Below are 144,179 nucleotides of genomic sequence, written 5' to 3' on the forward strand. Positions count from 1 at the left end.
TACTCTCGATGCCGTGCTTCTGGACCAAACAGGAAAATGAGGCCAGATTATTGTCTTGAAGAATGTGTTGAAGGTGAGTGATGCCCTTTCCCATCCATGTGTGAAAGTTAAGTGTTTTTTTATTGACGGTGAAATCTGGGTTATTCCAAATCGGGGTGCGAATTGATGGTGCTATAGGTGAATCAGTGATGTGGTAGAATCTCCACCAGGCTGTCAGAGTAGCTGAAATTGTTGGGGCTTTGAAGGATGGATGTTTTTTGACTGACTGACTGCAGAAAGGGAGATCTGAGATTTTAATTTCTTTACAGATTGTTTGTTCTAGGTCTAACCAGGTGTTGTCTGAGGGGGTGGGGTGTAGCCATTTGTGGATGAAGTGGAGCTGGTTGGCCAGGGCATAGTGCTGGAAGTGTGGTGCCTCTAGTCCTCCCATTGCTTTTGGTTTTTGGAGAGTGGCGAGTTTGATCCTTGGGGTCTTATCTTTCCAGTAGAATTTAGTGATTAATGAATCGAGAGACTTAAACCAGAGGGTGGTGGGCTGGGTTGGAATCATAGAGAATAGATAGTTTATTTTGGGCAGTATTGTCATTTTGATTACTGAGATTCTGCCTGTGATGGATAATGGGAGGTTCTTCCAGCGTTGAAGGTCATCATCTATTGAAGTGAGTAGAGGGGAATAATTTAGGCTAAATAAGTCTGACAGCCTGGGGGAGACTTTTATCCCTAAGTAAGTGATATAGTTAGTGCAGAGTGGGATAGGTGAAGAGTTGGCTGTCACATCCCAGCTGTTGGGATGTAATGGGAGAACTGCAGATTTATTCCAATTGATTGAGTATTCAGACATTTTAGAGAATGTGTCAATGTGTTTGATGGTTTCTTCTACTGATGTTGTGGGGTCTTGAAGAAAGAGAAGAATGTCGTCAGCATAAAGGCTGATTTTGTGATGCATATATGGAGTCTGGACACCTTTGATGAGGGGGTTCTGACGGATGGCAGCTGCTAGGGGTTCAATGAAGATTGTAAATAGTGAGGGGGAGAGTGGGCACCCCTGTCTAGTTCCCCGGTGAAGAGTGAAACTTTGTGATGTTAGTCCATTGGTGATTACTGTGGCTGAAGGAGAGGTGTATAGAAGTTTAATCCAGTTAATGAACGACTCCCCGAAGCCAAACCTCCCTAATGTGGAAAACAGGAAATTCCAGTTCACCCTATCAAAAGCTTTTTCTGCGTCCAGAGTTGCTATGATGGTATTATCTTGAAAATTTGTAGAGTGATACATTATATTTAACAGTCTGCGGGTGTTGGTGGATGAAATTCTACCTTTAATGAAGCCTGTTTGGTCTGGGTGGATAATGGATGGGGTGACCTCTGCTAATCTGTGTGCTAGCATTTTTGCGATTATCTTATTGTCCACATTGAGGAGAGAGATTGGTCGGTAGCTGGATGGCAATGTTGGGTCCTTATTGGGCTTGAGGAGCAGTGAAATTGAGGCTGTGGTGGAACTAGTTGGAAGACGTCCTTTCTGTTTTGATTCATTAATCATTCTGATGAAAAGTGGAGCTAAGATGGTCCAAAATTGTTTGTAGAACTCAGCAGGAAAGCCATCCGGACCTGGTGCTTTATTATCGGGCATCTGTTTCAGGGCATCAAACAGTTCTTGTTGAGTTATAGGTGATTCCAGGTTTTTTATTTCGGTCTCATTGAGTTGTGGTAATTTGATGCTGTTTAGGAAAGAGTCTATGAATTCCTGGTTGGGGTTTATTTCTGAAGAATATAGTTTATTGTAAAACTGGTAAAAAACATGATTTATTTCTTCAGGTGAGCTGGTTAGCTTCCCTGCTAAGTTCTTTATGACCGGGATTGTTGATTTTTCTTTGTTTCGTTGGATTTGATTTGCTAAGTATTTACCTGATTTATTGCTATGGTGGAAGTTTTCCTGCCTTAGACGGTGAATCATAAATTGAGTGTGTTTATTGAGTATTTCATTGAGTTTGAATTTATGTTTCCTAAGTTTTGCCTGTGTTTCTTCAGTTGGGTTGCTTGCATTGGTTTCTTCTAACTGTTTAATTTTATTGTTGAGTTCTACTTCCTGTTCTTTTTCCTTCTTTTTTTTGTATACTGAATATGAGATGATTCTTCCTCTGAGTACTGCTTTTCCTGTTTCCCACAGAAGGGAAGGAGATGATTCAGGGGAGCCGTTCATTTCTAGAAAGAATGCCCACTCTCTCCCAACAAAACTGATGAAATTTGGGTCTTGTAAGAGGGATGTATTAAAACGCCATTTGCTAATTGGTCGCTGTTGGTTCGTTATGTTCCATTTAATTGTAACTGGGGCATGATCGCTAATGACTATGGGATGAATTGTTGAATCATTGATATTTTTCATAAAACAGAGAGATCGTGGAAAACGGCCGTAACGGCGGCCGGTGCATCAGGCTGGATTCAAACCGACGATGCAATTCTTAAAGTGCTATAGCACAGCGCTGCCTTTTCTACGTGTGCCACGGGGAGGCGATTGAGTGCAGTGCTCATTATATACATGATTAGAGTCTCATGACGCCGGCTACTGCGTGTAGGTCAAAGTCCGCCGCTCGGCGGCATCCCCCTATTTTGTAAAATTTATTTTTATTCCTCTGGGTGTTGCAATTGATATCAATGATTAATATGATTGCCCTCAGTAAAAAAGCACAACAAACAGGACGCAAACAGTTAAAAACAGTCAGGTACTTGGCTTCATAAGATGTCGCGTGCGATCGGGAACGCAATGACCAGCGGGCGGCGTGGCGTAAAAAACATCGTGAGACCACGGAAAACGACCGTAACGGCGGCCGATGCATCAGGACGGATTCGTACCGGCAATGCAATTCTTAAAGTGCTATAGCAGTAAAAAAGCACAACAAACAGGACGCAAACAGTTACAAACAGTCAGGTACTTGGCTTCATAAGATGTCGCGTGTGATCGGGAACGCGATGACCAGTGGGCGGTGTGGCGTAAAACAACGTGAGATCGCGGAAAACGGCCATAACAGCAGCCGGTGCATCAGGCCGGAGTCGTACCGGCGATGCAATTCTTAAAGTGCTATAACACTGCGCTGCCTTTTCTACGTGTGCCACGGACACTATTCGGTATGGCAAGCCGTTCAGGACATAACGTCTGTCAAAATAACGCCTCCACGTGTAGATTTTTTACTTCTTCAGGAGTAAAAAATAGAAGTCTGAGCGTCAGACGTCATATTTTTACGTGTGCCACGCGTAAAAACTTTGCATCTGATGTCAGAAGTAAAAAAATGACGACTGGGTGATTTGCTGCAATGCCAGAGCCTATGTGCCAGAGTAGACATAGGATTGGCTGCTGGAAACAGGAAATGCAGCCGCTATAGTTGCAGCAGAAGAAACAAGATGCCAGAGCAATGTGCAGCATATTCCTGCTCAAATCGGCGGACCATCGCAGGGCTCGGGGGATTACTTTTCACAAGTAAGATTTAACATTATCGTACTATTGGTTGTATTTTGTGAATGCAATATTACCAGAGAGTTGAAAAGGAGCAAGGATCTTTGTTATTACTGTATGTAAATCGTAGCCAGCTAGCTAGGCTACTTACTAGGTGTTCAGGGGCCTCATTTATAAAGCGTTCTTACGCACAGCGTTCTTAAAACAAACGTGTTTGTCAGAGAGAAAAAAAAAAACTGATCATAAAATGTATCGTAAAAAGGAACGATGGTGTTGTAGAAATGTAGCGGAGTAAAAGTACAGATAATTGCTGTAAAATGTAACGAAGTAAAAGTCAAAAGTATGCACTATAAATTTTACTTAAGTAAAGTACAAGTACGTGGAAAATTTACTTAAGTACAGTAACGAAGTATTTGTACTTCGTTACATTCCACCACTGCCGAGGACAATGGACATGGATGCATATGATGTTTTTCCAGAAAGCTTTGCTGGAAAAAAACATAATTAGTTAAGCTATTCGAACTGACGCATATAGGCTAGTTAACATCAGATGGCATAGGCTAGGCCTATACTAATGTTTTTAATATATAATTTTACATAGGCTACAGCTTTTAGGCCATTGATTTCATTAAAACATATGCTAATGATATTGATGAGGGGGTGTTTACAAGGCGGAGACCTAAAACCACCCTGCTGCGCACAAGTTGACGTTCATTTGTGATTTATAATGGGCACATCTGGAAGGGTGGCGTACGCACGTTTTTTTGTGCGTACGTTCGTTTTCTCTGAATCACACGTACAATCATTTCAGAAATGATCTAAGATCAAATGAAGGATGGTTTCTACGCAACACTTTTATAAATGAGGCCCCAGGTGTTCACCCGGCTATGAACTGAGACTTGATAAGTCATATTCCATAACACTGACTTACATTACGACTGACACAAGAATGTTATTATAGAAATGAATCAAATATTACTAGTATAACATTGGCCGGCAAATTTTACACAAGTGGCACAGACTGACTCACTACAATTCCCAAGTAGCTTGCCCAACACTGTATTATTCACATGTAATTCACTCTAACAAAAATAAGATGCAAATCCCTTTTCATTCATTTATTTATTTTATATCTCCCCAGAACAACAGCCTTGCTCAAGGACTACCACGAATGAGCTGAACGGTCTCCTCACACCTGGAACTGAGCAAGGTGCAGCTCTACATAGTAGTACTGCAGGGCATCTGCTAGACTGTGACTGAATATTTGATTTATGAGCTCCACCTTCATCACCTTTTTGGTATGGCAACTGCTCTGCCCATGACCGGAAAGCACTGCAGAGGGTGTGAACTGCCCAACGCATCACCGGTTCCTCACTCCCATCCATTGAGGCCATCCAGGGCAAGCGATGCTTGCATAAGGCATGCAGCATCATCAAAGACTGTTCTCACCCCAACCACAGACTGTTCACCCCACTCCCCTCAGGGAGGCGTTACAGGTCTCTCTGCACCCGTAACCACGTAGCCTACTTGGAGTAGTCTACCCCTCAGGTGTCTGAATGGCTGATCTCATTTAAATGTTTATGGAACCTTTCTGTATAAGTATATATACACTCTTTTGATCCCGTGAGGGAAATTTTGTCTCTGCATTTATCCAAATCTGTGAATTAGTGAAACACACACAGCGAACACACAGTGAGGTGAAGCACACACTAACCCGGAGCAGTGAGCTACCTGCTACAGCAGCGCTCGGGGAGCAGTGAGGGGGTTAGGTGCCTTGCTCAAGGGCACTTCAGCCGTGGATGTGGGCATGGAAGAGCAGTGCACAACCACTTCCCCTGCCCACATTTTTCCTACTGATCGGGGATTGAACCGGCAACCCTTCAGTCTGTGTGCTGTGTGTGAGATCAGCCATTCAGACACCTGAGGGGTAGGCTATTCCAAGTAGGCTACGTGGTTGAGTGACAAACCTGGGTAAATGGACTCAGAGTAGAAGAGCTGATACAGGAAACATGGTTGTGTGTATTTTAATATTCATAGTGGTTTAACAGTAATAGAATATTCTGATACTGTATATCATATAAAGTGATGACATCCAAGATCAAAACTGGGAACGTAATCCATAAAGTTGTAATGAGTCAAATGTAGTTCACAGTTGACAGAAAAATTCCATAAACATTTTCAAGTGTTTTCATATTTAAGTTCAATGCCATCAAAAATAAAGTTTACAAAATGTTATTAAAGTTAAATAGACATTGGTTTGGCATATATAAAGGAAATGGTGTAACTGGGTTCAATATCTGTTAGAAAAGTTCCATAAACATTGAAAAGTGCAAGTTTGTAGGTTTGTTTCTGATTGTTAAAAAACAGACATTGGTTTTTGGCATAAGTAAGTGTAACAGTTCATTAATACAAGACAAAAAGGCCAGCATGTGTTATTCACAGTTCACAGAAAGGTTCCAGCCCCAATGAAGAGATCAAATAAAGAGGAATTAAGAAACATTTTAAAAACGGCTGAGATCAGCCCCGTTCAATGCAATCAGTAAAGAATCTGGGAGTGTCTTCACAGGCTCAGTGAGACAGAGGTTACTGTCATGCTGGTGACAGTACATGCACAACTGGTGCATGTCATTTTGTATTTTCCCAGTCCACCTTGCTAAAATTGCTTAGATACACTTAGACTGATAACAAAAGTGCTACAGACAGCAGATGGCAGTACATAATGAAAACTCCGGGTAAAACACTGGGTAAACTCCATAAAAGAGGACTGAGTCATCCAGACAATGGGAAAATGGGATACAGAGTGGCGAATGCAGGTGATTAGATTAGATTAGATTCAACTTTATTGTCATTGTGCAGAGTCCAAGTACAGAGACAACGAAATGCAGTTTGTGTCTAACCAGAAGTGCAAAAAAGCAGAAAAGTGCAATGTGATATACAAAGTAGTTGGTGCATAGACAGACAAAAGATATAGTGCAGTGTAGACAGTAGTGTACAGTTGTTTTCAGAAGGTGGTTTAGAGTAGTATAAATTAAATATAAGTATGTGCAGTGTATTAGCAGTAACCTTAGAAGAGCAGAATAAATATGGCCATGTAATATGAACAACATGTACAGATATGTGCAATGTAGTGGCAGTACCATTATAGTAGTAGTAAGAAAAATATAGATATAAGCAGTGTATTATGCAGTGAATATATTACAGACAAACTGAATAAATATGGATATTTAGTATAAACCATATAAACAGATATGTACAGCTATGTGCAGTGTGGTAACAGTACCATTGTAGTGCAGAAACAGTAACATTATAATAGTATTAAGAATAAGTGTATGTGCAGGATGAAGAGCAGTACAATATGGCTATGGATAAGTTTGTAAATAAATAGACACTATGGATGGGATAGGGTAGTGCAGTTGTGAGGGGGTGGGGTGGGAGATGTCCATCTCCTTGTTGTCCCTGCCAAGGCTGCCATGGTCGTATAGTATATAGTATAAGTATATATTATACGACCACGGCAGCCTTGAGTCACCATGGTCGTGGACACCTCAACAAGCACAGACAAGGAGGCATCAGGCGGGGGCGGGGGGTGATGGGGGCTTAAGTTCGTTGGATGTCACCAGTAGAGCCCGACCGATAAAGGATTTTGAAGGCCGATACCGATACAAATATTTGTTGATTTACAAATCCAATATTCCGATATATCGGCCGATATATATTTTTTTTTTCAGAAGCGCGCAACAAAACATTAACAGATTTCCCTAACATTAGTTATTTGTAGTTATTTATGAGTATTGACTAAAATAATATGATAATGCATTTCAAAAACAAACTTGTTTATTTTTAAATAATATTGTCACAGAGGAACATCAAAATATATTAAAGTTCTGATAAATAAAATGTATAAAAATAGAAACTTAAGATATGAAACTTAGTCTTTTGAACAAAAACACAATAACAACAACAACCAAATCAAAGTTACCAGTATTAAAAGACTTAGTAAGCTTCATAAATATAACTTTGAACTAAGACTTAATAATTACAAAAAATAATGATGACATTATTATTATCATCATTATTTGTATTATCATTAAACAAGATAAAGGTCACTCTTAAATGTTTGAGTGTGCGTGTGTAATAATTAGTCCCTATTGCCTTATAAGCTACCTTATAATTACAATGTCAGTTTGCTTATCCCTTTACCTGCACTTTTAAAGGTGCCATGTGTAATGTCCGCCAAAAATCAATTCATACTCCACATTCCATAAAAAATGGGGGCAGTATACCTCCAGAAAGTGAGCTGGTTTACCCTAGAGTAACAACCGAGACTCGTGTATTGCAGTTTGGTTAGCGGTTATGTTGTCCGCATACTGCCTCCCATGGCCGAAACTGGTATTATGACACCTGTCGGGCTGTGGCTAGTAATTTAGCATGCTAATTCAGGTTGATATCTATGCAGCACTATACCTTGTTATTTTTTTAATGACATCATCGCCCTTATTTCTTCTCATTCTTTTGATGCGTGTAGCTCATCTTTTGGATATTTTTACCTCAATTCTTACACATGGCACCTTTAAAATTATTTCCATCAAGCCACATCAAACCATTTTCAATCATCAGTTGCTGCCTGCCTTCTAAAACCTACTATTTAGTGATCTAAATCCATTGTGTAACTCGTTAATGCTGCGGCTGAACGACGCACACTTGGCGTCATTGGATTTCACACACGTGTAAAAGAAAAGCTAACTTTTATGCACAAGCTACGTTTTGCACAAGCTACGTTTTATAGTTTTCTCTGTCTAAATGTTCACTCCTCGCACGTCTAACTTACATTTTACAATGCAGGGACTGTAACTACAGATATACTAGTTATAAATCATTATAAACACACACACAAACATATAGAAAGACAAAAAGAGAGACACACATACATACGCACACGCACACACACACACACACAGAGTGAGAGAGAGACAGAGACAGAGACACACACACACACACACACACACAAGCACATACATACACATACACATACACACACACACACACACACACACACGCACACACACACACACAGAGAGAGAGAGAGAGAGAGAGAGAGAGAGAGAGAGAGAGAGAGAGAGAGAGAGAGAGAGAGAGAGAGAGAGAGAGAGAGAGACACACATGCAGACATTAGTAGAAAGATAATACCAATGATATTCATGTATTAGGCTACTGTGTATTTTACAAAATCTAAGTAGGATAAGGCCAAACAAATAAGATTAATATTTCAGCACAGCAGTCAAGGCAACAGCGTAGTCATTGCGTGGAGTCGACACAGAAGCATGAAACAGCCTTTAGGCAAATGCCCCCCCTTCCCCACCACCCCACATCCGGTAACATGAAAACAACTTTTTAGGATCACTTCTCAACCGTTGCATGAAGGATCACAAAATTGTCATGGTAAATTGGTCACTTTCTGATACATCTTCGTAGCCTATGTAATTGTAGTGTAGCGCCACCTACTGAATGCCGTCACAGTCAAATGTAACGTACTGTAGCAGAAAGTAATCTGAATGAACACCCTGAAACTTCCTAGGTTAATAGATATTATGATTATGATAATATCTAGACACCCAATCGGCCTGCTTTGCTGGCGCCACCACCTGGCCAAGCAGGAAATGTGCCAGAAATGGGCAATACCTTAACTTATTGATCTGAAACATCACAAAATATTGGATATCATTATTGTGATGATATTCACATATGTAATTTCCATGCCTAACATAGCGCCACCATCTGGCCAACCAGGAAGTGTATCAGAAATGTTCTTTGCTTAAAATGAATGGTCTGAAATTTCTCAGGGTAATATATATTACGATTATGATTATGATTACGCCCAATGGGCCTGCCTTGCATTGCGCCCCAACCTGGCCAGGCAAGTAATGTGCTAGAAAATAACATGCTAAAACGAATAGCACACGCATCAAATATGCACAGTTCACAAACGCACCACGTCTGTGCTTTCTTCGGGTTCCGAAATGTCACGGGTTGCGGACCGGAAGTGCTCGGGCCCGCCATTGCCGCTATATTTAAGGTCATTTTTGCTAAAATTGTTGCATAGTGTTTCTTTAATAACAATTATTGTAAGATTGAAGTACACATGAGGTAGATGACCAGCACATTGTCGGTTGACTTTGTCACTCCGTGGGCCCTGCACAGTTTCCACGTTTCATCCCTGGCACAATGCCCCAGCTTTGTGCTCAAGTTGCTCAAATGCTCTCTATGTTTGGTAGCACATACCTATGTGAACAACTTTTCTCTGTAATGAAGTTGAACAAAACATCACACAGTAGTTGTCTCACTGATGAACACCTTCATTCAATTCTGAGGATTTCCTCAGCTCAGAGCCTGACCCCAAACATTGATGAACTTGTGTCGAAGATGAGGTCAAGTATCTGGTTCAGGTACCAGGGCACATCACAGTTCAGTAAACTGACCTTTAATGTAACATAGGTTTCGTTTTTGCACTTTTCTCTTGCTAATGCTTGAACTGTTAATAATTGTATGTTTGGATTTTTATTGAAGGCAATTAGTGTTTTTTTGTTGGCCTGTGGAAAAAAATGTAATTGGAATTTACTCTGGAGAAGCTGCAGAAAGAGAGGCATAAGAAATGAAGGGCACTGATGTTTCTTTTATTTTGAAATGTGACCTGAGCCACTTTCAGATTCAATGTGTAAAACTTAAGTTCATAATAAATATTGAATATGTCCGGCCCTCGACTTGGACCCAGTTTTTTATTTCGGCCCACTGTGTATTTAAGTTTGACACCCCTGGTTTATGTAGATAATACAGAAGCTACAATGTCGGCACAGGATATATGTTATATGAAGTTGTGGGATTTCAAAAAAATCCTATCGGAACACCCCCTATTACCACCAGTCCTGTGTTTCCGTCCTCTTGCGTGTATGTGTCACTTAATATTAATTTCTATACAAACCAAGACGGTGGATTCCTAAAGAAACGCAAGCACCCACACCATTGGTGTATCTAAATGAGCTGTACCAAAAATGATATTTTACCGTGACTCGAAGAGCCGTAAACCGTGTTGTAAGGCTGCATGTACAAATCCGCTTGGAGCTCCAGTGGAATTTTTAATTGCAACGAGAATTCTCAGGCTAACCGTTGATGTGCCGTGTGAAAGGGTGGAAGTAGACGACCCACCAGGCCAGCACTAAACTCAGAGCTTGGTACACAAAATCGGATATTTCAGGCAGTAAAAGCCTCGGTAAGAACCAAACCAGATTTTGTTCAAATCTACACACCTATGGGTACTGAAAAATTTAAGGTTAATTTATCAAATTAATGAATATTTTGAAGTATTAAAAAACTCATTTTAGAATTTTGGAACGAAATGGGTGATAATTGGAGGTGTTACGATAAATTATGGCAGCCGTGGCCTACTGGTTAGCGCTTCGGACTTGTAACCAGAGGGTTACTGGTTCAAACCCCGACCAGTAGGCTAGGCACGGCTGAAGTGCCCTTGAGCAAGGCACCTAACCCCTCACTGCTCCCCGAGTGCCGCTGTTGTTGCAGGCAGCTCACTGCGCCAGGATTAGTGTGTGCTTCACCTCACTGTGTGTTCACTGTGTGCTGAGTGTGTGAATTCACGGATTGGGTTAAATGCAGAGACCAAATTTCCCTCACGGGATCAAAAGAGTATATATACTATACTATATACTATACTATATACTATACTAAATGAATGGGCGTTCTATGGGGTTAGCAGAGAGTTGATAACCACAGCTCCATGGGTGGTTCAACTTCCGGAAATTCGCCTGCCCCCTTGTAAACGAGTCTACCTGCGATGAGTCCACCAAGCGACAGGGGCTATGGACAGGGGCGGACCTGGACACTTTGAGGCCCAAGGCAAAGGATTCCGAGCCCCCCCAACCCAACCCAACACAGACACACACACACACACACACCACAACCCTAAAACTAAAACACACTTTATTCTGTAATAATGGGACGCTGAGGCATACTCAAATACAACATCTATTATTTGCCATAGATGACAATCAAGAAACAGTAGTAAAAACCTTTGAAAGTATTACTATGAATGGTGTGTGTGTGTCTGTCTGTATGTGTGTGTGAGAGAGAGAGAGAGGGGGAGAGAGAGAGAGAGAGAGGGTGAAGGCTAGGAGTTTGGGGTCTCTGTGTGTGAATATACTCTATGTACTGTAGCTATGTACTGTATGAGAGTCTGTCCATGTAGGCTATGTGTAGAAGAGAGGGAGAGAGTGAGAGTGAGTGTGTGCGTGCAAACTAAATGAGGTGTTCGATCTTCAAAAAACCCGACATCCAAAACAATAAGCGTATGCACTGACCGAACTAGCCATTTTCTGTTTATTTTTTCTCCATTTTTCATGGTCATGTAATAATGTTCAACCGTGAATCTTCTGGGTGGTTTATCTGCATTTTTTGGAGAATTCAAAGTTATTCAATTGCACGGGCCCTTTTTTTAACGATTTCAACTCGCTCTGCATCTTTTACGGTGTCTTGCCATAATGCAGGGTCGTCACTGATTCGTTGCACCCAAAGCTTCTGCTACTGTGTCCGTAGCAGCACCAACAGCACCAGTGCGGACTTCGGCAGTGACAGTGATCTTGTCCCTCACGACTGTTTCACTTAGATCAACATCATAATCATCATCATCAGTGGAAGAATATGTAGTGCAAGTTGCTGGTGGTGGTGCATCAGTGCCACAGCTGCTGCAGCTAGCATTAGCTACAACACCACCCAGCTCAGCAGATGTTGTTGCATCACTGTCCAAATTACTTTCTTCCGTGGAAGAATTCTTCGACTGGAAGAAGTTGGTTAATTTAGGCAATTTCTTTCTAAATTCTTCCTCCCCCCTTTTTCTTTTTCGTTTATCACTTCCACTCTGGAAACGTTTCATGGCTGCTGTCAATCGCTCAACTCCACACCTCACCAAGACCTCGTTCAGACCATAGACATAATATACATAGACGCCGCATTGGCTGCTGGAAACAAGAAATGCGGCCGCCATCTGGGACCGGTCATACTCCTCGTTCCGTTGCAGCAGAAGACAGAAGATGACAGCACTGTGCAGCATGTTCCTTCTCAAATCGGCGGACCATACTCGGGGGATTTACTTTTCACAAGTAAGATTTAACATAACCGTACTATTGGTTGTATTTTGTGAATAGAATATTACCAGAGAGCTGAGAAGGAGCAATCTTTGATAATACTGTATGAAAATCGTAGCCATCTAGCTAGGCTATGTTTACTCGGTGTTCACCCGGCTATGAACTGAGACTTGATAAGTCATATTCCATAACACTGACTTAGATTACAACTGACACAAGAAGGCTATTGTAGAAATAAATCATACTAGATTTGGCCGGCGAATTTTACACAAGTGGCACAGACTAGCCTATTGGGCAATCGCTAGCTGCTACTTGTAGCCTAAGTGTGTTGGTGGTAGCCTCACTATTTCCTGAATAAAGTAACTTTTCAATAGCTCAACTTATTTATTTATCAAGTAGCTTAGCCAGACAAGCTACACTGTTCTTGTCGTGTGAAATTAGCACAATTTAAAGTAGCTTCCTATGTAGTGAACTAGCCTACTGCTGTGTTTGTGTTAGGCTACTAATACATTTGACTGGGTGGTAGTTTTGTGTAGTGTTTTATTCATGGCAGAGTAACTGATAGTTTAGCTCACTAAAATGTCGAAGTAGCTTGCCCAACACTGTATTATTCACATGTCATTTACCCTAACAAGAATAAGATGCCTCTCAAATTCCTTTTCATTAATTTATTTATTATTTTGTATCTCTCCAGAACAACTGCCTTGTTCAAGAAGACTGTGAATGAACTGAACGGTCTCCTCACACCCCTGGAACTGAGGAAGGTGCAGCTCTTCATTGCAGTACTGCAGGGCATCTGCTACACTGTGATTGAATGTTTGATTTATGAGCTCCACCTTCATCAGCTGCATTCACTCTGTGTCCCATTTTCCCATCGTCTGGTTGACTCAGTCCTCTTTTATGGAGTTTACCCAGTTTACTATGCCATCTTATTTGCCCACCTGCTGTCTGAAGCACTTTTGTTCTCAGCCAAAGTGTACCCAAGCAATTTTAGCAAGGTGGGAACATACAAAATGACATGCACCAGTTGTCGAAATCATAGAACCAACTGCATGACGGTAACTCTGTCTCACTGAGCCTGTGAAGACACTCCCCGGTTCTTTACTGATTGCAATGAACGGGTTGATCTTAGCAGTTTCTAAAATGTTTCTTAATTCCTTTTTATTTAATCTCTTCATTGGGGCTGGAACCTTTCTGTGAACTGTAAATAACAGATGCTGTTGATGAACCCATTGACACTGTACAAGTGACAAGTCACCTTTTTGTCTTGAATTGATGAACTGTTACACTTACTATGCCAAACCAATGTCTGTTTTTTAAGGATCAGAAACAAACCTACAAACTTGCACTTTACAATATTTATGGAACTTGTCTAACAAATGCTGTTGATATTGAACCCAGTTACTCCATTTCCTTTATGCCACACCAATGTCTGTTCATCACTTTATTTTTGATGGCACTGAACTGAAAATGTTAATTTTTTTCTGTAAATTTAACTCATTAAAACTTGTATCAAACCAGTTTTTGCTGTCAAAAGTGGATTAGTTATGTTCCCAGTTTTTATATTGGATGTCATCACTTTATAATATATCATATATCAGAATATTCTATTACTGTTAAGCCCACTATGAATATTAAAATACACACAACCATGTTTCCTGTATCATACAGCTTTTCTACTGGGAGGTTTACAACTTATTCTGAGTCAATTTACCCAAGTTTGTCACTAAACCACATAGGCCTACTTGGAATACCCCTCAGATGTCTGAATGGCACTGATCTCACTTAAATGTTTATGGAACCTTTCTGTGGACTGTGAATAATGCTGTTGATGGAACTTTTCTGTCAACTGTGAACTATATTTAACTCATTAAACTTGTATCAAACTAGTTTTGTCTATGCTGTCAAACATGGATTATGTTCCCAGTTTTAATATCGGACGTCAGGTCACTTTATATCATATATCGGAATATTCTATTACTGTTAAACCCACTATGAATATTAAAATACGCTAAATCATGTGTCCTGTATCATAGCTACATGTATGACCTTTGCAGCAAAAAAACCGCGTGAGAATCTGTTCGGTATTCAGTGAGATATGATTAATTAAGTGCGCTGACAGCTCATCTCACCGGCCAAACAGATTACACTGAGTGGAGTGGATGACCGGTCCAAGATGGCGGCTCCAAATCTCGTCAGCGCTAGTAAGGAGCAAGGGGGCAGGCGAATTCCCGGAAGTAGAAGAATCGACGTAGGCTGGAGGGACCACCTCTCTGCTAACTCCCATAGAAGTCCATTCATTCTAGGATTTTTTTTAAATACCATAACTTCATATAACATATATCCTGTGCCGATATTGTAGCTTCTGTGTAATCTACATAAACACTACAAAGGCAAAACAGACTCCATTACCTCGTCTGTAACATTGGTTACCCGTAAGAAGAATAGTTAGCTTGTTCGGTTGGAGGGAAGCTAGCTTTGACGTAATCTCTCTTTCGCGCCGTAGGGAGATAACCGTATTGTTTGGATAAGAAGCTCAGTCCACCTTACTGTCTATGATGGTAACTCATAAGCAAAACCCATAGATATATCTATGAGCAAAACCTAGCATACACGACCGTATGTTAAGGTAAAGCATTACACAGAGGCAACCTAATAATAATAAAAAAATTGTAAAAATCGTAAAAAGGAACGATGGTGTTGTAGAAATGTAGCGGAGTAAAAGTAGGCCTACAGATAATTGCTGTAAAATGTAAAACGAAGTAAAAGTCAAAAGTATGCACTATAAATTTTACTTAAGTAAAGTACAAATACGTGGAAAATTTACTTAAGTACAGTAACGAAGTATTTGTACTTCGTTACATTCCACCACTGCACTACAGGGCCATTTTACACACCATTTTAGTTTCTCTTCTCTCTTTTTGGTCAACTTTAGCATGTTTACAGGGTATGTAAACTTATGAGTGCAACTGTGCTTAAGTTTCTACACCTATAATTCCCGTGTAGGAATCTGAATACTCAGTGGACAATTCAACATCCCACTGCTTTAGGCTTCTTGGCAGACATGTGGACTCGAGTCACATGACTTGGACTCGAGTCAGACTCGAGTCATGATTTTAATGACTTCAGACTTGACTTGATAAAATTCGGCATGACTTGCGACTCGACTTGGACTTGAATACTATTCACTTGAGACTTGACTCGGACTTTGCCTCTTTGACTTGTGATGACTTGACATGTCTCGAATCAAAAACTAAATTTCCTGATCGTGGACCAGTCACCCCACAGACGCTTTCCCGCGACTAAAAAAAAAAAAAAGAAAAAAAAAACGGAGACAAGCGGCCAGAGCACAGTACAGTACTGCCGCTACCCCCACACGCGTTACGCACTGTGTGTAGGGCACCAAGAGACAGAGGAAGGACCAACATTTAGCCAATCACTAGTAGCTTTACTGCAAACTGATTTGCACTCTTGTTAGAGAACGTTTAATGTCAAAAAGCACCAACAGCATGTTACATAAAGTTGATACTTTTCGAGTCCTCTCCATTAAGATCCAACTTGAACTTATGCTAGCCTACTGCATTTAATTGAGAACGCATCCAAGCACGCACGAGAGGGAGAGAAAATGAGTAGGTTCCAGCTGGCTTGTCATTGTTGATGATGATTGATATCTTCTTTTAAATATAAGAAACATATAAAAGGAAATCGTGAAGGCAACAAATACGAGATTAGAGGAGATTGTGAATTATCCGGTTCTCACTAGCCTACTGTACTGTTATAAACTATGAGATCCAGGTCACTATGACATAGCTGCACTCACTGTGATTTGGAAAGTCGACAAGAATATTATGAAGAGTTGTCTTTGCCTTGTGTAATGGAACTGGTCTTAATAGTCTTGAAGTATTCAATAATTTATTTACATGAAGCACATGATATGCCGATTGAAATACATTTCACTCAGCTACTGTAGCTAGGTGGCTACTGGCTACCAGGCTCATAATTCACTTTTAATTGCAAACAGAAAATGTCAAGCAAGCATCATGTCATACATGCTTCTCTTTCCAAGGGAATGAAAGCTGTTTGTGCCAACTTAATATCATGCTTATCGTTGTTAATATTGTGCTATACATGTGGCACAAACAATGTTTGAGTTTGTGGACTAGCCATAGGCTATATTTGAACGGAGCTGGTAAAAAAAGGATCATTATGAGAACGTGTGACACAATGGGCTTAAAGTGACAGTGCACCATTTACAAATGAGATAAACAGCATCAAATGTGTAGTATTTCTTAAGAAATGAATACTTTAAAACAAAATTACTGTCATTATTATCTTTTAAATAATATAAAAGTGTTGACCTTGGCTTCCCTTATGAGTCGCCACTGCCAGACAGCCTAATAAATTGTTTGCAGGCAAATCTGTGGCCTAGCGCAGTGAACTGCCATCAGTCAAATTATTACTCATCCTTACAGTGGGCTCCGCAATTTGGAAAAACAATATATATATTTGCAGCTGTGCTGAGTGTTATGTAGCTATCCGTTTACAGATTACACAGGTATGCGCATGCATATGTCGTAAAAGATTACAAGACAGAAACATTGAACATATTTTAATCTGTATTTATAAACAAAAAATACTGTGGATTAGATGGAAGTGCTAAAATTATGATCGATAGTCTAATAATGGCATTATTAAGTGAAGAGTACCTGATGACTTGTTCAGGACTTGAAAAAGATTGGGACTTGGACTTGGACTCGACTTGGCTTTGATGTGACTTGGACTTGGACTCGACTTGCCCTTCTCTGTATTTACTTGGGACTTGACTTGGACTTGACTGCTAAGACTTGGGACTTACTTGTGACTTGCCAAACAGTGACTTGGTCCCACCTCTGCTTCTTGGTAATTCACACACTGCAATATAGCCATGTTTATCTGCAATTTTCAAAAACAACTTCTTAGCCTAACAATGGAATGATGCTTAACATCTAAATAACAAATAACATGGAATACAAATGCACTAACAACTTTGCCAATAAAACAGCTTGTAATATTCTCCTATAAATATCCCCATAAAGTTGGATAATACAAAGCAAGGGATTTAAGACTGTTCAGCTTTACAAAATCTCCCCAGATCGTCCAGATTCCTAGGGCCACACTTGTGCATTCTCCTCTTTGACTCACCCCACTGTTTTCCTATGGAGTTTAGATCAGGGGACAGACATGGCAATGTCCGAAGCTTGATTTTGTGTTCAGTAAACCATATTTGTTTTGATCTGGACGTTTGTTTTGGTTCATTGACCTGATGAATGATCCAATCATGACCAACTTTTAGTGGTTTGACAGAGATTGACAGATTTCCTTTGAAAATGTTTAGGCTTTTCTTGTAGTTCATGATACCATGCACCTTAATTAGGTTCCCGAGGCCTTTGGGAATAAAATCAGTCCCACAATAGCACAGCCCCTCCACCATAATTCTCATTAGGCATTAGGTTCTTTTCAGTATAATCATTATTCTATGTACGCCAAACACACCTAAAGTGTTGCTAGCCCAAAGAGCGCAATTTTCATTTCATCTGACAATAGACCACACTTCCAGACAAAGTCACTGTACCATTCAGTAACTCTTGCCATTTACATTGGTAATTAAATGACTGGACAGGCTTTTACCTGGCATGCCCACTTTTGAAGATTTTTTGGAGACTTGATGACCCCAAGATGATACCTTTGTTTGTAACTCTCCAACAGTGGTTCGTTCTTATGGAATTTTTTGCATATCTTACCATCCTCCATACTATACGCGGGGGCAAAATAACCATGGGTCCTTGTCCAAGCATGTTTGTCACATTTCCAGATAATTAGAACCTTAATCATTGTTTTAACTGTAAATATAGGCATTTTCAACAATGTACCTAGTTGTCATAGACATTCTTTGACTTACAAATGTCAACACACTTTCTTTTTATTTAAATTTAGTGTATTCTCTTGTCTTTCCGATGTTGAAAAAATGACTAGAGAATTTAGCCTCTATGTGACTATTTTCATACCATAGTGAAAAAGAATGTCATGAACTACTTCTGAAAGTTCACAGACACTCTGATTAACTTAAATAAATTAAAATTAGATAGAAAAAAAGCTTCTGTTAGGTTTTGTATACAAGATTGTTCAGGGGTGCCAATAATTGTGAGCAATGTGCTTTAGATACAAATATTTCTTTATGAGATTTTCCTTTTTCTCAAAATAAGTTTGCTTCCCTTCAAGGTTGGATTTTTCCTATTTTTTTCATTGTGAGATTACAATAAATCACCAACAGATTGTTTTTTATACCGGTTTCTAGTCAACTTTAGCAGAGGTGCCAATAATTCTGGAGGGTACTGTATGTATTATTAAGGCATTGTTGTTCTAATGCATGTCTGTGGATCAATACTTGTAAGTAAATATTCACTTTTTGATTGTTCAATTAAGACTTACAACAGACTACTTCTGGAATAGAGAATAAAGACATATTGATATTTTATTTAAACTTAAATGTGAAATGAGGAATTGATCAAAACCAAAATTAATAAGCAGAACCAGAATCAACTCCATTTGTACGATACCAAACTCTACAAGCAGCTTTTAAAATGTACTGGAAAAAGAGTTGAGTACCAAAACTGTGGCCCATGTCAGTGTCCCTATAACACTTATCTGTCAGAAGAAAGGTCATCAGAGTTAATCTGGGCCCATATTCACAAAGGCTAAAAGTGACACTATTGTTTCACTTATTTTATTTTTTTGTTTCCAACATGAAGTGCCTTATGTCAGATCATCCTGAATACAGATTCAGATACAGACACAGCAGCACAGAAATATCAGTAAAAAGTATATTTACATGTAAATATTATCAGCATTGATGTTTTCGGTATTACAAGAACGATTACATGTCAGTGATTATCTAGTTGTGGTTGTTGGACGAAGTTGGTGGCTGGGCTGATTTGGCCCTATGTATTTTAGGGGCAAGTATTCTGGCTTATGAATGACTTCCATATCAATATAGGGCTGCAAGGCTTGCGGTATGCGTACACTTCCATCCTGGAGAAGGACAAAGAAGGGTCAATGCTCCATTAAAAATGCATTTATCAAGCCTGATCATTTAAATGTAAAAATGAAATGGTTACATACAGTACCAACACATCAATTGCTTGCAAAGCAAACTTTGAAAAGAGTAAACATGATATGGTATCAGGGCCGTAAGTTCTCTGGGTAACCCTTCCTTTTACAGTCCACTAATTAATAGATATTTATGTAGTAAGTATGTGATAAGTTTTATACTATTAGGTAATTACCACAGGTACCATGCGGGTAAGTACAGAAAAACTACATGTGAAATACTAAGAAACACCTAAACTATGTCTAATAAATAACACAGCAATACTGGATAATTACTACAGGTAAGTACAGAGAAACTACAGAAACAAATACCAAGAAAAACTACCACTATTACCTATTAACTCCTACTAAGAACCATGTAGTTGTGAGCGGTTTAAGCTGGTAATAACTCAAGATAGAACTGTGTTTTGAGAAATGAAAAAATCCTACCTACCATATTCTGATGAGTCTCCAAAATAGCAATCATGATGCGGGGGATGGCACAGGCTGTGGCATTTACCTAGAATTAACACATAATACATACACAGCAGAATGAATGTTCACAAAATTAAGAACAAGAGTCTTGCAGTCAAGTCTGCAACATCTTTGGCTGTGATCTGATAAAGGTTTAACTGCTGTTGGCTGCCGATGTTAAATAATGTTCCTGCTTTCAAACAAAGGTATACTGTAAAAGCTATCCACTCACTGTGTGGGCATAGTGCAGACTGCCCCCCTCCCTCTCATAAAGAATGTTCAGTCTGCGACTTTGGTAGTCTGTGCAGTTGGAAGCACTGGAGATCTACACAAAACAGGATAGGATAAGAAAGTCACATTTCAAGTCATAATTGCAGTATTCCGGTATTTCCTCTTTTAAATCTAGATAATACTGTAAATCTCAGCCGTTCCCAAACTTCTTTGTCCTCAGGCCCAGTCATGTCAGACTTTAGGGTTATAAGGCACATCCACACCGGCCCTCCTCTCCCATAAGGATAGCTACAATCAATAGAAATGCATTATAATTACAGTGCATGAAAATGCACTGTTCTGTTATCTGAAGTCGTCTTCTTCTTCTTCTTCTTCTTCTTCCCATCAAATTTCTGCGTCTAATTCAGCTTTAACCGTTTAACGTAGAAACTTCGTTCAATGAGGGATGTATTTTTCGTTTTTTGTAAACTTTATACTTTTTGAGATATTAACATAAAACTAGAACATGTAATTCCAGGGAATTACCATTGCATGTAAATGCAAAAAAGCTGCTGTTTATAACATATTACTTACAGTATGATTATTCAGATTACATACGTACAGTATTCTTGAAAACCACTTACTTGATTAGTTGTTAGCTTAGAGTATATGACGGACAGTAAAAATAAATTGTTAATTCAATATTGATCAACATTCTTTGTTTTAATACAGCAGAATGACACTCAGAATACACTAATGAACACTTAACAACCAATGTAAGCTTGAAGTAAAAAAAAAAAAATTTAAAAAAAAAATCACAGTTGTGTATATACAGAACTTGATAATGCCAATCATATTATCCTAAGACAGATCTATTTATCAGTGGTAATTCTGAAATGGCAGCAAGAGCTAGAGGTCTCAATCAATTGTAATAGGTCACTTTTGATGGTGATCTAGTCTGAAGAATACGATTCAGCCCTTCAAATGATCAGTTATAGACAGAACTTAAGTTAGCATATTCATTTTCACACAGCACAGCTCAGGTCTAAAAACAGAGGTCTAACAGCACAGCTAAGTTTCACAGATGTCAGCACAGGTATAATTCAAATGTATGCATGCTTCATATAGTTATCGGCATAGTCCTCCTGCAACAATATAATACTCAGAATGTCTCAGTGTAGATCTCAGATCTACGTCTCAGTATAGGTATGTGCAGATATGTTGAGATATGGTCACATGTTTTTAGGAATGAATGTTAGTGTTAATGTCAGCGATGTACAGTATGGTTGGCAGGATGTGCACACAGACAGGCACACACGTAATGTAATACATGGTCATCACCACACTGGTCTGGTCTGGAACCTAAAAGACAAAAGCAAACAAGTTAGAGTTATTACAAAAACAAGGAATGTGTACAATTGTTCAATACAACTTAGATATTTAAGTGAGGTTGTTGCACCATAAATCTGTAATGGTAGTTAAACATACTAGCCTATAGTATTTCATTGCAAACAAAGCAACATTTTGTGTTTTATTCATTTCAATTTAAATGTATTGATATGTATAGTGTAATATCACCATTGCCATGGTCTCAAAACACTTAAACAATAAAAATGATAAAATTTCACTTTAATGTTGACGACATATTAACGTTGATTAGGTGGGTTTCCTAACTTTAAATATCAACGGATAGGGTAAGTGAACGTTAACTATTCCCCTAACGTTAGAAGTACCGAGTTTGGCTACTTGTGACCTATCATTTCAAACATAGTCTATAGTACAGGTGTGTGTGGTCCATATGGGTAGGTGGGGCAACGAACTACCTGAAGCATCCTCCACAAAAGATAGTTCCTCAGTAAATCATTGCTCCAAGTCTATTTTTAATAATGTGATTGCCACATTAATTATCTATAGTTTCTGTAGGCTTTCCAACTATTTTGGAAACAACTTTTGGATGATGGTGGCGATTCTCGTTGAGTTTAATGTGTCATGCAATGTTGGGGCAGGGCACCTCGACGATCGCATTCCTCCATAATCGCATAACCCTGGCGGCTTCAATAAGGATTGCAATCCGCCTGAATGGTAGTAAAGTAGTCTGCCCCATGGTCATATTCTAGAACTGCTCAGATTATTCTGCCAGTAGGCCTATCATTTCATTTCAAGATGCAGAAATGGCGAGTAGCCTAGTGTTGCACCTGTTAACCGTGTTGAGTTTCTGTATAATAATAATAAAAAAAAAAAAATAAAAAAAAAACAATTTGAGAGGTTGAAATTAGAAGATAAGTTAGTTAACCCTTGTGTCTTCCTTGGTTTAGTAGCTAGTGGATTTAATAGCATCTTTGGACAGCGCAAAAACGAGAAGGCAAAGGTGTTCAAAGGTATGTGTGTGTGTGTGTGTGTGTGTATGTATATATATATATATATATATATATATATATATATATATATATATATATATATATATATATATATATCAACATTTTTCAACATATATATATATATATATATATATATATATATATATATATATATATATATATATATATATATATGTCAACATTTTTTTTAGTAAGTATACTTCCAATGAGGCTATTTGCATGAAATTTTCACCAGACATTAGTATTAACTCAGATAATCCACCCATATAAAAAAATCCATAGGTAGAGTTATGTGCAATAAAGTGGAATAACACAGGAAAAAAGTATTGAACACGCCTGCTGAAATTTCTTAAATACTTTGTGGAAAAGCCTTTATTCGTAATGACAGCTTCAAGGCATTTCCTGTATGATGAAACTAATCAGTCACAGTATTCTGGTGTACGTTTGGCCCATTCTTTTAAACAGATAGTCCTTTAATATTGAAGATTTCAGGGGTCCCGCTTGTGAATCTTGATATTTAGTTAACTTCCAAAACTGTTCAATTAAATTGAAGTCAGGGCCTTGATTTCCTTTCTCTGAAACCAATTGAGAGTTTCCTTTGCTGAATGGTTTGAATCATTGTCCTGCTGGAAGGTCTAGCCATGTCTCATCCTCATCATCCTGGTGGATGTAAAGATTTTCCCAGAACAAAATTACTCCATTCATCATTCCTTCGACTGTATGAAGTCTGCTAGTACCATAAGATGAAAAACAGCCCACACCATGATGCCACCACCTCCAAACCTCACTGTTGGTAGGGTATTTTTAGGGTGATGCACAGTACCATTTCTCCTCCAAATATGGTGTGTAGTATGACATCCGAAAAGTTAAATTTTTAACCAGAATACATTCTCTCACTATTTCATAGGATTGTTCAAATGTTGTGTAGCAAACTTTCAACGAGCTTTGACATGTTTTTCTTCAGCAATAGAGTCATGCGGGATGAGCGTGCATAGAGGCCATGGCGGTGGAGTGCATTACCTATGATTTTCTCTGTAACAATTGCACCTGCTGCCTCCAAATCTTTCTGGAGCTTTCTCAGAGTGGTCCTTGGCTCTTGGGCTACTCTTCTGACTATCCTTCTGACGTCCTGGTCAGAAATATTGCAAGGAGATCCTGTGCATGGCCAGTTGATGATGTAGTGATGTTCCTTCCACTTTCCAATACAGCTTGCTGGATGATTCTGAAGTTTTGAAGTGCATCTGTAACCATTTCCATTAATATGTTTTGCCACAATGAGGTTGCAAAGATCTTGGTAGAGCTCTTTGCTTTTACCCATCATGAAATGTTTGTTGTGTGACACCTTGCTATCAAAAAACCTTTTTATAGCCCACCAGTATGTACTAACCCAGCTTATATCAATTTGCACACATAGGAGGGATAATTTCTCGAACTATTTATAGATTCCAGTTTGTTCTTTGCCATTCCTTCCGTTTGTGTACTGCTTTTTCTTAGCGTGTTCAATACTTTTTCCCTGTGCCATTCCACTTTTTTTACTCATAACACTAGACATTAATGTTTGGATTTTTATATATGTGTGGATTACCTAAGTTAATACTAATGTCCGGTGAAAATTTCATGTGAATAGCCTCACTGGAAGTATACTTACTGAAAAAAATGTTGACGTGTTCAATACTTATTTTCCCCGCTGTATAGGCTAGATATAGCCTATAATATAGTTCTACAGCGAGTGGTAGTCAGACAATTATCCATGAGACCAAACCTTTTTTGAGTTGCAGTTATAAAACCCAACTACTTAAAAATATTAGATAGTTAGCAGGCCAGACAGAACACAAAAAAATAGTTTTGTTTAACCATAGCAACAACGGTTGCTATGCTTCGCTGGTTTAACGTGATGAGAACAATGCAAACTTAACTGATGGGTTACTGATCTACAATCCACTTACATTTCTGACTGTGACATGATTTAAGCATACAGCAAAGTCCTGTAAAATATGTAATTTTAATGTAGCCCAAAATGATATTAAAAAAAGAGTCAGACCAGGCTTTCTGCCCTACCAAAATGTATGTTCATCGCACGCTACTGCTATAGTATAGAATGCTTCATAACAATGTTTGACGACATAAATGAGTCAAATACCAAAAATGGGACCACTTACCTTGTCTGTAATTAGAGAAATGTGCCTCTGAATGAGAGTTTTACGAGCAAGTAAAGTATAACGGCAGGCGATAAGATGACATTCAGAACCAATTCACAGCTCCAGTGGTAGAAAGATTGCAGTGTTTGATTGCTTTCAGCTGCAGGTCACATCATAATGCTAAAAGTTGCCACCACGGTGGTCAATGTTAACTCTATGGGAATTTATTGCTCTTTTATCGTAAATATCTCAAAAAGTATAAAGTTCACAAATGTAAAAATTACATTGTACAATTGACAACAAAGACCTTTGTAGGAGTGTTTGAATGACGTCAAACGGTTCAGTGGTTTTACTGTCATTAAACGTCGAATTTGGTCGGGTAAAGAATAATAATAAAAACAAATAAGAAGAACAGTGATAATAGTCCATTGCATTTACATGTCAAGCTTATTTTTCCCCATAGACTGCATTGGCACTATGTCATCACAATGGACTAATCAAACTTGCACTGCACTGACAGCTGCTCAACTAGGCCAACTCTCTGTGTCTCTCCATTCTTCATGGATATAAGGCACATATTAACGACTTAGAACACAATCAACTGCACCTGTGCTCTCTCACTGACTGCAGCAACTTCAATGGAACCTCTTCCCTGTGTCTCTCTCCATTGAACTGGATAGCTCACTTTTCTCTTCCCCACTTTTTTTCACTTTTTTTTCTTCACTTCATCCATTAAACTATCTGCCTATCAACATCCATTAAACTATCTACCTATGCACATCTATTATTTCACTATTAAAAAATTTAGCTATTTAAACTACCTTAACTATTGAACTGTTCAGCCATTCCAACTGTCTTGTCATCAACTATGACTTGCATTTTCATGTAAGGGATAATGTATAGAACGCCGGTCATTATTGGGAAAATAAGTCCCGACAGGGCGAACCGGACCCCGACGTGCAGCGGAGGGGTCTTGTACCGCACTGAAGGCATAGAAATCCCATTCGTTAATGGAGCGTTCTACTTGCATTGTGAAGAGCCGTGTAATAAGCACTGGTAATTCCTCAGAATTACATTTTCTAGTTATTATTGTTGTTGTCGTCATCATTACTACTGTTATTATTACTGCCATTACAAACATGATGTGTGCCCATAGAACATTAGTCCTCTGATGTGTATGTTTTGATTCTAATTGCCAAAGCTACTTTCTTTCATTGTGTCACTTTATTTCATTGAGTCACTCAAATGTCTGATGCCGAAATAGTTTCAACATTTTGAATATCAGTGTCGGGTGAATTAGGAAATGCCTTATGGCTGAAAGCTGCTTGGGATCCCCCCTGTCAAGCAATAACCATACAAAAAGTAAAAAAAACAGATGACCTGATGCGCGTCACTGACATAATGCGCAAATAATATACCCTAGATATTCCAATATATTCGAATACATGTGTTTATTTTAGAGGGGATATTTGAACGTCATTTTTGAGCAATTTTGACAGCCCTAGTCCACTGTAGGCTACGCCAATCGTCTATTAACATCTTCCACCTAACCCCGGTGAGTGGGGGTCGCTATAATGCGTGTGAAATGGCACCATTGAGTAGCCTATGCGAAATAGCCTTAAAATCGTTCCGGTGTTGTGTGCCTTCTGGTTTCCTTGCACATTACAGCCACTCGGACCAAATACATGTAAAAAATATATGTTTTGAAAACTAGCATTAAACTGGATTCAATCCCGCAAAAGCAACTCTCATTGGTGGTTAGTATATGAAGTAGGGAATTGACAGCAACATATCCAATCACATTATGAGAGATGCTGAATTTAACATAAACTGCGATGTTTGATTTTAAATGAATGTAAATTTAGACTGTAAGCTGGCACACGAGGGTGCTCGATGTTTTCAGTGGGTGCCCGAGAGACGGAGCACCCACGGTATCGGCGCCTATGACAAGCGTATCTTGCGGTTGCATCCATTACAAACAAACATGCAATGTGAACGTCTGGGATTGGGGAGAGCACTAAATGAAGTGCTTATATGGCAATGGTAAACCCTAGTTCACAGAAGAGGTTGCTGCACTCTGCAGGTCGACAAAAGGCAGGGAAAGCAGCAGGACCAGATCAGCTTTCCCCAGCTGTTTTTAGACAGATCAACCTGCACCTGCCTTCACTGACATTTTCAGCACCTCTCTGCAGCAGTGTGTAGTTCCACAGTGTTTTAAGGCTTCTACCATCATTGCGGTCCCGAAGACAACAAAAATAACTGGGCTTAATGACTTACGGGCCTGTTGCTTACCAGTCTAACAGATCTGTGGAAGATGCCATCAACCTAGGAGTTCACTCTATACTGCAACACCTGCACACATGACTTTAGCTCAGCCTTTAACACCAATGGTCCACTCATCCTCTTCTCTAGGTTACAAGCCATGAACATCAACTCTGCTCTGTGTCACTGGATACTGGACTTCCTGAGGAATAGAATTCAATCAGTCAAGGTTAACATTACAACATCATGCCCTCTGACCCTCAACACTGGAGCGCCATAAGGCTGTGTGTTATCTCCTCTTCTGTTCTCCATGTACACTAATGACATGGGATCTCACCATCACTCTGTCAAAGTATTGAAGTATACAGATGACACCACCATCATCGGCCTCATTAGTGACAATGATAAATCCCAGTACCACAAGGAGGTGAAATGGGCTACGGACTGGTGTACTGAAAACACGCTTCATATCCTGTGGGTCTTGATTAATGTTTCCTGCAGAGTCCAAAATGGATGGGATGATTGATTTCTCTTTTTTGTGTTGGAGTAGATTTGCTAAATATTTACTGTTTACTTTATTGCTGTATTGAAAACCATTATATTTCAGTTGTTGCATTTGGAATTGTGTTTTTTTCTGTATGATATCGTCAAGTTGTGTTCTGAGTTTTTTTTAATTGGGGGCCAAGCGGCGAAGCTGCGAAGGCACCCATTGTGTTTCTATGTTTTCTTATTATTGGGGGCCAAGCAGCGAAGCTGCGAAGGCACCCATTGTGTTTCTATGATTTCTTATTATTATTGGGGGCCAAGCAGCGAAGCTGCGAAGGCACCCATTGTGTTTCTATGATTTCTTATTGGGGGCCAAGCAGCGAAGCTGCGAAGGCACCCATTGTGTTTCTATGATTTCTTATTATTATTATTTAACATCTTTCCTCTGCCATTGAAGTCTATGGCAGCCCATAGAACCGTCTGGTAAAAAGTTGTGAAATTTGGCACACTGATTGGGGATAGTACATTGATTAATTTCACCAAGTTTCATGTCGGCACCTCGAGGGCTCTAGCGCCACCAACAGGCCAAAGTTTGACGTGCGTTCACGCACGTAACTTTTGACCTGTTGACCCGATTTTGAAAAATGAGGTATCGTTGGAATCCTTGGACCAAGCCGAGTTCAACGCACCCTATGACGTCATTTTCCGCCATGATGGATTTTCCGCCATATTGGATTTTAGTGAAAGTGAAACTAAAACTTCACAGGTCACAAATTTTGTCCGATCGTCACCAAACTTGACACACATGCTCTTCAGACCAAGCCGCACAAAAGTTATCACTTTTCGTCTTCGGAACTCAAACCGTTTGACCGTAACAGCCAATCGAAATATGCGGCGAAGCCGCCAAACAGGAAGTGAGCTCATATCTCAGCAACCCATTCATCTATCATAACCAAACTTAGTACATGGACTCAGGACCCAATCAGGGGGACGCTCAAAAAATCTGGTGACCTTTGACCTCTAGGGGGCGCTGTAATTAAGAAACATGCCTTTTGGCCTGTAGCTGCTGTTTTGCTTAGATTTAAAATGCACTAGTGGTGTCTGGTAATACTGTTGGAGGTCCTTAGGCCGACCCAAGCCGACTTGTGATGTCATCGTAATTGATTCGGCCGCCATATTGGATTTAATCAAAAACACGTACACGTTTTTGCAGGTCACAAATTTCAGCGGATCCTCACCAAAATTGGCAGAGACCATCAACAGACCATGCCTGATGAGTGCATTGCTTTCTGGAACAATTGACAGAAGCATTGACCTGTAACAGCCAATCGAAATTTGCGGCGAAGCCACCAAACAGGAAGTGATTTCATATCTCAGCAACGCTTTCATGTATCAAAACCAAATTTAGTACATGTACCTCAGACCCCATCGGGAGGACGCTCAAGAAATTTGGTGACATTTGACCTCTAGGGGGCACCGTAATTGACAAAAATGCATTTTGGCCAGTAGTTGCTGATGCGCATTATTTTGCAATGGAAGTCAATGGCAGCCCATAGAACCGTCTGGTAAAAAGTTATAAAATTTTGCACACTAATTGGGGACAGTCCAATAATTCATTTCACCAAGTTTCATACCGGCACCTTGAGCGCTCTAGCGCCACCAACAGGCCAAAGTTGGACTTGCGTTCACGCACGTAACTTCTGACCTGTTGACCCGATTATCAAAAATGAGGTATCATTGGAATCCTTGGGCCAAGCTGAGTTCACACCCCCACACACCCTATGACGTCAATTTTTGACCTCTGTGTTTAAATCACAGCAAGTGTGATCATATCTCAGTCAATCTTTTATTTTTGATGTGAAACTGATGACAGCAAGTTCCATCTAGTTCATTCTAATGTGTGCGTGCAAGGGTGGGACGGGATGGGATGGGCAGGGGCGGTTGCGGCGGTGGGCTGGCTGGGGGAGGGGGCGGCGACACTCAGCCCTGGTTCAGCCCCACAAAATCAGATATGTTTTGATGTGAAACTTGACCTTGTAACTCAGCCAATCTTGGGTTGTATGGCATGGAACTTGCTGTGACTGCTTAAGGCTATATGTCTGATGCAACGGCATTGACTTACATGGCAAATCTGGCCTGCTAATCTCACTGCTTGGCCCCCTCATTGCTGCTTGCAGCTATATTTATTATTATTATTATTATTATTTAACATCTTTCCTCTGCCATTGGAGTCTATGGCAGCCCATAGAACCGTCTGGTGAAAAGTTGTGAAATTTGGCACACTGATTGGGGACAGTCCAATGATTAATTTCACCAAGATTCATGCCGGGATCTTGAGCGCTCTAGCGCCACCAACAGGCCAAAGTTGGACGTGCGTTCACGCACGTAACTTTTGACCCGTATGGCCGATTGTCAAAAATTAGGTATCGTTGGAATCCTTGGACCAAGCCGAGTTCAACGCACCCTATGACGTCATTTTCCGCCATGATGGATTTTCCGCCATATTGGATTTTAGTGAAAGTGAAACTAAAACTTCACAGGTCACAAATTTTGTCCGATCGTCACCAAACTTGACACACATGATCTTCAGCCCAAGCCTCACAAAAGATACTCCTTTTCGTCTTCGGAACTCAAACCGCTCGCGCGTTACAGCCAATCGAAGTTTGCGGCGAAGCCGCCAAACAGGAAGTGAGCTCATATCTCAGCAACCCATTCATCTATCATAACCAAACTTCGTACATGGACTCAGGACCCAATCAGAGGGACGCTCAAGAAATCTGGTGACCTTTGACCTCTAGGGGGCGCTGTAATTAAGAAACATGCCTTTTGGCCTGTAGCAGCAGTTGTGCTTAGAATTAAAACCCACTAGTGGTGTCTGGTACTACTGTTGAAGGTCCTTAGGCCGACCCATGCCAACTTGTGATGTCATCGTAATTGATTCGGCCGCCATATTGGATTTAATCAAAAACACGTACAAGTTTTCGCAGGTCACAAATTTCAGCGGATCCTCACCAAAATTGGCAGAGACCATCTTCAGACCATGCCTGATGAGTGCATTGCTTTCTGGAACAATTGACAGAAGCTTTGGCCTGTACCAGCCAATCAAAATTTGCGGCGAAGCCGCCAAACAGGAAGTGATTTCATATCTCAGCAACGCTTTCATGTATCAAAACCAAACTTAGTACATGTACCTCAGACCACATCGGGAGGACGCTCAAGAAATTTGGTGACATTTGACCTCTAGGGGGCTCCATAATTGACAAAAATGCATTTTGGCCAGTAGTTGCTGATGCGCATTATTTTGCAATGGAAGTCAATGGCAGCCCATAGAACCGTCTGGTGAAAAGTTGTGAAATTTGGCACACTGATAAGGGACAGTCCCATGATTAATGTCACCAAGTTTCATGATGGCACCTAGAGCACTCTAGCGCCACCAACAGGCCAAAGTTGGACGTGCGTTCATGCACGTAACTTTTGACCCGTATGGCCGATTGTCAAAAATGAGGTATCGTTGGAATCCTTGGACCAAGCCGAGTTCAACGCACCCTATGACGTCAATTTCCGCCATGATGGATTTTCCGCCATATTGGATTTAATCAAAAACACATAAAAATTTTCCAAGGTCACAAATTTCAGCGGATCCTCACCAAAATTGGCAGAGACAATCTTCAGACCATGCCTTATCAGTGCATTGCTTTCTGGAACAATTGACAGAAGCATTCGGCTGTAACAGCCAATCCAAATTAGTGGCGAAGCCGCCAAACAGGAAGTGAGCTCATATCTCACCAACCCTGCCATGTATCATCACCAAACTTACTACATATATTCATGACCCCATTAGGAGGACGCTCAAAAAATGTGGTGACCTTTGACCTGTAGGGGGTGCTGCAATTAGCAATATTGCATTTTGATCTGTAGTTGCTGATGAGTTTTATCAATCTTTTTATTTTTTGATGTGAAACTGATGACAACATGTTCCATCCAGTTAATTCTAATGCGTGCGTGCAAGGGCAGGGCAGGGCAGGACGGGGTGGGACGGGCTGGGGTGATTAGGTGGGGGGCTGGCTGGCGGAGGCGGTGGCAATACTCAGCTCTGTTTCAGCCCTACAAAATCAGTTATGTTTGATGTTACACTTGTTGAAAGTGTTGATCACGAGTGTCTGCTGAGTTCTATCTTGTCGCCGTGGCTACTTCGGCCTATACTGCTTGGCCCCCTCATTGCTGCTTGCAGCTATATTTATTTAACATCTTTCCTCTGCCATTGGAGTCTATGGCAGCTCATAGAACCGTCTGGTGAAAAGTTGTGAAATTTGGCACACTGATTGGGGACAGGCCAATGACTAATTTCACCAAGATTCATGCCGGGATCTTGAGCGCTCTAGCGCCATCAACAGGCCAAAGTTGGACGTGCGTTCACACACATAACTTTTGACCCATAGGCCAAATTGTCAGAAATTAGGTATCGTTGGAATCCTTGGACCAAGCCGAGTTCAACGCACCATATGACATCATTTTCCGCCATGATGGATTTTCCGCCATTTTGGATTTTAGTGAAAGTGAAACTAATTCTTCACAGGTCACAAATTTTGTCCGATCGTCACCAAACTTGACACACATGATCTTCAGCCCAAGACTCACAAAAGATACTCCTTTTCGTCTTCGGAACTTAAACCGTTCGCCCGTAACAGCCAATCGAAATATGCAGCGAAGCCGCCAAACAGGAAGTGAGCTCATATCTCAGCAACCCATTCACCTATCATAACCAAACTTAGTCCATGGACTCAGGACCCAATCAGGGGGACGCTCAAAAAATCTGGTGACCTTTGACCTCTAAGCCAACTTGTGATGTCATCGTAATTGATTCGGCCGCCATATTAGATTTAATCAAAAACACGTACGAATTTTCGCAGGTCACAAATTTCAGCGGATCCTCACCAAAATTGGCAGAGAACATCTTCAGACCATGCCTTATCAGTGCATCGCTTTTTGGAACGATTGACAGTAGCATTCGGCTGTAACAGCCAATCGAAACTTGCGGCGAAGCCGCCAAACAGGAAGTGAGCTCATATCTCAGCAACCCTGCCATGTATCATAACCAAACTTACTACATAGGTTCAGGACCCCATTAGGAGGACGCTCAAAAAATGTGTTGACCTTTGACCTGTAGGGGGTGCTGCAATTAGCAATATTGCATTTTGATCTGTAGTTGCAATGTGTTTTATCGATCTTTTATTTTTGGATGTGAAACTGATGACATGTTCCATCCAGTTCATTCTAATGCGTGCGTGGTAGGGCGGGACGGGACGGGGTGGGACGGGCAGAGGTGATTAGGTGGGGGGGCTGGCTGGCAGAGGCTGTGGCAATACTCAGCCCTGTTTCAGCCCTACAAAATCAGTTATGTTTGATGTGACACTTGTTGAAAGTGTTGATCGCGAGTGTCTGCTGAGTTCTATCTTGTCGCCGTGGCTACTCCAGCCTATTCTGCTTGGCCCCCTCATTGCTGCTTGCAGCTATATTTGGGGGCCAAGCAGCGAAGCTGCGAAGGCACCCATTGTGTTTCTATGTTTTCTTATTGGGGGCCAAGCAGCGAAGCTGCGAAGGCACCCATTGTGTTTCTAGCTTTTCCTATTATTGGGGGCCAAGCAGCGAAGCTGCGAAGGCACCCATTGTGTTTCTACTGTTTCTTATTATTATTCCTCTGCCATTGAAGTCTATGGCAGCCCATAGAACCGTCTGGTGAAAAGTTGTGAAATTTGGCACACTAATTAGGCAATGCCCCATGATTAATTTCACCAAGTTTCAAGTCCGCACCCCGAGCGCTCTAGCGCCACCAACAGGCCAAAGTTGAATGTGCGTTCACGCACTTAACTCGGACCAAGCCGAGTTCAATGCACCCTATGACGTCATTTTCCGCCATGATGGATTTTCCGCCATTTTGGATTTCATCAAAATCACTTAAAACGTATCAGAGGTCACACATTTTGTCCGATCGACACCAAACTTCACAGATATCATCTACAGACCATGCCTCATTAATGCATTGCTTTTTGTCTTCGGAACTAAAACCGTTCGCGCGTAACAGCCAATCGAAATTTGCGGCAAAGCCGCCAAACAGGAAGTGAGCTCATATCTCAGCAACCCATTGATCTATCATAACCAAACTAAGTCCATGGACTCAGGACCCAATCAGGGGGACGCCCAAGAAATCTGGTGACCTTTGACCTCTAGGGGGCGCTGTAATTAAGAAACATGCCTTTTGGCCTGTAGCAGCAGTTGTGCTTAGAATTAAAACCCACTAGTGGTGTCTGGTAATACTGTTGGAAGTCCTTAGGCCGACCCAAGCCAACTTGTGATGTCATCGTAATTGATTCGGCCGCCATATTGGATTTAATCAAAAACACGTACAAGTTTTCGTAGGTCACAAATTTCAGCGGATCCTCACCAAAATTGGCAGAGACCATCTTCAGACCATGCCTTATCAGTGCATTGCTTTCTGGAACAACTGACAGAAGCATTCGGCTGTAACAGCCAATTGAAATTGGTGGCGAAGCCACCAAACAGGAAGTGAGCTCATATCTCAGCAACCCTGTCATGTATCATAACCAAACTTAGTATATAGATTCATGGCCCCATTAGGAGGATGCTCAAAACATTTGGTGACCTTTGACCTGTAGGGGGTGCTGCAATTAGCAATATTGCATTTTGATGTGTAGTTGCTGATGTGTTTTATCAATCTTTTATTTTTTGATGTGAAACTGATGACAACATGTTCCATCCAGTTAATTCTAATGCGTGCGTGCAGGGGCGGGACGGGACGGGTAGGGAAGGGCAGGGGTGATTAGGTGGGGGGGGTGTTGATCGCGGGTGTCTGCTGAGTTCTATCTTGTCGCCGTGGCTACTCCGGCCTAATCTGCTTGGCCCCCTCATTGCTGCTTGCAGCTATATTTATTATTATTACACATCCGCCATTGGAGTCTATGGCAGCCCATAGAACACCTGGCTAAAAAGTGCAGAAATTTGGCAGAAAGTTTCGGGACACTCCACTGACCACTCACGCTCATTTACGGACCCCTAAACCCAACCGTCTAGCGCCACCAACAGGTCAAAATCTGGCCGAAAATTGAACCGCTGGGTCTAAAGTTATGAAATTCGGCAGACTGATTCAGCACTGTCCCATGATCACTCTCACCAATTTACAGAACTCTATGCCCAACACTCTAGCGCCACCAATGGGTCAAAACTGGATTGCATTAACGCATGTGACCATTGAACGGTGCATCTGATTTTCACAAATCAGGCACTGTTGGAATCCCTGGACCGACCTAAGTTCAATGACTCCTATTAAGTCACTTTCCGCCATATTGGACCTCCGCCATATTGGATTTAGTCTAAACTCTACAAAAAGTTTCAGCGTTCACAAATTTCATCAGATTTTCACGGAACTTGGCGGAGATGATCTTCTGCCCGAGCCACACAAACGATACTTGTCAGATTTTTCAATTTCATTTTTGTTTGCCCGTGACAGCCAATCAAATATGGTGATGAAGCCGACAAACAGGAAGTGGACTAACATCTCCGTGACGCTTCGAGTTAACATAACAAAACTCGATACCATTAGTCAGGACACTGTCCCAATCACTCACAGCAATTTTTATGCATATACATTGAACACTCTAGCGCCACCACCAGTTCAATGCTGGACATGCGTTCATGCGAGTGATAATTTACTCTGATTTTCACAATTTAGGTAGCGTCTGAATCCTTGGACCATCCCGAGTTCATCGACCCTTATCCCATCACGTTCCGCCATATTGGACCTCCGCCATATTGGATTTAGTCCAAACTACGAAAAGTTTCAGCGGTTACAAATTTCATCCGATTTTCACAGAACTTGGCGGAGATCTTCAGACCGAGCCGCAAAAACGATACTCGTCAGATTTTTTAATTTCAAGTTTATTGGCCTGTGACAGCCAATCACACATGGCGACAATGCCGCCTAACATGAAGTGGGCTAACATCTCGGCTACGCTTTAATGTATGAAGTCCAAACTTGGTACAGGGACTTGGTATCTGATTGTGAGGACGCACTAGGAAATTGGCATCATTTGGCCTCTATAGGGGGCGCTGCAATACAGGAAGTGAGCTTGTATCTCAGCAACGCTTTGATGTACAAAGTCCAAACTTGGTATAAGGACATGTTACCTGATTATGATGACGCCCTAGGAAATTGGTATCATTTGGCCTCTATAGGGGGCGCAGCAATACAGGAAGTGAGCTTGTATCTCAGCAACACTTTGATGTATGAAGTCCAAACTTAATACAGAGACAAAGTAGCTGATTGTGAGGACATGCAAAGAAAAGTGGTCTCATTTGGCCTCTAGGGGTGCTGTAATAGACAAATTGAGCTCACATCTCAGCAACTCTTTGGTGTATGAAGTCCAGGGACACGGTAGCTGATTCTGAGAACGCACAAGAACATTGGTGTAATTTGCGCCTCTAGGGGCATTATAACAAAGTAAATGAGCTTATTTCTCAGTCATTCCAATTGCAATCAAACTTGTTGTGAGTGCTTGCTCATGCCATGGCAACTCCATTCCTGCTATAGCGCACTGCTTGGCCCCGCATTGCTGCTTGCAGCTATATTTCTTTTTGTTTTGGTTCACTGGGGTGGTGGGATATTTCATTTGTTAAATGTTTGATGTTTTGTTCCAATGTGTTTTCCAATTGCTGTTGATGTTTTTTCTTATATGAGGAGTATGAAATGATTTTGCCTCTGATTACGGCTTTCCCAGTTTCCCATAGCAGTGAAGGAGAGGAGTCCGGAGAGTCGTTCATCTCCAGAAAGAATGCCCACTCTCGCCTTATAAGGGTAGTAAAGTCGGGGTCTTCTAACAGTGATGTGTTGAATCGCCATGTGGTTGAAGTTTTGGTATATGTCTGAGTATTTATAGAGAGGGAAACGGGGGCATAATCGCTAATTACTATTGAGTGGATTGTGTTATCTGATATCTTGGGTATTAGCGGGTTGCTGACTATAAATAGATCAATTCTAGAGGAACATTGGTGAACTGTTGAAAAATATGAATATTCTCTTAGAGAGGGGGTTGCGCAACGGGGCAGCCGTGGCCCACTGGTTAGCACTCTGGACTTGTAACCGGAGGGTTGCCGGTTCGAGCCCCGACCAGTGGGCCGCGGCTGAAGTGCCCTTGAGCAAGGCACCTAACCCCTCACTGCTCCCCGAGCGCCGCCATTGTAGCAGGCAGCTCACTGCGCCGGGATTAGTGTGTGCTTCATCTCACTGTGTGTTCACTGTGTGCTGTTTGTGTTTCACTAATTCACCGATTGGGTTCAATGCAGAGACCAAATTTCCCTCACGGGATCAAAAAAGTATATATACTTATATACCTCCAACTGTCGCTAAGGCCATAGTACTCCATATATTGTTTTATTGTGTTAGTGGAATGCCAAGTTCTTGAGTTGCCAGAGGTGCTTGAGCGGTCAATTGTGGGATTAATGACAGTGTTTAAGTCTCCTGCTATAATGAGGTAATGATAAATGAATCAACATTTTTCGGAACTTTTACACCAACCTCTATTCCCTCACCCACCAACCAACACAACTGGAAATAGACACCTTTCTAGACAATGTGACTTTACCCAAATTAACTTAAGAACAAACCAACACTCTAGACGCACCTCTTAGCCTCAATGAACTCACCGAAGCACTCAATAAAATTCCTAGCAACAAATCACCCGGGCCAGATGGACTCCCAGCCGAATTCTACAGACACTTTTGGGACATATTAGGACCACTATTCAACAGAGTAACTAAATTAAATTAAAGTAGAAATTAAATCCTCTTCCACCATACCCACATACATGAATACAGCAGCTATGACCTTATTGTTAAAACCAAACAAAGATCCATCTCAGCCCTCTAGCTACCGACCTCTCTCACTACTGAACACTGACTTGAAAATGATCACCAAAGCACTAGCCACCAGAATAGAAACAGTCACTTCCATACTCATTCATCCAGATCAGACAGACTTCATTAAAAATAGACACGCCACAGATAACCTCCGCAGACTGTTCAACCTAATCAATATATCACAAGAATCACAACAGAAAACCATGATCATTTCACTTGATGCAGAAAAAGCTTTTGATAAGGTAAATTGGTAATTTTTATTCAACACTCTCCACAGGTTTGGCTTCGGAGAATCGTTCATCCATTGGATTAAAACATTATACACATCACCAAGGGCCACAATCACCACTAACGGAATCACTTCACAGAGTTTCACACTGCACCAGGGCACCAGACAGGGTTGCCCACTCTCGCCTTTCCTCTTTGCCATCTTCATTGCCCTTGCAGCCGCAATACGACAAAACCACATAATCAAAGGAATTCAGGCAGCAAACGTACAACACAAAATCAGTTTATATGCAGATGACCTCTTACTTTATATACAGAACCCACAGGTGTCACTTAAAGACACTTTCAATATCATCAATAGATTCTCTAGTGTTTCACATTACACCATCAACTGGAACAAATCAATCGTACTGCCCCTTTCCGATAATGCATGGGATTCTGGAGCTCAGGATACTTCCCCCCACTTTCAAACTGGCAACATCAAATACCTAGGGATTCATGTGTCCCCCAGGCTGTCAGAGCTTTTTAGCTTCAACTATACTCCTCTCAGAATTTCAGAAAATTGAAGACGATTTCAAACGCTGGTCAAAACACCCACTCACACTCATCAGAAGAATAGCCGCCGTCAAAATGAAAATTCTCCCTCAGATTAACTACCTCTTCTTCATGATCCCCACTACTACTACCACAGACAATTGGTTCAAAACTCTCAATTCATTAACAACGCAATTCTATTTGAAAGGGAAAAAAAACAATAATCACTCTCAACACTGCAAAATAAAAAAAATCACATGGCAGCCTTGAGGCACCAAACTTCCATCACTACTTCCTGGCAAATCAGTTACAATACCTAGTTAAATGGATCAACATACAAAATAACAATTACCCATGGCTTGAACTAGAACAAAACCAATGTACAGATATCAGAATAGCAGACCTCCCCTTCTACTCAGAATCGATCAAAAAATCCAACTTCTGCCAACGCATTACCATCAATTCAAGCCTGCTGGAAAACAAACCAAATCACAAAATCATCACTAGCACTAAACAGGTACACCCCACTCTGGCACAATCCAGTGTTCACATTACAGAATAAACCTTTCCACTTCTCCACATGGGCACAAAAAGGAATCTCACATCTTCACCACATGTTTGACAACCACCAATTCATGTCATTTGATACACTGACACAGAAATATGGGGTTGGGAGAGAACAATTCCTTCAATATCAACAGCTTAAACTTAAAATTAAAGATAAAACAAGCCTCACCAACAACACATTACAACCATCTGAACTTGTAGAAAAAATTATGAAAATGAATAACTTCAAAAAATTAACCTCCCAGCTATATACACTGATCACAAACCTAAAAACAACAATAACACTCCCAATAACTAAGTGGGAAAATGACTTGGCGTTCTCTCCCAACCCTGATTATTGGGAACAAATCTGCAATAACACATTTTCCATGACCACTAACACAAATGTACAGCTTATACAGTATAAAGTCATTCATAGAGCTCACATCACTCAAAGTAAAATGTTTAAAATGGGCTTAACCACCACAGATATTTGTTCACAATGCACTTTAGGTAGCACAGACGACTATCTGCACGCCATGTGGCTCTGTAAACCTGTCCACTCTTTTTGGGTCACAATCACGGAGGCACTATCTAACATCCTGGACTCCAGAATCCCATCATCTCCAACACTCTGTCTTCTTAATGACATTTCTGAAATCCACATTACGCAACACTTAAAAAAACCCTTGCTCATCTCTCTGTCGCTAAGAAAGTAGTCCTCCAAAACTGGAAATCAAAGAAATCATGCCATATCAATCACTGGAAAAACTTAATCACAGAATATATTACAATAGAAAAACATCATGCACATAGAGAGAAGCAAATATCAGCCTTTGAAAACACCTGGTCTCCCTTTCTATCATTTTTTAATTCAACAAAACCATAACCCCAAGCTCCCCCCTTTCCTTGCCCCCTTCTCTGTCTTTATCTATCTGTTTATTTGCTTGATTGAATTAATTAGTTGATTGTTTGATTAATTAATCAATTGATTGATTAAACTTAATTTATTTATTTATTTATTTATTTATTTAACCTTATTTCCTCCTTCCCCCCCTACATTCGCCACTTTACATATAGACACACACTAGCAATACCCAAACATAGCATGTTACCAAAGCCCTTTACCATGACCACTCACAGACCTTTCTATTCAATTACAAAGAACGGAGTCCCATCCTGTCAGCTCTGTCATCGTCCTGTCCCACTGTCTGTCTGCGTGTCTGTCTGTCTGTATGTCTGTTTGTCTGTCTATCCGTCTCACTTGTCTACGTTACCTTATTGCGTTTCATGTGTTTTATGTTTCAATTCACGTGGTGCTATATGATACGATTCCAGGGTCACATAAATGGTTGAGGTAGGACAATTGTATTTGCACTTGAAAAATATGTTACTTAAATAAAAATAAAGTTGTCCTCCGAAGAGGGGGGGTGGTGGTGGGGCAAAAAAAAAGAAAGAAAAAAAAGAAAACAAGCTTCATCTTAACGCCTCAAAAACCAAAGAAATGGTTGTGGACATGAGAAGGTGGCCTTACACCAAAGCCCCATCTATTATATGTGAACAGCCTAACCTTGACGGACTCCTTTAAATTTCTTGGCTCACATTTCAGCCATAATTTGACCACCACCCACCTTATCAAAAAGGATTTAAAAAAAGAGACTTTATTATAAAAGAGACAACTGAAAAAGTTTCATGTCAACAAAACCCTTTTGGTGCTCTTCTACAAAGCCATCACTGAAAGCCTCATCTCATCCTCAATCACCGTCTGGTATGAGAGCTCTGACAGTCGCACCAAGAGGAAATTAGAGAGAGTTGTCACCAAAGCCTCCAACATCACTGGTTGTGACCTTCCCAAGATCATCAGGGACACCTCACAGAGTTCGTACGGCTTAGCCATAAGAATGGCTTCATTTTGATAGCGTGCAAAAAGCAGATTTCCAGTCTGAGCTGGACACGGTTATGTGTTACCGCAGATGCATTGCAACTGCGCTGTGATCTTGGCTCTGCTGCCAACACGGTCATTAAAACAGCCCAGTTTTCCCTCAACCTCCTATTTGAATGTTCAGTCACATTGAGGAAAGTGTTCTCAAATAATTTCAGATCCCACATTTCGATTCCTCTTGGACTTGTTTTGTCAAATCAGCTCCCTAGGTTATTTTATGTTCTCTGTATGAGGTGAAGTTTCATGTTTTGAGAATGACGAGTTTGTGTGCAGCAGCACCAATACCAAAATCATATTAGAATAAATTTTCCATTTTTTTTTTTATCTTTGGCATGGATATCAAGGAAATAACATATCCTATTGAAATCCCCTATAATGAATAAATTAAAAATGCGTTTTGACTGCCGACTGCCAGGACGCCGGCGCGCCCTCAGTGGTCCAGTGGCATCTCATGCTGTGCGTGCACAATATAAAACTTAAATTCAGTTAAACTATCATCAGACTATTTGTCCTACTAGTTTGTCTTTTTTCATTACACTAGAGTTTGAATGGAGTAGTGAACAGCAAACTTGACGGGCCTATACATCATCAATATGTAGGCGATATATTTTTTTAACCAGAAGAATAATAGCATTGATTAGCAAAATTGAATAGCAATGATTGTCATTAAATTAAATACTGCATTCTGACTAAATTAAATGCTCAGCTCTCTTCTGTTGAATTTAGCAATCAATTTAGTAATGCCTCTATGATTGCTGACAATGAGAGTATACAGTATTTCCTAGTCACATAACTTTTCTTTTTCTGTCAGCCCACAGTTCCATGATTCTATTGACATGTTGCAAATTATCTGACAAGAAAGCACCACCATGCATTTTTCACAGTGGAAAGGCTTTTCTTTTAATTGTATTATTATTATCATTATTATTATTATTATTATTATTATTATTATTATTCTGTATTATATGTTCCAAATGTAAAGCACTTTGAGCTGCATTCTTTGTATGAAAGGTGCTATACAAATAAAGGTTATTATTGTTATTATTATTATGGACCAGCAGTATCGAATGCTGATCTAAAACATAGCCATAAGTGGCGACAGGATTGTAGCAGTTGCAGCCACTGTAGCAGTTGCTACAAATGGTGGATTTAGAAGTGATAGTTGGGCAGCAGTGGAGTATGAATGTGTGTGTGTGAATGGGTGAATGTGAGGCAATGAAATTGTAAAATGCTTTGAGTGCTTGGAGGAGTGGAATAGCAGTATAAATATGCAGTTAATTTACCATTAGTTACAGAAAATTACAATTGGAAGTTAGGAGAATTTGATTTGAGTTTGATTAGTGTGTGACCCATGCTGTTGCTGAAATATGAGTTAAATCAGAGGTATATGATATATGATATATAATATGAGCTAAACACTGCTGAGGCACAATTTCAATGCTTCATGTGGCACCTCCTTTTGCCCAAATTGTTTTCATACTTAGTATATAGCTTTGATGTGCCAGAATGAATAAGCCTATGAAGTTTCATTAAGATCAGCAATTTACACTGGAACATATGACTGCTGAAATTTGATTGGCTGTTAGCGGCCATTTTGAAGAGTGAGTTAATTGACTAGGCAGAATGATTACACAGGCTTTTATGTTTTTCAAACTGGTGAAATCTTCACTGGCCATTTTTGCAGGCTTGTGCAGCCTGAATTAGACTGATACAATTTAATAGCATTTATGCTGGCTGTAACGTCAAGATGAAGCAGGATATGAGTTTCACAATAGTGTTCATGATGGTAGACGTTGTTTACAAAATATGATGGTAGACGTTAACAAAATATGACCGCCACCCAGTCCAGCACATTCTCTACACAAAAATAAATCATGCTCGTAATTTTGTCTCCTACTCCATCCCCTACTTCTGTGTATGTAATTGAGTGTGTGCATAGCTTGTGTTTGTTTTTTTTTGTACATGTGTGCTTCTGTGTGTTCCTGCTTGCCTGCATGTGTGTGTGATTTTATGTGTGAGTGCGTGTGGGTGTGTTTATGTGTGTGTGTGTGTGTGTGTGTGTGTGTGTGTGTGTGCATGCGGGCGGGCATGCATATAGGTGTGTTTGTGTGTGTTTGTATGTGTGCGTGCATGAGTGCGTGTATGCGTCTGTGCGTACGAGTACGTGTATGCGTCTGTGCGTACTTGTGTGTGTGTGTGTACATGCGTGTGTGTGCGCGTGCGTGCGTATGCGTGTGTGTATTAATATGTGTGTGTGTGTGTGTGTGCGTATGCGTGTGTGTATTAATATGTGTGTGTGTGTGTGTGTTGTGTGCTTGCATGCACACATTTGTGCGTTAAATACCACAAGTATGGTTTGGGAGACCTACGCACTTGAACGAAGTTTGTACGTTAAATGGTTTGAGCTAAATTATACGTACAAATTTGGTTTCAGGAACTAGAAATTCAATTCCAAGGAATTACCAGTGCATACAAATGCAAAAAACAGAGATAGTTGCTAGGGTGCTGCTAAGGTAATCATAGTGGTTACTATGCTGGTTGCTAGGATAATCATGTCGGTTGCTAAGGTGGTTGACATTATGGTGGTGGTTGGTAGTGTTTTGCTAGGGTAGATATGGTGGCTGCTAGGCTAAATAATGCTGGTTGCTAAGGTTATGTTACTATGGCAGTTGATTGGATGACACTTTGGTAGTCATTGCTAGATTGTTGCTAGGGTACTTGAGAACTACTTACTACTGCTGCTAGGATACTTGAGAACTATATAACTGATTGTACCCCTGATTATTCAAAAGGCAAAAAGTCCACAGATTGACATATAGACCTCTCCAAAGCTGCCTCGTCCTGGCATCCAGGCCTCTATGTCATATTTCCTGTAGGCTGGGGGACCCAGCTCCTGAGTGGGCATATCAAGGACTCTGCAAGACCAACAATAGACACAAAAGGTTTGCATGTTGTCCTTTAAGTTCACACACACGAAAAATGAAAAATGGAGTTAATAAAGTAAGATAACCTAAAGTGGAGCTCAAGGGATGAAAATATTTCTTTCTGGAGGGATACAAACTCCTGGAGCATCTGGTCACTCTCCTCTCCAGACTCATCAGCAGTCACCCCAAACATCTCCACCTGCACATATCTTGCTTATTATTTACACCTGTGACATGCTCTGTGCACACATTAATGCTCTGTGAAGTGCATCATCTCCTTCACCTTGTTAAAGTGATGAACTCTGTAGAGGCCCCAGGTCTCTCTGCCAGTGTCAGTCTCTGCCCGATAACACGTGCTACTGCACACAGTTCTGCAATAAGATCCAATTCTGATTAAGTGGCTGAATAACTCTGGCTTTGGTGAATATCTGTCTTCACAACACCAGTGGTTTTTACCTGACCGGGAGGTCCTTCCAATTTACTGCATGATCCATGAAGTAGCCTGATAATCAAAATCAAATTATCTTTAAATAGTGAAAGAGAACAGAGCAGAGAAAGTGTGACTGAGGCATAGAGGACCAACATGTCACTGCCATCCTGGGTGCCTAGTCTGAACTGCCACTGACTGTGTAAAAAGACGGAGGTAATACCTGCAATGCCTACTTCTCCTGTGCCGGCCAGGTTGAGGTCAGGAAAGCGGAATTGGTCGAGGGAGTAGACCTGAGAGTGGTGAGAATAAGGGTGTATGCCACAGCCCTCCTGGAGAGAGGAGTAGTAGCATCTTTAAAACACTTCAATACATGTACTTTAGATTTTCTTAAAATCAGCAAGATATACAGGCATCAAGATCTTATAGGCTATATTAGCCATCCTACACAATCTGAACTATGGTCATAACATCTACATCTTATAAGTTATTCCCTGTTATATATTGTTCTTAAAGGATGTTATTTCTTTCTTGTTTGTCAAGCAATTCTATTATGTTTACATTCTTGTCTTTTCATAGTCATAGTTAATATTTAATAATAAGCAAAGCTATTGTAATGTTCACTTTTGCACTACCACCACTGCACACACTCTACCATAGCACCTTATAATGGCCATTGCATCATATGGTCAGTCCATACCTTTGTAATCACTTCACAAATTGTTAAATTTCTGTGAGTGATGTTTATGTATGCGAGATATATGTGTGTATGTGTGTTGCTACTGGATGCCTAAAATTTCCCTTGGGATGAATAAAGTATCTATCTATCTCTATCTGTCTATTGGCGAGTGCCCTTGTAATATAATTGATATATGTAAGTCGCTTTGGATAAAAGTGTTTGCTAAATTAATACATGTAATGTAAATATTCTAAAAGTTTACAGATGGTCAATAAAATCATCCAAACTGTAAGGCAATCTGTAACGTTAACAATCTTTCAGTCCACTACACAGCGTCTGATTATAGCCTGTTATAGCACTTGGCTGGATTGTAATGTAATGGGATGACATACAACCTAAAAAGCCAGCTATAAAACAATGCATACATCAACTCATTAAAAGGTAACATTACATTTTCCATAGCTTTCAATGCACCTCAGATATAGTTTGCACCAGCATGGCACATAGTTTAGAGTAGTGTGTGACAGCATTTGTGTGACCGGGGCAAGTGACAGTCTTACAATGTAAGTTGATCTTCTGGATAAGGGATTTCATTATAAACCGCTCCCAGACAGTGAAACTTAGCCCTGAGGCCCTCAGGGCTGTGTGCTGAGCCCCCTAATCAATTCCCTCTACACTCATGATTGCACTCCCACCTACCCAGGGAACACAATCGTCAAACTCGCTGACGACACCACTGTGGTCGGGCTGATTTCAGGAGGTGACTAAGCGAACTACAGGAAAGAGGTTGAGGCAAGTGGTGCTCTGCCAACAACCTGATTCTGAACACCACCAAAGCCAAAGAAATCATACTGGACAGGAAAAACAGAGCCGACCATACCCCCCTGTAGATTAATGGTGTCTATGTGGAGACTGGAGAGGGTAAAAACCTTCAAGTTTCTTGGAACCCACATCTCTATGGACCTCTCTCATGGTCTAAGAACATCAAGACAGTCACCAACAAGGGCCAGCAACGACTCCACTTCCTGAGGGTGCTCAGGAAGAACACATTGTAAGCTACTGGAGCCCTTCTATAGAGCCTGCATTGAGAGCCTGCTGACATACAACATCACAGTGGGGTTTACCAGCTGCACCTAAGCAGACAGGAATAGGCTGCAGAGGGGGGGTAAACACTGCTCAGAAACTGGTCGGCTGAACTCTGTGGTGGATAGGATCTACAATTAGGTGTTAATTAATATTACTACGCTAGGTCGAAGTACTCCCAAGTGCTATTGCGCCACACATTGTAGTTCTCCTGTTTATTCGCTTGGAAAAACGCCACGTTTCATGTTGTGTGACCTTACACATTTTTATCAACTACTCGTGCAACTGTATTTAAGTAGGGAAAACGTGGATGTTTTTGATTACTGCCATCTTCCTCCCTCTATGGCTACGTCTGAGCCCGCTAGCATAGCAACATGCTAACACATTCGTGCCGCGCATCAGAGCGTTTGAGTGCACGTACCGACACGGGAGAGGTATGACTCAACTCGTGAAAGTTAAGGTAAGAATATATATTACTACTGACATTGGGTGGCGTGTTCCTTTGCACATTTTCCTTCTTACAGGCGTCAATGACAACAACACTTAACATAGTCACTCACATGATTTCGGTTTTGATTTTCTAATGGGAGTAAGTGTTTGTGACAACATGTCATGATTTGGGAATATTTGATCGCTGTTTTGCTATACAACATCTTTCACATAATGAATGTACACTCTAGAAAGTGAAAGTAGGTCTACTATGCGCTCCGTTTTCAATAGTCCCGCACCATTCACGCTGCTCCATTATTAGATTAATGTTATCAGACAGCGCTGTAAAATGTGTGTGGGAATTTCTCGCATTATGATGGCTATAGTTGCGGGAAACAAATAAATTATGCACCTGCAATCCTGTGCTGAAATTTAGGCCCTACAGACTCAGAAACAGCTTCATCCCCAGGGCCATAACCATGTTGAACTCAAACAAAAACGAATCACCTGTTGTCAGTGGATTAATGAGTTACTTTGACCATACTTACAAACACTGCTCCTTTCAGTAAGTCAGGCACAGTCATAGCGATGAAGCCCTAAAACGTGTGCAGACAAAAGTTTAAGTTACCTGTAATAATTCAATTCCCTTGAATCAAGTCAGAACATTTGGGGCCCTATCTTGCACCCTGGCGCATGGCGTAAAACTCGTTTTCCACCCGGCGCAAAGTTTATTTTCTTATTTTGTACGTTTATTTTTTAAACAATGCGCCCAGGGGTGTGGCAATTAACAACTTAGAGAGTGGCGCATTGTTTAAAAATCGCTATTGTACACCACCTAAAACACATTCCGCCTGGTCAGAAGTCTATGGAAAGTCTTTTATGTTATTTCAAGAGCGCATTGTCATACAGTCATATTGGCGGGTGCACAACGCACCATCCTTCTATCCTCCATGAATGCGCACCAGCGCACATCCATGCAAAACATTAGAAATTACCCGATTAGGCTACAATAGAAAACAAAATTAGAATAAAGATATTACGAAATACATCTCACAATGCATATGCAAATTGGTAATGATGGTTAAAAGTGATTAGGCGAGAGCACAGCTGAAGACGCACCATCACGAGATATAAGCAACTCCTCTGCAGGATAAACGTTTTTTTATTCAGTCATTCGAAAAATATTAGGGTAAGTGCTGCTTTTTCCAGCCTATGTTTTTGATGGTAACTCATTGTCAGTCAATAGTGAAAGTAACTTACTGCGTATAACGGTCTTGTCGTTGACTGACACCATGGTGAAGTTAGTTTCACTTTGCCAATAGGCCCTTACACACTGCCAAAATCCCCGCAAAATTATGTACCAGATTCGCGGAACGCCTGTCCTTTTCACATAGACCGAGGCAGAACGGTGGGACGAAGTGTCTCACCAAATTTACTACCAAGCACCCTAGACATTTTGCCGAGAAAATTCGTTCCGGCACCAGTGTGAATGCGTTAAGGCAGAAAGGGGAATCTGGGCGGGCATTTTGATGATGTTACATCATGTCCAGCCCACAAATCTGACAAATCTTGGAAATCTGCCTGATCAAAAGCAGCAATAGCAGAGACAGCACATTATGACAATCTTTAAATTCACAAAGTCTCCAGTCATTTAACGCCTGCTAGTGTTGACTGTAGCTCGGTATGCAATCGGTTGCCATAATAGGCTATCCTAAAATCCAGCGATAAAACAAAGCATGAACTCATGAGCGTCTGTCCTATATGTATCTATATGTATATCCTCTGATTTTAATGTTTACAGATATCTAGGCGATATTTGTAACATTTATTTTTTATTTAGCCTGTTATAAAATCATGTAGCCTATTGAACAATTTAAACACATTGTGAAACCTAAACCCCAAAGTTGGAGACATGCATAGGCTATAGACATTGCTGCAAGTTTAAAACCGGATTACTCTGGAATGGCTAACTGAACAGGGGAATGCTTTACACCTTTGTGTTCGGTAAGGTCTGCTGTTTATTCTGATATATGGTTTGTCATGTGTTAAGGGAAAGTTCGTGAAGTATTCCACCGAGATGAATGGGTAGGGAGACGGGCGCAGAATGTAATATGATTAAATTAAAGTTACTTTTCTCGCGAACCGTTTTCCATAACAACTAGCGATTAACATAGTTTAAAAGCTGAGAAAAAGCGCTCGACATTTGATAACGAAAACACTCCCAATGTGGACTGGACATCCTACTAAATTTTAATAAGCTTTTGACGAGTGACTTTTGATGCGCTTTAGACTGTCATGATAGGGCCCCTGATGTTAAAGCAACACTTTACCTCTGTCGCACGCACACTATTTGTTTATCCAGCACCAGCTTTGCAAATAACGATGTCCACAGACAAGGTAGAATATTTTGCATGACTTATAAAAGTACGATGTATTGCGACATCAGATGCAAGTCAAATTTGTAGTTTCTTATGTCTCATTCCATCGAACTACAGATCCGCTACCCGATCTGGCAAACTTACATAGTGCGATTATAGCTGATAGAGGGCCGCGAAGCGAATGCAGAATTGCCGTTCACCCTGTTACGAGTTGATGAACCACTGAAACGATTTTGGAAACATTATTTTAAGGTATAAAAAAAAAACTTTGGTGTTGCTTTAACATTTAAAAATTGTAATGACTTTACAACCAATATGCTCTGTGTGCTCACTAATTTAAAGGGGTGATAGAATGCAAAACTGAGTTTACCTTGGCATAGTTGAATAACGGCAGTTTGGTATGTAAAATAAACATACAGGGAACCTCAAAATCTTATCGTCACCTCCTTTGTATGGAAATCTCAGTGGCTGCACCTTATTTGGCTCTGGTCTGTACCTTTGTAACGCCCCGAAATTTACATACACACCAGCCCACTTCCAGCTTTACACAGTTCCTTCACCGGAAGTTAGATGACTTCGGTAGGCTAGATGGTCAAACACGGCCATATTCGCAGATACATCATATGTTTGGCTTTTAAATGCTTGGATTTTGTGAAACTTTTGTGAAGCGAGAAATGCCAGTACAGAATACGTAGGCTCTTACTTGACAGTCAGAAACATTTAAAGGTGCTCTAAGCGATGTTGGGCAATGTCACTTCCTGTTGACGTTCAAACACAACAGAGGGCTAGTTCGCTACTCCCTCCCTCTGAAGTGAGCAGTCATTGGCTGCAAGGTAATTAATTATTCATGTGGAGGTCCGGAAAACCATGAGGGGGTGCTAAATCTGCCAAAACGGACACGGTTTTATTCTCCACTCGGCTTGTGAAAGAACATCTGAGCATTTATTGGACTGACCTAAGCTGCATACCTTCTGTGTGAACACCACAGAACAAGGTCAAATGCTCTGTTCATTCATTCCATCACCCCTTTAATCACTAATCTAAAACAACAAACACATAGTTTTAATTATAATAGTAATCATGGGGAAGAACAAGGTGTGTGTGTGTGTGTGTGTGTGTGTGCAGGAGTTTCCTGGTTTGGCAGCCACTTACACGGCGCTGCAGCAGGTCCAGCACAAAATTCTGCAGGGCTGTCTGGAGCCTGGCCCCTGCTCCTCTAAGGTAGTATGACCTGTGTCCTGACACATGGGCTAGACGTCTGAGAAAACCAAGAGGTCATCTTATAGTCATTTGTTATTGGGGAAGCCATGGCCTAATGGTAAGGCCTCGGGCTTGTAACCGAAGGGTTGCTGGTTCGATCCCCGACCAGTAGGAAAAATGTGGGCGGGGGAAGTGGTTGAGCACTGCTCTCCCATGCCCACATCCAGGGCTGAAGTGCCCTTGAGCAAGGCACCTAACCCCCTCACTGCTCCCCGAGCGCCGCTGTAGCAGGCAGCTCACTGCTCCGGGTCAGTGTGTGCTTCACCTCACTGTGTGTGTTTCACTAATTCACGGATTGGGATAAATGCAGAGACCAAATTTCCCTCACGGGATCAAAAGAGTATATATACTTAGTCGTCGTCGTCATCATCATCATCATCATCATCATCATCACCACCGATAAAATCACATTACAAGGCTTAAAATACATCTGGGCGGCCACACTTGGGTCTGAGTGCCCATTGCGACCCAGGTTCGAGTCCAACCCATGCTTGTTTCCCAATCCCACCCCTTGTCTCTCTCCCGCTCGATGTAATCAGTGAATTAACTTTCCAGACACAAGTCTTTAAGGACCGAGTATACTTCTGCTGATACGGCTATTACTGTATGTATGGTAATGCGGTCATGCATATCTGCATATCAAAGTATGCTCCCGTCACACAGTGAAAGTATGCTCCTGTCACACAGTCTCTGCACCGCACAAATCTACGGCAAAAATGACTATTTTCAGTCAAAGTCAAAATAGATCACATGTGCATGCATTTCTGTGAAAACTAATATAGAACTGGACATATCTGTGCTTGCTTTGACATGCATTGTTAATTAAATGATGATAACAAAAAACACATTTATTTCACAAGAAATTGTGAGTATCGCTCATCAGCTGTTTAGCAGCCCATACAAAATGATCAAACATCATTCTATATTTTGAGGTATAGATTTGCAAGTAATGTCAAGTGCTTCTCCTGTTTGTGAAACTACCCACATTTACTCAGTTACCGTATCAGTTGAACAACAAAAAGCACTTCTACTGTTGATTACAAGCAGCATCAGATAATACTAACATGCATCTAAAGCCAAGAGTTGCTGAAAATGCTGACATTTTTTAATGCAAATAAAAATTGCATGTGCAAAGCAAAGCAATATATTTTTGACATTGAGACAGTTAATCATTGATATGTCATCAGATTAAACTAAAACAATATTATATTGAGCATGGTGGTGGTGTGGTGGTGAGATAAACTGCAAATTATAGAAGATTTTTTTTACCTTTGCCTGATGATGCCCAAAGACTCGCCAACCTCTAGATGACCTCTGACTTTAAAATCAAATTCTAAACAGAAAGCCACAACAAATATGCATGACAATATAGGGTTGACATGATTTGCTTATCATAGCATTTTTTTTATTCATATTTTACAAAGCATCACAACTTTTTCAGAATTTGGGTTGTATTCAACATAGGTAAGTTCAGTTGAGGCATTAAGGATATGAGAATGTGTAGAAAGAATGTTGTTTTTAATTCCCTAAGGCACTTTCTAACTGGGACCAGCATCATTCAGTTGAGTGGTTTTTTTAGTCCAAAATGGCGGCCACATTTGTTGCTATGGAAAATACATTTGAGTTTCGCCTTGATACTCTTTGGAAACAATGTTATGCTATGCCAGGAACCAATTACCAATTTAGCTAACAATAATGTCTCATTGTGATTCCACACACAACCAATTTCGAACTGGTATTTTCTTATAATAGAAATATTAGCAAGACGCCTCGAAAGAGACAATAAAAGCATCTCACTGTGAGGGCACCCCTTACCATGGTATTCGTGTTCAAGCAGGTCCCAAAAACTAGAATTTCTTCAGAAAATTTTACATTTTAATATGGGCCCAAGTGCCCACGGGGACCCAGGTTCAAATCTGTCCTGCGGTCATTTCCCGATCTCATCCCCATCCCTCTCTCCCACTTCATGTCCAAATAAAGGCATGAAGCCCCAAAAATATACTTTAAAAAAAGGATGCAATGATGAAGCTAATAAACTGGCACAGTTCATTTTCAGATTCTTTGATGCCAAATCGACAGTACCATGTTTAGTAAGGCAGGTTACCTCTGAACTCTACCACTTTAAGGTTTGCTGAGGGATCTTACCTGGCTTTTGGCCAACAAGCTCCACCATCCTTGCTTGGCTCTCATCCCCAACTGGCTAAAGGCCAAAACACACATAGAAACACAAGTATACTGCAAGATAGATTATCCTAACATAAGACGTTTCCGGACATAACAGTTCAAGGAACATAGTTCTACCAACTCCTAACTGGTGAGGCTAGCTCTACAACTACACAGCCAACAAAAGTTCTCTCAAAACGTTGCGTTGCTTTGCTCGTGTGCATTGCTCGCGTCGCTTGCGGTCAGGACACTCCAATTCAAAACAATGGAATTAAACTAATTTTATCGCTAATGTTTGCTCGCATCGCATCTAGTTAGGACATGGTGTTAGACGCAACCAATTGGACTAATTTAACATGAAATTTTCCTTTTAAATGTATTTTCTTTTTTACTTTTTATTATTTGTTAATTTGTTTGTTGTATGTCTTGGTGTCACGGGCACGCTGGTGACTACACTGCTCCGTCCGGCATTTTTTGTCCTGTGTGTTGTATGTGGAGTGCTCTGTACATAGAAAAATGCGCTATATAAATAAAAGTGACTTGACTTGACATTTGGGTTCTCAATTCCCCAAACATTTTCAAAGTGCATAGATACAGCTCTAGCCCCCCGACACAGTATGGCATTCAAATGTTACATTTTTTGGACGATCTGATGTTGATGCCTAGATTTTATTTTTTGCAGTGTATGCAAAGTGTGAACTTGTTAGATACGGTCATCTGTAATGTCATGCATACATGTCTGTATGTGTTGGACAAATGTAAGATGTCTACACTGCAAAAACTGCTTATCTAATAAGTGAAGTGAATTTTGAATATTGAAGTATTTTTAATCTTATATCAAGCTCAAAAAATCTAGTTGGTATTGTTTTCAGTATAAAGAGACTTACGTAGTGCTTTCTTGTAAAATCATTTGACTTAATTTAATAAGAGTTTGACTTACAGCAGGGAAAATAAGTTTTAAGAAAAACCTTTTTATAGCCCATCATGTACTAACCCAGCTTATATTCATTTGCACAGATATGAGGGATAATTACTCTCTAACTACTTATAGATTCCAGCGCGTTCCTTGCTATTCCTTGCCTTGTGTACTGCTTTTTCTTAGCATGTTCAATACTTTTTTCCTGTGCCATTCCACTTTTTTACTCATAACTCTACTTATGGGCAATAATGGTTGGGGTTTTTTATGTGTGGATTACCTAAGTTAATACTATGTCTGGTGAAAATTTCATGCAAATAAACTCACTGGAAGTATACTGAAAAAAACTGATTTCCCTTATTACTTATTTCCCCCACTGTAAGTAAATTTGGTCAGATTACAGTCACTATTTCTTTGCATTTCAGTCTTATAATCGGCCGCTTTGATTGAGGGCTTTTCACTGATTCTTCATCTGTCAGCAGTACGTGCAAAACCTGCTTCTTTGAGCATCAAAATCCATCGTGACACTTAAACTTTCAGGTTTTAATACATAAATCGACCTCGTCTTCACTTTAGAAGTGCAAACTTTATGCCACATTTTTTGCTATGTTTGCAAAGTGTCAGGGCATCAAAGCAAGCTACCAAACTTCCTTGCACAAACATGCGCCGATCGTATTTAATATTCCGAAAGGGGGTGTTATTCCAGTTTTTAGTATTCCAAATATGACCTATTTGGGTTATGGCATCTGGAATTGGGTGCTTATATGAATCATGCGCAATCCGAGTATTGCCATTATTCTGAATAAAACCGGAATATGGTGTGCATGGATATGTAGTCAATATGCTACCCAACTCCTGATACAAGCCATGGTAATCTTGTGAATCGATTATTTTAACACCCTCCTCACGGGCCTCTCAGCCTGCACAGTGAAACCCTTTCAGATGATCCAGAATGCGGCGCCTTGTCTTCCATCAACCCAAAAGGGCACCGGTTACCCAACTTCTCAGGGAGCTCCACTGTAGCCACCACATTAAATTCAAATCACAGTAGTCTCCGGTTTTGCACCCACTTATTTAAATGCCCTTATACAGGCATATGTTACTTTCTGACTGTTGCGTTCCTCTAATGAACAAACTTTGCTTTTCTGCTGTTCCCTTTAGGTGGAAAGCACTACCCTACCAGAGCAGGAGCGTCTCTCTCTACCTTCGAAATACTCCTGAAGACCCAGCTTTTCAGAGAGTACCTCCTCTCCTAGCACTACCAACAACTGGATATGCTAAATCTAACGCTTACCTCTCGACTATCCCCCTTCTAGAACGGTCACTTGATTCTATGTGAGTAGTACTTATTTCTGCATTAACCTGTCTTTGTCGCACTATACCTTGATTGTTTCCTTTTTTTGTAAGTCGCTTTGGATAAAAGTGTCAGCTAAATGACTAAATGTTTAAAAAATTTAATGAGCATGCGCTTACCACGTCTGGATGGGTCCGGTTGGGCAGCCTCAGGGCCTGCCGGTAGTGAATCTCCTCCAGCTCAGTCTCCTGCAGCAACAGCTGACTGAGTGTCACTCTCACGTTCCGTCCTTCTTCTCGTGCTCTCCTATACGCCACTGACTGAAAACAAATATAACCAGTGTCCAGAGGTGTCTTTCCTCAGTTTACTGCTACACATATTTGTAGTTGTAATCACAAGATAACAAAATGTTCTCATTAACAGTACTTACATCAGACAGAGTTGTCTTGTCATGCTGTTCCTAAAAAAAAAAAAACACACACTTTAAAATGTTCAATGTTGTCTGCAAATACCTGCAGGTGATGTGATTATTCATGATGAGGAGCCACATGTATCAACGGTGCTTACTCAAATAAAATCATGCCGAGCTCATTTCCAGGGCTAAAAATTTTTCAAAATGGGGGGGAAATTCCCCCCTTCAATGCTTCCCATAGGGGGGATTAATACAGTTTGGAGGGGGGGCATACTTTTTACAAACTGAAATCGATTAAGAACAAAGTCCTCGATGTTAAGCATTTTCCTTATTACAGGCGTCAATGAGAACAACACTTAACATAGTCCTCACTTACATGATTTCTGATGTTTAGTGTTGTGACAACTCATGTCCTGATAAATTTGGTAATATTTCACGTAATTAATGTGAACTCTTCTAGGAAGTGAAAGTAGGCCTACTATGTGCTCCGTGTCTGTCTGTTCATGTCCGCAATCGATTATAACATTCCTCAAATGGAGAATACATCCATGTTCTCTCGCGTCTCATGGCCACTCTAGGCTATGTCATGCTTCTGTGTTTGCAAATTCCTGATCGCTAAACTTTTGTTTTCCTTTCCTGTCGGTTAGCAGTTGATGTAGAAGCACCTAGCATAATTTGACTTCACCGGTGACAAATCCTGCTGAGAGAGAGAGAGAGAAAGAGAGAAAAAGAGGGAGAGAGGTACCCCTCATGGTCCTGAGCATGTGTGTGTCTCTGCATGGGGCTACATTCAATTGAAGTCAGAAGTTGGTCTGTCCAGTCAATAGTCCCGCATTCACGCTCCATTATTAGATTAACGTTATCAGACAGCGCTGTAAAATGTGTGCGGGAATTTCTCGCATTATGAGGGCTAGAGTTGCGGGACTTAAATAAATGATGCGCAATACCCGCGCTGAAATTTAGGCTAGCCAGCCAGCTTTCATTCCAATCAGATCTCCATTAAAGAAGCACTATGCAACAATTTTAGCAAAAATGACCTTAATTATGCGGGGTCGTTCTGATGGTTCTACAACTTTCTGGGTCGTTTGGTGGGTGCTTCGTCCCCCCCTATCGCTTCTCCACGGAAAAAACGAATATGCAACTTTCTGGAGCTGGTCCGGGTAAATCAAGATGTAACTCAACGGAAGTATCCAATCGCGCCTCGAAAATGTAGTCAGATTGTAGTTTCGAAGACGACTGCAAAACGGACGCCGACTTGGCTTTGTTGCTGTTGAAATTGTAAGTAGCCTACCCTTGGGTGAACTTCGTCTTTGTAATGTGGTTTGATAGTCTCTTGAACAATGTGTTTGCTCGACCGTTTTATTGTGAGCCCTGTATTTAGCTTGGTTTCTTGATGGCTAGCTCGCTAGCTAGTGGGGGTTTAGCGTAGCAATCACTTGCTACCGAAGCTGCAGGGGGAGCTGTGTAGAGAAAAATGCGAGCCCAAATCCGGCGAAAACTCAGAAACAGCGAAGGAATAACCAGACCTGCATAGTGCTTCTTTAAGAGCTTTATTTGATTTGTTTGCAAAACAGGCTGTCTGCATAATTACTCGTTGTTGGCTTCTTTTGTTAATAGACGTTTGATGAATAGTTTACTGTAGTAGTTGATTGGAAATGGAGGGAAATTTTGGCAGAGGGCAAAAAAGGTGTTTTCAACCAAGAGGGGGCTAAAATCTATTTTTTATTGTAAATGTTTATTTTGGTGTTCCCACAACACCTGTAACTACATGCATTTATTCTGGGAATGGGACTTGGTACAATATTGGTACTTTACACACTAAATGTCCATATACTATATAGCTATTTCCACATAGATTTTTATGGTCCTACTAGCTACCACACATACCATTACAGTTGCATGAAAAGGACACACAAATACAAACACGCCTTGTTTTATCCTTATTATTGTCATGGCCTTTTGTTTTTGAGACTTCACATTTTGGGACAACATTAACAAAGGATTATATTTCTAGAGAAAATACTGATTGATGGCAGGTGTGTCACAATAAAGGAGTTTTTTTGCATGTTTTTTTCTGAAACTAGGGACTTCTATAAAACCAATGAGACTGTGGTACAAACTTTTAACGATTGAATCATACTGAGAACATGTTTGTCTTCAATTCTACAAAGTTTGGTCAGGCTAGGAATAATACTTTTTAAGATATGAATGTCCAAAGATGGCCTCCAAGATAAGGCCTTTTAGAGTGTAAACAATCAAGGGAAAAAATACTATGAAAACAATAGAATTGGATCAAAGGTTTTAGTTATGGAACCTAAACATTGTGTAGACAAAAAACAAGAAGATAGTGACGATTAAAGCGCCATGGTTTTGAATTTTATTGATTTTTTTTACTGGGGGTGTGCAACATAACAAATGAGTGATTATGCGCATGAGACCAACATACCACAAAAGTCCCCCCCTTGAGTGCCTGGTAGGGGCTAAATGCTTATTTCAGCCAAGTGGGGTTAAAAGCCCACCAATTTTCATGTGCTCCGGCGTTTTGGTGTCCTGGAAATCGTTGACCAAAAAATGTCATTAAGTTGACAAGAAAAAAAAAAAAAAACGGTGGTCATAATGAATTTATATTACAGAAATGTCAGTTTCCTGAGCCTTTAATGTTTCAGTCTGGTTCAGTAAACACCATCAGTCATGGGAGAGACTGCTGACTTGACATTTGTCCAAAAGACACTTGTTGACACAAGAGGGTAAGCCACAGAGGGAAAGCCACAAAAGGTCATTGCTGAAAGGACAGGCTGTTCACAAAGTGTTGCATCAAAGCATATTCAAGGAAAGTTGACTGGAAATGAACATTGAATGACCACAGCCTTGAGTGGATTGCCCGCAAAGCGATTCAAGAAGTTGGAGGATCATCACAAGGAGTGGAGTCAAGAGCCACCACGAACAGTTGTGTCCAGACAATTGGCTACAAGTGTCTCATTCCTAGTGTTAAGCCACTCCTGAACCAGAGATGATGTTAAAAGCATATTACCTGGATTAAGGAAAAAAAGAACTGGACCATTGCTCAGTCACTCAGTCACTCAGTCACTTCCAAGGTGGTCCAAAGCAATGACAAAAGTAAGGGCCCCATCATGACAGTCAAAAGCGCATCGTCACTCGTCAAAAGCTTATTGAAATTTAGTAGGATGTGTCCAGTCCACATTGGGAGGGTTTTCGTTATCAAACGTTGAGCGCATGGCGCAACAAGGTGTTCCTAGGTTTTTTAATCAGTCATGGGTGTGTTTGGGGCGTAACATCAATTAAACCAATGAGAATGAGATCTGTCATTCCCTTTAACGGCGCAAAGCGCTATGTCAAATAAATGCATCGGTATTTTGACATTCAACGGCGCATTTGAAGGAGGCTGCTTGCGAGACCGTATGGAATAGTCATTCCACTAAACCATGCTTTACTAAAACCTAGCATAGCCTTCACGCATTTGCACTCTATTATTTGAACTCATTGGCAAAGTGAAACTAACTTCATTATGGTGTCAGTCAACTACAAGACAGTTATATGCAGTTACTTTCACTATTGACTGACAATGGGTTACCATCGAAAACATAGGTTGGAAAAAGCAACACTTAGCCTAATATTGCTCAAATGACTAAATAAAACAGCATTTATCCTGCAGAGGAGTTGCTTATATCTCGTGACCGTGCGTCTTCAGCTGTGCTCCATACGTGTCTCTCGCCTCTCCCCTAATCACTTTTAACAGTCATTACCAATTTGCAAATGATGGTGAATACTGTAACTACTCATCATGATATGTACAGTATTTCGTAATATCTTTATTCTAATTATGTTTCCTATTTTAATTGTGCAATTTGTAATGTTTTGCTTGGACGTGTGCTGGTGTGCGTTCATGGATGATAGGTGCACCCGCCAATATGACTGTTGACAATGCGCTCTTAAAATAACATATAAACAACTCGCCATAGACTTCTGACCAGGTTGTTAATTGCCACACTCCTGGGCACATTGTTTAAAAATGAAACGTGCAAAATAAGGAATTAAACTTTGCGCCGGGTGGAAAACGAGTTTTACGCCATGCACTAGGGTGCAAAATACAGCCCTAAATGTTTGATTTCATTTAGAAATCAAAGTCTGGAAGAAAAGTGGAGAGGCACAGAAGCACATGGCCTGCACCCATGCTAAAAAAATCTAGAGGAAACACTGCTAATTGCCATACTTTCCTTTAATTCCATGAAGGTTTCCAACTTGAAATATTTCCAACTTGGAATATTTCCAAAATTCCCCATCTTAACATCCCATGGAAAGTTTATAGAAAGTTTCCGGAAATTTACCAGAAATATTCCTCACCTTTGCAACCCTAGCAGTGCCACAGGCTGATTGCTTCCATACCACGCCACGTTGATGCAGTTATTTGTGCAAAAGGAGTCCGAAGTATTAAGTGCATAAATATTTCAAATTAGTAAATGACTTTTAAGGAGGTCGACATTTCTGTAATACAACCTCTTTATTGTAATATTTTGAGATATTGATTTTTGATTTTCATGAGCTATAAGCCGTAATCATCAAAATTAAAACAAAATATGGCTTGGGATATTTCACTTTATGTAATGTAACGAATCTAGAATATATGAATTTTTGAAATAAATTACAGAAAATTACTTTTCACTTTTTTAAATTTTTTCACAATATTCAAATTTTTTTCAGATGCACCCATACATGGAATGAACTTTCTTAGTGATATTGACCATGTGAGTGATTGATACATTTGGACTATAAGTAATACTGGTGCAATTCTTGTTTTTCTTGCTTATAAAAATTGGGACCTAAAAAGACAGCCCGTGCTGTTTCCCTTAAACTAGTGAGGTACAAGACTTAAACTACCTCAATGTTGTGACCATCTGTACTCTATTCAAATATAGACACACAAACATCTGCATGATCTGACCACTAGTGTCTTGACAGCAGCGCTTATCCTTCTCTTCTGTTCCTCCAGCGATGCAATTCTTTTACGAACCTCTTGCAATCTTCGCCACACTGCCACCTGCACAACAGAAACACAACACAATCAATGATATACTATTCAATGGCATTCCATCCATCCGTGAGCCGGTGCTGCGCTTCACTGTCTGGTCGAGGGGATTTCTCGGGACAGCTGGACCTAGGCTACTCTGCGAGGGATCTGCCGTGGCCACCGAGCTGTTGCTGACCTGTGAGCTGCCATGCCTGGAGTCTGGATTGAGCAGACCAGCGTTGACGTTGGGGAACTCTGCATTCTCACGGAGCAACAAACTGTCGCTGTTAGGGGTCCACCGAGTTGCTGATCTACACAGGATCGCCCGCGACTTCGGACTATTGTGCTTCCAGGGATCTCCAGACTAACAAGGCCTAACGTTAGCGTTATCTCCAGACTGCCAGTGAATCCACTGGGTTGGTCAATTGTAAAGAACTTTGTTAGCGCTGCATCGGTTGTGAAGACACAGCTGTGCGCAGTTTCACGCGGGTCATCATTGCCCTTGGACATTTTCAGCCGGTTGGAAATTGGACTATTTTAACATAATTTTTTTCCCCCTTTTTAAATGTATTTTCTTTTTTTTCTTTATTTTTATTTGTTATGTTGTCTGTCTTGTATATATTGGTGTCACGGGTACGCTGGCGACTACGCCGCTCCGTCCGGCATCCTTTGTTTGTTATTTTTTAAATGTATGTCATGTCTTGGTGTCACGGGTACGCTGGCGACTACGCCGCTCCATCTTTACACACTAACGCCAGTAGCCTACCTGTCGGTAACCCCTCCCCGTTGCACTCACTCACGTTTCTTAAGTTTGTACATTTATATTATTGCATTACGCATACATACACTATATACATCCTACATAACATTTCAAAATCTACATCACAAAACATCCGAACATGCCCACGTTAAAACAGTTAAAACAAACACATTTGATTTCGTTACACATTCAAACTTTATTAAAATGCTTAGCATTACATGGTCACACGCATTTGGTTGATTATGTAACTGTTAAGTTTTATTTACATTATCACTTTCATTAAGTATCATTGCATTAATTTATGTTTGTTTGCTTTACCATGACCGCGCCATTCCAGGACCGAGTCAGAGCCCGTCTACGGAGAGCCTCCCCACTCTCTATTAATCCCATACAAACCGAATTTGGCTGCAGTTCACCAGATTTCACCTAGATGGCGATCGCGGGCGAGTCCAAAATACATGGGGTCCTATGGAGCTACATGGCTACATTTATTGTTTTCACCTATTTAACAACTGAAACCCTCAGATTTTATTTTATTTTTCGCAAAATGGATATGGATTATCAATCAAAAGTGAAATAATCCAGGAGTCATGTCCTTTCGTTTTCTTACAGGTTGGGTCGTTGTTGCCCATAACACGCTAGCATTGATGCTATGCTATGCTATGATCATGCTAATGAATGACGTCATTGACACGTTTGAAAGGCTTTTTAGAACAATTAAGTGTTTTTAAAAAATATAATACTCAACCAAGTGTACTGTACTCACACTATACTGACTTTGCACTCATTCACTCCTCAGCACTCATGACGCCCCCCCCCCCCACCACACACACACACCTACATGACTTTTAGCACTTTTACATCCCTCTCCCTATGCTACAGACCTTTTATTTATTTTCTTATTTCATCACACGTCAAAACACACACACACATATCTGACTTTCTCCAACTTTTGCACATCTCCATAGAACTTTTTATTTATTATTTTTGATTTCTCCTCCATCTATCTACCCATGTCCTTGATTGCCTAGCCTTTTTTGCCCCCACCCCCCACCACACCCCCATCCCCAACACACACACAAAAAAAAACACACACACTTACATCATCACTGTCATCACCTCACATACATACAGCACACTGCTTGCTACAGTAAGCCTCCTCTACATACTTGCTGCACACTGCCCCCCACCCCCCTCCCTACATCCACAGCACATTGTCTTCAGGATCTTCTCCAACACACATCCTCTACATACTTACAGCCAGACATGTGGACTCGAGTCACGACTTGGACTCGAGTCAGACTCGAGTCATGATTTTAATGACTTCAGACTCGACTTAGTAAAATTCAGCATGACTTGCGACTCGACTTGGACTTGAATACTATTCACTCGACTATTCACTTGACTCGGACTTTTCCTCTTTGACTTGTAATGACTTGACATGTCTTGAGTCAAACAATACATGTCCTGATCGTGGACCAGTCACCCCAAAGATGCTTTCACTTCCGCGACGAAAAAAACAAAAAACACATAGTGGACACAAACGGCAGAGCACAGTGATCAGTAGGCCTGTCAAACTCGATTCCTTTTAAGGATCCGGGTTATTCTGAGTCACTCACTAAACTGATCCGGGTTGAACGAGTCACTTGAGTCAGTATTGCTAAATCGCAAAGAAATTCGGTCCTACGTTCAAGCAGTGCAGTGGGGTGCTTCATTTCGTTAAGTGCCTTCTCATGTTGGATGTGGATCCTCCATGATTTGAAACCAGGTTTTTGCAGTACTTGCATTTAGCCTTTAGAGTTTTGCTCTCCTGGTAAAAGTGCATCCACACATTGTTCATCTTTTTGGTGCTCATGTTCAGAAACTTCGATCTTATTGACAGAGAGGGTAGCCTATATTATAATAATTAATTATTTGTTGTTGTTTTGTTAACAATAGAAAAGTTTGCCTAGGTCTAATGCTACTCTGCTACAGTGTTTATTACCACTACTATATACTAATAGTAGGCTACTAGGAATCTATTCTAATAAGTATTATAGGCTGCTAATACTAGGCAACTAATATTATTATTAATCATAGCTATACTGTTAGGTAGCCTAATATAATATAATATAATATGATATAATATAAAATAGCCTAATATAATAGCATCAAAACCTCCACCCACTCACGGGAAAGAAAGCAGTTTGAGCCAGACTTTATTTATTGTCTTAACCTAGCCTAAGCAATTGACTTTCAATGTAGACATAGAAACGTAGAAATGCCCTGCAGTGAATAAATTATTATTATTATTGTTATTATTATTATTATTACTACTACTACTACTACTACTATTCTCATTAGGCCTATTATTATGACGATTATTATTATGATGAGTAGAAACTAGGCTACTCGCTCGTCTACAGATCCACTCATGACAATGTAGCCGGCTGATTCGACTGACTCGCACTCATAAAAACATAACGTAACCGGTCCGCCCGGCTGATCCAAATGACCCAGGTAGGCTAGCCTACTCAAGCAACTCCATACAGAGCTTGCAATGTTTCGGACTGTCTTCGCGACCTAATTGCATTTTAAAGTAGGCTATGCGTGCAGAATATATGTTATTTCAGACGTGAAAGCATGGCTTTTGTTGTGGATTTTCTTTTAACCTTGACGAGGAGTTACTCGCTCCTCTAAAGATCCACTCATGACAACGTAGCCGGCTGATTCGGCTGACTCGCACTCATAACAGCGTAACCGGCCCGCCCAGCTGATTCGACTGACCCGGGTATACTCAAGCAGCTCCATGAGCGTGCAGTTCGGACTGTCTGCACGACCTAATTGCATTTTAATATGCTACATCTATACACCAAATCTAATTATGTCTAGGCTACATGCAGAACATTGAACGTTATTTCAGAAGTGAAAGAATGGCTTTTGTTGTGGAATTGCTTTTCACCTCGAGGAGGAGCTACTCGCTCTCGCAGATCCACTCATGACAACGTAGCCGGCTGATTCAACTGACTCGTACTCAACGTAGCCTAACCGGCCGGCTGATGCGACTAACCCGGATTGCTACTCAGCCGCTCCAATCTGAGTCCCATGGTCTGCGAGTCTGCAATGTTTCCGGCTCTGCGGGAACTTAACCAGTAATCTCGGACTGCCTGCTCACTCAGTCGCTTGAGTTGATTTGTGGAGTTGTGGTTGCCTACGAAATTGTTACATTTTTGGCAGCTACGATGGCTAGGGCTAGGAGGCTAGCTAATGTTGCAAGAGGTTTGTGTGTGGCGCTGTTTATCGTTTTAGATTGAATTGTAGTAGGACTCAACTGATCCGAGTTAATGATACTAGAGACTCGCGACTCATGGGTTAATTTAAAGACACGGGTGAAAGATCCGAGTGAGTCACGACTCAAACACCTTTAGTGATCAGTGCTGCTGTTACCACCACGCATCACGCACTGTGTGTAGGGCACCAAGAGACAGAGAAAGGACCAACATTAAATAAATAGTAGCTTTACTGCAAACTGGTTTGCACTCTTGTTAGAGAATGTTTACAATATCAAAATGCACCATCAGCATGTTACATAAAGATGATACTTTTCGGGTCCTCTCCATTAAGATCCAAATTGAACGTATGCTAGCCTACTCCATTTAATTGAGAACGCGTCTCAGTTCGCACGAAAGGGAGAGAAAATGAGTGGCAGGTTCCTGCTGGGCTGGCTTGTCATTGTTGATGATGATTGATATCTCCTTTTAAATATAAGAAACGTATAAAAGGAAATCATGAAGGCAACAAAGACGAGATTAGAGGAAATTGCGGATTTATTCGGTCCTCACTACTGTTATAAACTGTGAGAGCCAGGGCACTAGGCTGCACTCACTGTGATTGGGAAAATGGAAAAGAATATAAAGTTGTCTTTGCCTTTGTGTAATGGAACTGGTGAGTCTTGAAGTCTTCAATAATTCGTTTACATGAAGCACATGAGATTATGCCGATTGAAACACATTCCACTTAGCTAGGTGGCTACTGGCTACTAGGCTCATAATTCACTTTTAATTGCAAACAGAAAATGTCTAGCAAGCATCATGTCATTACATGCTTTTATTTCCAAAGGAATGAAAGCTGTTTGTGCCAACCTAATATCATACTTATCATTGTTAATATTGTGCTATACATGTGGCACAAACAATGTTAGAGTTTGTGGACTAGCCATAGCTAGGCTATATTTGAACGGAGCTAAAAAGATCATTAGGAGAACGTGTGGACAGTGGCACACAATGAGCTTAAAGTGACAGTGCATCATTTACAAATAAGGTAAACAGCATCACATACTTTAAAACAAAATTACTGTGTCATTATTATCATTTAAATAATATAGAAGTGTTTTAATTTTACCTTTGTGGTTACTCAATAATTTTGTGATTTATGCTGTATTTAATATGCCATAAGAAGCTTTAGTCTTTAGGGAGAAAATGTAGGCTACTTTTTAACCGCGATTAATCTAGATTAATTTCCCTTGCCCCTGTTGCTCTTGGGTGCTCCTTGTTGGTGCCCCCCGCCCAATCCCAATCCTCCCCCACCTTTCTTATGCAGCCCTTGCCACTTAATCTACTAAACCCCTTCTACTGCACTTTTTACCCCCCCCATAAATGCACAAATAGGCTGACACCAGACATAATTTCACTGCATTTCTTACTTCCAGTAACTATATGCATGTGACAATAAACTTCCTTGTATCCTTGTAGTGTATTGTCTTTGCCTCCCCTTTCGAATACAATATTCAAATTACTTGAAAAAAAATTATATCCCGAGAAAAGTGGCTTTTTCATTCTGGACTCGCCCGCGAGCACCCCTAGATGCAGTACCACACCGGAAGAGTTCCGAGAGTGAAGGTTCTCCCCTTATTAGACATTCTCTGACCTAGTCTGGCCAACTTGCCGGGTGCGTCGCGATGTTGTCTCCAGGTGGAACATTCGGTTGTCAAGACGGAGCCAAACGTTCCGCTATCTTAAGAGCGCTCTAGCCAAGTTCACTTTCTAGTCTAGTCATGTGGAAGTTTAGTTTGGATTTGGGATTATCTGTCTCTTGTTTTGTATTACATAATTTTGTATTTCATTAAATATAGTTTATTTCGTCACATAAAATTATTTGGGTTTCTTTGAAAGTGTTTTATTATTTCACAGTCTTAATTGATTTAGTCATTTCCCCTTTGTGTTAATTATGGTTTTGGTCACTAGTATTTAAGCTTGCCCTTTGTCACAGTGTGAGAGACAGTGGTTGGGGTATCTTGTGTTTTGTTTGCTTAAGTTTAGTTCTGCTTAAGTTCCCTTATTTTGGGCCCAGAACCTCTATGTTATTTTGTCAGATTAATTTTGAAAAATAAATTATCTTTTTGGTCAACCTTTTGCCTCTGCGTCCCATGCCGACTGCTTGATCCCTCACAGTATTTATAAATGACAGGCTATCTAACTAATCTTACATCAAACTTGGATGAAACTCTGAGGGAGTTTCTGCATGGACAACTAGAAAGCATGGAGAGAAGAAAGATGAGGACAGAACAGCTGAACTGAATTGTGAACGTCAGCTCAGCTGGCTACAGGGGTGATGGTAGAATAAAATCCTGAGCCTGAACTTATTTCCCTGGGAGGTAAGTGGGCCCCTTAACCAAGATAAGCCCTGATCAACATAATTGTTAAAGGAGAATTCCGGTGTGATATTGACCTAAAGTGTATTGAAACATGATACCGAGTGTGAACATATGTCTCATAGCCCATCTCAACTTGTCCCCTGCACTCCAAAATCTGGCGCTAGTTAGCCGATGCTACCAACAGCTTTTTCAGTAGTGGTGCTTCGGCATCGGGCTAGCCATGAAAATAAATCACTGTTTTACACCCATTTACGAGGCTCAATGTATCTCCACACTTCATTGGTAGACTTCCCAGGGCCCTGACATTTAAAACGAGACATTGAGAACTTTGAAAAAGCACTGGTAGTTTACTTACAAGACGATTTATACAGACAGTATCTTCACGAAGTTTAACGTTTGCAGCCATCTTGAATTTAGTCACGATAAGTCGAGCAACGGGTAAGAATGAACAGGTATGATAAGGGATCAGATTCCAAAAATAATTCAGTGGAAATGCATGGATTCCAGTTTCTGCTAGAAGAAACTGGAATCCATGCATTTCCACTGAATTATTTTTGGAATCTGATCCCTTATCATACCAAAGGATTTTTTTTACACTGAATAGGCTTAGTCCAACCAAAAAAGGGTTTTGCCTAGCGTTAAGCTGGATAGGGGTTCATCCTAGCCTGACAATACAGTTTACTCACTAGATGAGGTGAGGGAATTCAACAAACTTGTTTAAGCTTGACAAGTATATCAATAAAATCTGTTTTTTGTTTTGTTTTTTCAATAGGGCAACATATAGCAAATGTGAGTGGTAGCTATCATGTCCCCCATTCTGTATTTAAGTGATTGATCAGGTGTGTCTGATCATTGTGCTGCAATCAGAATTCCCACAGTGATGAAAGCAGACGGTCAGACAAATGTCTTACTTTGCATTTTTGAGTGGCTCACAAACTAACAATGTTCTTTTTTCTGCTCTTCTCTCCCTCCTCCCTGTGGCTGGTTCCACCACCAGGATAAAAGACGCAGATTGACCAGCCCACGCTTTCATCCACCACTGTACACAGTATGGCACGCTTTGGCACAAGTTCAGTTTGTTTATTAGTTTATTTCTCCATGTTGTATGAATTAAAGATGGACTTAAATTGTCATTGTGCAGTTGGTCAGTACAATGCAATTTGGCTATGCAGCTTCTAAAAACAATACACACATACACACTCACACACAAAAAAAAAAATAAGAATACACATTATAAAAAGAACATCAAGGCATTAACATGGCTCCATTGCTTGAAGTCCATTTAAAGTGCAACTGTGCAAGCTCCCATTGCTTAAAGTCCATTTTTAAAGTGCAACTGTTTTGCTTTGTTTTGTAAAATAAAAGTTTGAAATGCTATGGAGTGCCCCATTTTTGACCCTCAAACTATATCTCAATTGTAACTCCTCCTTCTCAACAGTTTCTTATTGCAATGTCTCCTCATTTGCTCTATTATTTCTCCTAAGGAAAAACAAGTTGTAAGTGAGACTACACTTAAACATATAAGAGACCTCCCCTATTTCTCAAACTAATATCTCTTATGTGACTCCTACTTGTCTCATTGCTATGTGTCTCATCTTTTGCTTGTTTTATTTCTCCTAAGGCAAAATTAGGAGAAATAACTGTAACAAAAGTAATACTTAACTCATTGAGTGCCAAAAACGTAATATTACGTTTTTAGCTTTTTTTTTTTAATTACGAAACTAGACACTCTAACACACCTTATATGTGATTTTGGGAACTCTGTGATGAATGGAAATTAAATATATGACGATCGAAAACTCATGAAAACGCACAATCTGGAAATTTTCATAACTCGGTTGCCGCTTTGGGTCGAATCAGTGACGCATGCACGTCAGGTCAAAACCAGGCCATTTTCGTGGGTCTATCACTAGGTGGCAGTCTCGCCAGGTCTCGCTGATCACTTCCCGGAAAGTTTACACAAGTAAGTAACAGGCAACACTTCATATTTCATAAAAGACGTTATATCTCCATTTCTAGAAAAAAACAGCGATTTTGATGAAAACTAGCCACTGTTTAGCTTGGGATTTCTCAGGAACAGAGGCGTGTAGAAATACACGGTTTGCACCCACCGAGAGCTTAAAGTCTCACCTTTTAATCAAGCTATTGTATGTGTTCATAGCTATAACACAGAATATGCTGTGGCTGTACAAAAATCATCAACAATGGTCTAGATAGCTGGCACTCTAGGACAAAGCTCCTGAAAACAGCTTGGCATTCAATGAGTTAAATGATCCTTAAAAGAGAATCACCATTTCGCCTCCTGAGCAACAGAAGGGATACAAATGAGAAACAAATTTTTCCTCTGGGCAGTAGGTCACATGGCTTGGGAGGTATTGGAAAAAAGGAGACCATTCATATAGGAAATAATGTATTTTCTTTCAAAGATTCATATAAAATTCAGTGTGCATACAGTGGCTATAAGAAGAGGTGTGTCTGAGGAGTCCCATATAGGATAACTATTCAGCATTGGTTTGGAGTCACTAGGTCACATGATGTCAAAGCTGACAAAAAAAGACTAAGGTAATTCAGAAGGTACTTTATAGACGTCCCTAAGTAGGTCGGCTGGGAGCAAGTAGACGGGCCATCTGTTTGTAGGCTACACTGTCTGAAACCGGCCGCATTAAAACAAAATTGAATATCTGTCGAATATCCGAATATCAAAATAACTTCACCTTGGTGGCTAAAGTTAATTGAGACCTCTAAGCTTGGACACGAACATTACATGCTTAGTTGACTCCCAAAATGGCGAACACTAGAATTCTCGCGTCTGTGACATCAGGCATAAAAAAAAAAAATTCTTGGGTTCCGGTTTCCGACCGACCCTGTCAATTTATGTGCGACCCAAATTTATTTTATGAGCTTGGGGAAGAAATAACACTAAATAGTCTAGGCTACATTAAATAAATCCACAAATAAAAGGTGAACTATAATTACATTAACGGGGTGGTTCAGGATTTTGGACATAGGACCTCATTTCCAAGTAAGCAAGTGTGATATTTATCAGTGGAGACCGTTTTCAACACGTTTCATCCAGTCCTTCTACTTGCAGAGTTCGCAGGTGCTAGGCTAGCGCAAGTCAACGGTATGTGCTAGCCTGCCACTAAAAACAGTCTTACCCACTCCAAAGTACACCCAACTATTGAAACATATGACATGATGCCATCTCTTTAGATGTCTTTTTTGGACAGTTCTACGAAAGGTTATACTGCTTTGTGAATTACCTCAGTCAAAGCATTTTCACAAATAAAGTAGGCCTACTTGGATTTTCTGTAATCCTTACTGTTTACCTTTGATTATCCTTTTTTAATAAGCATCAAGATTATCAGTGTGATTTTGGTCTTACTAACCTTAATTGCCCTAAATAAAATTAAAAATTAAAAAAAAATTAAAAAAAAAAACTATTTTTGCAATCTTAATTACCTTTAGGGAACGTTCCCTAAAGGTAAATATTTCGAACTTTTAAAGAACCTTTAGGGAAAATTCCCTAAAGGTTCTCTTAAGGTTATTTTTTGTTAACCGTCAGCTAACCTTTAGGGAACTAAAGGTTCTTTTTTTTTTTTTTTTACCTTGAGCTAACCTTCTATGAACGTTCCCTCAAGGTTCCCTAAAGGTTCTCTTGAGGATGCATAGCTAAATATGGGATGTCTTAATTAGAAGACTCTGAATAAGCAAAATCGATTGTGGGGAGGGAAGAGAAAAGCTATACATGTAATACAGACAAGCTGATGATGTCTGCTTTTCTGTGTGCTTCTAGTGAGCTTGTTGCTCTGAGTGTGTGTGCCCCCGGATGGATAAAATGCAGAGAACAAATTTCTAGTAGGAATCTCCTAAAGTCTAACTTAACAACCATGTTGGTCCAGTTTAGATGGCAGTCCTACACCAACACATACTAACACCCCTGTTAATCCAGTTTAGATGGCACTCCTACACAAACATACAGTATGCCTACAACACGATAACATTCTACTATGAAAACAAGAATAAAGAGACACTGACACAAGTGGAAGGACTTTATTTGTATTTTCTATTTAGAACTGTCTTAACATGGTTAACAAAACTTCAATTTATTCAAAGCTTCAATTATATATATATATATATATATATATATATATATATATATATATAGTTAATTAGTATACACACACGCACAACTAAACTATTCAATACATTCAATGCATTTTACAACCATATTGACACCAGATCTGTGGTGTGTGCGTTCCATCACAACTGTATCTAAGCTGACTAATGTTACCTGTAAATGGTTTACCTAATTGTTTTAATGCTGCAGCTGATCTTCTAGGTAAACATGGTATGGGATCACATCCGCGCATCTTCTAGGAGTCCTTGACAGAACTTACCCCACAGGCCTTCCTCCTCATGAAGACCTGTGAAGAAAACAAATCATACACACATTTAACTGGTTACCCCACCCCACACACACTCACTTCCACTCAATTTGTTTCACAGATATGGGCCAAACACCACTTGCACTTGCCACTTTATTTTTTCTCTTCTATGTCCGAGGCTACTCATTCTTACTGTTGTTGACTTATTGACAAACATTTCATTTTAATTTCTAATGTTAACAAATACTGTATTTGTTTTAGGGGTACTTGAAAATTACAGATTACACATCCTGAGAGCACACACTCTCTTTAACCTCCTAACCTCTGGCAGGCACTATTACTTTGCACTTTCCATCCCAATCCATGTGTTCTTTACATCCCAATCCTATGTCTTATTTGCATTTTTTTATATATTATGTTGATATGTGCCTACATTATTATTATTACAGTATGTAGCCGATCCATATTACTATTTGTTTATGTGTATACTAGTGCTGTCAAAATAACACATTAATTTCAATTTATTAATTACAGAAACGAAATGTCTTCAAAAGTTTGTTGAAGGTGTTTACATTTATTTCAATAGCATTACTTTTCTTTGTCTCGTTTTCATACTGTTTAGTTTAATATTTTCTTGAACTGCTTTATTTCTTATCCTGGACTGCCACCTACTGGATAGAAAAGGCAACAACCTAGTAATTATGTGAATAAAAATCTACAAGAGTATAATTAATTAGATTATTTAATCGATTGGCAGCCCTAGTGTATACTAGTACATGTTTATTTGTTGACTGTACATAGACTTAACACCTACCCAAATCAAATTCCTTTTGTATGCAAGTAGGCCTAAATAAAATTCTGATTACCAACTAGCCTATCACACAGTAGGTCAACAAGCCCGCCGAGGTACCCACCAAAACAGATCGAACACTAAGTTTCCCCGCACTCTGATTTAGAAAAGCATTCTAAATTCTAGAGGCTCGCGACAATAACATTACTTCACTAACTGCCACTTACTGAAGTAAGACTTGCTGAGGACGGTCTGCACTGCTTTCATCTACATATACACTGCTATTTTTAGATCTTTATCTCAGAGAAAATAATTATTCAAATCACCGCTAAAGACCACCGTCACCACCACCGGTAAGTTACGTCACGTTACGTTTTGCGCAGAGAGAGCTAGCATCTAACTAACGTATTTCCAAACCTCTTACCCTACGTGTAGCTGCTAGCTGCTAACGTTATGTTAGAACCAAACTAGATTTTGTTCAAATCTACACACCTATGGCTACTGAAAAATATAAGGTTCATTTATCAAATGTTATTTTGAAGTATTAGAAAACATCGCTGTTTTAGAATTTTCGAACGAAAGGGTTGGTGGTTTTACAATACTAAAGTTAACATTAGCATTTAACCTAGCTTCTAAGTTATCTGCTATCGATATTCAAGGGCAATCCTCTATTAACCAACACATCAAACTAAATTTCAACAAGATAAGAGTCATATAATGATAACTGATGACCACAAAAGGTGTAGGCTTTAGTTAATCTGACTACTGGTCTACAACCTAGCTCTACAAAGACATTGGCCACATTACCGTTAATGATGGAATAGGCCAAGTTAATTATGCACGCTTCACTCAGTGAAGGCGAGTCATCCACAATGCCTTATAACACAATAATGTATGTCGGGATAAAAGTACCAATCAACTCTGCTTCAGGCTAATAAGTATTGCCAACTCATGATGGGTCAAATTCATTGAGAACGTACTATAAATATCTGACATAACTATAATTTATTTGTTTCAGTGTTCAAGACCTTTACATGGATCCCTCCGATGTGCACTTTCAACCTCTAATGTAAGTTGTGTACGCACTATTACTGCTTTTAAACAAATCTTGCAAAGGAAAATGAATCAATATCAGTCTATGAAAATTGTGTCCTTTTATCCAAATACAAAACAGTTTGTCTTTTCAGTGTGCACTTGTGATTCAATACTCACATTTTCGTTGTCCTCCCAAGGATGCTATTGGAAAGAAAGGACATGAAAATTAGCACTTTGGTCAGCTGTCACCCATGGCCCATGTCTAATCCCACTTGTGACCACACAACAGAGGCCTGCTTTGGTAAAGAAAACAGTACGACTATGTCTTGAGCATTATGCATTTACTAGCCATAGCATGTAGTCAGTTTCAGATCATGCAGGTTTTACAGGCTCAAAATATAACATGGGCTATTGCCATTCGCTGTTAAATTACATTTTTTGAAAAAGTTAGTTATACTACCTGTGTCTAGCTATGGATATCACGAATTGTTTGACAACTGGCTTATTTTTTTGTGTCTTTCAGACCAACACATGTAGTGGAGGCCAGACGTGTCGCTGGATTCTAGAGACCATATCAGCTCAGGTAGGCCTACTGCTACTGCACACGTAACGTTACATTGTAAACAATGAATCAAATACTAGGCCAAAGCCAAAACCATGCCTTGGAAAATGCACTGTTTCACACACACGTATTTAAAACAGCATCCCTGTATAACGATGTAGCCTTTTGGTGCGGGACATGTTTTCAAAAGCATTGGACAATTAACATACCTGCCAATCTCTCGTCCAGTAATCCAGTGTGCTTTTTGATCCAAGGAAAACAGGTAACCCAAAGATGTGCATTTGAAAAGAACACGTAGATTTAGTGTCATGTCTTCTCTCGTTCGCAGGAGCTGCATTGAAAGACCCATCATCCAAAGGCAGAAGGACTCCCGGATTCTCTCGGATTGAAACCAAGTGTCGCCTGAATAAATTGTGCATCATTCTCGTCTGCAATTCCAGCGAATACTTAATAAAACATTTCATGTTTTTACATGCCGTCTGCTCATTGACCGTTATAAATCTAGTGTTGTGAATATAGCCTGTCTTATAAGGTGGCAATAATAAGTCGCCAATATTACATCTGGGAGTATTATTATTATTACTACTTTTATTATTATCATCGCCTATTATTATTATTATTATTATTATTACTACTAGTAGTGCCCAGTATTTGGTTCGCTAAAGGTTCCGGGAAGGTTCGCTGAAGGAACTGCAAACCTGCACTGACGGTTCGCTGAACGTTCGCGGAACTTTTAGGGAAGGTTCGGCGAACGTTCAGAAAACTTTCCTGCGCTACCGTGAGCGAACCTGCAGCGAACGTTCCCGGAACCTTCAGCGAACCAAAAATTGTTATGTGGGTCGGCTAGTAATCAATAGTCACAAAATTTGACAGGTCACCAGAACCAAAGATTTGACCATGAAGGAACGTTGTTCCATGACCGTGAGGGAAAGTTAGCACCGAACGTTCCCGCATCCTTCAGCAGACGTCCTCGGAACTTTCCCCGAACCGAAAATTGTTTGCTGGGTAGCCTATGTTTGGTTAGGCTACATTACTTACAATTTCTCCGACGTCTTCTCTCCGTAGGTCTCCTTTACGTTTAACAAGATCGTCTATGACTTCATCCGTCTCGTTGCAAACGCGTGTCATGTCTAGCTTGGGCTTGTGGCTGTAGCCCTCACGAACATGTTCATACAAACTACAGCGCAGATTTTGAGAAGAACAACGATAGATTACTTTAGTCCAACCACATGGGCTTAGACAACACCATGCGGAAGACTTTAAAGCAGAAATAACACCAATCCCTCGTAACGAACTCATTACCACGGACGTCGCCATTCTGAATCTTCTTCTTGTTTTCATGGCAGTTGGCAAGTACATTACCGCCACCTTCTGAAATGGAGTGTGGTCTGAATCATTTATTCCCTACTACACTTAAATTCTCTTCTAATCCAGTTCTTCTAAAAAAGGAAAAGAAACATAATATCTCCAGAATTCCTTTGCAAAATATCATTTAATATCAAAGGTATCTCTTCATCTTCTAGCTGATGGATTAACTGCTGCCTCTACCAGCCTAGGCCTAGGCCTTCATACTTAATGTTCGGCAGGGATGGGCAATTGGCGGCCCGCTTCACTCAGTGCGGCCCGCAGATCAATTTTGTAATGTCGTTAAAACGTCAGGAAATTATATCTTTGGGAGGCAAAGTCAGGGAATATCAGGGAATTCTGTTGTAGAAGTTTAAAATTGACTTGCCAAAATACATTATAGCCTAGGTTATTTACACACAGCATTAGTGTTTGAGTTATTATACTTGCTTGAGTGGTTGTAGTAGGGTTGTAGCCCTACCTGTTTTTTCAATGCCTATTTTTTAATTTCCCGATTGGTCATGGAAATTCAGGATTTTTGTCAGGAGAAAGTCATGGAATTTGACATTTGACTTAAGAGTGGGACAGCCGCGGCGCGGCCTACTGGTTAGCGCTTCGGTTGTAACCGGAGGGTTGCCGGTGAATATGGCTGAAGTTCCCTTGCGCAAGGCACCTAACCCCTCACTGCTCCCCGAGCGCCGCTGTTGTAGCAGGCAGCTCACTGCGTCGGGATTAGTGTGTGCTTCACCTCACTGTGTGTTCACTGTGTGCTGAGTGTATTTCACTAATTCACGGATTGGGATAAATGCAGACAAAATTTCCCTCACGGAATCAAAAGTATAGCCTACTTATACTGAGTGGGAATCCTGGTAAAGATACACTAACAGAGCTTTTTCACAAGAGTCACTATTACTCATTTGAGTGGAAAAAAGGTTTATTGTGAATGTGTAATATTATTACATGCAAATTATTATTGTTATTCTTCCAGGCCCTAATTTGACTTGAACTGCTTATCGTAGAAACGTAGACACGTAGCTTTTGAACCAAATTTTGGTCCTATGACTTTTCATATTTCTACCAGGATGTTCAATGTTGTTGCCAGCGTCCTCTTCTATGCAGTGGTATGCTGAGGAGGAAGCACAAAGAAGAAGGATGCTGGGCGACTTGACAGGCTGGTAAGGAAAGATGTAGTGGGAGCTGAACTGGTGTGCATCACTTCAATATCTGATAAAAAGACCCTGAACAAACTGATCAACATTTTGGACAATGAGTGTCATCCACTCCACAGCACTATTACAAACCAGAAGAGCTTGATCAGCTGGAGACTTCGCTCACTGCCTTGCACAACAGACAGACTGAGGAAGTCATTTGTCCCCAGGGCCATTGAACTGTTCAATGTTTCACTTAAGGGAAGAGGAGAGATAGACTTCTCCGCATAGTCTGTCAGCCTCTCCCTCCTTTCCATGTTTGTGTGTCTGTCCACTAGCCACTTTTTACCACTGTCTTACTCAGCGTTTCTCAAACTGTGGGTCGCGGAGACATGCCAGGTGGGGCACGAACTGACGTGAAAAACAGGAGTTTTTTTTTTTTTTTAATTATCTGTAGCCTAAGCCCAGGTAGCACCCGATGCGCAATGGACGCACAGTGTTATTCATAGGGAAGCGCTCGTGTCAAGGCAGCTTATAGTCCCGACCTACATGAGATTTTGAACGTTGAATGTTGTGAGAGTGGTGAATTTCATCAAACCCCGGCCCTTAAAAGCGCGTCTATTCTCCGCACTTTGCGAAGAGATGGTAGCTGACCAAAAGGCTGTACTGTTTCACAGCGAGGCAAGGTGGCTTACCCAAGGTAAAGTGCTGTCGCGCGTGTTTGAGCTCCAAGTTGCCTCTTCTTGGAGGAAGAGCGCATGTTTGAATCTGCAAGCACGTTCACTAATGAACATTTCTTGACGAAGCTGGCCTATCTTAGCGATACATTTGAGTTAAATGTCCAGTTACAAGGCAAAGACAAGCACCTACCTCGCCTAGCAAATAAGATTAGGCCTACTGCAATCACCAAAAAAACTTGAGGTATGGAACAGGCGCCTCGATCGCAACAGTATTATGCCTTTGAGATTTCTGAGCGAAATCGCTGAAACGTCTGATTCGGGAGCCACTCTTGTGATCCCGTGTGTTAAACAGTAGGCCTACATCACATCTCTGCAAAGTTTATTTCAAAAATATTTCCCAACCAGCAGTGCTCAGTATGACTGGATTATGGATCCATTTAATGCAGCATGTTGGTATTTCATTGAATATATTGTACAATGCTATAAAATGGCCCAAGCTTCCTAATATGTTGCTGGAAAACAGAAATATGTGTGTTATTATGTATTTATTTATTTATTATTATATCTGCAGCACCAGCTGATTTTAACTCTGTTGAAGAGGATATATTTAGAACTTGTCATTATTTCAATAAATTTGACAATTTTTAGCATAGTGACAATTTATGTTGTGTAATAGCCTATACCCTAGCTTATACCTTATATAAGGAAAGCTAACAGCTTTCTATTAGGATCTAGTTTGTTAACTACCACAGTCACGAGTTGGGTTGCGATAGTCTGTCATTTTTAAAAAGTGGGTCCTCAGAAAAAAAGTTTGAGAAACACTGGTCTTCCTGCTTCACTGTTAGCGTGCTATATCAGACATGGGGTACTCGAGTCTCATGACATTTTTTAAGACTTGAGACTTGCTTGATCAGCATGTATAAAAGACTCGACTTGACTTTGACTTGCTATTCATGACTTGAGACTTGACTTAGACTTGGAGACAAATTACTTGAAATCACTTGACTTTTTTATTTTTTTTCATAGATATTAACTTTACGATTTTAGAAAATCTGCTTCTAGGTGCTGTTGCATGGGTCTCGCGAGCGAACCTGTCATTGTAGCCTACCAAGTGACGCGACGCGACAGACCAACAGCAAGTGCCAGATCAAATGAGACAGACTGAGGTAGGTTGCAAATATAGAAGGCTCTACGTTTATACCAAAACATAATAATGTTTGGCTTCACAGATGATGTATCTGACAAGTCAAAAGAGAAATGAACAGCAGTCTGCAAATGTGCAAAATAGCGACATAACCACCACCACGTTGATTTTCATCCGAAGTTAGTCGTGTTAGAAACCTAACGTCAAATTTGAGGCATGTTAAGAGTTGGCTTTGAATATATTATGCTTTTTAGTTAACGCCATATTAGGTTAAAATGTGTGAAATGGCAAAGTGAAACATTTTCTTGTCTAAGTTTAATCTTTATATATAGCGAAAATGTTGCCAATGTAACCTAAAGTAAGCGCCTCTCTTTCTCCCTAAACACGTCCCTGTTCCATACAGCCTAGTAGTAGGCTAACAATAGTAAGTAGGCCTAGCTAACTGCCAGCAATCAGCATAGAAAGGTAGCTTATTTCACATGTTAGGCTTATGTATAATATGATATAGCATTGACGGTCCTAAACCCTCCTATTGCGCTGTCGCGCTTGTCAAAGTTTGGCAGTGACGTCGGCGGCAGCGTTTGATTGATTGATTAGTTCACTTTTTCAACATTATTGGTTCCCTGGAGATGTGACAGGTCAGGACAGGTGTAACTCGAACTGTTTAAATATATTTTCATGATTTGATGTAGCCTAGGCTACCTAATATTTGAGGCATATTGAAACAATAATAGCTATTTTATAATAGGTGTACTTTAAAAATACATTTATTTTTATTCTTATACATGTCATTTTATTCTATAAACCGTTCAGATGTAGGATATGTGGCTTGAATGAATCATGCAATGTCTGTTTGTTACAAATAAAACTCCAGCAGTTCATAACTAGCCTATTGTAGCTTATTTTAAAATGAAAACATGGGTAAATCATCATGAATTTCAATGATTTGGCTATGACTTGACTTGCTTGACCCTACTGACTTGACTTGCTTGACCCAAGCTATGACTTGACTTGCTTGACTGTCACAAAAAATGACTTGGACTTGCTTGAGACTTGAAGGTTAAGACTTGAGACTTGCTTGTGACTTGCACATGTGTGACTTACTCCCACCTCTGTATATTAGCACATAATATGCATAACCCCTCCCTCCATCCCACAGCCGGATTGTGGCCACACTAATACCTTACTTGCACTGATAAAGTTATTCTATAGTTAGGGCCCGAGCACCGAAGGGCGCAAGGCCCTATTGTTTTTGTAAGGATTATTAGGGCCCGAGCACCGAAGGGCGCAAGGCCCTATTGTTTTTGTAAGGATTATTATTATTATTAGGGCCCGAGCACCGACGGTGCGCGAGGCCGGGACGGTCTTGCGCACCGAGAGGTGCGAAGCCCTATTGTTTTTGAAAGGATTATTATTATTATTATTATTTGTTCACCTTTTTGCTATTTTTGAGGTGGTTAGCATGGATGAAAAGTCTTGGAATTTGGCACACACATCTGGTATCACACTGGCTACACAGGCATAAAGGCTTGGCCCCGGGCGTGGCCCAGGGACTCAGTAGCGCCCCCTTAGGTGATTGATCCAGTGGTTGGCACATACTTTCAGCTAGACACACCAAATTTGGTAGGTGTGTGTATCTCCCCAAGATGAACAACTTTCGTATGTACAATGCATTAGCCACGCCCAACAGGAAGTGAGGTATTTGGGATTTTGTGCGGACTAAAATGTGATGAATTGTGATGCCAAAAGAGGTGCTTCCCATCGGTGCAAACGCATGAAATTTGGCACACACGTCAAGAGGTACCGTGAATACACAGGGGAAAAGCCTTGGCACCGGGCGTTGCCCAGGAACTCCATAGCGCCCCCTTATGTCACTGTGACTTGTAGTTGGCATATAGTTTTAGATACACACACCAAATTTGGTGGGTGTATGTAACTCCCAAAAACAAACAACTTTTGTATTAACATGCCATTAGCCACGCCCACAGGAAGTGAGGTAATTGGGATTTTGTGCATTGTGGACATGATCAATTTTAACGTACTCCTCCTAGACGGTTGATCCGATTCATGTGAAAGTTGGTATACATGATGCCAATATGCTTCTGATTCTAAATTGTGAAGCTTTTTTTGATATGTTGTAATTTGACGAAATGGCAAAACTCTGAATTTTAATACCCTTCCACATAAACAATAAATGTGTCTTAATTCACCATGCATGGCTTGAAATTTTTAAATTTCACAGGTCTTTGAATACCATGGGAGTGATGATATTGACATGCCCATAATACATATTTGGCATAGCGCCACCACCTGGCAACAGAAAGAATGGCAATTACACTGATGTCACATGATCAATTTTAACATACTCCTCCTAGACGGTTTGTCAGATTCATTTGAAATTTGGCAAATATGATGCCAAGATGTTGCTGATGTTAAATTGCGAAGGGATTTTTGATATGTTGTAATATGTCATGATTTTAATATCTCACCACATAAACAGGAAATGTGACGAGAAAGACAGCCTGCCACCTGATTGTCCTTTCCTGCCACATGGCGAAAATCCGTTGTGAACTCCGAAATAAAAGAAAGCTGACGCTGCTGCCGGGCAGACCATGGCTCCGAAACCTTGGCCATGGCAAAAGTTAAAGGCTTGAGGTCCACAAAGGCAGTGAATGATCGGTCTTCCAGCAGGAAATGGAAGTGTTGTATGTCCAGGAAAAGGCCTAGCAGCTCCCTGTCAAACCTGCTGTACTTCCTCTCCTTTGGGGGCAACTCCCGGCCGAAAAAGTCCAGCGGCTGCCAAGCACCATTAACCAGCTGCTCGTGGACTACAGCATAGTCAGAGGCGTCAGTTGTGATGGCGATAGGTGCATCTAAGGATGGGTGGGCTAGCATGGTGGCATTGGCCAAGGCCGTTTTGGTGTCCATAAATGCCTGAGTCCTTTCCCCTGTCCAGTCAATGGTGTGTTTAGCAGCCCTACCTTTAAGAGCCTCGTAGAGGGGACGCATGAGGTGAGCTTCACGTGGAACGAAGCGGTGATAGAAAGTCACCATGCCTAGAATTCCTGTAGGGCCCTGACCGTGGCTGGTCGCGGGAATTGGCCAATGGCCTCCACCTTAGCCGCTAACGGAGGCACCCCCTCGGTCGTGACATGGTGGCCAAGGAAGTCAATGGCAGACAAACCGAAATGGCACTTCGCTGTGTTGATGTAGTCCGTGATCGTCCAGACGCTGAAACAGAACCCTGAGGTGTGCCAGCTGTTTAACCTTGGAAGTACTAGCTACGAGGATGTCGTCCAAGTACACAAAAACTAACAGCAAGTCACGCAGAACACTGTCCATGAGTCACTGGAACGTCTGGGCAGCATTTTTTTTTAACCCAAATGGCATGCGGGGGAACTCAAATAAGCCAAAAGGAGTGATGACAGCAGTCTTGAGAACGTCCTGTGGATGCAGCGGCACCTGGTGATAATCGCAGATGAGGTCCACCTTTGAAAAAATGACCTTACCAGCCAAGCGAGCAGAAAATTCAGGGAATTCGGCCAGGAGGCGTAAAAAATCATCAGCCGCAAAGGTGCTGGACAGACGGGACGAACTGAAACTGCTGCGCGTGCAAGGGAGTGAGGTAAAGGTCTCTGCATTGACCAGGCATCGGTTTTTGACATCCACCAGAAGGCCATGAGCACAAAGAAAATCCGCCCTTAGTAGGGGCGTGGACACTCTTGCCACCACAAAGTTCCAGTTAAACTGCTGCCCAGCGAAACACACCGAAAGTCTGGATGGAGCTACCGTTCGCGGCCTCCAAGACGGGACCTGGTTTACCCTGTTGAATGTCCAATTCAGTAGCAGACAAAATGCTTACCTGCGCACCTGTGTCACAGAGGAAACGACGTCCGGAAACAGCATTGGTGACGAACAGCAAACCACCTGTATGGCCGACACTCATTGCTGTAAATGAGCGCCGGCCCTCCCATTTCCCAATGCCTTGAAACGGCAGGGTGGGTGGCACTTCGTAGCCTTAGATCCGAAACGAGCATGGTAGAAACACAGGCCTTGCTTCCCCTGCTGCGCTGCAAATTAATAAATAAAAAGTGGAAAAAAGAAAAAGAAATGAAAAAGAAAAATCATGTTAACTACACACAGCTGTGCCAACCAATGCAATGCCAACAAAGTTCTTTAACGTTACGACTGACCAACCCGGAGATTTCACTGGCAGTCTGGAGAGCACCGGAAGAACAGAACAGTCTGAAGTCAGTCATGAAGGGTGATCTTCTTGCTGATCAGCAGCTCGGTGGCTTTAGACAGCGACAGTTTGTTGCATCATAGCTCCCGACGTCGCCATCAGAGCTCCCCACTTCAGCACTCAATCCAGACTCCAGGCACACAACGTCAGATGCTAGTATGGCAGCTCGCAGGTCAGCCGCAGCTCGGTGGTCGTGGCAGCTGCAGATCTCTCGCAGTCTTTCCGTCCAGACATTGGATGTAGGCTACAGCGTCGTTCACAGAATGGATGAGGGACGGCTAGTCAAGGCAAGCTCATCAGCCCAATGGAGTAGCAGCTAACGTTAATGTTAGTTAGGTATCAGCGGACTTGTAATCAGAAAAAAGGACTAAGAATAACACAAAAACTATCGAAAATAACATTGCTACCTTAGCATGTATTATTTCACACTACTACAACAACAAAGTCTGATTACACATTTAGGTGTTTATTTCATTACATTTTGTCTACTCGCGCCTGTATATTTCTCCTAAATTCACCAAAAGTTAGCCTTCTAATGTTTCATGCTCTACCGCGACCATGATAGGAAACATATCATGTGTAGTACCAGAGCCCGTCTACGGAGAGCCTAGCCACTCCTATTAAGTCCCATTGTACCGAATTTTGGTTGCAGTTCCACCAGATTTCCACTGGGGGCGATCGCCATGAGTGCAGAATGAATGGGAGTCAATGGAGCTAGACGGCTAAATTTGTCTCTTTCACCTGATTGTCGTTGACAAATCTCAGATTTGATTGTAGTTTATATAACTTCAACATGGGTTATAGGTCAAAAGTTGAATGAACGAGTACTTATGTCCTTTTGATTTCTTACAGTTTGGGTCGTTGTTGCCCATAACACGCTAGCATTGTGCTAATGAGTGACGTCATTGACACTTTTGAAAGGCTTTTTAGAACAATTAAGTGACTTTAAAAAATATAATACTCCACCAAGTGTATTTTCTTTGCCTCCCCTTTCGAATACAATATTCAAATTACTTGAAAAATTTTTTTAGAGAAAAGTGGATTTTGAGGGGTACAGCTCCATAGACCTCCATGCATTCTGCACTCATGGACGAGCGCCCTCATGTGGAACCACAGACGGAACTTCAACCAGTTCAGAAACCGGAAGTTTTCCGAGAGTGGCAGTTCTCCCCTTATATACCTCTGTTTCCTGCATGACGTTGTGCAATCCAAATATGGACACTTCCTTTGTATCCGCAACCAATCGCGAAAGTTCAAAGGCAAGTCTAGGCTGAGAACGGAATCTCATTGGCTGTGTTCCAAGGCTGTTTTCTCAAATTGAGTTTTTCTCATTTTCCAGTAGAAACATCTCAGCCTATGTAGCACCTATGTACACCAAACTTTCCAGTTATACACTTAGCAATATTCTGAAGATATTTACAGAGGGATTTGTTAATAAATCATTCCTGGCCTGATTTATGTGACATTTTAATAAAAAAAAATATGGCAAAAATTATGTTTTAAGGCTATGGACAGTATATTTAGATTTCCTAGGTAATGAAAGCAGATATCCTGAAATCCCTCAGTAATTTTATTTTCATCTTGTGTGTAAACAAAATGAAAAAAAGAATTTTGTACCTGGCTTTATCATATGTTCAGATCTATCTACCAAAAATATATGCAAAATCGCGCATATTTAATGAGAAAATGCCTAATTTGCATAATTAAACATTCAAATTTCAAAAACTTGTAATACATTTTTTTTCATACTCTTGTAAGTAATCAACTGAGGAAGTTTCATGGTGATGTCTATTATTTTAAAATGTTACCCTATTCACCCGTAGTGTCTTGCGAGAATTGCCCAAGGGATATCACCTGTAATCTTATGCTAGGGTACAACCGGGACGATTGAAACGCGGGACGAATGAAACATTCCCGTTTTCTCCGAGTGCAACAAAGATAGACAGACATCATTTCATTTGGATAAAACATAGAGCATATTAACCTCCGTTGCTCAGCCAGATGCCTTTCTGTTACGTCCTGTTATCACGGAGTTACAGGCAATAAACGATTTTTGATGGTCACAATACTTCATTAGCGGCAGGGTTGGGTCAGATTACTTTGAAATGTAATCCATTGCTGACTACAAATTACATGGCAATTTTTGTAATCAGTAACGTAATCAGTTGGAGTACCAAAAACATGTAACTTAATCTGATTACTTTAGGATTACTTTTAGATTACTTCAATAAATATGTCTCTTAAGTAAAAGACAACACCACTGAATTGATGAAATAATTCTCATTCTATTTTTCTCTTTATTTTTTCATTACATCTAAGAAATCTCTTTCCTCTGAGTAAAGCATTCCTGTGTGAATTAACTGATCTTTTCCTCCAAAAATCTTAATGTAGCCCCTTGTTTTAGTGTTACCATTTACTTTGAGGTCACCAGTTCCCATTGTCTGAAAAAGACCCAAAACTAATACATTTCTATAGCTATTCTCCACTTTGGGGCTGGTGTTTTGGTGGTTGAAATTTTCACCCCATCCCAAAATTGATCACTTAGTCATCATGGATGTGATCATGGATCACTATTCTCTAAACATGCACAACTCAGCTTAACCTTTATAAGGGCACACCTGGACAATGAATTTAGCTTTCGCTGGATTTGGCCTGAGATTGAATGACACCATGTCCATTTCAATTGTGGGGGTGAGAAAATGATTCCTTTGGGATGTTTTTCAACCAGGGGGACCTGCTGACTTTCTTTCTTGCGCACACAGAGCACACAGTGAACACACAGTGAGATGAAGCACACTATGAGCACACAGCGAGGTGAAGCACACACTAACCTGGAGTGAGCTGCCTGCTACAGCAGCGCTCGGGGATCAGTGAGGAGTTAGGTGCCTTGCTCAAGGGCACTTAGCCATGGATGTGGGCATGGGAGAGCAGTGCTCAACCACTTCCTCCGCCCACATTTTTTTCTACTGGTCGGGAATCGAACCAGCCAGCCCGAAGCTTGTCAAATTAAAAGATAGCTAGGCTATTATAAAAAAGTTGCATTGTTTGCATGATCAAATGTAATCAGGTAATCCCCAACAATGTAACTGTAATCTGATTACACAATTTTTTTTTGTAATCTGGGCTGATTATAGTTACTTGATTTTTGTAATCTGATTACGTAATCCAGATTACATGTAATCCGTTACTACCCAACCCTGATTAACGGTTATTTTTTATTCTTATTATTAAAGAGTGTTTTTCATTTAAGGGTAGATGACAAATAGCAGAATTCAGACTGTCCATGTGTCACACACTTATAAAAAATGCCAATTGTTAAGAATTGATATGGAAATGTTGTAGGTCTGGTAGGTTCAAGTTCTGTCATATTAAATTTATTGGATTTTTATTTCACTTTTGACTTAAAATAATCATCCAAACATAAAAAATGTCATATGGTGTGACTGTCCACCATGTGTGCGAACTTCCTAAAAAGAGTGTATATCCATAAAAAGTATAATTACTTTAAAATTTTACCATGCATATAAAATAATTGGATGTTTTTTACAACCACAGAAAGTTTTGATGTTTATGCATGCTGTCCAACTAAGTTATAATCAAATATATTTTGTCCATAAAATGGTTGTCATATGGCGTGACACTATATAGTATATTTTGACCGGGCATTCATTTGGACATTATTATTGGGAAGAGGACCCTGCTTAATCAGGAAGTAACAATAGAATGTCAGGAGTAATTGGCATGGTCAAGAGGCGAGTTCTGCTTTTTGGATTTTTATATAAAAAGCTTTGAATTGGACATCATCAATCGTGGCCAAATTTTAGTGTCTTATGGTGTGACATCATTTGCCTAAAAAAGTAGCTATTTTCCACAAATATTCTTCATGAATTCTTAAAAAGCACTGCTGCCATGTGGTCAGTTGCATGCTAAATAATAGTTAGCTGTATTTAACTGTCTAGAAAATTAGCTTAACTGTCAAAATGTCATATAGTGTGACGCTGCATCATATGGTGTGACAGCTTTTTTCAAGTCACACTATATGACATTTCTGTCACACCCTATGACCAAATTGCATTTTTACATAAAAGTTCTTGTAAAAACATTATTTAAATTCAGATATTATATGTTTTTTGTTAAATCTGTGATAATTGGGAAAAAAAATGTATCTGTACAATTCATATTTCTCATACTTTTTTCTTTTATGTTACCATGCCATGTAAGTTTAAAAAATAAATACTAAACTTTCATCTATTTTGCTGTTACACGCATACACCATTCATACAGTGACTTCAAAATTCATTGTTAATGATTTTATTGTCATTAAAAACCCTGTTTTGCTCTGACACATGGTGGAGTGGTGCAGTTCATCATATGGCGTGACACCATGTCATTTGGTGTGACATTAAATAATGTCACAAAAAAGACTTTATAATTGAAAAATCATTAAAACATCAATAGCACACAAAGGAAAAGGTATCTGCAAGAACCTCAAGAATTTTGAGTGAGTTCTTACAAGAAATATTAGAATTAAGCTAAAATATCTGGTTACACTTAGGAGCATTCTCCACCTTGACAAAATAACTTGTTAAATGTTAGGTTTTTCTTCTAAATATTCACAAGGAAATGTTGCATATCAAAGCAAACGTGATTAAAATGTACAGTGACATAAATTAAAGTAGAAAAAAGTATCTAATTTTCATTTTATTTCAAATTATTTTCACGTCACACCATATGACAATTTTAGGCACTAACATGACAAATTGACATATACATATATATTTCACTTTTTCTTTTCAAAAAAAAAAATATATTAGTCAAGTTTAGAGATACAGCAACACATATAAACACTTTTTAGGGATGATATTTGAAGTTTTTTTAAATTCCTTTTTTCAGGCTTATTTGTCATCCACCCTTAAAGGTTTGACTTCATGCTTATTCAGTAGAGCATTTTGTGCTCTCCCCAATCCCAGACGTTCACATTGCATGTTTGTTTGTAATGGATGCAAAACAGCCTATAATCTATGGCGGGACGATTGAAACACCTGTTTCATTTGTCCCGACCAGGCAGTAAATCCCATTTATTCTAAGTCAATGCACATATCTGTGTTTATACTATATTTTATGCAGGTGAGACATGGAAAAGCAGTTTTTGAAAGATGCAAATATATTTGGGGCTATCAGGTAGGGGGTCGAGTTTTGCCATGTTAACCTGTGGAGACTGACGGCCTGTGGGTCATGAAGGACATTTGGATGTGTGGTGGCTTTAACCATGTAAAAACGGATTGAAATAACATTTTGTACTATAGAAACATTATATAATTCGAAACATGCATTATTCTAGCTATATTAATGGCATAGTGCATGGTATTTCCATAACCACGAGATACACGCTTCACCATGACGGCAATGAGTTGTTAACAGACATGAACCAAGACATATAGTCCAGCAGCAATCTATCTAAAATAACACATACTGTACTTGAAGTACCATTCATGATATGTTGTCAAATATTGAAGTTTTGGGAAGTTTACATAATTTAAGATGTTTAATTCCCCATGCTGTTTCATTTGTCCCAGCCAGGAGGGACGAATGAAACAAAACGCACATTTGACTTCTCCTTAAAGGGACACCAGGAAATGTTTTCGTGTTAATTAATCATCTTCGTAAGTCGGTATATGGTTATATGGCGCATTACAGGGCGAATGAAGACTATCTCGCCCGCCCCTACTGCCTGTAGGAAGAATATCCCGCTTGCAAGTTCGGTGTATCCGACCCGCCGACCTTCAGTCTCACAAAGTCTCAGACATCGCGAGAAGCAGGATCAGTTAACATCCTGCATCCCCAGCACAGGCTAACGAAACGCTAGCGATTGTTGCAAACGTGTGTATAATGGCAGAGCCAGCGAAGAAGCAGCGAAAACCCTTTGCGGAAGATGCAAAGAAAAGGAAAAGAGCTTCAGACCGAGTGAGGGCTCGCACACATATCGATACGTACAGACGCTAGGGGGAGCTATAGAGAAAAAGCATCAGGCTTGCCTGGTGTCCCTTTAAATAACTCTTGAACGGTTTTGTTCAGAGCTGTAAATGCAACTGTATTTGACAGAGGACAGATGTAGGTTGACAAAATATTAATATTCAGTGTTTTACGATGTCTTTGTAAATTATGTTTAATTAAAAAGTGTTTCATTTGTCCCGGTTCTCTCTTAACAAGTAACAGCAAAAAAAAAAAAAAACGACAAAACCAGGTCCACCTAAATTATGGCATTTGGCTGCCGGACTATCACTGTTTCTCAAAGTCAATGACAGATCCTTCAAAGCTGCTTTTACGTTACAGTACGTCATCGAATCTCGCCAAGCACTGTCTAGGGTGCTTTTTTCTATCACTGAGTCCTTCGTTCTGAGAATTTCTGAGAATTTTTGAGGATGCATGTGTGTATTGGAACACCCACATTTAAAATCTCTACTGAACAAGGCAGTTCACTATGTATTTAAATGTAAACAGTGTTACTGTCACTAACCTAAAAAATATGGGCTCAAATCATTTTGACAGAGGTGGCCGAAGTACACAAATCCTGTACTTGAGTGAAAGTAGAGATACACAAGTTAAATGTTACTCCAGTAAAAGTAAAAGTCCTCCTTTTACATTTCCACTTGAGTGGAAGTACAAAAGTACTTGCCTTCAAATGTACTTAAGTATCAAAAGTAAAAGTCCTGAAATGTATTATGACTAATACAGTTGCTTTTACTATTGTTGAAATGATTCGGCACAGACATAGGCATTCATTGAGCATTTCTCCTCCATTCAAGGACAAAATCAGCTAATAATTTTTGCATTTAGAAGAACTAAACACAAACTAATGTGACATCTTATCTTAGATACTTAGATACTTCAAAGTAACCACATTTTTCTTTGTTGAATGCTTTACACTTTCGGACCAAATCAAGATGTTCCCTTTTGTGTTTGTGTCAGATTGTCTATCATTGCTTTGCTCAATGGCGTCAAGAGGCTAGTTATGGTAGCCTAACATCAATATTGTGAAAAGGGGTCAACAAGGTACAGTAAATAGTGGATATGACAATAACATAGGTTAGGCAACACATTAACACATTACAGTAACACATTACAGTAAGTAGGCCTACACATGTATTTGGACAGTCTTTTTTCCACACAAAAAAGGAACTTCAGCTGTCACAAAATGTAATGGAGTAAAAAGTAAGATATGCCTCAAAATGTAATGGACAATTAACAAAATTGAAATACTCAAGTAAAGTACAGATACATGAAAAAGCGACTTAAGTACAGTAATTGAGTAAATGTACTCAAGTAATGTCCACCACTGCATTTTGACAACTTTGAACTCTCACACCATAATTGTGTAAATAAGCCAAGGCCTTTAGGAAGGGTATTTAAACATTTTCTAATACAAGCTTAATTTGCGAGTTAAATATGACATTTTCTCTTCATAGGATTTGACTCGGCAGGGCTCGTTCTACAAACTCGACTTTGAGAAACAGCATGTCTAGGTCTAGACGCCTCCTGGTGAAATATCTTGCTCCGCCCATTTAATCTTTGGTACGACCAGACAGGTTCTGCCTATGGGTTCTGCACGGTTCTGCAGCGACTTCCTCATATTCTGTCACAAACTGGTCTGCGTTAAGGTTAGTGCAAGGTCAGTAATTGGTGATACAACGGAACGAACCTCCCTTTTTAAAAATACGTATTATAATCTGACGACTGCCATTGCACTTACTATTTGTCAATCAAACATAAAAAAAACGAACAGCCAATAGCACACGTTTGTCCTCTGTCTAGTTTCTTCCTCTTCAAACAAGATTTGCAAGATGGCGGCGATGTCTGTGTACCCCATGTGTATTCGGGCCAGCCACGGCTTTCTCCGGCTCCGGAAAGGTGTCCGCTGTCTAGATCCGTCTGTGATGGACTTGATTCGTGTACTGTCAACAGATCCCTCAAAATCAGACAGTAATGCTGTGGGTGGACTGGCTCAAGCTATTTTGCAAGAACGTCTTCAGCAGCAACAGAGGAGTCAGGTGAGTTGGTCAGCTAGCATTTCGGGTCGGCTTGCACAAACATTTCGTGGCAGTAACTTAACGTTAACCTGTTTGTCAGATATTCATAGTGCTGAGAATTTGCATTGGAATATGTATTATGACACAATTTTATATTGACTCCTCTGTTAATGTGAACATTAGCATTACTATGATTAAGTGTTTAACGTCAGGCTTCTTTTTGGGTAGTATACTCTGTGTCTGACGTTGGCTTATCGATACTGCGAATTAGGCTACAGTAACTAACCATCTTAACTGTCCTATTGCCAACAGTAACAGTTAACAATTTCCCCAGGTGGCCAAATACTAAAGCCCACCAGTTCTATTAGGCTAATGATGACGACTGGGGAAGAATTGCCCATAGCGTTTACCTTGATGAGAAGAGGTGCATGATAAATAAATAAATAAACAAAATAAAATAAAAGCATCAGTAAATCAAATTCATACATTTCACAAACAAGTAGCCTATCTAATTTAAGCATTAAAACAATTCAATGTAATTAAAAGAGTAGGATGTTAAGTTGATGCACTGATATGATTGAGTTTTTTTAACATCCATCCTCATATGCTAGGGCCAATTGTTCAAAAGATTGTAGATCTTTGATGGGCTACTTGCATGACTTCCTGGAGCCCCTTAGGGTTAGGGAGTGGTCACATATCCCCCTCTACACAGACCAGAGGTAGTTTCTGTTCCGAACATCTATAGCCACATCTCAGGATTTCTCAAATATCTTAGGCAATTTTTTACTCTCACTGTGTCTCGATTGGCGTACTTTCATGCAGCACCCTATGTGCACTGTGTGCTTACTGGCGGAGTGCGTAGATTTTAACACAAGTGTCGTCTCATGTTAGAGGTCTGCGCGGGACTGATTTTTCAGTCCCGCTCCCGCAATATTCTGTCCCGCTCTCGCATTAATGTGTCATTTTTAGTCCCGCTCCCGCCCGCATCTGTAACATGTTCCGCTCCCGCCCGCCAAAATCCCGCATGCAGGACGGATAGCCTATTCAGTTTTTCTTTCTGTCTCACGAAAGGAGCACACACACCTGAGAGACTCCAGATGTCAGTTTCTTGGTTCTGAATGTAGGCTAACAACTGAAGTAGGCTTAGTCTGGTGCCCTCTTCCTCTGTCATGCTTTCGATTTTTGAGTTTTGACAATGAGCAGCAGGAACAAATAGAACCCACGTAAACGACAATATAGGCCTGCTATCCGTCAGTTATGCTTAAACCCCATTCCTACTGTTTCTCTGTACAAGCCAATAAGTCGCAGGACTGTGTCCCAGGTGTGGGATAGCTGGTAGGCTCCTTCATCCCGGTTCACAGTCTTTGGGGCCCACTTCCTGATTTCAACCACCTCTTTGATCCATCGATGGAATTTGTTGCTTTCCCTTCTGATGACCTTGGCTGCGTCCCAGTTCATAAGATGGTTTTCCCTCTTACAGTGGTCTGAAATGGCAGATTTCAGATTTTCTTGTGTTGCTTTCATTCTTGTTGCACGGGTGAGCGGTCCAGATGTTTCCTTTTCACATTCTTTCTGGTGTTCCTTTTTTCGTGTGCTGAATTGCCGGCCTGTCTCTCCTATAGACGTTTTATTGCATGTTAGGCAAGGGATCTCGTATATCACATCACACTTTTTCTCAGGGGGAATCTGATCCTTAGGGTGTACTAGGATTTGGCGAAGCTTGATGTGTGGCTTCACTGGTGTGATGATGTGGTGTTTCCTCATCGCTCGCTGTACGCGTTCTGTGACCCCCCTGACGTATGGGAGGGTGACCATGCCTAGGTTCTCAGGCCTAGAACCTTTTTTCTTTTTCTCCTCCTTGTTATTTCTCTGGACCTTTCTCTTGCCTTTGTTTATGGCCCAGTTTGGGTAGTTGCAAGCTTTGATTGCCTGTTTTATGTGGTTCTCCTCCTCCTCTCTGTCATGGTTGTCAGTGATGACCTTGGTACGGTCATATAGGGTGCGTACCACTGATAGCTTGTGTGCTGTGGGGTGCTCTGATGCCCATAGTAGATACTGGTCTGTGTGTGTGGGTTTTCTGTATATTTTTATCTTGATGCTACCATCCTCAATGTGATGTATTTTCATGTCCAGGAAGGCGATGGATCTATGTTCTTTCTCCTCATGAGTGAATTTTATTTTTCCAGTTTCGTCTATGGTGTTTAGATGGTCTGTGAGTCGTCGTGTGTGGCCGGTCTTGATCTTCTCCAAGATGTCGTCCACATAGCGTCTCCAGAGGGTCAACCTACATTCTTTGGGAGCGATGGCTTTGGCTTCCAGGTCCTCCATGAAGAATCCACTCATGATGGCTGAGAGGGGGTCCCCCATGGCAAAACCCTCCTTTTGTCTGTTTATGGTCCCTTTGAAAAGGAAGTATGTGGACTTTGCTACAAACGTTAGCAACTGAACTATGTCTTCAACTTTTAAGTTTGTTCGTTGGCGGAGTGTTGAGTCTGCTTGTAGACGGTTCTGCACTATATTTATTGTGACGTCCACTGGAGTTTTTGTGAACAGAGAGACTACATCGTGGGATATGAGTATCTCGTCTGCCTCTACTTTTACTGTGCTTAGTTCCTGTGCCAGTTGCTTTGAATTTTTACAGTGTTGCTTTGTTCGGCCCAGGAGAGGTTTTATAATCTCAACTAGGGCTTTCGAAAGGTTGTATGTTACTGAGCCTATGCTGTCAACAATGGGACGGAGTGGAACGTCTTTTTTGTGAATTTTCAGGGTGCCATATATTCTGGGGGTGATACTGGCTGTAGGTACTAAGTACTTGTAATTGTCCTTGTCTATTTTTCTCTTGTCCACTAATTGGTTTAGCAGAGTCTTCAGTTTCTTCTTTTTCTCCTCTGTAGGGTCCCTCTTTAAGATTTCATAAGTGTCTTTATCGTCCAGCATGTCTCATTTGTTTTTCGTATTGTTCTGTGTCCATGATGACTGTTGTTCTGCCTTTGTCTGTGGGTAGCACTTTAATGGTTTTGTCTTTGGCTATTGACTGTATAGCCTTCCATTCTTCCCTGCTTGTGTTCCTGTGTGACTTCAGTATCCCCGCTATTTCATTGCGTAAACCAGCTTTGTCGCCTTGGTTTGTTATCTTCTGACATGCTAACTCTGTTGCTACGATGAATTCTTCGTACTGGATGTTTATTGGTGTTGTGGCAAAGTTAAGACCGCGAGACAACACACTGCTTTCCGTTACTGTTAGTTTTCATTGTGGAAGATTACATACCCATTTCTTTCTTTTTTCCGTGTGTTCTTCCTCCTTTTTAGCTGAGGTTAGCTTCTCAAGTTTTCTGGTGTGACGGTATTTTGTTATTTTGAATTCTTTCTCATGCTCACGTTGTAGATGTTCATTCATTATCCGTTTGGTTTCCGTGTCCAGGGGGAAACTTTGTTTAAATCCACTCCTTTTTTCGGCTAACTGCTCTTCGATGTTGTTTATCTTGTTGACCGTGCAACGTATCCTTTCCTTCACCAAGGCATTCCGTGCTTTACTCACAATTCGTTCCGTGTTCTTCGTCGGAATTGGGTTTTTGATTCCCAAGCTTGTTGGAACAACTCCTTCATCTCGGCAACGTAGTGTGAATCTCAGGTGGTTGCGGAAGCGGGCCAGTTTGTGTTCCAGTTGTTCCAAAAAACGGAATTCTTTGACACTAATCTGTCCATGACTTCTACGTAGTATATTGAAGAGGTTCATTAGGCTTACTGTATTACTAATTGTTACTGTTTCTCTGTACAAGCCAATAAGGTAAAATTGTGTACCTGACAAGTTTCGGCTACCTTGCCTCTGTAGCCTTCATCAGAGGTGTCACGTGATGTTGGTGTGACGTCGTCTGAGCTGTGTTATATGGAGTTTTCCATCCCACCTGATTTAAATTTAAATATAACTTTATTGGTGTCCTCTATTTGACAGTGACATTGTCATACTGTGCTAAAACATGAACAGTTTGTTCATGTTTTATCATGTTATAACTTGATTGTACCTCTGTAAAGTGTGTTTTCCACTGCTGCTGCTTCAGCTTTCTCAATCACGATACCACGAGTTTGAAAACGTTCCCTCCTCTTCCGCTATATAGCCAAGATGGCGTCCGTTGAGGGCGAAAAGTGTCCAGCGTTCCACACTCAGCTTTTTGACCGTTATGAGTGCACCATCCAGGGCCTTGCAGAGCACTTTGTGTGCACTTCACGCTAGGGGTGGGCATGATTAATCGACAATTGATAATTGATGATTAATAATTTCATCGATCACGTTAATTTGTTATCGATTCAACTAATCTCGAAGCAATTAAACATTTTACCACCCGGGGCAATATTTGACTCACTCAGCCACTCATGGGTAGTAATCATGAAGAGGTCACGGCGAAGTGGGCGTGGGACCATTTTGATTTAAAAAACACTTAGTTCACTGCAAACATTGCGGTCTCAAGCTAGCATCAACTCTGTGTTAGCATTGAGCAGCTGCGATGCACAACGAGCAGAGAAAATTACCCAAGGAATATGCTGCCCTTAAGTATTGAGGGCAAAGGTTTTCGAAAACTGATACATTTATTGGAACTAGCATATCACATTCCGTCACGACGGTTCCGCTGCTTGAGCACCAGAGCGCATAAAGTTTAGCCTAACCGAACGTCCAGTTTAACTGCCACAAGTTGTTGTTCTTGTAATAAAGATCTCATTGAGGAAAAACACAGTGCTTCTTTCAATGCATTTTTATTTTATAAAAAGTTAACTAAATAATTAATTTTAATGTAAAAATATTAATGATTAATCAATAGTCGATTGTTAATTCTCCTGTTAATCGACTAAGAAAATCTAATCAAATGCCTATCCCTACTTCACACACTCAAATTAGTATAGGTATTGTATTGAAGTACATGATTTGAGACACGGTGTCTTTCTCGAGGTCACCAAGTACTGTCAGTACAGAAAAAAAAACCTATAAAATCGGTGCTACCTAGCTTGAGTTGCTGCAACCAACAATTCGATCAGCCAGGCAGTTACAGTGCTACATTCTGGGGGGATTTTTTTAAATTATGCTCCTATACAATACAATACAATAAGTGGAGCACTGCCTGGCTGTTCTAGCTGTTGTCTTCTCCAAGTTAATCTTATCATGACCATCCACAGCACAGTAAATGGTTTCTGGGTAAAATTTTGTCCCTTTGTCTCCCATTAGCTGGCCTTCCAATGCCATGTAATGTCACCTGGACATTAGCAGCAATTAGCTTTAGCTGTCAAAAAGTTAAAGCTATAGCTTATTTGTTTTCCTCATGTTACAAGCATGTTGGTCAAGGTGGTGGGTGCTCCAAATCAAATCGATACTGTTATTCAAGATTCAAGAGTCAAGATTGTCTTTATTACATCTCATTATACGGACCTAAGAGTAAAATTCTTGTGTTTTTGTTGCTCCTCAAAAAATAAATACTACAATAAAGCTGCAAGCAGCAATGAGAGGGCCAAGCAGTTAAGCAAGAGTTGGGGATTGGACTGGACTGGACTGTGTTGTGTTATGTTGGATTGGATTGGACTGGACTGGATTGGATTTGGTTAGATTGGATTGGACTGGATTGGGATGTGATCCCGAGTCCATACCAAGTTTGATATCGATACGAGAAATTATAGTGCCCCTAGTGGTCAAAGGTCGCCAAAATTGTGTGTCCTCAGGATAAGGTCCCAAGTCCATATACTATACATATCCAAGTTTAGTCAAAGTCCTTTTAGGCAAGTCCCTTCACTTGGCGGCCATATTGCAGCGCTTTTTGGACACTTATCGGGCATCTATTTTGGTAGAAATACGCAGCGCAAGGCTTCACGACACCAATCTTGCTCCAGCGGCGAGATCACAACACATGATTGGCACGATGTCTTCACAACACACCATATTATTGGCTCAATGTATTCACAACACAGCACATAATTGGCTCAATGTATTCACATGTTGACGTTTTGCCGCGGAAGGGGTGTGATATGTGTACCTGTTAAAAAATAACCCCATGCATTTCTATGGAGGACTTTTGGATTGCTCTGTCTCCTCATTAGAAAGTCTCTGGTTTGGTTTCGATACATGAAAGCATTGCTGAAATATGAGCCCACTTCCTGTGATTATAGCGCCCCCTAGTGGTCAAAGGTCATTCAATTTATTGAGCCTTCTCCTAATTGGGTACTGACCCCATGTACCGAGTTTGGTTTTGATACGTGAAAGCTTTACTGAGATATCACTTAATTTCCAAACTTGATTGGTCGTGACGGGCGACAGGTTTTGAATATGGCTCCAAAAAGCAATGCGTTTGTGAGTCATGGTCTGACGATCATCTGCATCAAGTGTTGTGAAAATCGGATAAACTTTGACCTGTGAGAACTTTTGAGTGTTTTTGATGAAATTCAATATGGCGGAATGTCGAACATGGCGGATATTGACGTCATGGGGTGCGTTGAGTTTGGCCTCATCCAAGGATTCCAAAATTATTGTGATATTTAAAATCGGGCCTACGGTTCAAAAGATAATTGCATGGATGTAATGTCAACTTTGACCAATTGGTGGTAGGGATGGCGAAATTTAAAAAAAAATCTTAACCGGCCACTGAGCCTCATTAACCGGTTAAAGTCGGTCACCGAAAATTCTATAACTGCCATTTATGATACTGGTGTCCTGTCGCACGTCTTTCTCTGCCCGTGAAACAAGTTATCCCCCCATTTTAGAATGGTTAGGCTCCCGTCACACTGTTAGCTACTTGTGGAGGAATAAGGGTTTTGTTTTGGGGAGAAAAATAATTGCTTTCCCTGCGCACCCACGCACACATTACGCACAACGTCGACCTTCCATGCAACGCGGCACCGAGCTCGGGCTATAAAAACCTCATGTTACAAAGTCACAAACAGAGAACGCTACATTTGGTGGTGTTACCGGAAAGTATATTAACCAACGTCTTCGTCAAAAAAACTTACCGATTGCCAACAGCCTCTGTAGCGTGCTGCACAAAATCCTTTGCAATAAGTTCCTCTTGTCATGCCATTTAAGTACAGATGAATAATAAAACGCAACAAGTAGGCATATGCTAAGTTAGTCTTTCGTGTCTTCGTTTGCCATTACATTGTTACAATTGTCATCATGCCATAGTCAACACGCAGCCACTAACAAGCAGTAAAAGTAGAATAATAAAAGTTTTTGGGCCTATATGTTCTAACTGTTTACATAATGGGTAACATGCTTCACATAAGCCTTATTTAGGTTAATAGTGGCAATTTTTTTTTATTTTATTTATTTATTTTTTTTATTTATTTTTTTTTAGCTGCGCAGACAGGACCTGTCATGTAAGGCGTACAAATAGTCACTATAGTAACCGGTATAAACTGTTTTCGGAATGGCTACGTGAGCTCTGCTGCGGCAGAGCCATGGCTCTGTGCTGTGGTTGCGCTTAATAAATTCCGCAGTGGGACGGCTCATGCTCACATTTATCATTTTTAGATATTGAGTGATCATATCGCCCCATACAATACAACACCAATAACACGTGTGCGCAGTGTAATAACAGACGCTGGCTGGCATTCGGGAGCTTTAAAAATAGTGTTTTTAACATCCCTAGTTTATTTAGGTCATTTGTTATGGGAAAATCCAAGATGGCCGCCTAAAATGACCCAAGGATAATAAAACATTACATGGTTGGCCATCATGGTTTATTCTGCTACTTTATTATTTTACATTTGAAAGATGGTTAACAAATAATATGTGCAAGATAACCCATGAAAATAATCTTACATGCCTTTATACAGCTTCAAAGGGGGGAAAACAGGCTTAAAATGCTCAGAATGACATGACTCCCCAAATGAAGTGGAGCTTCCTTGGGGGGTATTGTACCGTTATTTCGGGAATAACATTAGAAGCTAAAATTCTATAACTGCCATTTATGATACCTGTGTCCTGTCGCGCGTCTTTCTCTGCCCGTGAAACAAGTTATCCCCCCATTCTAGAATGGTTAGGCTCCCGTCACACAATATTAGTTCGTGCCCTTTGTATTATACATTTTCCCCAATCATTGTCCACTACTTGTGGAGAAATAAGGGTTTTGTTTTGGGGAGAAAAATAATTGCTTTCCCTGCGCACCCACACACAGGCACACATTACGCACAACGTCGACCTTCCATGCAACGCGGCACCGAGCTCGGGCTATAAAAAGCTCACGTTACAAAGTCACAAACAGAGAACGCTACATTTGGTGGTGTTACAGGAAAGTATATTAACCAACGTCTTCGTAAAAAAACTTGCCAACAGCCTCTGTAGCGTGCTGCACAAAATCCTTTGCAACAAGTTACTGTCGTCATGCCATTTAAGTACAGATGAATAATGGCTCTGTGCTGTGGTTGCGCTTAATAAATTTCGCCGTGGGACGGCTCATGCTCACATTTATCATTTTTAGATATTGAGTATTGAGTGATCATATCGCCCCATACAATACAACACCAATAACACGTGTGTGCGCAGTGTAATAACAGACGCTGGCTGGCATTCGGGAGCTTTAAAAATAGTGTTTTTTTTTTTTTCTAACCGACGGCAGAAAATTTTAACCAGTCAACGTTGATTCGGTGAACCACCGGTTAAACGGCTACCGGTTAACATCCCTAATTGGTGCTGCTAGACTGTCTGTGGTTGAGGCATAAAACTTGGTCAAATTATTTATTGGATTGTCCCGAATCAAATGCCAAATTTCACAACTGCCTGCCACTGCCTTACATTCTTCTTTATTAGTGCAGAAGATATTAAAAAACACGAGGAAACATACAAATTGGAGAGACGTTACGCCTGGCCAAAACGATCAGTGGAACACGATCGCATCATTACTTTATACCAATTTCCAAAAATAAGATACGGATAAAAATAATATCACAGGATACAATATTCACAGATGTCGATGCAGGACAACAATCGGATTCAGAATACTTGGATACAGAACACCCGGAGGCAGAACACTCGCAGTCAGATCAGCCACAAAAATCAGTTTTCCAACCAGGAAAATACATTGCCTGTATCTATGATGATGACTGGTTCATTGGAAACATTGTTGAACGTTCAGATGAACATGGTGACGTTTTTGTGAAATTCATGAAGTGTGTCAACAACATCCTCACATGGCCATAGGACAAAAGACAGATCCCCTGTTGGGTGCCATTCCAACATATCATTTGTTGTGTCAGTGTGCCAGACATCTATGGACGCAGTGCTCACCAATACAAACTTGACCAAAAGGACCATGACAAAATTATGCCACTGCTTTAACAATTTTTTGGATAATAGTTAAAGACACCATTCAATTTAATTTTCAATTTTATTTGGAGAGTGACAGGGGCAAGGAAAAACTCCCTTTTATTTGTAGTGTTCTTACACTATGTAACATTCTTGTTATTTAGTCTTTAAAGTTTGATGGCGGGTCTCTTTCATGGGGGGTAAGGGGTTAATCCGTGACAGTCTCAGTATTTAATTGTTTGCCATCACTGAGGATAATACTAAGTTATTTCCACTATTTTCATGCTTTATCATCACCAAATTTTCCCTGATCTACATTCCAGACTTCTGGAAACGATGTCCAAAATGGTGCATTATGAAGAATAAAATTCATATTATGGAGCTTCATAGTCAAAAATGTTATTTCATTAAAAGAAAGAACAAATATGTGACCAGGCATGGCAAAACCAGGCACATGTCTCCTCAGAGACATTTTGAGTTATTCATGGAGATCTGATAATATTTGAATAAGTTGTAGCCATTTTAAAGTATACACATCTCAAAGCTACAAGCTGAGAAATCAGGGTTTTCAATTTGACTACTAGCACTAATAGTCACGCCCAATTCAAACGCTGGTTTACTTCCTGAAACTTAACCATTTTCAAAGACAAAATATACACTTTTAAAGCAACCAATGCTGTTATCTGAAACATGGAATTGCTTCTTTAGGACTTCAACTTGCACATTCTGCAAAAAAAAAAACGAAAATAACTAATTTTGAAAAAAAAAAAACTTCAAAGTCGTTTTTCGCGACTTGCGTCTCTGCGACTTGAGCCTGGTTTTGCCATGCCTGGTCAAATATGTATCTTTATCTGGTATAAATCCCATTAGGATCATCAAGTGCCCACATGGTCATTTGGGGTTTCAAATATGGGGTTCCAAAAGAGTCACCTCTGCCAGAGAGGGTTTTTGGACCCTCATGAAACCCCCACCAGTGGTACCATACCCTTCAAATTAATTTTGGCAAGAGCAAGGTTCCCACATATAACAAATAATCCTGTTTAGAATAAATATGATCATTAATTGTGGTGCTACGGCCACCCAAAAAGTGAAAAATCACACATGCCGTCAACATTTTTTAGGACTTTGGTGACCCACCTCTCACCCAAACCGTAAGGAATGTTGATTCTGCCTCCAGAATTGTGTAGTACAGGCTACAATGAACTACCACACCAGTTTCCAGCCTTCTACCACTATTAGAACAGACGTTATGGGCTTCCAAAAAATGTCAAAGGATGAAATGTGAAATTCCAATGTGTCAATTAGGGCCGTGGCACCCGAAATTCAAATGGACGCCACGGGCAAACCATTTGAGATATTGACCTGAAACTTCAGAGTCCCTCGTTTGGTAACATAAGGCATATTTTCATTTTCACAAAATCTGAGAGGTTTTCACATGGAATGACCCAGTAGTACAATGTTCTGTACTCATAAAATGAGGCATTGAAATGTTTGTAAGTACACCAGGAGTTTATTTAAATAACACTTGCCTGATGGATTCTACTCTCTGCTGCTATCTACCACTGCGTCGACGTTACTTCCGTGATTTGGGAAAAGCCTGTAAAAGTCCTGGCAGGAAGCGATTACATCAAAGTTTTTTGGTATATGCAGTTTTTAATATTGTTTTCCGAAGTGTTTACAACTTAGTGTTAACTAATAATTGTTGCACTGGTACTACGAACAAAATATTAGTGCATTCCTGGATCTACATCCTTATGCATGCTTCCTGCCAGGACTTTTACTGGCTTTTCCCAAATCACGGAAGTAACGTCAACGCAGCGGTAGATAACAGCAGAGTAGAAGCCATATTTAAATAAACTTCTGGTGTACTTACAAACTTTCCAATGCCTCGCTGAAATTACCAGTGGTATTTCATTATGTAGGCCTAAATGCTTGTTAGGTCCGTGTATCATTCATTCATTTAATATATTTAATTGAGAATTCAAAATGAAAAAATGACTTATAGTAGGGGGGATTATCAACAAAAAAGGGCCTAATCGTTACGCGGTGGATAGAAGCACCAAAATTGGTACAGACACTCTTTATGATGCATCATCATTTGAGAGTTGGTGCCCACAAGTTCTGGTTCATTTTAGGGATGGCGAAATTTAAAAAAAATCTTTACCGGCCACTGAGCCTCATTAACCGGTTAAAGTCGGTCACCGAAAATTCTATAACTGCCATTTATAATACCGGTGTCCTGTCGCGCGTCTTTCTCTGCCCGTGAAACAAGTTATCCCCCCATTTTAGAATGGTTAGGCTCCCGTCACACCATGTTAGCTACTTGTGGAGGAATAAGGGTTTTGTTTTGGGGAGAAAAATAATTGCTTTCCCTGTGCACCCACGCACAGGCACACATTACGCACAACGTCGACCTTCCATGCAACGGCTACCGGTTAACATCCCTAGTTTATTTAGGTCATTTGTTAAGGGAAAATCCAAGATGGCCGCCTAAAACGACCCAAGGATAATAAAACATTACATGGTTGGGCATCATGGTTTATTCTGCTACTTTATTATTTTACATTTGAAAGATGGTTAACAAATAATATGTGCAAGATAACCCATGAAAATAATCATACATGCCTTTTATACAGCTTCAAAGGGGGGAAAACAGGCTTAAAATGCTCAGAATGACATGACTCCCCAAATGAAGTGGAGCTTCCTTGGGGGGTATTGTACCGTTATTTCGGGAATAACATTAGAAGCTACGAAATTTTGATTTGTACTACAGTAACGGTAGCCACCTAGCATTTAGCTGTCCAGTATGTACATTGAGTTAACCTAGCAGCATGGGCTTTTATCTCAATTACTAGCATGCTCACCTCCCGATCCGAGGTGCTAGAGAGCAAATATACATTCAGCCAGCTCAAAAAGCGCAGAAATATATGCTCTGTCTTTCAGAGAAGTATACATTAATCTCTGGCTGAAAGTGCACAGGACTTGTGCATATGAGGGCGCTCTCGCGGCTGTAGACAGTAATGTTTCATGTACGGTTCATGTCAGTTAATATAAATTAAAACATTTAAAAACATGTTCAATTATATATTCATATATAAGTCGCACCTGACTATAAGTCGCAGAACCAGCCAAACTATGAAAAAAAGTGCAACTTACAGTCCGGAAAATACGGTATGTTAGTTACTGGCTAATTAATGATTAATATGGGTGTGTTCATTTAAAGTGTTACCCATATTTCTATTCAGACGCCTTAAATGAACATGTACATCAAATTTTGCTCTGTTTTCAGTGTCTTGCTATTAGTATCTTCTTGTCAGTATTACATCTCTTACAAACAGCATACAGCATATCTTTTTCCGACAGAGGGAAAGTTTTCACAAAGTTTAGTTTTATTGCTGCTGTATCATGTAGGACAGGCCAATTATGTCGATCATTCAAGGTAGGCTTAGGTAACATTTCTGGAGTTAAATTATGAAATATCTCACAACTGTTTTTGTGACGTGAGTGACATTTCATGAGAAACTAGATATGAAAATAGATTCATTTTATTTTGCAAAAAATAGTCTCCCCCTTTTTTCCTTATTCATTCAGTCACACCACCCAACCCCTTTTCTCTCCACCCAACTCCCTTTGAATGGCCCATTATGTTTTTGAAGGAATTGAAAAAAAGAATGAAAAAAATATGTAAAACTGATGTTTGCATGTTTTTTTTAATGGACAGGATCAACTTTCCAAAGGAGAGGGAGATCCCAACCAAAGACAAGAGAAGAGTGAGGAAAATAAACAAAAAGAAAACACAGCCTATGCCAAGAAAATGGTTCTTCGGTTAGCAGGACTTATGGGACTTGGTGGTGCAGTCGGTGTGGTGTATATATTTGGTGAGTTTGTAGTTTGTAAAATATATTTGTAAATGTTGTCGTAGGGAATGAACTGCAAAAAGGGGAAAATTGTGACACGGTCGATATAACTATCAAAACTGGCTCAGACACTCTTTTATATAATATTTTTTCTAAATTTCTTTAGCTGTAAGGGGGGCAGGTTACACACGGGAATGCATTAGTCTCTTCATTCTTAGGATTAAAGCATGATCATTGGGCTATTGGGCACTCCCCACAACTAAGTGGTTTCACGGGGGGCTTAATGCCAGTTACCATGTGAAATGTATTTTTTGGATTTGCATAAATACTTTTATGCAGTTAATACGAGATGTCACAATATGTAATATCTTTTTGTGGTCTTTAGCTGTATCCTCTTCAATCAGCATCAGGGCTGAAACTAATGATTATTTTGGTATTCGATCAAACTGCCGATTCTCTCAATTAATGGAGTAGTTGTGAAATTTAAAAAATGCTAGAAATTGTTGATCACAGTGTACCCACTTAGTCCTTGAGACAGAGTGGTTGGTTGGTACCATCTGAGGGGAATAAGTCTTTTGCATGCATTTCAAGTACAGAAATCTTAAAATTGGATGAAGTCAGGTTGTTCTTTTTCTTTTTGGTGAGTGGAGTGAATTGTTATTCCTAACATTCCTGAAATGCTGTATTTTTGAAAATGTCTTCATACATTTGCTATAAAACCCTGTTATATACACTACCGGTCAAAAGACAGTCCCTCCAGGATTTCGCGAGGATTTTTTGAGATTGTTGCGATCTAAAATGCCTGATTTCGCGACAACTTTTCAAAAAAATTGCGATGGAAGTTGCGGTGTTTTTAGCTGTTTGTTGCGAAGAAATTGCGGGAGGAAGTGAAAATTGCCAAAATAGTAGTTTTTTTTTTTTTTTTTTTTTTTAATTTTTTTAAATTGAGGGCAATTAAGGTTAGTAAGACGAAAATCACACTGATCATCTTGATGCTTATTAAAAAGGGTAAGTAAAGGTAAATAGTAAGGGTTACAGAAAATCAAGGTAGGCCTACTTTATTTGTGTAAATACTTTGACTGGGGTAATTCACAAAGCAGTATAACCTTTCATAGAACTCTCCAAAAAAAGACAGCCCCCTAAAAAGATGGCATCATGTCATGTTTCAATACATTCATATATGTTGTAATTCATATTAAGTTCATATATTTGTAATAATTCATATTCTGTGACTTGCATAATTACTAATAGCCAACTAAGTACAGTATCTAGTAATTTTATATTGTATAAACTATTAGACTACACTTTTCTTTAATGTTATTACATTGGTGGTGTGTACGTCTAATTGACTGCCTGCCACTTTAAGGACGTGAGAGTAGCGTAATTACATTTCTAAGTGGATTGGAAGGCTTGCATCTCACTGTGTTCGGCTAGGAGTGGAAATAACTTTTTGCATAGTGCATTACGATATGTGGATGGAATTCGGGGTGTTTCTATGTCATTAGTTAAAATAAATGTTAAAAAATAACTCGAATGAAAGCATTCTTGGATCACAGAAGAGGTAAATGTCTTGCAATGTTATTAATTTCTATGATTTTGGTAGCACTACACAACTGAGCCCACAAGCTAGCAAACATGACACGAGCTACAAGACATCTTTAGGTGTAAACGTTTGCCAATAGTTTGCATACTGTAGCCTACTCAAATGTCAGTAAAAGTAGGCCTTAATTAACTTACTTTCATAGCCTAGGTAGGTTAGCAACACCAGGTTGAGAGATGCGCAAGTAAAGCAGATCATTAACGTTAGCCTTCTATTTATTGTCATTAAAACTGCAGAGGAGTGAACATAGGGCAGTCTCTGGTGTCTGCAGAAGTGAGTGTGGCATCTAACTTAATATTCTGCACAAGGGACTGTTGTGGTAGGTGAAATTTCACGGGGAAACCATGATGATTGGTCAAATTTGCGAAAAAGTTGCGGTGTTTGGACAAAATTGCGAGGTCGCCCAGATTTCATGAGGATTTGCTGAATTTGCGTTAATTGTTGCGATTGCAACATTGCGAATTCCTGGAGGGACTGAAAAGATTTAGAAAACCCCAAATTTTTCCCGTTTTTATTGAATTTCAAGCAGTTAAAGTCAAAGAGTACAGTTTCCTTCACTATCAAAAGGCACTCAGAAACCGGGGGAAACTCTTACAGAAGGAGGTCTTGCAGACCCAATGCCACAACAAAATCAGAAGACAAGTTTCTGAGAGTCAACAGCTTGCCTGATGGGTGGCTCACAGGACAACAGCTTCAAGCATAGCCTAATAGTGGTCGTAGTAAGCAAGTCTCAGTTTCAACTGTGAGGAGAAGAGGAGTTACAGGTTGGACAGGTTGAGTTGCAGCAAGAAAATCATTGCCAAGAAGTCAGAATAAGGCCATCCTTAAAAATAATCTTGTTTGCAGTAACAGCCAAAAAAATAAAAAATGGGTCTGTAGGTAGGTCAATATTTTTTTTTTTTTTTTTTTCAAGATTCAAAGTAAAAAAAAAAAAAAGAAGTAAAATTTTGGTCATGGTGATTACGTAGGTATGAATTTAAACAAATGTGCATATTGTGACGTAACTGACTGGGTCCTAAACCCGTGCCTTTAGGCGCATCATTGCAAACCTCAATCTGATGCAGGTTATATAGACCAGCCTTTCTCAAACTTCTTTGACCTGAGGCCTAGTCATGGCAGACTTTGGGGTCATAGGGCTCATCTACACGTACCCAACCCCACTCCCCCCCCCCCCCAATCAAATTGTCATTATCACAATCATTATTATGCCTATATTGTTATACATGCATTTTAACTTAAATGTTTTGTGACATCAGAGGACTGCTTTACTAATGTAAGATATAATTCGTTTCATTGCTTTTGCATGGTTGCATGATGCTTGCATAAGAAAAGAAATACTTCTCAAAACAGCAACAATTATATGGGTGCTATTGTTTTGGGATGTTTCCCTCCTGCAAGGATCATACATTGGTAGGAAATGGAGAAAAGGATTCAGGAAACACAATACCAGCTTTTTTTGGCGAGCAGATAGGTGTAAATCACTGATCTGTTTATCTTTAACAGATAGAAAGAAGGCTACAATAGCTTTTGGCCACGTTATATTCAAATTTGCTATACAATAGGCCTACTCAGTGCTATGTGTGTATCTGCTCTGTTTTTATGGAAGTTCCAAAAATCAACGTCATTCTAATTTAAGTGTCGTTAAACAATTAAATAGCATTCAACAGGTTGAAGCGGAGCTTTGATACCAACGTTATCGATTAGTTTCAGTTTCTCTCGCGCAGACGCCTGCATTAAATGAACGCTCATGCCACCACTTTATTGTATGGCTCCATGTTTAATGACATCGATAGCAGAAACGTTTGTTTTCTTTTTTTGTCGGTCCGCGGTGTCTTGATCAACTGCGAAGCAAATGATCAGACGAAGCACCGGCCTAATTTCACTCCACGACTCCGCGGACCAGCAGTCTCCACGTTGCGGACCCATATTTTCAAGTATTCAAGTACATTGAGAAATGCTGAATAGACCACAACCAATTTCAATTCTTCAACATGGTCACCGTTAGACTAGAGGGGAGAAGGGATGGGAAAAGATCTGGGCACAGTTCTTCCAGAACTTCGTGCCAAGTAAAAGCGTTGTCGATACGTTTGTGTGAATTAAATGAAGTGTATAGGCCATAGAGTGACATGCTTAAACCAATGGTGTAGAGATGACGCCACAGGGTTTTATTTAAGAGAGCCTACGTTTGTATGTAGGCAATTTATATTCACAATACTTAGACCTACTAAAATAAATAGTATTTTATTTGTATTGGTTGTTTAGAGTTAAAAAAAATCTGTCACTGAGCTACAGTACCTTCCATAATTATTGGCACCTTTGGTAAAGGTGACTAAAAACAGGTATTAAATTCAATTTCAATTTAATTGTACTTATAGAGCGCCAAAACATTACACATGTCTCATGGCGCTTTACAGAGTGTTAGACAATCAGAGAAAAGAAAAGAAGGCCCATGGGTAACAGGGGCGAGGAAAAACTCCCTAGAATTGGAGATTCATATAGGAAGAAACCTCGAGCAGATCCACGACTCAAGGGCCTGACCCATCTGCCTAGGGTCAGATACAGGACAGTAAGGTCTGTATACATGACAAATGCAGTCAGGTGTAGAGAATAGGACATGGTCTTTAAAGCCACCTGAGGTGAAAGTTACAAGAGGTGGGATGATTACATATCCGGTATGATAATGCAGTAATCCTAATTTAGTGTGTTAATTTTTGGAGAGTGGTTGGGCTGTCTTTAGAGGTCATTGAACATGGAGAAAAATGATGTCTCCATTTCTTTTACCTGTTTCAACCCTATTTGTTTTTAAATTGTATATTTCACTGTAATTAACACCATACATTTCGCCTAAATCACTGGCTATGTTGAGTAAAGTTCACAAAACAGTTATTTTCAACAGTATGATTGTATGTCAGTATTATGATTGTATATCAAACAATTAGAAATAAGATCAATAACCAATCAGTTTCACCAAATACACATTCCATTGCTGAAAGATAGCAAAAACATAACCGAATCACAGATGAGACCTCGAACAACATTTAATTCATTTACATATACACAACATATTAGATCTCACCTCCACAATTTCCTCATCAAAATCTACAACTAGTCTACCTTCTTAAGACTGCTCTCCCCTTCCTGGATAATGTTTTGCTCTTGATTATAAATAATTCAATGCCATCAGGGCATGTACCGCAGTCGTTTAAGACATCTGTTATTAAGCCCTCCCTCAAAAAACCTAGCCTTGTATCAATACTGGTCCTTCTGGACCTCAGCGCTGCCTTTGGCACCATAGACCATGACATACTACTTAGGCTTGAAAATTTGATAGGCATCAGACTCAGCACTCGCTTGGTTTAGATCATACCTTCCTAACCGTCAACAATTTGTACAGGTCCATAATAAACCATCTACCCAGATTATGGTAAAATATGGAGTGCCTCATGGCTTGGTACTGGGGCCCCTGTTGTTTAGCAGATGATACACAACTATACCTCTCCATAAAACCTGATGAATTAACCTGTTGTAAAATAACTGCACTGTAACATTATAATCGTTGGCTGATCTGTGATCACCAATCTCCATACTCTCTCATGGACAAAAACAAAAAATTTGGCATATATGTCTCTAGTGATGGGGCATTCACCAGTCCACACATATCTGCCACTGGATACATAGCCCAAAATCTGTTTCTTTTAGAATATGTGTGCCATCACCTGACTAACAGAAAGACGCACCTCAGAATATAACCTAACTAGACTGTGCCACCATGAACTATAAAAATGTGCTTGCTCAAATGTAGAAGGCTAGAAGGTCACTAATATCACCAACCATGAAGAACAGAGCACTATGTGCTTCAGGTTATTTGATATTCTAAATTCTATTACTGCCAGCTAAACAGCCAACTGTCACTGCTAGTGTCTCTCTTTCTCTCTCTTACACACACACACACACACACGCACCTGTCTGTTTGTCTATCTGATCCTTTTACCCTTTCTTTTCTTCACACTTACATAGGCTACTGAAGGCCTTACAGACTTCAGCTGATACTAGCTATGTAAAAGTCTATTAAACTTGATTTAACAGAGATCTCTGCACTTTGTGCTCTGAATTAACCTGACTCTCGCCAGATGAATTTCGTTCCGCTTAGCTTCGCCTAGCTTCACTCACATCCATTTGGGACCTCTTCCGTTGAGAGTGATTTCTGCACCAGATTTTATGGTAGAGCCAATCAGGACGCAGGGCGGGAGTTTAATAGATGTGACATAGCGTAGAAGCGACTGTGAGACTGTTATCAGCATCACGGGTTGGCTTCGATGTGAGTGGCTTATCCAATCATATGCAAGCATTTTTTGATTAGGCCCAGCCTTCTGAAGCAACACTTCAATGGATTGATCCCAGATGGATGAGCTAGGTGGAACGAAATTCATCTGGCGAGAGTCAGATTAGCTCTGAATGGGTGTAGATAAGAACTGGCAGAGCAGGCTAGGCCTACACTCAAGCACACTTATAGGCATGAATTGATATTGAAGTATTATTTTTTTTAAGCGGACAATTTCGGGAATTTCTTGTTAAAGAGATCAATTATCAGCCTAAAAATGTTTTATAATGTTGTATTGTTTATGTGGTCCACTTTTCCACACTACCTTGTAGAATATCTTTTGCTTTTTGGCACCAAACCCTATGCTATAATACCAGCAATGTGAGGTTCATGGACAAAACACAAAATTTGACCTTTTCTGAATTTGACCTTTTGATTTTGGTCCTTCAAAACCTTCAAAAAAAATGGAGACATGTTTTTTTCTACTCTTAAGAACCCCTAGAACAAATATATAATCCCAGAGGTATGTTTTAAGTCAAGTCAGTTTTATTTTTAAAGCGCATTTAACATGCACAGAGTGCAACCTAAAGCGCTCCACAAACAAGACGCATAACAAAAAGACAAAAGATGCCGGATGGATGCGTGCCCATGACATCAAGACATGACAAATACATTAAAAAAAATAACAAATACAAAAAATGCCGGACGGAGCGGCGTAGTCGCCAGCGTACCCGTGACACCAAGACATGACGGACAACAAAACAAATAAACAAATAAAAAGTAAAAAAAAAAAAAAGAAAATGCATTTAAAAAGGGGGGAAAGTGATGTTAAAGTTAGTCCAATTTCCAAACCAGCTGAAAATGTCCAAGGGCAATGATGACCTGTCTTCACAACCGATGCAACGCCAACAAAGTTCTTTACAACTGACCAACCCGCTGAATTCACTGGCAGTCTGGAGATAACTTTAACATTAGTAGACTGCAGTCTGGAGATCACTGGAAGCACAGTCTGAAGTCGTGGGCGATCTTGCAGATCCGCAACTCGGTGGACTTTTAACAGCGACCGTTTGTTGCTCCGTGAGATTGCAGCTCTTCACCGTTAACGTTAAGTCTGCAGCTGGCATGGCACCTCGCAGGTCAGCAACAGCTCGGCGGCCACAGCAGATCAAAAATAACGTGAATAAACAGGGAAAACATTTAAAGGTGCCATGTGTAAGAATTGAGGTAAAAATATCCAAAAAATTAGCTACACGCAAGAATGAGAAGAAATAAGGGTGATTATGTCATTAAAAAAATGACAAGGTATAGTGCTGCAGAGATATCAACCTGAATTAGCATGCTAAATTACTAGCCACAGCCTGACTGGTGTCATAATACCAGTTTTGGCCATGGGAGGCGGTATGCGGGCAACATAACCGCCAGCCAAACTGCAATACACGTGTCTCGGTTGTTACTCTAGGGTAGACCAACTAACTTTCTGGAGGTATACTGCTCCCATCTTTTATGGAATGTGGAGTATGAATTGATTTTTTGCCGGACATTACACATGGCACCTTTTAACTAGACAAACCAATACAAAAAATAAACATGACATTACATAAAATTACAAACATTACATAAAAACAAACAAAAACATGATGCCAGACGGAGCAGCGTGTCTGGCCAGCGTTCCCGTAACCTAGCAACCAAATATAAGTCTAGACTTAAAAATAGGCAGGGTGTCTGCTAGTCGAATTGAGGAAGGGAGATTATTCCAGAGGAGGGGTGCGCGATAGCTGAAAGCTCTGCCTTCTACTGTATTTTTTGAGATTCTTGGAATTACAAGAAGGCCAGTATTCTGTGATCGTAGTGGTCTGTGTGGGTTATATGGGACTAGCTTTGCATGTTGGAAGCTTTGTTGGCTTTGTATGTTAGAAGTAATATGTTGAAGTTAATGCGACTTTTAACAGGCAGCCAGTGTAGGGGTGCCAGGATAGGGGAAATATGTTCATATATTTTAGTTCTAGTGAGTGTGCGAGCAGCTGCATTTTGTATAAGCTGTAAGCTCTTTAGACAGGTTTTATTGCAGCCAGCATATAGAGCTTTTCAATAATCAATCCTTGAAGTGACGAAAGCATGGATTAATTCCTCTGTGTCTGGTAAAGATAAGGACTTCCTTATCTTTGAAATGTTCCTTAAATGGTAAAATGAAGTTTTGGTAATCTGTTTTATGTGATTATTTAGTGATAGGTCTTGGTCAATTGTAACTCCTAGATTTTTAACATTTGTGGATGAGGATAGTCTAAGAGCAATAAATGTAGCCTTTTTAGGACCTAAAACCATGACTTCTGTTTTATCGGAGTTCAAAAGCAGGAAATTATTTGTCATCCATGTCTTTGTCTCTTATACATGTGTCAAGTTTGGCTAACAGAGTTAATTCGTCAGGTTTTATAGAAAGGTATAGTTGTGTATCGTCTGCATGAGAATTAAAAATAATGCCATGTTTCCTAATTTCAGAGCCTAGGAGAAGCATATAAAGAGAAAATAACAGGGGTCCTAGTACTGAGCCTTGAGGCACCCCATATTTTACCATAGTCTGGGTAGATGGTTTATTGTGAACCTGTACAAATTGTCTGCGGTTAGAAAGGTATGATCTAAACCAAGCGAGTGCTGAGTCTTTAATGCCTATCAAATGTTCAAGACTGAAGTAGTATGTTTTTTTTTATTTCATTTCAAACCTTTATTTTCCTTCTCGGGTGTACAATTGAGGGCAGCCCTCATTTTCTATTTAGCCGAGATACAACATGAAAAAATAATATAATAACAGCAACCACTGAGATCACAGCCATAAAAGTAGATAAAATAAATAAGAATAGATAAAAATACAATACAGACAATCAGGTAAAACAGTTACAGACTGGGACAGGAAGGTTTGTTACTAATGATTTGAATTGACCATAAGAAACTAAATTATATAGTTTAAATGTGCGTTGAATTGAGTTCCAAGTGGTGGGGGCATCAAAACAAAAAGCTGACTTTCCCAACTCAAAACGAACACTGGGAACTTTAAGCTGAAGATAGTTATTTGAGCGAGTAAAATGATGACCTGAGTGCCAGCTTAACAGAGAAGATATGTAAGGTGGAAGTTCTCCAATAAGGGATTTGTAAATGAACAGTATCCAGTGTCTAGTCCGTCTTTCTGTTAGGGATGCCCAACCAATACTGTCATATAAGATACAGTGGTGTGTGTTAAATTTGGCACCTGTCACAAACCTGATAGCAGAGTGATAGACTGTGTCTAGAGCTTTAAGGAAGGATCGGGTAGAGTTCCTATAGATAACATCCCCATAATCCAACATAGGCATAAAAATGGCTTCAACAATCCTTTTTCTGCAAGACATGGGGAGGCTTGATTTGTTTCTGTACAGAAGACCAATCTTTTGCCTCAGCTTTTTGGTGAGAGAGTTTATATGGAAAGAGAACTTTTAGTTTTTCATCAAGCCAGATTCCCAGATACTTATATTCAGAGACCTGTTTAATATCATGACCTTTAAGAGTAAGAAGACACAGGTCATTTGGGTCAGTGCTTCTGGCTCTAGAGAACAACATACATTTTGTTTTGTCCACATTTAAAACCAATTTAAGATCAGTCAGGGCTTCCTGTAGAGCAGTAAAGGATTGTTGCAGATTTGTCATGGCAAGTTTGATAAGAGTCAGCAATACAGTATATTATGGTATCATCGGCATAGAGATGGACATGACAGTTTTTCAGAGAGGAAGCTATTTCATTAATGTAAATGGTAAAAAGGACCGGACCTAAAACAGAGCCTTGAGGGACACCCTTTCTTATTTGTAGAAAGTCAGACTGTACATTACCTGATCTTTTATTATGTGTATGTGTTATTTTATACATACATATTGTGTGAAAAATTGTTTTTTGAACTGCTATATTAATCGTTAAACATGGTGAATAACCCAGCTGACACAAACCTGTCCATGGATTTGCTGGAAATGTTATGTGAAGTATTATGGTGCACATTTACTTACACAAAGTGTTGTATGTATAGATCAACAAAGTCTACTCTTTTTCACAGGTAGTAATTCTGTGGATGATCAAGGAAACAAGGTATGTGAATTTTCACTAGGATGTGATGCTAAATATTTTTAATTCCCTTATTATATTCTGTTGATGTTCAAACAAAAACAGTGAGCTAGCTCGCTACTCCACCCCCCCCCCTCCTAAACGAGCACCTCGCCGGTTATTGGTTGAAACACTTTATTTTGCCTTTGAGTGGGTTGCCAACCCTTGTTGGTAGCAATTGTTTTTGTGTACAGATCTCGTAGCCTAGGCTGCCTACAGAGACGCAGAGACAGCTAGCGGATCGTTAGGAAAGATTAGATTAATGTGATCATTTATGTTTGGGCCTTTTTTAGGCCTGAAATTGCTGATACAACCTTTAAGATAGGAATAAATGCTCAATTGGCGTGCCATACTGTCAACCAATGTTGAACTGTTTCTGTTGTCACTCACTCAACACTTACCTTCACAATGGTGTCTTTTATTTTACAGATTCCAGATGAATTTGATAATGGTAAGTTCCAGTCTCTGACCATATGCTATATATTATGTTGCTGTGCTGTATATCGTATATTTAAAAACCAGCTGTTCATGGCTTACATACATTTTGTCAAACTCATTTCTCAGGTAAGGAGGAATTTCTAGTTCAATTGACATTTTTTTAGTGGGTAGAGTGACTTGCAAAATTATTCAACCTACCTGCAATTTTTTCACACATATCTACACATATTTGCCCAATTAGTGTTTTCATTGTAAAGTTGTATCATTTAGTACATTTCTGAAGGTTAAACAAGTTGGTTGTCTGTTTACATTATAAATAAATAAATGTGTAACTAAAATGTCTTGTTTGACATATTTAAGGGACTCTGTCCACCAATCACATTTTTTTGCGCCAACAGCACCCTCAACCTCATTTTCAGGCGCTTTGTTCAAGTGTTTATTGTTGCTAGGTTGCCAACACCACCTGTCAGCATGTCCTTTTTGGAACGTTGCTTAAGTAAGGGATAATAGACGACACGGTGGTCTGTTCACAGAAATTAATGCACGGTTGAGGTTGTAAAACGGGCCCGACGCGAAGCGGAGGGACGTTTAAACCTCGTAAGTGCATTAATTCAAGATGGCAGCGAACGGTAAACTTCCTGAAGGTACTGTCTGTATAAATCGTCTTGTAAATAAACTACCAGTGCTTTTTCAAAGTTCTCAATGTCACGTTTTAAATGTCAGGGCCCTCGGAAGTCTACCAATGAAGTGTGGAGCTACTTTGAGCCTCGTAAATGGTGTAAAACAGTGATTTATTTATACTAGCGCCAGATTTTGGAGTGCAGGGGACAAGCCAAGATGAGCTATGAGACAAAAGTTCACACTCGGTATCATGTTTCAACACACTTTAGGTCAATATCACACCGAACTTCTCCTTTAACGTTAACTTGACGTTGTTGACTGTGTCAGCCGAGTTTACAGCCGAGTACTACACATGATATTTTCCGGATCACTGTCGCAGTAGCGCATGAAATGTTAGAATGCTAACTTTTGGTGAATTTAGGAGAAATATACAGGTGCGAGTAGACAAAATGTAATGAAATAAACACCTAAATGTGTATATTGGACTTTGTTGTTGAAAGAATGCATGCTAAGGTACCAAACTAGCCCAACATCTCGAAATTGGCCAGTGCATGAAAATTATGTTTTCACCTGCCGTGTCTCGCCTTAAGGACTTTATAGAGGTCTCAGGAAAGTGCAGTACTGACTATCATATACTTTTTTTAGCTCAACCTAAGCAATATGAAAAGTATTGTCATTTCATTTTAACCAACTATATACACAAACATGAGCAAAAAACATCAAAATATGTATTTGTTTATTTTTAAATAAATGATTGGCAAAAAACACAAATACATAGATTAAACTTTTTTTACTAATTGACATCATAGACACACTTATTCTGAAAAAAATAATTGCAATTTTTACTATAACGATCATAGTCAGAAAGATATCCCTCCTCAGTCATCTCTCTATAATGCAAGTCAATGGGTGGATTACGGTCTATGGATAGATGGGCTGTTGCTGATCTAGTTAATCTACCCTTACCTGGACAGGAAATGACTTCCATACAAACGTCCCATGGTCATTTCAGATTACTCAGATTATCCAATTATAAAGGATAAAATTATTCTTTATTTTTGGAAACCTTGTTTATTATATTTTCTTCTAATTCTTTTGTTGATTTGCATTGATTTTGAAAATGTAACCGTTTAAAAGGTCTGCTCTCATTTATCTCTTTTTATAGATGTGCCAGTTGTTCAACAACTGAAGAGAACATGGAAATACTTTCAAGACTACAGACAGGCAAGTGTGAAGTTAACACAAGAAGTTATGGTAAACCTGCAGATGGATAATTCTGTTCTGCTTCTTTTGTTATCCAACCTATTTAGCTTAAATTTTGTCCGACTTTCTCCGCTTTTCGTAGATGATCATTGAACCCACAAGCCCCAAGCTTCTTCCAGACCCCCTGCGAGAGCCCTACTATCAGCCTCCATACACGTTAGTGCTTGAGCTCACTGATGTCTTGCTTCACCCAGAGTGGTCGGTGAGTACACCTCTACCTGCTTTTCACAGATCCTGGGCCTCAACTAAGAATGATTATTGCAGGGTTAAAAAGTCTTAAAGTCTTAAATGCAACTTTCGGTTTTTAAGGCCTAAAAAAGTCTTAAATTGTGTGGAATGTCTTGAATTTTCGAAAAGCAGGTATTAAATTTGTGTAGGCTATGGGACCGCCAGCCAGCGAGTGCGAGAGAGCGAGGGAAATGTCTCCACCCAGTTTTGTGTATTTTTTAAACGCAACTTCAGGGCTCTACACTAACATTTTTTTCCAGGAGCACTTGTGCGCCCAAGTTAAAAAATTTAGGAGCACAGACAAAAATCTGGGGGCACAGTCAGTTCTGTACTTAACTTACACATGATGTAACTTTACACTGCAGCTAACAGTTAAACATGCCAATGCAGCAATTACGAAGATTAAGAATGACTGACAACATTTACAGGAAACAAGATTTTAAAGAACATCAGTGCCTACTTTATTTTCAGTCCGTCCTATTTTTCTACATTTTGTTAATGTAAAATAATATAATGCATTGCCATATTTGCATATAGCCTGTATGAAGTACGCTATCCTGCCAAATGTAGGTCCTTAGGCCAATTTATTTATTTGTGAATCCACCTATAGCTAATCCAAATATCCCAATGGTGACCTATCTGACTGCATACTGCCCAATACTAGCCTACTACTAAAACCGTGAATTTTCTTTTCAACAAAATCCAACATAGTCTACATTACATTACATTACATTACATTACATTACATTTGGCTGACGCTTTTTAACCAAAGCGACTAACAACATGGTAAACAGTAAGTTTTTAGAACAATTCTCACAATTTTAGGACAGTTTAAAAAAAACATTAGAGTACAGTAAGAATAAGTGCGTCGGTGAGTGCTGTTTTTAACAGTTACTTGTCAGTTTAAAACGGCTGGTGAGTGCTAGGATCAGTAAGACTTGTTGTAAGTGTTGCTATGAGAGTAGATGTTCTCTAAAGAGCTGGGTCTTCAGGAGTTTTTTGAAAGTGGAAAAGGATGTCCCTGCCCTTGTAGGAACTGGCAGTGTGTTCCACCAACGAGGAACAACAGATGAGAAAAGTTTGGATTGGCTTGAGCGTACCGGTGGTAGAGCTAGACGTCGTTCGTCAGAGGAGCGCAGCGGTCTGGAGGTAGTGTAAGTCTGTATGAGGGCATTCAAGTAGGTGGGAGCAGAACCGGAGACTACTTTGTAGGCAAGCGTTAGAGACTTGAATTTGATGCGGGCCGCCATAGGTAGCCAGTGTAGCTGGATGAGCAGCGGGGTAACATGTGCCTGTCATGTGCATGTCTAATCAATGATATTTCAAATAAATATAAATATCTGCACTGATGGAGGTAGTAGGCAGATGGTAGGTCTATGCTTACTTTCGTTTTGCACTTCAGCTTGTATTCGGTGTAAAACAAACAAGCATGCATCGAAGCCTGGAGTTGTCTGTAGCGTTCTACTTTTGAATAAAACGGGAGTATTGCGGGAGGCTACTTTTGTGCCTGTTCGCTACAGCTATATTTTGCATATTGCAGCCAATGTCAACTGGGCTAAAAGGCATGTTACCTTTTCCTTCTCTCACTGCATTCTTAGAATCTCATCCTGTTCCTCATATATCCGATGAATTCGGTGAATTGAAGAAATTAGTTCTACTTTGCATCTTGGCTGGCTAGTCTAACTTTCCGCTTTTTCAACGCACCCTTAAATCTGATAGAAGCAACTAGCGAGTCACAACGCGAAACTGCTAACGTTGATGGGAGGTGTAGTTTTTATGCTATATTGGCGACGTGATTTTATGGTTCGCACCAGTAATGTTTTGCGATGTTGCGGTGTATTTGAGTACTTGACAATGTAGACCAACATTGACTTGGCTAGAAGTCATTCGCGCCAGTGCGCCTAAATATTTTTTTGCACTCGCACGCAACTATTTTTACTCGCATGTGCGAGTGAAATGGGCGCACTGTAGAGCCCTGAACTTTAGGCTATAAGTGACTATATGGTGTAGTGGTTGCAGAGTGAAGATGTTTTTCACGGGTGTCATTAAAGGTGTGAAAACGGTAGTGAATATGTAAATATATGGCTGACGTTTTCGTGGTGTAGCCAAGGCCTGAGAGATACGCAGGTAGCCGTGAGCGGTAGAGTGAGAGCGAGAAAGAGTTAGTAGGCCAGTTAGCGATAGGGTGGCCATACGTTCGGATTTAGGCCGGACATACGGATTTTAAAAGCCCTGTCCGGCGCATTCTCAAGTCGGACGCTCATTTGTCCTCCTTTTTGGAGTTGCGTTGGCCTTAGAATCTTTGCTTGGATGCAGCATCGTTTCACAAACTATATGGACACGAAGACTGCTGGTCAAATTAGGCGCGGACCGGTGCTTCTGTCACTCGTCTGATAATTTGCTGCGCAATTTATGAAGGAACCACGGACAAAAAAGAAAACAAACGTTTTTGCAATCAGGAGGAAATACACGTGAAGTTGATCTGTTTGCATCTCTCCAGCGTGTGTTGCTGGCCTAGCCTAAGTAAATATCTGTCTATAGCCTACCTGTAATATCTGTCTGCAGCTTGCTTGCCAGCATTTCCCAGTACTTAGCAAAAGTTGTGAAATATAACTGCATTTTTTTAAATGTCTGCGACTACATTAAATGTTGGCTACATAAAAAAACGCATAATACGTGCTTACTTGAGATGAAACCAGCAGTTTTTCAGCAGGAACATGCGAGGAGGACCTGTCTCTTAATTGATGGGGTGGTTTCACTTTTCCCATACATTTCTTTAAAACAAGTCAATGGTTTTACAATGTTTCAGTCAAGCTTTGGTTGGTTTAAATACAACTGGTGTGCAAGTAGTGGATCAACTTTGATTTGCTGTGCTGCATATGGGACAATAGATGCACATAGTAAATTATATAAAGTAGGCTTATTATGACCGCCGTGCAGCGAAGCGGCGGTCATATAGGTTTAGTCAGATTTTTTCCGCATGTCCAAATTTCTGTCAAGGATTCCCGCGACACTGTAAGACCGGGGTACACGAAACTTGGTGGGCATGTAACCCCACATGGATAGCATTGAACCATCGTTTGGATGGTTCCCCCCGGATTGGACCCCCCGAAAGGAGGGTAGGGCAGACACAGTTTTCTGTGAATATCTCGAGAACCGTAGGGTTTAGCAGGACCTTTTTTTTTTGTAAGTTGATCTCAAGGGGCCATGTCAACCCATTCCATAACCACTCATTTCATGTATAGCGCCACCTAGTTAAACACAAAAAAGTAAAAATGAGGTGTTGTAATCGCAGGTATCTGTGTCAAAACTGATAGTCAAAACTGCACGAAATTGGAAGTGTAGGATCATTATGACACCCTCTGAATGCATGCCAAGTTTCGTGGAGTTCCGCTCATGGGGGGCCACACAATAAATTAATTTATGTTACTATACACCAACTGGCCTGTAGGTGGCCGGAGACAGTTTTCTGTGAATATCTCGAGAACCGTAGGTCCACCTTTTTTTTGTATGTTGGTCTTAAGGGGGCATGTCAACCCATCCCATTACCACTTATTTCATGTATAGCGCCACCTAGTTAAAAATTAAAAAGCAAAAAATTAGGTGTTTTCATCACTATCTCTGGCTGACATGGTCAAAACTGCACAAAATTGAAAGTGTAGGATCATTATGACACCCTCCGAATGCATGCCAAGTCTTGTGAACTTTCGTTCATATGGGGCCTTACAATAAAATAATTTATGTGTACATTTAGTGACCGTACACCAACAAGGACTCCCAGGACACTGAAAGACCGGGGTACACGAAACTTGGTGGGCATGTAACCCCACATGGATAGCATGGAACCATCATTTTTCGGACTGGACTGGGTAGGGCAGATACAGTTTTCTGTGAATATCTTGATTAGCAGATACCAGTGAGAATTGAGTGTGGATAATGCAATTTAGTGAGACAGTTAGAATCATATAGGCCTTTCAGCGTGATTTATTTTTGTGGAAAAAATGTGCTGGACTGGGCGGCGTTTTATATTTTGTACCGCTCTGCGGTACATCTAGTTAAAATATTGAAATAGCTTAGTCTACCTTTTGAAAAAAATATTGAAGGGAATCCAGTCCAGTACACATGTTTGGCAAGTAGCCTAGGCTGCTACAGATACAGGTGAAGAACAGTCAGTCTTATCCAGTAGCACAACCAGATATGTACAGCCAGCTTCAAAAGCAAGCAGCCCAGACCCTAAAGTTGGGTATTTATAGCTGTGAAGGTAATTCATACACAATTATTGTCTTTCGCCAAAATATATTTGGTAACTTCTGTAGACATCTAAAATGGGGTGGGTGTTCAAATTAGTTTGATTGCATAAAACGATTGCATAAAAAGTTTTAAGTTGTCGTATGTATCTTTTTTGCCGTGGTATAGTCTTAATTTTTCCATTTAGATGTCTTAAAAAGGTCTTAAAAGTCTTTACATTTGAACTTAGATCTACAATAACAGGGTATCTGCACATTTTCTTTCTTTTATATGCTCAATTAACTCATCCAAATCAGCTGATGTGAAGAACTGTAGGTCTCTTCTTTTTCCTTTTTGTCAAAGGTTCTTAAGAACTTCTTAAGCACAACCTACTAGACCCTAAACAGTCTGTTTTTTAAGAGTTGTCATTCTAACAAAACTGTTCTTTTATCTGTGACTGAAGAATTGAAAGTAGCTAAAGCCTCTGCTCCGTCATCAGTTTCTGGGAAAGCTGTAATTGGTTTGCCTCCTACTTTAAAGGATGTTCATTCAGTGTGTCTTGGCAAGGACCGTTGTCCACAGGTGTACCTGATGGGTCAGTACTTGGGTGCCTTCTGTTCTCCATTTTTTTTTAAGTGCAGGAAAATGTGGCATAAATAAAGGCTGTCATTTCTCATTCAGTTTTTTTAGTGATTCATCAATGTGGAAATTGTGGCCGATGCGATAACCGATATTAATATTGCTGTTTGCTGTTAATATTGCCGATACCGATATTTACCGATGTCGATATCTCTATATAGAAAACACATATTTATGACACATCAGACGTGACTAGCTCCTTATAATATCGGAGCACCTCTCAGGTAATCAGACAAGAACTGCAGTGAGTTGGGAGAGAGAAAGCAAGAACACATAGGCTACTACTGGCCAAATCCTCTCCAATTGTTAGAATTGGACTCTGGGCGTTTGGGAACAGCTGAGGGAGGAGGCTACTTGAAACTGTGAGTTTCGGTCGGTGTGAGCGAGCGGACTTTCAGTTGACAGTAATTAACACCCTTTTGAACAATCTAAGCTGTGCGAACGTCAGAGGGCGGTCTACGCTGATGCATCATTAGCGAGACAGGAGGACAGCTGCATGCAATTCCTAGCAGAATAAAAATAGTGGCGTCTGCTGAAGCGGCAGCATAAGCGGCAGCCCTCGTTTTAGCCAGCCACGGTTAAGACGGACACGGTCAAGACAAGCAAGTTTACCTGTGCAAGTTCACCGAGCACAGGCACCGACAAAGGCAAAAATGTGCCGTTCCACCATATCTGTTATCACCGGCCATCGCAGAAAACGGCATCATGCCAAAAGGGGCAGAAATCGCCTTTACCTCCAGGAACTTAAACGGTCCTCACCTACCGAAACCTCCTTCTCCATGGGCTTGTGGAACTGTCAATCCGCAGTCAACAAAACCGACTTCATAGCTGGCTATGCCAACCACCTCTCACTGGAACTCCTTGCTCTCACTGAGACTTGGATCAAACCAGAGAACACTGCCACCCCGGCTGCACTCTCCACTAACCTTACACTATCCCACACCCCTCGCCTATCTGGACGAGGGGGCGGGACGGGCCTGCTGATCTCCAACAAATGGAAATTCACCCCGCTACTGCCTTCAAACAAATATGTCTCATTCGAATTCCACGCCATCACAGTGATCGCCCCAGCAAAACTCTACGTGCTGGTCATCTACCGCCCTCCAGGCCAACTACGCGACTTCATTGACGAACTTGACACTCTGCTATCCTCCATCCCTGAGCATGACTGTCCGCTTCTTGTTCTCGGTGATATGAACATCCACTTAGATGCCCCAGGCTCAGCGGACTTTTTGGCCCTGGTCCACTCCTTTGACCTCGAACTGGTTCAAAGCCCACCGACTCACAAAGCTGGCAAAGAGCTTGACTTGATCTTCACTCGGAACTGCAGCACAGACACCCTCATGGTGACGCCTCTCCATCTTTCTGACCACTTCTTCATCCAGTTCAACGTCAGCCTGTCAGAACAGCCTCCGGCTCCTCAGCCGATGGTCACGTTCCGCCGCAACATCCGGAACCTGTCTCCAACGCACTTCTCCTCTGTGGTTGCCTCCGGTCTACCTCCACTCAACACCTTCTCCTCTCTGGAGGTTAATGAAGCCACTGACTCGCTCTGCTCCTCACTGACCTCGTGTCTAGACGAGCTGTGCCCTCTTACCACAAGGCCAGCTCGATCTAAACATTCTCATCCATGGCTAAATGATACCCTCCGATCGCAGCGCACCAAACTCAGAGCCGCGGAGAGGAAATGGCACAAATCCAAACTAGCTGACGACCTCAAAAACTACCAGACACTCCTGACCTCCTTCTCAGCCAGCATCACTGCTGCTAAGACTGCTTTCTACAATGACAAAATCAACAGCGCTACAGACACTCGAAAACTTTTCTCAACCTTCAAATCGCTACTCAACCCTCAGCTACCTCCTCCTCCATCCAGCCTTACTGCAGATACCCTCGCCTCATTTTTTACAAACAAAGTGGCGGCAATCAGCAGTCAATTCTCTACATGCCCACTCAACGCATCTGACTCAGATACCGCACTCCTACAACCTCTAGGGACTGCTGGAACATCTTTTTCAGCATTCACGCCTCTCTCCGAGAGTGAAGTGTCCAGACTCCTGACATGCAGCCGTCCTACCACATGCTCGCTGGACCCTATACCTACGAGCCTACTTCAGTCCATCAGCCCGACCATCGCTCCAGCTATCACACATGTGATCAATGCCTCGCTAACCTCCGGCACATTTCCAACAGCGTTCAAAATGGCCCGGGTAACACCGTTACTTAAGAAAGCTTCTCTCAACCCTGCTCAAGTCGAGAACTACCGCCCTGTCTCACTACTGCCTTTCCTATCCAAAGGCATTGAACGAGCAGTCTCCAAACAGGTCTCTGACTTCCTTTCACAGAACAACCTTCTGGATCCAAATCAGTCTGGGTTCAAAAGCGGCCACTCTACCGAAACGGCTCTGCTGTCTGTAACAGAAGCCTTAAAAGAAGCCAGGGCGACTGCTCGGTCATCAGTACTCATTCTGCTTGACTTATCGGCTGCCTTTGACACGGTTAATCACCGTATCCTTCTCTCTATACTCGCTGACATGGGAATCTCCGGTTCTGCTCTCTCCTGGTTTGAATCCTACCTCACAGGACGCTCGTTTAACGTATCATGGCTTGGTCAGCTATCCGCACCTCACCATCTCACCACAGGGGTCCCCCAGGGCTCAGTGCTGGGCCCCCTCCTCTTTGCTATCTACACCACCTCCTTGGGACAGATTATCCGTTCGCACGGCTTCTCATACCACTGCTATGCAGACGACACACAGCTCTATCTGTCCTTTCCACCTGACGACCCCCTGGTTTCAGCACGGATCTCGGATTGCCTTTCAGACATAGCTACATGGATGAAGGCACACCACCTCCAGCTGAACCTCTCAAAGACTGAACTGCTGGTCATCCCAGCTAAACCTACCATACACCACGACATCAACATCAAATTTGACTCCCTGTCTGTTTCACCGACCAGGACTGCAAGAAATCTAGGAGTTGTTCTTGACAACCAACTAAACTTCTCGGATCATGTTGCCTCAGTCGCCCGGTCATGCCGTTTTGCACTCTACAACATACGGAAAATCAGGACTTACTTGACTCAAGATGCTACCCAACTTCTGGTTCAGGCAATAGTCATCTCACGACTCGACTACTGCAATGCCCTCCTGACAGGTCTCCCAGCCTGCGCAGTGAAACCACTTCAGATGATCCAGAACGCGGCGGCGCGCCTGGTCTACAACCAACCCAAAAGGGCACATGTTACCCCGCTGCTCATCCAGCTACACTGGCTACCTATGGCGGCCCGCATCAAATTCAAGTCTCTAACGCTTGCCTACAAAGTAGTCTCCGGTTCTGCTCCCACCTACTTGAATGCCCTCATACAGACTTACACTACCTCCAGACCGCTGCGCTCCTCTGACGAACGACGTCTAGCTCTACCACCGGTACGCTCAAGCCAATCCAAACTTTTCTCATCTGTTGTTCCTCGTTGGTGGAACACACTGCCAGTTCCTACAAGGACAGGGACATCCTTTTCCACTTTCAAAAAACTCCTGAAGACCCAGCTCTTTAGAGAACATCTACTCTCATAGCAACACTTACAACAAGTCTTACTGATCCTAGCACTCACCAGCCGTTTTAAACTGACAAGTAACTGTTAAAAACAGCACTCACCGACGCACTTATTCTTACTGTACTCTAATGTTTTTTTTTTAAACTGTCCTAAAATTGTGAGAATTGTTCTAAAAACTTACTGTTTACCATGTTGTTAGTCGCTTTGGTCAAAAAGCGTCAGCCAAATGTAATGTAATGTAATGTAATGTAATGTGAAACTTTTTTTTTTTTTTTTTTACTTTTGTAATTTAGTTTCAGAAATGACTGATATTGGGCACTTTTACCTGTGTGCAAAATATGACTGTCATCAGATTTTCAGAAGAAAAAAAAATATTTATATAAAAATATGTACAGGATACAAGTGTGTCCTGAATTCACACTATGAATAAGCCATGAGTATTCTCAATAAACATCTAACTCACTTGAGACTAGGGGTGTAACGGTACACAGAAGTCACAGTTCGGTTCATACCTCCGTTTGGACATCACGGTTCGGTACAATGGAGGGAAAAGCAAAACAAAAATGCAGAAAGCTATTTTTTTTATTGTGCATGTCTCAGGCTGCACCACCTAGTGTCATACAATCTCTCCCCTGAGCTATCTGCAACAGCCTGAAGTGTGTAAGATGTAAACAGTACAATAAGTACCCAGACTCCATCTGTTACTTGTAAACAAAATAAGACAATCTGAAAATAGGCCTACAGCATCTCTTATTTCTGAAAGTGCAAATTACATAGAATAATGATTTTTAAAAATCCATTTAAGCAAGACCTTCAACTTCCGTGTTTAGTTGTATATGGAAGGGTCTACAATTTGCCTCAATATTTTTCAGTGTGTGTACAGTAATAATCTACTAACTGAAAATATCACACTATTTTGCCTAAAAAAAAATGAGATTGCTCCTTTCATTTCATAAACGGACTACAACTAGAAGTCACGTGACTTTACCCTTCGACGTTAACTCACCGTAGCATGTTTTGTTTATTAGCCTGTTTAGCATTGACACTTTATTTTACTGTCTATGCCTTAACACTGCCAGCTCTTCATGTGAGAAGTTACAAGTTACCCTAACATAAAGGTAATTACCACACGATTTACAAAGCTTTCTGTCATTACAAAATAATTTTAAGCCATAGGTTTTGGCCCTATTTGTATGTGTATCCAAAGGCTGGTGAAGCGCAGGGGAAGTTTTTTTTTTTCCTCGTTTAAGTGATTGGTAGCCTACATCATCTGGGTGATGGCGTCGAATATGTGTAGCATGCTCAATATATTTCCACTCACATAACGTTACCCAACAACTGTTGAACAACGCCGACACACAGTTTCGTCTTATCCACCACTCTCTCGCCTGTACTATTGTAACTGAAGTTCTCAAACTTGCGATCTTAAAGAGACCAGGCAGCGGGTCCTCTAACTCTTGTGGGTCGCCACCACTCGCTTAGTGCTGCTATCTCTGACTGACTGACTCGACCGACGACCTGACAAAAAAATAACATAGGCGCCACTCAGAGCTTCAGAGCTAAGGTGAGGCTACAGATTAGCGTTAGGTGTCGCTAAAGAACTCTCGTAACTCTAGTATTTAACAGTAATTCCGCTTTACATTAATTAATCCGCACGCTAGTTTTATGTATTTTTATACCGTGTATTCTCCGTGTAAATTCATGCACCAAACCGTGACGCCCGTACCGCTTCGGTTCAATACTGTTACACCCCTACTTGAGACCAAGTGGTGTATTCTGTGAACATTGTACAACAGTAAACTTTAAAGTACAGTATTAGGCCTTAAATTCCTATTACGACCATATAACTACATTCTGCCTTATACACAGTTATATTTAGCCTACCACGAGAAATATGTAGTGCTAGGCATTAGGCTATTGCAGCTGACATGCAAGCCAGCCATCATACACAACTTTCCCTTTTGCCCTGACTTTAATTTAATTTGCATCTGTCCAAAAAAATAGCCAGGCCTACCTGTATGTGAGCCAGGGAATTCTTGGGCATGTAACACGGCTCGCATACAGATATCCGTTGTAAAACGGATGTAACTTGTGGACGTGGAAGGCTACGATATCATGTAAGGCAGGCAGGGCGACAACCGCAAAGTAACGACTACTTGGCTTGTCATAGTGGGGCTCAGCGACCTCAAGCACCGCACTGAATCCTTCGTCTTGCACTACTGAAAATGGTTGGTTGGGCGGTGGTAGTGTAGTGGTTAAGGAGCTGGGCTAGCGTGCAGTAGCCTGAAAGTTGTTGGTTCAATTCCTGGCTTCCACCGTTGTGCCCTTGAGCAAGGCACTTAACCCCAAGTTGCTCCGGGGACAATGTGATCCCTTGTAATATAGCTGACATATGTAAGTCACTTTGGTCAAGAAGTGTATGCTAAATGTAATGTAATAATCACCAGCGATCATCTTTGTTATGGTCAATGCCTTTTGCTTACAGCGTGTCTTTGTCGGATGCATTTTGTGAGATGTTTAGTTGCGTGCCATCAGCATACCGACCTAAGGAGGGGTCTAGCGTATTATCTAAAAATTGCTATCGTACACTACAGAGTGCATTATCAACACTGATATGGACGGGTGCACAACTACACCCTGCTTCTCTCGTCCACAGGAATGTGCACCAGCGCAGTGCAAAACATTACAAATGATTACAAATTACATCATTACAATGGGGAATATAATTATCTATTTGTCAATCTATTTGTGGCGGGTTACCAGCAAACAATGTTTAATGCATTAACTCAAGACCTCAAGACACACACACACACACACACATCATGACCCAGAGCATTCAAAAGGGAAAGCACTGCTCATTGAAACCGAACCTTTAAAGGTAAACAGGCCTATAACTTGACTAAAACCATGAAAAACTGAGGAGGCACACCTGTTATTACCTGAGCAGTCTAATGTCCTCATTTTGCGAATGCGAGGACGATATGAGCCCGTTGCATTTCGACAGATGTCCGAGTCGCGCATAATGTTTGAAAACCACTGGCTCGTAATCACAATAATTTAACACACGACATTTGGATACTTCATTATGTTCCCATGCCTACGATTTGGTGAGTAGCACAGAGATTGTTAAAAAAAATAAAGTAAGCACATATGGCTCTCTGTTTGGGACATCGAAAACTTATATTTTTAATAGGGTAGACTACCTTCGGAGATGCTGACTTGCAAAGACCTCGGGATAACACGTTATCTCCACTATCATCAGTCAATGCTTTTTAAGGATGGGCTACATTAAGAACAAGCATATTTCTGGTCGATTTAAGAAGGGCTTTCAATCGTGTTGTTTCAGCGGTGTGGTCGACATCCCTCTTGCTTGTAAATGTGTTCAAGCGCTTTTTAGGCAACTTCAGAGGCGAGGTCACGGAGACTATTAACACCTTCCACCTAGCCCCGGTGAGTGGGGGTCGCTACAATGCGTGTGAAATAGCACCATTGAGTAGCCAATGCAAAATAGCTTTAAAATCGTTCCAGCGCCATTCTCTTGACAGGCTATGGACAACAGGCTGGTTGAAACAATAGCAAAGTATGCATATGTTGCACAGAAAACCACATTTATTAATTATACTAGATGCATTTTTTTAAGAGACCCACACAGGGTTAAAATAATAAGCTCGACCATAGTCATGCATTGTAGCTTACTGTGGGCTTGTTAAGGCCTAATCAAACTTAAGAATGACTGACTGGGACTTCACACTAGGCTATGTTAAGCTATCTATCTCATGAAAAATGGTACACCACGCACTAGCCATTTACAATTAAATTGAGCTTTTGCGGTAGGACTAGGTAGGCACTTTGCTAGAAGCTCAAAACATTCAAGACTTAAGCCCAGACATGAAATGTCCTATGTAAGAGGGGATTCAGGGTTTTCTCCCCCGAGAAATGTTTAAAAGTTGGTCACGCAACTCCTAGGCCTTACCCAAAATGGAACGGTGTTATCACAAAGTCTGCCAAGCGCACCACACACAAATGCACAGACTCAAGATAACTGCACAAACTAAGCATTTACTCTAATAAACGGTCACTGCTTTTCGGCCCCGAAAAAAAAGCCGCTCAACTCTTTCACCAGCTACTATAGATACGGTATAAAATGTGGTATCATGATTAGTCAACAGAACAGCATTCATATGCCATAGTGTCATAAAAGTGGTGTGGCTCCTTTAAGACGATCATTGGCATGAGTTCTGGAGCTGTCTAACTTGATCTACAGTAACTATACTGTGTAGCCTACATAATCGGATTTTAATATGTACAGATAGGCTATATTTAATATTTATTTTTCTATTTGGTCTGTTATGAAATAATGCATTGACTAATTTAAGCACAGCTCAGTTTTAAGAAACTTAAATACATGCATGCTTAGCATTTTGTTAAATAAATCATTAAGGCTACATTGACAAACTCTTAACAATGAGCTGTATATTCTCTGATTCTAATATTTACAGATATGTAGGCGATGTAAGCACAGCTCCGTTTTAAAGAAATGCTTTTAAGCCTAAAGACCATGTTGAATTTTGCTACAATTTATTTCAAAACCGGATTACTCTGGAATGGCTAACTATACATGGGAATGCATTGCACCTTTTGTGTTCGGTAGGTCTGCTGTATATATGGTTTGTCATGTGTTGCGAGTGTTCGACATATTCCACCGAGAGGAATGGATGTGATGATGGGCGCAGAGAATAATTATTAAATCTCTTAAAGTTCTTTTCCTCGCGAACCGTTTATCACAGCAAGTGGCTAGCACCGTTTAAAAGATGATAAAAGGCTCTTTCATGTGACACATGTGTGATGAGTACTTCTCGAGGAGTTTAACAGAGAAAAATGGGTGAATTTGGATGCACTTCATGTATGCATATTGCAGTGTTAAAAAAGTGAAGCGCTGCGCCAGCTGCAGGGAGACTGCGGCTCACTGGTAGTTATTATAGGTCACTTCAAATCAGCACGATGTATCCTTATAGGCTACTGCACATTACATGATCTGTCCGATACTCTTTCTTATTTTTAATGGTCAGGGCCTATACAAATTCCACCGTATCTGATTGTATATTTGGGGAATGCTAGCTCTTACCTGCCCCAGTGGTTTGTATGTTTGTATGTCTGTTCTGAAAACCTATAACCCTTATGAAAAACAATTGGCCTTTTTGGCCTAAATCTGCTGAAGTAGCCTAAACCATGCACTATAGGCTAATGATTCTTAAAACATAACGAAGTCCATTCTGTGGCTATTGAAATTTGGGTAGGCTACTATCGTGTTAACTGTAACCCAGCCTCTGAAGCCTTTCCTGACACATAGAAAATACTTTTTAATGAACCTGACGTGTTCTTCAAAATTGTAATTTTTGAGTCATTAAAACTTAATACAAAGTGGTTTTGAGCCATTTTAAATCGCTGAGCTGCAGCGTCGCGCATTAGTAGACTGTGCACTTCTCCTTCGTCTACTGACAGCCAGGGTGTATACATTTCTTCTACGGCTGCAAACAGGATTCACTCGCAGTTAACCAATTATTTATTTATTAGGGCAGGCATATTTCTGGCTATTAAATTATTTCTAAACAAGTCTGTAGTGAAGTCTGTGTAGGGTTTTCCAGGCTCCATTTCTTTTTACGAGACACCCTGCTCACAAGAGCCATCTGGCGGTTGTTTGGTTGTTGCAGTGTCACTGGAGAAATACAAATTAAAGTCGCCTGATCCCGCGTGAGGTCACGTGCGAATCACGCATGAAGCCGGCCAATTTGAAGTAATGCCCATTGTAAACAGCAACTCTTCTGCAGGATAAATGTCCTTTATGTTTTTTATTCAGTCATTTGAACATTATTGGTAAGTGTTGCTTTTTTCAGGCTATGTTTTCGATGATAACCTATTTTCAGTCAATAGTGAAAGTAACTGTGTATAACTGTTTTGTCGTTAACTATGAGACCACGTTACCCAGTTAGTTTCACTTTCCCAATGAGTTCAAATAATAGACGAGTGCAGATGCCTTTAGGCTATACTCTGCTAGGTTTTTGTAAAGCATGGTTTAGTGGAAGTGGAGACCATCAAAATACCGATGCGCTGTTTGAATTTGTGCTGCTTGCTGCTTGCAGATGTCACTCATTAGTTTAAAGGATATTATGCCCAAAACACACCCATGACTGATTAAGAAACATAAGGCCCACCTTCTTGCTCCATGCGCCAGACGTTTGATAACATTTCATAACTAAACCACAACCAATGTGGACCGGACAAACTCCGAAATTTGTTTAAACTATTCACCAGTGACCATCCGTTTTAAGATTGCCAAAATATAACCCAAATGCGGTTTTAAAGCTAATAAAGGGCTCTTTTTTCACAAACCATTTTTCACAAGTGCATGGGCATTTCCATGTGTCCTGGTTGATAGACATGACATTTATATCTTATCAAACTTTTGTTATTTTCAGAATTAAATATATTTTATCACCCGTAGAGAAGAAATACTGTTTTCTGATTGGCTGGTGGAGTGGCTATTAATTCTGAAAAACGGGACACCTATGAAGTAGATCTGGTAAAAAAGTTTAATCACCATTCCATATCAATGCTTATGAATGGTAACTATACTGTAAAAACCATAGTGTGACAACGGTTGAGCCTGGAAACAGGCTTTGCAACAATGGAATCAACTCTAAACAAGCTAACTGTCTATGCTATCGCTGTTATAGCCAAAGAAAGTTGTACAACTGTAAGGAGAGAAATCGCATCGCGGCCATCACTGTACGGAGGGGAAAATATACCCACGCGACATGAAGACACGTCGGGCTATCCTCACTTATAAGGAGAGAGCAGGCCCTCGGCGCATCTCACGTGGATGAGAAGTACGTTGGGCTGTTCTCCTGTTGATCGCGTGTATGAACAATGGACAGGCTGTTGAAATTTGGTAAAGTTATTTCGAGGAACAAACTCGTTCAATCTGACTCCATTTAATTAATAACTTGTATCTCGAATCAATTACCAAGTAACTAGTTTATCAGCTATGGCATGGCATAGTATGAGAATTAGGGATATACGATTGGTAAGCAAATTATGAATTTATTTGGGCAATAAATCTTAGTCAACTTACATAGTCTACTGTAACAATAAAACAAACAAAGGAAGCTTAACTTGTTAATTTGTTAAGTTTATCTCTGTGTTTTTGGTTAAGAATAACAGATACACCAGATGAAACCGTATACCAAATCATGAGATTACAATCCCAAATACTAAAGGATAGAAAGAGAGAGGGAATAGGAGGGATAGAGAGAAAGACAGAGAGGGAGAGAGGGAGAGGTCCGCATAAGCTTTCCCCTAGCCTTCGTAGCAGGAAAAGAAGAGGAGAAGAGCCAGTGAGATCAGAGACGGGCAAGAGCAAAGACAAAAAAGACTTTATAGTCAGGTTCCTTATATTCAGATTTTAACCTTTATGGGAATTTTTGGGGGATTGTTGCCCACATTACAAGTAATACATTCATGTTTGGTCTTGAATTAATATTCACAACATACATTTACAGTGATTTCAGAGGTAACCATCAGAGTAGCTGCTCTGGTGGATTTGAGTTGTGTTGTATGCTAATTAGTTTATCTTGGCCTCCTGTGTAGTGGAGGAAAGTCCTTTGATCAAATACGAGCAGATTATAATTTCTCCTTTGGCACAAATCTTAGAGTTCAGAACATTTTCCTGTGGTCCAAGATAGGCCCAGGATTGAGTTAAGCTCTCAACAGGGTGGCGAGAGCAGAGGCCAAATGGCCACTGTATACATGACCGGGGGTGTTAGGAATCCTGGCCATGGCCAGCTAAGACCAGTGTTTCCCACAGAATTGGATTCAATTTGTGGCGGTAGCTGACTTGGACAAGGGTGGGGGGGGCTAATTGAGTGCCTGTAACTTTAAGACGTTCGTGAGGGAACCCTTGCAATCACAGTTAAAAGGCTGCTGATGTGTGGATGCAATTCATAACGTTTTCTACATATTTAGTTAAAATAAAGGTTCGTACTTCTCCTTGGGACAAGCACTTTTGAATTTTGGAAAACACTTTTCCATTTACATCGGGATTTTGCAAACGTTCAGTGTCAGAGTCAATAAAATGAGCCCTTCAACGAAAGCATGCTAAGCATGCTAAATTCAACATCCAAACAGGATTCTAACGTTAGCTTTGAGATACTGCTTGATTGCATAACTTAGTTTAGTCTCCTCAATGCAGTCTACTATGTTGTGATCAGACCTTAGCAGAGTTAACTTCAATGCAGCAGTTTTGAACAAATTTGCGCAGCATGGTTACGATGCTAAGCGGATTTAATAGCAATTTATCCACACGTCTTCTATGCAATGCTTCTATGTGGCAACAACAATCCTTCAACAATGGTGAATATTTGGTTAAATGCACATGCAGAGGAGGGGCAGCGGGCTACAAGAGGGGCAGGGCAAGAAAAGGCTACGTGCGTAAAAAGCGCAGCTCAATGCAAGAATTTGATCTTGTCTTTTTAATTTAAATTAAACATAGAACATTAATGCGTGACGTCCCGCCACAGATTAGTCAATGAATGGGAAACACTGAAGACAATAGTGAACAACAAGTACCAACACAGATGTAAATTGACTGCAAAAGGCATTCGGTTATGAAAATGTCTTTTTTGTTTCAAGAACGCAAAAGGTTGGCAAAAAGACAGTGCTTGCACAACAAACTGAACAAGTCGGCTTCTTTTTAAATGGAACCGCTTGCTTCTTTTGCGTACTTTAAAGGCTTGACTATTACCTATAGTGGCAACTAGGTGATATTTTCAAGACCCAATGTGGCCCTTGAGTCAAAAAGTTTGGCCACCCCTGACCTAATGCTTTTGGTTCCAGTGATTAGTTTTAGGATCTTCAACAAGCATTTAAAGACTCCTCTATTTGTATCTTATTCCTTCATTCTTAGTCATGGCTTGTATAAGTTTGTTTGTTGTTATGCTGTTAATTTCTTTGTGGATTCTTTTGTAATTTTGTTTTGAGTCATCCTAGGTAACGTGAGCAGACAACATTACACTTCATTGAGCTTTTGCTCTTGACTCCCATGGAAGTGTTTTAGTGTATTTTTGTAGTTTGATCTACAGGAACTGTATGTGAATATTTGGATGGCAGTGGTGCATTCAGGTGATGCCCTCTGTGCTTCTCTCAGTGTCTCTCTGTGTCCCTCTCCACAGCTTGCCACAGGCTGGCGTTTCAAAAAGAGACCTGGCATAGACTACCTCTTCCAACAACTGGCTCCACTCTATGAGATTGTCATATTCACAGCAGAGACCGGCATGGTGAGCCTACCTCTTCTCAATTTCACACAAAAAAGTTTGAAAATGAATGAAAATCCATGTGATCAAACGTTTTTGAAGCTAGGTTGGAAGACATATACTTATATATATATATATACTTATAGATATATATAATAGAGTTCAATACATTGGAAAAAACGATATATCAGAAAATTTGGAATCTTAGAACCCAATAGTACCTTTAAAAAAAAAAAATTTAAACACCCACCAACATAATAACTTCCCAACAACGTAATAAAACACCAACGGAATAAAAATCTGCACTTTTTAAACGTAATGATCCTGCAAAAATGATCATTTCCCACCAATGTAATAACTGCTGCTGTTTTCCCACCAGCGTAATAATTATCACGTTTGCAGGATGTAAATATTTGTGTGCGTGTGCGCGCGCTACTGTGTGAGAGTGTGTGCTACTGTGCGAGTGCATGTGCTACTTTGTGTGTGTGTGTGTGTTTGCTTTGCACATGTTCATGCATTTGCTTGTGTGTGTGACAGTCCTGCCTTTTATTACAGAAAGTACATTTTCAGCATCAACATCTCAATCTCAACCCTTCGCTCAACACCACCATCTACAGGCCGATGGGTGTACAGTCACTAGATGTACACACATACAAATGCATTTATTGTATTCCACAAATCTTGGCATGTGCCCAGAGACTGTGAGAGTAATCATACACATCAAAAGCAAGTGCAGTTCAGAACATGTCAGCTGAAGATGGTTGCGATTAAAGCGACATGTTTCACCCCCCAGTAAAAAATTTAAATTCAAAAACATGGGCTATGGGCTAGCGGCGGTCATAATAAATGAATTTCCCCTTGGGGATCAATAAAGTATCTATCTATCTATCGATCTATCGCAATGGATGCCAAAGCAGAGACTGATTCTTTTGCGTAAGTGGAGTGGGTAAGACTTTTAGTGGCAGGCTAACACATACTGATGACTTGCGCTAGCTTAGCACCTGCGAACTCTGCAACTAGGACGGGAGGAAATGTGTTGAAAACGGTCTCCACTGATAAATATCACACTTGGAAATGAGGTCCTATGTCAAATCCTGAACCACCCCTTTAAGCCCATTGTGTCCAAACATTCTCATAATGATCTTTTTTTTTCTAGCTCCATTCAAATATAGCCTATGACTAGTCCATAACCTCTAACATTGTTTGTGCCACCTGTATAGCACAATATTAACAATTCTGTAAGGGATAATGGACGACATGGTGGTCTGTTCACAGAAGTTAATGCACTGTCGAGGTTGTCGACGCGAAGCGGAGGGCCGTTTAAACCTCGCAAGTGCATTAATTTCTGTGAACAGACCGCCGTGGAGTCCATTATCCCGCTTATTCCACTGTTGCCACTGGCGTTGTGTTCATTTCCTGTTACAATTTAAACGTTTTAATTAGGGCTGTCAATCGAAAAAATTTATCTAATTAATTACATACTCTGTTATTAATTCATCTAAATTATTTTTTGCTGTGAAAGTATTTTAAATATTTAAATTCAAATGAATCATTGATTAATCAGCATTAGTGACATTAAAGTTCAAAAACTCTTTTATTATTATTTTCACTGTTCAAATAAGTTTTTTTTTTCACATACAAGGCATGTCCCATAAATGTCAACACTTATTTCTTTGCATTGATGTGCGACTATAGAGTTGATTAACTCCGGTGATATGTAAATTCCTTGCTGCAGACATTGCAGAGGACTTTATTTTCAACACTTTATTTTTTATCAACACATCAGGCTGTTTTTTAAAAGTAAATGTTCCAATCAATGATCCAGGCAGCATGTTTTCTTCTGTCTCCTTCATTTTACAGTCTAATTTTTACTGACTAGAACGGCTCAGGGTCAAAGGTCATACAGAATCGATTAATCTGCACAAATTTTTTTAATCAGTTATTTTTTCTCAAATTAATTAATCGAAGTTAATCAGTTATTTTAACAGCCCTAGTTTTAATCGCTAAAACTGTCTTGTTTGTAGAACTAATTTCTTCCGACACATATCAACTAATTTCTCAACTTGCAGGACAAACTGCCGTTACTAGTTCTAAATGGATGGTTGCTACGGCCAAAGGCCAGTCGTTAGTGCTATCTCTCCCGTTTTCAAGTGGGCATATCCCAAGATTCTGATGAACTTTAGCTTTGAAACATCGCTATTTTACTTAGCCTGCTGTCATCCATCTAGCTAAAAGCCACCTCCGTCATATGCTACAATGTTGCCATGCTCTGAACGTCTGCATTTTACAGCTCGGATGCAACGTGACAGTTCATTTAAACTTAACAACGAGTTCGGCGAATTAATATACCTGTGATACGGCCAAAAAAATGGATCTACTTCATAGGTGTGCAAATAACATACGGTTAATGGTCGTTCTAAATTACGTAGGACAATGGGGAAATTCAACCAAGCAGTGGAATAAAAGCATGATATTGAGTTGGTATAAACAGTTTTCATTCTTTTGGAACTGTTTAACTGTTTCTTTTGGCACATTTCTCAATATTCAAACATCTTTATTTTCAACTGAACTCAAAGATAATGAACATACAGAGTATTTTCGGTTTATTAGTATATTATATTGTTATTAAGACATTGTGTTGCCTCAGGCCCGCTGCACATCTTTTGAAATTTGATTTGAAATAATCAAATATGTGTTAATTGATAAAGTAACTTTCTTTGCATTCATTTGATTCCCAATCCAGATACACTGCTAATAATTGTTACTATGGACTTTCTGGAAAGTTCTGAAATGCAAAATAATAACAATTTAAACATGTGTTAAAAATATGCGATTAATCGCGATTAGCTACAGAAATCCAGCGATTAATCGCGATTAAGGGGGGGGGAAATCGTTTGACAGACCCCCAATGTGTCTCTACTAGGGCTATTTCAAATCTTTTTTTATTGAGGAATCATCCGTATTCATACATTTTTCAAAACATTCTCAAGTTTGAATACAGAGAAAAACAAACAAAATACACAAAAATAAACAACAACACAAATATTACATCCCACCCCAACCCACCCCTCCTGGGACTTCCCGATATGTAATGGCACTGAGGCATACAATTAGTATCATAATAAAACTTAGCCTACTCGGTCAAGATATTGAAGAAGGGGAGACCAGATCTTATTAAAGTATTCCAATCTGTCTGACAGGACAAACCGTATCCTTTCCAAGTGTAGGAGTTTAACCATTTCTTCCAACCACATTTTAACAGATGGGATCTCAGTTTTTTTTCCAAAACTGCAAAATAAGTTTCTTTGCCACAACCAAAGCATATGCCAACAGTTTCTGTTGATAAGGTGATAGCATATACACTTTATCAGAGACTCCAAACACCACCAGGAGTGGGTCTGGATCCAGTATTGTCTCCAGCATATCTGATATGGTTCTGAATATCCCAGACCAAAACAAAATCAATTTAGGGCATAAAACATAGCTATGAATAAGAAAGGCCTCTTCAATCCTACATTTATCACACATGGGCGAGATGTCTGGGAAAATTCTGTGTAGTTTCGTTTTTGCAAGGTGCAGTCTATGGATCACCTTAAACTGAATAAGACGGTGCCTTGAGTTAGCAGAACATTTGTGTATGCTCTCCAAAGCATCATCCCAGAGGACTTCAGATTGAATTTAGCTTTAATCTGTTTCCAGGTGCGGATTATGCTATGAATTATACAGTTATGATTGTAGTATGACTTATCAACTCGTGTCGGTGCAAGCACCAAAGCGCCAATGTCATGTGGAACACACTCCTCTCTCTCCATTTTGATCCAAACTGGATCAGTAAAAGTATGATCTAGCCACATTATCACTGTGCGAAGAGCACAAGCCTGGTAATAAAGAAAAAAATCTGGGAGGGCCAGTCCACCATCTGACTTAGGTTTGCAAAGATGGGCTTTCCTGATTCTAGGGGTCTTATAATCCCACAAAAAAGGAACTATAATTGAATCCAATTGTTTAAAGTCTTGGGAAGGAATATGGGAATGTTCTGAAAAAGATACAGAATTTGAGGTAGGAAAACCATTTTTATTGCATTAACTCATCCCGCTAGTGATATAGGAAGCAGAATATTATTCTGTCATTTAGATACCAAAGGGGGGAAGTTAGCTTGATAGGAAGTTAGGGACATTAATGCCTAAATATGTAAATTCCTGTAATACTATTTTGAAGGGAAATCTCTGCAAAGCTGAGAGGTTTTGGATCTTTACAGGCAGAAGTTCGCTTTTTGACCAGTTTATCCTGTAACCTGAAAATGTTCCAAATTTAGATAGTATGTCCAGTACGGCTGGAATTGTAGACAAAGGTTTGGTAACATACAGCAAAATGTCGTCCGCATACAGAGAAATCTTACTTAAGGTATCATTTAAACCGCATCCATGTATGCGCTCATCAGAGCGAATGGTCTGTGCCAGCGGTTCAAGGGCTAAGGTCAAAAGTAGCGGGGACAAGGGACAACCCTGTCTAGTGCCTCTGTGTAATATGAAAGGTGGAGAGAGCATCCTATTGGTTAAGATTCTGGCACAGGGTTTGTTATAAAGAACCTTCAACCAGTTTTCAAAACGGTCACCAACATTATATCTCTTCAAAGTTGAAAATAAATAAGGCCATTCCAATTGATCAAAGGCTTTCTCAGCATCTAAGGAGAGGATAGCTAGGTCATCTGAGTTCTTGCTCTGGGAAAAGATTATATTGAACAGACGTCTAAGATTAAAAAAGGAGTGTCTGTTTGGTATAAAACCTGTCTGGTCAGGATGAATGAGTTTACTAACTAAAGAGTTAAGTCTGAGAGACAGGGTTTTGGCAAGTATTTTTGATCAGATGTCAATAATGAGATTGATCTATAACTACTCACTTCTATTGGATTTTTTCCTTTTTTGGATAGTACAGTTATAATAGCTTCATTTAAAGAGGGAGGTAGGCTGCCATCCTTGCTTGCTTGTACATACATTTTTAGTAGATATGGTGAGAGAAGGTCACTGAATTCTTTGTAGAACTCACAGGGATATCCGTCAGGACCTGGAGTCTTTCCATTGTTCATGTTTTTAATTGTCTCCTGTATTTCTGATATAGAAATATCAGCATTAAGTAGCTCGTGGTCCTGTTGGTCTAACATAGGAAGATTACAATTGTCCAGAAAGCAGTCCAAAACAGACTGTTCCCCTGAGGTCCTAGAGGAGTACAGTGCTTCGTAGAATTGGTGAAATCTAAGATTGATGTCTTTATAGGATGTTAAACAGGTCCCCTCTTCAGAATTTATTTTATTTATTGTACGATCACTTTCCATTTTTCTAAGTTGTCTAGCTAATAAATTATGAGGGTTTTCACCAAATTCAAAATACTTTTGTTGTGTAAACATGAATGCCCTTGCTATTCGCTCTGAAAGTAATTTATTATATTTAAACCGCAAAGAGAGTATTTTCTTATGAGTATTCTCGTCAGGACGTGCAGCATTTATCTTTATCTAGAAGGTGAATTTGTTGTTCAAGTTGCGCTAATTCAGTCCGTTTCCTCCTTTTCCTCTCAGCTTGAAATGATATAATGCATCCTCTGACATACGCTTTCAGAGTTTCCCACAATATAGATGGCAAAGTTTCAGGTAGATCATTCATCTCCAAAAAAAAGTTGATTTGTTCTCTAATAAACATGCAAAACTCTGGCTCTTTCAAAAGTTGCGGATCAAGTCTCCACAATCTGTCACACTGAGGTAGATCATCAAATCGTAGGGATAGTGAGAGAGGAGCGTGATCTGATATCACTATATCATGATAATCAACTGTATCTGTGAGTGTCACAAATTTGGAGTCTGTCAAAAAGTAGTTTGCGTGTAAACATTATAAACATTAGAATGAAAAGAGTAAGCCCTTTCCTGTGGATGAAAAACTCTCCAAATGTCATAGATTAGAATTTCTTAAAAATTCTTTCAGAAAAATGCTAGATTTTGAAGGAGGCGTTCTACGAGATGAGGAACGATCCAAATAAGGATCCATTACTAAATTCAAATTCAATCCCCTGCCACTATGAGAAACCTGCCTTCTTTATCAGCAATAGTAGTTTTGTGAATGAATGGAGTCCCTTTTCTGAATAAAATAGCTGCTCCTCTTGATTTAACTGCACACACAGCTTGATAGGTTTGTCCAATCCATCTACATCGTAATTTAGTGTACTCATTTTTGATCAAGTGGGTTTCCTGGAGAAAAATTATATCACTAGACAGTTTCTTTAAATGTCCTTATACCTTGCCTCTTTTAACTGGCTGATTTAAACCTTTAAAGGGACACCAGGCAAGCCTGATGCTTTTTCTCTACGAAACTCCCCCTCGCTCGGTCTGAAGCTCTTTTCCTTTTCTTTGCATCTTCCGTCAAGGGTTTTCGCTGCTTCTTCGCCGGCTCTGCCATTATACACACGTTTGCAACAATCGCTAGCGTTTCGTTAGCCTGCCTCTGTGCTGTAAACAGATCCTGCTTCGGTCGGCGGGTACGATACACTGAACTTGCAAGCGGGATATTCTGCCTACAGGCAATAGGGGCGGGCGAGAGAGTCTTCATTCGCCCTGTAATGAGTCATTTAACCATATACCGACTTACGAAGATGATTAATTAACACGAAAACATTGCCTGGTGTCCCTTTAACATTCCAAGTGACCACATTGATTAATGTCCCCCTCCCAAATTGTGCTACATTATCTTGTATAATTTAGGCTCAGGCCAGATCATGTTATGCCTCATAAGTGTAATAAACATTCCCACATGTATAAAGAAGTCCCACGCCCTCCCTCCCCCAAATGTCTTGCCTATACTAAAGGAAACCTTCATAGTAAGGCGCGACTCCAATACGGAGGTTATATAGAAGAGAACAAAACAAAAAGCTAAATAGAAACAACACACCAACATTAGTAAAGTTTAACTTCCCTCACCTAACACTTCTAATAAAGAAGCTATGTTATAGATAGCTCCGCAATTGTAATCTATTTTAGGCTACTGTAGCCTCATCAAATTTGACAGCTGAAAAACACAAGCGGTTTATTCTAAACAAAACCTGAACTCAATCGAAATATAATCACCCATACAAGTTGTCAGGAGTTTTTTAGGCCTGTGGCAATGAGGAACAGGTCTTATTCTGCACTGCTCCAATGTATCCTCAGAGTGCAGCACCGGGCCACCTCCATCGGCCATTCGGTGCCCTGCGGCCCCATCACCAAAGTGACGTTCGGCAAACTCTTGAGCTTTGCTTGCATCCGTAAACACCGTCTCTGTGCCATTAAATGTCACTCTCAACTTCGCTGGGTACAGCATTCTGTATCGGACTCCTTGTTGATCTCGAAGCATCTCCCTGGTTTTATTAAATGCAGCTCTACGCTTTGCCACTTCAGGAGTAAAATCCGGGAAAATGCAAATTTTCTGTCCGTCGTAGGAGAGGTCTTTTAATTCGGCAGATCTTTTGAGGACTGCTGTTACGTCGTGAAAGTAGTGGAGTCTGACTATGAGTGAGCGAGGTGGTTCCTTATCACCCGCCGTTTTCGCAAAGCCCTGTGGGCGCGATCAACTAGTGGTTTATTTTCCAAGGACAACACTTCTTTCAGGAGTCCTGAAACAAAAGTTTCCGTCACCATGCCCCTTTCCGTCCCTTCCTTCAAGCCTGCAATCCTCACATTCTGTCTTTTGGATCGCCCCTCCAGATCTGTACATTTATCCACCAGATACTTAACTTCTGTAGACAATCGTTTCACCTCCGACTGGAGGTTGGCTACAGTATCTAAGGTATGCGAAGCCGCGTGTTCCAGATCGGTGATGGTTGTACCATGTTGAGCACTCGTGGCTTGCAGGGCTGAAACAGCAGCCTGAGTCTCAGTTTTAAGTAGTAGAGGCAATCTCTGCGATGCGAGTGTCAATAGTCTGGCATATCTCTACTTTGGTGGCTTGTACATGTAAGTCAGAACGTAGTGGGCTATCTACTGACCGTTCTTGATGGTCTGACGGGGTAGCATTAGCTTCATCCAGAGCACATGGAACAGCAGCTGCTTCATTCTTCCTAGTAGACTTTGTTTGCGTCCGTAAGGTTGACTTCATCTTGAGTCCAGTTAGTGAATTTTATGTCCTAGGTGTTATTAACCGCTTATATAACAATTGCTTGAAATATGTCAAATTAGAACCATTTTAACCTAACTTTTGCGGGAGCTATTAGGGTAAGCGACCTACCAGCTCATTACTCACTAGCGCCCCCCACATTGGGGGTCTACTAAGTTTTGCTGTCCAAATAAAAGAATATAAGACTTTCATACTCTTACAACTGATAAAACATAGAATTTCACTAAATCAGTGCTTTATTACATTTGTGGGAAGTTAATGTAATAACTTTTTTTTTTAATAGTCACACAAACGTAATAACTTCCTATCATCATAATAATTATTATGTTGGTGGGAGAAAAAAAAAAGTTTATTACATTGGCAAGCAACACTATGTTTGCAGCATTATCATGTGCAGATAATTATTACATTGGTAATTTATGACATTGGTGGGAAGTTGGTTAGTTTTACAAAGGTTACATGGGTAAATGTACCTCCTAGTGTGACTAATCAATTGGTGGTAGCATGGTGGTTAAAGAGCTGGGCTAGCATGCAATAGCCTGAAAAGTTGTGGGTTTCGCCGTTGTGACCTTCAGCAAGGCACTTAACCGCAAATTCTTTACCATACTGTCAGTACTCGTTTTGAATAAATGTAACATGTAAATAGCATCCATGTGTGATTTTGAGCGTTTCTTAGCATGAGAGTTTGGAAGTAGTGGTTATTGATGATTAGGTAATACCAGTCACCTGCCGGGTGTGGTTTTTTATAGAATACCAGTGTAATTGGAGAAGTGAACGTATTAGAACATTGCTATACAATTTGCATATCCTGAAAATGGTCCTTTGTCAGATTCCTTATGTTTAATTTTCTGTGGCTACCCATCTCTCTTGCCAGACAGCATATCCCCTCATTGACAGCATAGACCCCCAGGGCTTTGTCATGTACCGCCTTTTCAGAGATGCCACACGCTACATGGAGGGACATCATGTCAAGGTGAGTCTACCTTCTTTCAAGATTCAAGATTGCTTTTATTGTTATTTTATCATGCACCTCTGTACAATCAAGAATGGTATAACATTTCCCCTGGACTAGCAGTGTGCATACTGTAAGTCATTTCAAAATGTAAATGTAAATAAAATAAAGACGTTAAAATAATAATATTCCTTTGTGTACATGTATATTGAAATGAAATTCAGTAGATCCAGTGCTATACACAAAACATGTTAACTCAGTGCTACACAGCCCACAGAACAGAAGCCAGTCTACAGCTTTCAATGGTCTTTAACACTCTGTTGCCTTCTTGTACATCTCGTTGTGAAGAAGCTCACATTTGCTTACATCACGGTTCTTTTCTTATCTCCTCTGGACGCTAACTACTTTCTCATTAGAAATCATTGAATCTTCCTATAACGTTCCGCTAAAATGGCCGTTGCTACACAAACGTGACGTAGTCACCCGAACTCTATAGTGAAAGTTAATTAACTGTGTAGAACTGTTTTTTCATTGACTATGAAATTGACCACAGTGAAGTTAGTTTCACTTTGCCTATGAGGCAATATGAGTTCAAATAATAGACGAGTGCAGATGCATGTAGCCTATACTCTGCTAGTTACAAACAGGTTTAAGTAATGAATGGTTTAGTGGAATCCCTGTTCCATACGGTCTTGCCTGCAAACAGATTCCTTCAAATGCGCAGTTGACTATCAAAATACCGATGCCCTGTTTGCTGAATGACCAATGTCATTCTCATTGGTTTAAAGGATGTTACGCCCAAAACACGCCCATGACTGATTAAGACGCATAAAAACAACCCTTTTGCACCCAGTCTTTGATCACACAATCGCGCCATTAAATTAGTGAATGTAGACTGGCCACGCCTTTATATGAATGTTTATTCATTTTACGCCTCTGACCATCCGTTTCTGATCGCCAAAATAGAGCCCTAAATATATTAAGTTCAGTGTAGGCTACAGTGCAAGACATATAAAAAAAGACAATAACAATGTCCATTTTTTTTTTTGTTATTATAAGATGGTAGTTTCACATAATAACCATAATATAATAGACTTTATTTGTATAGCACCTTTCATGCACAGAATGCAGCTCAAAGTGCTTTACATTTGGAACATTTAACTCAATAATAGAGAAAAAAAAATAACCAATTTCCTACAAGTTCTTCAGTCATTCCTATTCATTGCTATGGCCGTTTATGATCCAATCAGCAACATATCAGAAATACTTTAAAAATACAGCGGTCATGTCCATAGTATGTTCTTAGTATTTGGTGTGATTTATATGAATTTATATACAGACGTTTAAGGAACACAACGAACGGAAAGCTGGCAGCCTTAACCCTTAACCCCCTACAAGCATGTCCTATAGAAACAATCCCAAGGAAAACCTCCCATATTCCAGGAAGAAACCTTGAGCAGAACCCGACTTAATAGGGGGAGCCCATCTGCTTTTGTCTGGCTGTAGCTCTAATGGCAGCAGTTGAATGTAGAATAATCTGAAAAAGTAGTCTACAAGATAAAAATGAGTTAACTAAAAGCTCTCATATACAGGTATATGTTCAGGTTTTTTTTAAAGATATTTACTGAACTCGTCTGTTTAATGTACAGAGGCAGGGTGTTTCATAGCTTTGGGCCATAATGGATAAAAACAGCTTTTCCACTTTGCTTGTGGAGCACTTTGGGTACAATTAAAAGATTAGCATTGGAAGATCTGTGGTTGATAAGATATTAAAAGCTCAGAGGTATATGAAGGTGCTATGCCATTTAGAGCTTAAATCAATTCTATAGGAAACAGGGAGCCAGTGCAGTTCAGCTAACACAGGGGTGATATGCTCTTCTTGGTCTTAGTTAAAAGTCTAGCTCTGTATGAGTACCAGTGTTTTTGTGAGACCAGTAAAATGTGCATTGCAGTAGTCTAACCTGCTGGTGATAAAGGCATGGATTAGTTTTTCAGCGTCTTGTTGAGTTAAAAAGGGCCACACTTTTTTGCACTTGGCGATGTTTCTCA

At 40.3% G+C, this 144,179-nt stretch overlaps 2 protein-coding genes and 1 long non-coding RNA gene across 7 annotated transcripts in view; 2 read left to right on the forward strand and 1 right to left on the reverse strand.

Annotated features, from left to right (window-relative positions):
* Positions 1 to 19,341: 19,341 nt before the first annotated feature.
* Positions 19,342 to 74,355, reverse strand: sars2 (seryl-tRNA synthetase 2, mitochondrial). 4 transcript variants are annotated; one of them, XM_042062991.1, is made up of 16 exons: positions 74,044 to 74,355; positions 59,773 to 59,868; positions 54,831 to 54,860; positions 54,580 to 54,720; positions 52,173 to 52,227; positions 51,297 to 51,360; positions 49,920 to 50,025; positions 46,938 to 46,985; positions 44,422 to 44,530; positions 44,228 to 44,273; positions 44,055 to 44,142; positions 43,858 to 43,970; positions 43,669 to 43,762; positions 20,426 to 20,518; positions 20,174 to 20,239; positions 19,342 to 19,662 (listed from the first exon to the last, which is right to left on the reverse strand). In XM_042062991.1, exons 1-16 carry the CDS (start codon positions 74,344 to 74,346, stop codon positions 19,522 to 19,524), a joined length of 1,593 nt encoding a protein of 530 aa, XP_041918925.1. In that variant the 5' UTR covers positions 74,347 to 74,355; the 3' UTR covers positions 19,342 to 19,521. The 4 variants fall into 4 exon arrangements, 2 of the variants coding, with proteins under 2 accessions (XP_041918925.1, XP_041918926.1); XM_042062992.1 differs by lacking the exon at positions 46,938 to 46,985; XR_006022762.1 differs by lacking the exon at positions 19,342 to 19,662 and having other exon boundaries at positions 20,191 to 20,239; positions 20,426 to 20,712.
* LOC121683384 lies at positions 71,667 to 73,425 on the forward strand. The gene is made up of 5 exons (XR_006022768.1): positions 71,667 to 71,761; positions 72,427 to 72,477; positions 72,641 to 72,744; positions 72,967 to 73,026; positions 73,334 to 73,425. It is a non-coding gene; the product is annotated as an uncharacterized LOC121683384 (long non-coding RNA).
* A 15,024-nt stretch (positions 74,356 to 89,379) lies between the features above and the next one.
* timm50 (translocase of inner mitochondrial membrane 50 homolog (S. cerevisiae)) overlaps positions 89,380 to 144,179 on the forward strand; it is a 65,585-nt gene continuing 10,785 nt past the window's right edge. The window contains exons 1-8 of one of the 2 annotated variants that reach the window (XM_042063000.1): positions 89,380 to 89,612; positions 102,590 to 102,746; positions 112,720 to 112,751; positions 113,196 to 113,217; positions 114,991 to 115,049; positions 115,171 to 115,290; positions 132,966 to 133,070; positions 142,053 to 142,151. In XM_042063000.1, coding sequence (XP_041918934.1) covers positions 89,406 to 89,612; positions 102,590 to 102,746; positions 112,720 to 112,751; positions 113,196 to 113,217; positions 114,991 to 115,049; positions 115,171 to 115,290; positions 132,966 to 133,070; positions 142,053 to 142,151 — 801 coding nt within the window. In that variant the 5' untranslated portion in view covers positions 89,380 to 89,405. The remainder of the gene's footprint in view (positions 89,613 to 102,589; positions 102,747 to 112,719; positions 112,752 to 113,195; positions 113,218 to 114,990; positions 115,050 to 115,170; positions 115,291 to 132,965; positions 133,071 to 142,052; positions 142,152 to 144,179) is intronic. The other variant, XM_042062998.1, reaches the window with a different exon arrangement.

This window comes from Alosa sapidissima, chromosome 15 (genome assembly GCF_018492685.1).
Source record: "Alosa sapidissima isolate fAloSap1 chromosome 15, fAloSap1.pri, whole genome shotgun sequence".
NCBI lineage: Eukaryota > Metazoa > Chordata > Actinopteri > Clupeiformes > Clupeidae > Alosa > Alosa sapidissima.

Coding starts and splice junctions, on each gene's coding strand:
- sars2 (XM_042062991.1), bottom strand. CDS start 74,346: ATGAAAACAAGAAGAAGATTCAGAATGGCGACGTCCGTGGTAATGAGT. Junction 43,763..43,857: donor TCCCTTGAGCTCCACTTTAG/GTTATCTTACTT, acceptor TTGGTCTTGCAG/AGTCCTTGATATGCCCACTC. Junction 20,240..20,425: donor GTCTGCACTATGCCCACACA/GTGAGTGGATAG, acceptor TGTTAATTCTAG/GTAAATGCCACAGCCTGTGC.